Source organism: Sminthopsis crassicaudata, chromosome 4 (assembly GCF_048593235.1).
Source record: "Sminthopsis crassicaudata isolate SCR6 chromosome 4, ASM4859323v1, whole genome shotgun sequence".
Classification (NCBI taxonomy): domain Eukaryota; kingdom Metazoa; phylum Chordata; class Mammalia; order Dasyuromorphia; family Dasyuridae; genus Sminthopsis; species Sminthopsis crassicaudata.
Genome location: NC_133620.1, coordinates 240,519,996 through 240,623,422, shown reverse-complemented (window position 1 = coordinate 240,623,422; position 103,427 = coordinate 240,519,996). Strand labels below are relative to the sequence as shown.

The 103,427-nt window shown below is 34.7% G+C and overlaps 1 protein-coding gene and 1 pseudogene across 1 annotated transcript; one reads left to right on the top strand and one right to left on the bottom strand.

The window, feature by feature from the left end:
* Positions 1–33,174: 33,174 nt before the first annotated feature.
* SLC17A5 (solute carrier family 17 member 5) lies at positions 33,175–88,365 on the bottom strand. The gene is made up of 11 exons (XM_074310490.1): positions 88,154–88,365; positions 84,047–84,243; positions 77,543–77,776; positions 70,588–70,675; positions 66,467–66,553; positions 64,023–64,141; positions 57,497–57,655; positions 52,939–53,071; positions 51,583–51,730; positions 39,511–39,601; positions 33,175–34,937 (listed from the first exon to the last, which is right to left on the bottom strand). Exons 1-11 carry the CDS (start codon positions 88,245–88,247, stop codon positions 34,800–34,802), a joined length of 1,488 nt encoding a protein of 495 aa, XP_074166591.1. The 5' UTR covers positions 88,248–88,365; the 3' UTR covers positions 33,175–34,799.
* Positions 88,366–93,482: 5,117 nt separating this feature from the next.
* Positions 93,483–94,303, top strand: LOC141566229 (eukaryotic translation initiation factor 3 subunit K pseudogene; annotated as a pseudogene).
* Positions 94,304–103,427: the final 9,124 nt, after the last annotated feature.

The window sequence follows — 103,427 nt, the reverse complement described above, 5'->3', positions numbered from 1 at the left end:
ATATTGTTTTTGTTTAATTTTTTTTTTAATGTGTAATCCAATTTTGAGCATTTTTTAGCTGTTGTTCTACTATCTAATCCAGATAACTATGGAGCTGTGAACTGAGCCCCCAGAAGGCTTATACATGTTTGTTTCTGATCTGATGGGGTTTGTCCTCAGTGTCAGGTGCCAGAGGTATCTCCATGGGCACTGGACTTTTAAGTAGTGGTGATTTTGGAGCCAAGATTTCAGAGTGGACAGTGTAGCCAGCCATCCAGAAAGGTATGGAAATCCTAAAAAGCCAAGGGTTCCTGACTCAGGTTTGACCCCTGAACAGGGACTATGATGTTTGGAAATTAGATTAAATTATGAACCTAATCCTCTTCTCCTCCCCAGAGATTGAGGTGGTAAAACCTGTGTGTGGGATTATGCTTCCTATGTCTTGGGTGGAAAAAGTGTCTTTGTATATTTGTGATTATATTTTTGGAAGTAACAATGCTCCACTTTGTTATACATGTTACAAGGAAGGTCACCTCATTGGGTGGCCTGAGTCTGGGGAGAGACTACATAAAAATGATTGATATAAAGATATCAATACAATTCTTTTTATTTTATTTTAAGTAATTTTATTTTTATGTTTATTATTTTATTTTAAATAATATTTTATTTTTTATCTTTAAACAGTATTTCATTTTAAAGTAGTATTTCATTTTTTCCAGTTACATGTAATGATAATTTTTAACATTCATTTAAAATTTTTTATCTCCCTCCTTATTTTACTTCCCCCACCTAAGACACTAAGCAATTTAATATAGGTTTTTACAAAGTACACAAACATATCTATATATAAGCAATCATGTAAAACATATTTCCATATTAGTCATGTTGTAAAAGAAGAAATAGACCAAAAGGAAAACACTACCAAAAAAGTGAGATATAGTATACTTTAATCTGTATTCAGACTCCATCTGTTCTTTCTCTGGATATGGATAGAAGTTTTCATCATGAGTTCTTTGGGATTGTCATAGATCATTGTATTGCTGAGAACAGCTAAATTATTCATGCTTGATCATCATACAATATTGTTGCTACTATATACAATTTTTTCCTGGTTCTTCTCACTTCATTTTGCATCAGTTTATGCCAGTCTTTCCAGGTTTTTCTGAAATCTTTCTGCTCATCATATTTTATGGCATAGCAATATTTCATCTTAATCACATACCACATACCATTGTTTGGCAATCCTTCAATTGATTGATATCCCCTCAGTTTACAATTTTTTGCTACCACAAAAAGAGCTGCTATAAAAATTTTTGTATAAATAGGTCCTTTTCCTCTTTTTTTTTTTTAAATATCTTTGGGATACAAACTTAGTAGTGGTATTGCTGGATCTAAGAATATGCACAATTTGGTTGGCCTTTGAGCATAGTTCCAAATTGCTCTCTAGAATGGTTGGATCAGTTCAACAACTCTCTCTCTCTCTGTCTCTCTGTCTCTTTGTCTCTCTCTCTCTCTCTCTGTCTCTCTCTCTCTCTCTCTCTCTCTCTGTCTCTCTCTCTCTCTGTCTCTCTCTGTCTCTCTGTCTCTGTCTCTCTCTCTCTGTCTCTCTCTCTCGTCTCTCTCTCTTTCTCTCTCTGGTCATATAGAAAATCTTTTAGATATGGTAGTATCTCAGAGTTGTTTTAATTAACACAAATGTATGACATGTTGGCAACATAGTAGGTGGTATTTTTGTTCAGGTAGCAGTTGGGTTACATGACCCCTTGATGTTCCTAACAACACTAAAATTCTGTCATTTGTATTACAAACATAATAATGACCAATTTGTCTACCTCCCAGAGCTGGGCTGTCAATAAGGATTTTTGGAGAGATTAAAAAACAAGATATTTCTACTTTTTAACCATTATTGAAAGCAGCATGAACATTCAGAATTTATAATGTAAGACTCAGGTGTCTTTACCTTGTTGCATCCTTTAACACAAAACAATGAAATTATTGGTATTATTATATTAGCTGATTTTTTTCCTTAATTTTTCTTCTTGCTTTGGAAAGGAGAGGGGTTAGAATTAGAAATGGAATTAGATATAAAATATTGGTGAGATATACCACCCCAAGGAAGGATGCTATTTCAAATTAAGTGTTCAATTAAACCAACATTACAAATGTTTAAACTATAGGCAAGTATTGAGCCAGATGATGAAGCAATAAATAGAATCATAGACTAACACTAAACATTTTCAGTTGAGAAATGCCTTGAAATAGAAGAGCTTATTTCCATATGTGCAAGCCAGACACAGACCACAGGCAAATATACTAATGACCCTGTTTCCTGTGCCTACATCAATTGTATTTCCTGAACCAAAAATTGGGACAGATAACTTTACAGAAGATGTTACTTTTGTACAATCCCACACATTTTCTTTTCTTGAAACCAGAATTTCTGATTAGCCACTGAATCTGAAAGTGTCAAGAAAAAATTCTCAAACCAAAATTGCATTCGAAGTCTGCCATTGTAATATTGTGACAGAGGACTAGTTAAAGATATAATCAAATAAAAACAATAAATATAAGAACAAAAAGAGAGGAGTGAGAATCTTCTTCTCATAAAAGGGCCTTACTTTAGGGCTTAAATGGATTAGAGTTCTATTTTGAGGATGGTTGATCCCCAAAAGAGAAAACCTAACTTTTCTTAATCTGTTTGGCTTATTATGCTCCTATCCATGTCTGGTTAATATTTAACAAAAGACTCAAAAAAAAAAAAAAATGTAACCTCAACACACTTTTAAATTTAATTTGCATAATTAACATTTTTATAGTCACTTTCTTAAGTCTAGACAGTCAACAAAACAATAAATCAACCCCTAATTTGTAACATTTGTCAATTTCCAAAGCCAAAAATGTTCACATTGAAAATTTAGTAATAGCATTTGGAGAGCTGATTCAAGCTGGCTGGAGCACACTCCTGCGTTATAAGAATTTTAGCTTAGGGAATAGTTGATGTGTAGGACCTCCCCAAAAGGAATCAATAGGATCTCTTCCTGAGGGTCACACAATGTATAAAATAAATCAAGTTTAAAATTTGTAAGCCTCAGAGCCAGATAAACTTGGGTTCAAGTCCTTCCTATAATATTAACTAGAATTTTGTATAGCACCTTCTATGTATGAAGCATTGTGCTAAGCACTTTAAAATATTATCTCAACTTAGATTGCTTGCTTAGAGAGGGAGGGGAAAAATGGGAACTCAAAATCTTACAAAAATGAATGTTAAAAATTATCTTTACATGTAATTGTAAAACTAAAATATTATTAAAATATCTCATTTGATCTTCCAACAACTCTGTGAGGCAGGTGCTATTTATTATCACCTGCATTTTGCAGGAGTAAACTGAGATAAACAGATGTTAAATGGCTAGTATCTGAAACTGGATTTGAACTCAGATCCCTAACTTCAGGTCCAGCATTCTATCCCTTATGTATCACCTAAATGCTTCATGATGCAAATAATATCTTTAAAGTCTGTGAAGCATTTTCCTCACAATAACTTTGATAGGAAGATACTTTAAGCTTCCTTTAAGGCTCAGCTCAATGCCACTATCATTAGGTAGCTTTTCCTAAGTCTACTTCCTCAAATTATCTTGTCTTAGCATTTTATTTAAAGCATACATAAATAAAGTATATTTCTTATAAGGGATGATTGTTGGGGTAGTAAATAGAGTACAGATCCTGGAACCAGGAAGACTTTAATTCAAATCCAGCCTCAGACACTAGCTGCAGGACCCTGGGCAAGTCCTTTAACCTTATTTGCCTCAATTTCCTCATCTGTTAAATAGGATGGTAATAATACCTACCTGTAAGAATTGTTGTGAGGATCAAATGAGATAATAATTGTAAAGTCCTTGGCACAATGCCTGGGATATAGTAAATATTATATATAAATGTCTGCTACAGTGTTGATGGTATAAGGATTATATTTTTCTCCACAGGTTTAAGTTTCTTTTGGACAGAGAAATACTTTGATCCATCTTTACAACACAGAGAATACCCCAGATGTTTAAGAAATGTTTGTTGAATTGAATTATGGCGATTTTCCATCTTGCAAAAAGAGAAAAATGAAGTTCATTTCCAATAAGACCATTCAGTCCAGAAACCCGCTAGCAATATCTGGCTTCACTCCCCATTTCCCTTTGGTGCTTTTCCTCTCCCTTTCTGAGATGTCAGGAAGGGTGTGATCATCTTTTTAGTGCTTTCACCTCCTTTCCTGAGAAGTCAGGTGTAACGAGCTGTCGTCTCCAGAAGCTGCCAGATCGCTCTCTGGGAAGAGATCTGCTGTGTCTACTCAAATCTTTCAGACAGATTCTTCTTCCTGTAGTGAACCGTTGTCTCCAGGCAGTTGCTGTTAACTCTTGTCCTTAGAAGTGACTTCCCTTCCTGCAGAGAGCCCCGTCAGGCCTGATGTAATGCAGAGAGTCTTTCTCTTGAATCCTGGCTCTGAATCTCCTCCAGCTCTTATCCTTCTCCAGGCCGATCTGCTCTCTGCGCCCAGTGCTCTCTCTTTTATTCTCCCAGAGAATGGGCGTGGGATAATGCAAGGGCTTCTGGGAAGAACCACCCCAGCCAATGAGCTTGCCCCCTCTATCAAGTCAACCTGAGTTCTCACCTTGTAACCGTCCAGAAAACCTGAGTTCTCACCCAGTAATCCTAACATCTCCCCCTTTCTTTTGATTTAGAACATAGGACAGTCATGACCTTGAAACATAAATCCATCAATATGGGAAGTATTACAGATAATTACATAAATTACATAAGCATATAGTAACATAGTAACATAATACATGCTAGAAGTATATGACAAATAACATAATCAAATAATCATAAATTGAAAATTTATAAATGTCCATAAGTCCATTGTCCATTAGTCTCATCTTGTGTGAGGAAGTCCAATGATTCCTGCTGGTTTTTAAAGTTCTTTAACAGTCTTCTTATTATCCATGCTCTTTCAGTGTCAGATGTTTCTTAGATCTTCTCCTTTATTTTGAGGTCTTTCTCTTTTTCTGTCTCTCTCTGGTGGACAAGGCGAATATGACTCGTTGGCACCCATCTGATTCCTTCTCCTGCTGAAGAAATACAAGCAAACCCTCTCCCCCAGGCAGTTAACCTATATGGTCCCTTCCATTCACCACTTTCTGGATCTCTCCACATCACCTGGCGATTACATTGGAATTGTTTGCACTGGATATAGCCCTGTTGGTTTAAAAGGCCTGTATTCTCCCCAAGTGTAATCCATTTTTGCAATCTGATTGCCTTTTGGCTCACTTATCAGGTAATCCCTTTCTGCCATGTGATTGCTTTTCTGCTGGTTGATCAAATCAGAGTCCTGACCTTCTAAAGGCTCTTTGGGTGAAACATCAGCTGCCATCATGCCCCAAGTCTTTTTTGCCTGGGGCCCTGGACCTGGGCTCCTCATCCCATTTCCCTGAATTATTCTACACTCTGATGCCCAATGGAGTCCTCTGTTGCATTTTGGACATGGGGTTTTAGGTCTTCTTTCACCCTGTCTTCTCACTGTATCTCCATACCTACACTGAGCTCTTAGATGCCCAATTTTTCCACATTGAAAACATCGCCGAGTTTCTCTAGAAGGCCCTTGCCAGGAGGGACCCTGTCTTTCCACATTCATCATTGTCCGGGTGTAAAAAGCATTTGTTCCCACTGTAGCACAGCGTCTTATGATCTCCTCTAAAGGAGCATCTTTGTCTAATCCCCATATAATTCTTTTGCAAATCTCATTGGCATTTTCCTTAGCCAGATGTCTGGTCATTATTTCTGTAGCTGAATTTTCTCCAATAGTTCTTTTGACAGCAGTTTGCAAACGTCCCACAAAATCTGCAAAAGGTTCATTGGGACCTTGCTGTATTTTAGTGAAAGCCTCTCCACGATCTTTCTGTCCAGGAAGGACACCCCAAGCTTTTATTGCAGCCTTAGCAATTTGTTCATATATTGTCATGGTATAATTAATCTGTTCCGAATTCTCTCCATACTGACCTTCACCAGCTAAGTGCTCAAAAGTGAATTGTGTGTTAACTCCTATTTCCAAATTGCATCTGACTTGAATTTTACATAATTCATGAAATTCCGAAAGCCATAATAAATTTTCTCCAGGTTCCAGGCATATCTTTGCTATGGATTTCCAATCATTCGGGGTTAGGACTTCATAAGACAAACCATCTAGTAACATTTTGACATAAGCTGATGTAGCCCCATAAAGGGTACAACCTTTTTTCAAATCCTTAATTTTATTCAAATCTAAAGGTGCATATCTTCTCCTTTTTTTACCTACAGAGTCAGTATTTTCAATCACAGGATATACATGTATAAAATCACTTATATCCTGTCCTTCTCTCTTAGCTTTAACCAATGCTTTTTCTAATCTTGTCATAGGCTTAGGCTGCTTCACAGGCAATTCTGTTTGTGTTTCTGCCTCTTCCCCTCTTTCTTCCTCCATCTCTGAAGGTGGGGTTGATGTGGGCCTGTCAATAATCTGTTCTCTAGGCAGGGTTGAAGCTTCTTCAAGAGAATCATACCATAATTCCTCATTTAAATCCTCTTGCTCTAGGGAAAGATCTTGATCTTTCCTTTTTTCCTCACACTTCCTCCTCTGTTCATTTTTAGAACTTTTCCTTCTCCTACAACTTGCTTGATAGTTTAAGGCTAATTGAACTATGTTGTAGATATAAAATACTTCTGCAGAAATTGAACGAGGCCCATTTTTTGCTTGAAATTCTTTCATTTCATATCCCACTAGCTTCCATTTATCTACATCTATCTTTTCTTCCTCTAAGAACCAAGGGGATGTGCGTCTTAATGCAGCCAAGAGTTTAGCAATCTGTACCCAGGTTACAAGTAAACTCTGCTCCTCAATTATCTTGATTATACTCTCTATAGTACCACTCCTGAATGGAGCTGAGGTTGCTTCTGGGGCTGGGGTTGAGTCGGCTGAGGTCCAGGGATTGAATATAGCTAACATCTGCCCCATTTCAGCTATAAGAGATTCCTGGTTTAACCCTTAACAAGTTAAGTTCCTTATTTATCTATTAGCACGCTCACTTAATCTTTAACAAAGTTTCCTCGTTACTCACGGTTCTGGGTCAGAGAGACTGAGATCTAGATCGGAAGCTTTTCCACTGGAATCAGGACCGTGTCTGTCCCTGTTCGGGCGCCAAATTGCGAAGGTCTGGTCTAGCTCTTCTTGTCAGGATAAGCAAATGTCCTTGCCCCACGTTGGGCGCCAATTGTAACGAGCTGTCGTCTCCAGAAGCTGCCAGATCGCTCTCTGGGAAGAGATCTGCTGTGTCTACTCAAATCTTTCAGACAGATTCTTCTTCCTGTAGTGAACCGTTGTCTCCAGGCAGTTGCTGTTAACTCTTGTCCTTAGAAGTGACTTCCCTTCCTGCAGAGAGCCCCGTCAGGCCTGATGTAATGCAGAGAGTCTTTCTCTTGAATCCTGGCTCTGAATCTCCTCCAGCTCTTATCCTTCTCCAGGCCGATCTGCTCTCTGCGCCCAGTGCTCTCTCTTTTATTCTCCCAGAGAATGGGCGTGGGATAATGCAAGGGCTTCTGGGAAGAACCACCCCAGCCAATGAGCTTGCCCCCTCTATCAAGTCAACCTGAGTTCTCACCTTGTAACCGTCCAGAAAACCTGAGTTCTCACCCAGTAATCCTAACAGTCAGGGATGGCGTGATCATCTGTGTTCTAAAATAAAAGAAAGCGGGAGATGTAAAGGATTGAAACTGAGTTGATGCACTGAGGTCCGACAACCAAGCACTTGAGGCTAATTATCGATTGGAGAATACTCTATTAGAATATGCTTGGAAAATGGCCCTTCTCACTATCCTGTGCTGGCCCAATGGTTTGGTGTATAAGAGAATTGTAGGAGGGACTAAGGGGTGGAGTAAGACTAGCCAGGGTCACTTTTGAACGGAAGACAAAGAGGAGGGGTCACGGAGATCCTGTGCATCCATGCATCCATTCCCTTCACTTCTACCGCTTAAGACCAAGGACTTTTGCTTATCCTGGCTCCCGCTGATTCTGGGGTATTCAGGGTGTTAACTTGGTCCTCACACAAAGGCAATTCCAAAAACCTAGGTGGAAAATGCCATCCATATCCAGAAAAGAGAACTATGGAGTCTGAATGTAGATTGAAGCATACTATTCCACCTTTCTTTTGTTTTTTCTTTCTTGTGGTTGTTTTGTCCTGATTTTTCTCCCACAACATGATTTATATGGAAATATTTTTTTAAAAAATGTTTCCTATAAACCTGTAGGAAATGTATAACCTTAAAAATTTAAATAAATTTTTTAAAAAAGAAAAGAAAAAAAAATTATTTCTGCTTAAAATAATTGTACATATATAACCTATTTCAGATGCTTACTATCTTGGGGAAGGGGGAGATAAAGGAAGAAGGGAAAAACAATTTGAAAACCCAAATTTACAAAAATGAATATTGAAAATTGTTTTTACATATAATTGGAAAAATAAAATATTAACAAGGAAAGAAAAGAAATAAAAAAACTTCCACAAAACAAAAACCCTTCTATTACAAACACATTAGAGTGATGCAAAACAAATTCTTTCATTGACCATGTCCAAAAAGGAAAAAATCAGTCTGCAATATAGTTGTTTCCAGCTAGAAGAAAGCATTGAAAGATCATTTGAAGCAGAAATGACACAGAGTAAAGAAAACTTAGGAACTTTGGAGGCCCAGGATATACACTGGTCAAGTCAGCTATAATTTCAAGACAAGTGTGCAACTACTCTGAATTAGCAATTGAAGCTTTGTGTGACTCACTGATGGGTTTATGCAGTAATCTGTTGGATACAATTTGCTGCTATCCTGGGAGCTAGTGAATTTATTCTCCCTACATGTCCTTTTAATCATCTGTTACCCAGCAAACTGTCATTAACTTGCCCCTGGGAGTTACTCCCTCTCTTTAAACCTTGCTTTATTTTCTTTCTGAATTTTTATAATTAGTATTGCCTCCAGATAGGGATAATCTGATATTTTATTGTATTCTAAGCTTTGGTGAAAAGTGAAAGTGCCAAAGTACTTTGAAAGCAATTTGAGTGACAAACCAAAAGTCCAAAAGAAAAAAGATAAAATGTACCACTAACCTCTTGCCAGAGAGGTGATGAACTTAAAATGAAAAAACAAGATCTTCCTTCCTTCCTTCCTTCCTTCCTTCCTTCCTTCCTTCCTTCCTTCCTTCCTTCCTTCCTTCCTTCCTTCCTTCCTTCCTTCCTTCCTTCCTTCCTTCCTTCCTTCCTTCCTTCCTTCCTTCCTTCCTTCCTTCCTTCCTTCCTTCCTTCCTTCCTTCCTTCCTTCCTTCCTTCCTTCCTTCCTTCCTTCCTTCCTTCCTTCCTTCCTTCCTTCCTTCCTTCCTTCCTTCCTTCCTTCCTTCCTTCCTTCCTTCCTTCCTTCCTTCCTTCCTTCCTTCCTTCCTTCCTTCCTTCCTTCCTTCCTTCCTTCCTTCCTTCCTTCCTTCCTTCCTTCCTTCTTCTTTTTTCTTGTTCAATGAGAAGGAGAGAGAGAGGGAGTAAAAATAACTAAAAAAATTAATGAGTGGACAAGGGAACATATTTTCACGCACTTAAAGATCTAATAAGTAGAAGAGGGATTAAATTTGTTCTACATGGTCTCAGATGATGGTAGAACTAGGAGTAAAAACTATTAAAAAAAAGGCAGAATTTGGGCTCAACATAAAGAATAATCCTTTAATAATTACAATTGTCCAAAAATGGAAAGGAGCTATTCTGGGATGTAGTAAGTTCCCTCTAAGATGAACATATGTGCAATCTTTTTTTTTTTTTTTTTTTTTTTTTTTTTTTTTTATTAAAGTTCTTTATTTAAAAAAAATTTGCTTAGATAATTTTCAACATTCACTTTTGCAAAACCTTATGTTCCCAATTTTTTCTCCTCTTTCCTCCCCTCCCCTCCCCTAGAAGACAAGTAATCCAATATATGTTAAACATATGTAATTCTTCTATATATATTTTCATAATTATCATATTGTATAAGAAAAAATCAGATCAAAAAGGAAAGATAACATTTCTCTCTCTCATCTAATAGCTTTCTTATTTACTGATTCAAGTCCTACTGCCTACAAACATGCTCAAATCTCTCACCCCAATTGTTATACTCCTTCCTCATGTTGTTATCAAAGAAATATAGTTTATTTTAAAAATTTTAAAATTTGATATTTTATTTTACCCCAATTATATGTAAAAACAAATTTTAATAGTCATTAAAATTTTTTTTTCTTGTTTCAAATTTTCTCCTTTCCCTTTCCCCTCATTGAGAGGGCAAGCCATTTGATTTAGATTATACATGCACAGTCATACAAAAATTATTCCATGTTAATCACAGACCAAAAAGAACAGCAACAACAACAAACAAATTGAAGAAAAAGTATGCTTTAAACTACATTCAGATTCAATTTCTATCTAGAAATAGAGAACATTTAAAAAAGTAATTTAGCAAAGCTAATCAACACCACAAATGTGTACAAAACCATTTTTAATAATATGCCGCATTTTACATTTAGAGTTTTCTACCGGGGCAGGTAGGTTGTGCAGTGGATAGAGCACCAGCCTTGAATTCAGGAGGACCGGAGTTCAAATCTGGTCTCAGACACTAAATGCCTCCTAGCTGTGTGACCCTGGGCAAGTCACTTAACCCCAGCCTCAGGAAAAAAAAAAAAAAAAAGAAAAGTTTTCCACCTTTTTATTGAAAGAATGCAAGGGTCTTTCATCATTTGCTCTTTAACAGAAAGAACCAGTATTCTTATAACTGCTAAAGGCAGTTCTCATCATCCTTAACCTCTCTACTACTTTTGACAGTCAACAGCTCTTGCATAATATCTTCCTATAGCTTCCATGACACTGTTCTCTTTTAGTTCTCTTCCTAGTCTTATTTCCTCTTTTCAGTTTCCTTTTCTTGTGAATCATCCATCTCCTGCTCTCTGAGCATAAGTATCTTAAGAAAAGACTTTTCCATTCTCTTTGTACTCTTTTGATCATCTTCAACTGTTTGGTCATCTCAGTTTGCAATGCTTGTGATAAACATTTACAAAAAGTCCTCCATGAAACTTATCACCACCCATGTGACATGTTATAGAGGATGATGATATAGAAATAATAAATGAATTTATAAGAGTTGATGAGATCACCAAGTGATATAGTTTTGAGGAGCAGAGAGCCCAGAAAAAAGACTGGTGGCTATCCACAGTTAGAAGATCTGAGCTGGATGAAAATCTAACAGAAGTGACTGAGGAGAGGTCAGACAGGTCAGAGGGGGACTAAGAGAGAATAGCATCATGAAAACCTAGAAAGAAAAGAGAATCAAAGAGATGAAAATAATGCTTTGATAGTAAGCTATGTCAACACAAAAATTGAACCTGGGGAGGACAATGAAAAATTTGAAAAATATTATTTAGGAGTAAAGAATGGAAGAAACCAAAGGCTTCTAGATTACAGAGAAGCATATTATTGATACATTGGGAAGATCTTTTTTAGAGAAAAGTATAGGAGAGTCCTGGACATAGTGAGCATCAAATAATACAGAAAAAGTAATTGATTTCTATTTTAATAGACATGGTACAACTCCTTAATAATGTAGAAATCATTCCTTAGTAACCTGATTGAATATACTCACACCCACTGACTTGATAGATGTAAGATAAAAATTAGCATAATACTAGAAGAAATAATAAAAATGAAAAAATGATATTGTTTTCAATTAAAAGTACTCCAACCTGACCTACTTATATAAGTTATTGATGTTGAAATGGATAGATAAAAGGACTCCAACATCAGTTGTACTAAAGTTCTGAACTAGGGTGGTAGATGTGTGAATAATGAGAAGTGGATTAATGCAGGAGAGAGCATAGAGGCAGAATTAACAAGACTTTTCAGCCAATTGACTATAATATTTGTAAAGTGTTTTGCAAACACTTATTAATACTAAATATATAAAACAATGTGAATGCTAGCTATTATTATCATTATCCACCACTGCTACCACTAGTTTGTTTTGTTAATGTTCAGTCTGATCTGACTCTTTGGTAACCCATTTAGGCAAAGACTGGAGTAATTTACCATTTCATTCTCCTGAATTGTAATTGAGGAAACTGAGGCAAACAAGGTGAAGGATCTTGCCCAGCTAGTGAATGTCTGAGGTCAAATTTGAACTCAGGGCTTCCTGACTCCAGGCTCAGGGATTTATTTTGTTTTTTATTTCTTTAATTAATTAATTATTTTGAGTTTTCAATATTATTTTATTTTTTCTAACACATGCCATTTTTTCCAGTTTATTTTATAAGATCACATGGTTATTAAGTGTCTGAGATCACATTTGAACTCAAGTCTTTCAGATTCTAGTGCTAGTGCTCTATTGCTATAGCTGCCCTGGTATCCTCGTTGTTAGGATATTAAGAATGAGCAAAAGTAGTTTTTAGATCATATTTTGAAAATTTCTGGTCAAATGGGTTTGAGTTTTAGTCCTCATTCTAATTCTAACTAGTTTTATTTCCTTTGACAAGTAATTTAAACCCTTTTTGACTCAGTAAAATTATAGCTGTTTTTGATGATGTTTATGATGACAGCATGGAGAGAATCCTGGGCTGGGGAATCAGGAAGATTTATCTTCAAGAGGTCAACACCAACCTTAGGCAATTACTAGCTATGTAACCCTGCAAGTAATTTACCCTTCTTTGCCTCAGTTCTTCATCTATATAGTGAACTGGAGAAGGAAATGACAAACAACTCCAGTATCTCTGCCAAGAAAACTCCAAATGGGGTTATGGAGAAGTAGGCACAACTGACATGACAGAATAACATAATGATAAAATTGACATAACTTATGAAAGTATTTTAAAAAGGACTCCACAAGCATAAGTATTAATTTCTACAAAACACTTTGAAATATTGTTATTTTTAAATGATTCTATTGCCCTTTGCCTTAGGGTAAATGTAAAAGTACAATTTAGGGCCTGGGCAATGGGCATTCCAAATAACTTCTGGGCAGACGTTCACTTGTTTGGTAAGTTTTAAGCTGATCAGCCAAGTGTTTGATGTCACTATTTTCTGCACATGTATGGAATGAAAGGTTGTGAAAATGTTTGGCTACAAAGTACAGTGATAGGGAGAGAGACAAGGACTGGATTTCTGATTTTATCAGGACAAGGAATTTTTAGTTTAGAAAAATCTCTCTATCATTTAGGTTAGCACCTTCTCTCCAGTTTTAATCTTGAAGTGTTGCCTAGACGATTGAGAAGGTAAATAATTTGTCCAGGGTTACATAATCAGTTTGCATCAGAACTTCAGTCCTTGTAGCTCTGAGACTGGCTTTCTGTTCATTATGCCAACTTGCTTTATGAACAATGGGTTGGTTTTTAAATTAAAATTTTTTTTCAGTTCTAAATTTTCTCCATTCATCCTCCCCTCAGCTATTGAGAAAGCAAAAAATATGAATTTCATTATACATATGAAGTTATGTAGAACATATTTCTTTATTAACCATGTTACAAATTTTAAAAAGCAAGAAAAACAAAGTAGGTGAAAAAAATTTGCTTCAATCTGCGCTCAGAATTTATCAGTATTTTCTCAAGTGGACAGCATTTTTCATTATAAGTTCTTTGGAATTATCATAGATCATTGATCAAAGTAGCTCTGTCTTTCACAATTGATTATTATTACATTGCTATTATTGTACAAAATGATCTCCTGGTAATTCTCACTTTACTCTGTATCAGTTCACATTAAGTCTTCCCAGGTTTTTCTGAAATATCATTTCTTATAGCACAATAGCATTCTGTTATAATCATATACAACATTTTCAGCCATTCCACAATTGATGGACATCCACTCAATTTTCAAATTTTTTTGCTACCACAGAAAACAACTGCTATAAATATTTTTGTATATATGGGTCCTTTTCTTTTTCTTTTGATTTCTTTGGAATACAAAATTAATAGAGGTGTTGTGGAATGAACATTCATCACTGATAGGATGGCTTTGAATGCAGGCAGTGTATGTATGCTCAAATTCTATGCCACTGGTCTGGTTATTATGATGCAGACCAAGACTCAAACTTAAGCAGGGTATAGGTTCCCAGGATCCTTTCCTCTCCACTCTCCCAATCTTATTTTCTCTTTATTTTTCATTTTAAAAAAACCATTGCTATTAATACCATTAGATTGTTGTTCTTAAATATCATAGTCATTTCCTAATATACTTCCTTCTTATCATGAAACACTACTTTGTAACAAAGAGAAGCAATAAACAACCAACCCAGTTATCCTTTCTGAGAATGTCTATAAAATTCCACAATCATCATCTTCCTACTTCTATATGAGGAATGGATGTGTTTTTTCATTCTCTGGAATTCAAAATTGTTTATTGCAATCAATCTGAATTCACATGCCTTTTGATATAATTTTCAATTACATTATTATAATCGCATATATTGCTTTTTTGAATCTTTACTTTTTTGCTTTATTCTGTAACAACACAAATCTTCCAGTTTTTTCCCAAATTTTGCATTTTCTATGTTTCATATAATAATTATAATATTCCATATTCATGTTGCAATTCTTCTTGATAGTCTTCAATTGATAGGTATCCTCCTTTTTTCTTTTCTTTTCTTTTTTTTTTTTTTTTTTTTTTTACTATCAGAGTGCTATTACAAATATTTTTGGGTACACAGACCCTTTATGTCTGTTATTAATACTCTTAGGATATATATTGTTCAGTCATTTCAGCCATGTCTAATTCTTTGTGACCTAACAAGGAGTTTTCTTGGAAAAGATACTACAGTGCTTTGCCATTTCCATCTTCCAGTTCCTTTTACAGATGAGGAAACTGAGACAAACAGGGTTAAGTGACTTGCCTAGCATCACACAGCTAGTAAGAATCTGAAGCCAGATTTGAACTCAGTAAAATGTATCTTTCTGACTCTAGGTCTCATTCTCTATCCACTGTACCAACTAACTGTTCCCTAAGATATGTATGCTCAGTAATAATAATAATATGTTTGGGCATAAGACTGGGTTATAATTGAGTAACTTCTCATATAGTTCATTCTTATTTTCCAAAATGTGTGAGTCAATTCACAGCTGCATAAAATGCAGCCTAGTGTTTCTGTCTTTCCACTAATCTCTCCAACATTATTTCCATTTAAAAATCATTTTTGCCAATTTTATAAATATGAGGTGAAATAGTCAGAATAGTTATTTTAATTGCATTTTTCTCTTCCATTGTTTCAAGGTACAGTAGAAAGAAGATTTTAGAGTTAGAGAAAGTGTGTTAAAATTCTCCTTTGGATGAAATCATTAAATTTCCTTAAACTTTAGATATGTCATCAATAAATTGAGGGAGGATTGAACTACAGAATCTTTGAGATCCCTCCAGTTCTAGATCTGCAACAGTGATTTTTTAAAAGTTTGCCCAACCCCCATATACTTATTCATCATTTACATTTTCATCTTTAAGCTTTGTTCATATTCTTTAACCACTTACTTATTAGGGAATAGTTTTTGGCAACATGTACTCATGTTAATTTCCTTGGATGTATACCTTGGACAGGAATAAGAATTAGACCTGGGATTTCACTAATATAAGGAACTCTTTTCTCTACTTTTGCTACTAATGAATGATGACAAAACTTTCTCTTCTATTGAAGTAGTTATCCACACATATAGTCTTAAAAAGTTGCCTCTTAAATATCAAGTTATAGTCAGTGATATTATTACAAAAGTTTTTTAAAATTATAGTTGAACTGCTTTTGCTTGCATAAAAGCTTTAAATTTTATGTAATTTAAATGTCTATCTGATCTTTTATTATCATCCCTCTTCCTTGCTTGCAAATTCTCTCCAATCAGAGAACTAAAATGTACTTCCTTCTATTATCCCTTAATTTTTATGATGTGACCTATAATGTTACATTTTGGTCCCCATTAAGAGAACTTTGTCAGGCAGTGTTACAGATGAGAAAACAAAGGCTTAAAAACAAAACAAAACAAAACAAAAAAAAACCTCAGAGACTTGTCCAGTCACAGAACATAGTGAGATGATCAAATTTTTTAGCCACCACAGGTCTTTTCATACTTTTTTGAATGCAATCTATACTTTTAGAAAAAATTTCTCAAAATACAGTTTGCAAAAGTTTTACTTTGCAGTAGTAAAGACTCATCAAGAGTTAACCTCTAGGTTTCAGCCTTTGAATTATAAGTAACTAGAGATTTAACAATATTTTACAAAATCAAGAGTATCATTTAAATCCTGATCCTTATATGACTATTGACAATTTCTGTAAAACTAATAGGCCAAATCATTATGATAATGAAGAGACTATAAGTCATAGTGGAAAGAATATTGGATTTTGGAGTCAAAAGATTTATGAGGAATCCAGACTTTGCCACGCATTACTTGTGTGAACTCTAACAGCTGCGAGAAATTAATTTTAAATCTTTCGACTTTCATGTCTCCCAATTCGTCACTGCTTATGCTTTTCATTTCACAAAGTTATGAGATCCATATAGAAAGTTTTATTGGGTGGTATGGAAAAGTGAGGGATTCTTTTAAAATTTTCTATTGTTATATTTTGGTTTTCTGTCACCAATTTCCTAGTATATCTCTTTTCCTATCTTCCAACCAGAGATCTGTACCTTGTACCAAAGAATTTGTAAAACAAAACAAAATAAAACAAAAACCCAAGAAAAAAAGGCAGTTTAGTAAAACTTCAACATGTAAGCTTAGTTCAATAATATAAACAGTGTTACATATTCAGAATTTCCCACCTCTGCAAAAATGTTGTTTTTATGTTTGTGCCTTTGCATTGTTGTAGTCATTACGTATCTTGTTTTTCTCTTTCTGCTTACTTCAAACTCCTGTTTTCCCGAACTCTTTTGTTTTCTTCATGTTCATCATTTATACATTAATATTCCATTACAACCCAGTGCCACAATTTATTTTCTCATTCTCTTAGTGAAGAATAAAGAGACTCTTTCTGTCTCCCAGTTGTGTGCTCTCAAATTTGGGCTTCAATTTAAAAACAAGTATCACCTAGTATGATAAACTACTCTGCATGTTACTAGTTTTCATTTTTAATTGTTTTTATCGATTACTTCTGCTTCTTACATTATAAGAGTATACTTATCCTTCGGCTCTTCCTCTCTGAAAGCCATCCCACATGACAAACAGTATTTGTTTAGAGAGAAAAGAAAAGGTGATTACAACTTATTGATACATTGAAAAAAATCCAAAAACATATGCAAAGTATAATAGTTGTGACCCTGCCAGCACTATTAAGGGATAGGCTGGGGATATCTTTTCTTTTCTCTTCATTCAAGTCTTGTTTAATGTTTATCGTTTTGGGAAAAAAAAAAAAAAAAAAAAAAAAAAGAGGGGGGAGAGAGAGACAGAGAGACAGAGACAGAGACAGAGAGAATATGGTCTCAGACACTTAAAACTTCCTTAATTGTGACCCTGGGCAAGTTACTTAACCCCAATTGCCTCAGGGAAAAAAAAAGATCTTTATGATTTTGTTACATTTACTATTAATTGGTGTTTCATTGTTCTTTCCATTTAAATTGTTGTAGTTACTGTATATAATGTTTTCTTGTCTCTACTTACTTCACTTTGTATCAGTTCATATAGAGATCTTTCTATCCTTCTCTGAATTCATCACACAATTGAACAGTAATATTTCATTACATTCTTGTACCACAATTTGTTCAGCTACTCCCTAGTTGATAGCATGTGCTTTGTTTCCAATTCTTAGTTTTTATTAAAAAGTGCTATAAATATTTTGGAATACTATTTATATGTGTATATATACTTTTTTCTTATTGATGGAGTCTCTGGTTCAAAGGGTATGGACATTTTGGTTATTTTATTTGCATAATCCAGATTGTTTTTGAAAATGGTTATGTCATTTTACAGCTTTACCAACAATGTATCAGTGTGCCTATCTTTCTGCAATCCCTCTAATATGAACTGCTGCTATTTTTTGTCACTTTTACTGATTTGCAAGATATGAGATAAAATTCCTATGTTGCTTTGACTTGAATTTCTTTTCCTTTTAGTGATTTGGAGCTTTTGTTTTTTTTTTTTCAGAATGGGAATACTTTGCAATTCTTTTGAGAACAGTTTATATCTTTTGACTAGCTATAGAGAAATGATAACTAGTCATATATTTATTAATTGTTGTTAGTTTGTCTTTTCCAGGTGCCAGTTTTCAGTTTTTCCCAGATGTCAATTAGTCTCCACAGAAAAGAGCTGTGGAGAAGCCTTTTCCCTTAGTCTGTCCCAGCTGTCAGAGGCTCAAAGGGGGGTAAATTTCTTTTTCAGTTTTTAATTTCTTAAAGTTTTTCCCTCTATTTTAAACATACATTTTAATTTTTAAAATGTTAAAGCTTTTTATTTTCAAAACATATGCATAGTTTTCAACATTCACCCTTGCAAAAACTTGTTACAATTTTTTTCTTCCTTTCTTCTCCCCACCCTCTCCCCTAGACAGCAAGCAATCTAATGTATGTCAAACATGTACGACTACTCTATACATATTTTCACAACCATCATGCTGCATAAGAAAAATCAGACCAAAAAGGAAATAAATGAGAAAGAAAACAAAAATGCAAGCAAACAACAATAACTAAAAACTGAAAACACTATGTAATGATCCACACTCAGTCCCCATAGTCCTTACTCTCTCTGAGTGCAAATGGCTCTTTTCATCACAATATCATTGGAACTGGACTGAATCACCTCACTGTTGAAAAGTGCCATGTCCATCAGAATTGATCATCACATATGTTATTGCTATGTAGAATGTTCTCCTGGTTCTACTCACTTCACTCAGCATCAGTTCATGTAAGTCTCTCCAGGCTTCTCTGAAACCATCCTGCTGATTGTTTCTTACAGAACAATAATATTTCATAATATTCATATGCCATAATTTATTCAGTTATTCCCCGACTGATGGACACCCACTTAGTTTCTAGTTCCTTGTCACCACACAAAAGGGCTGCTACAAACATTTTTGCACATATGAGTCCTTTTCCCTTTTTAATGATGTCTTTGGGATACAGACCCGGTAGAGACACTGCTAGATCCAAGGATATACACAGTTTGATAGCCCTTTGGGTATAATTTCATATTGCTTTCCAGAATGGATGGATTAATTCACAACTGGGAGATGTCATTTCTTTGAACCTAAAGATAGAGTGCAATGAGTAAAAGAATTTCTTAAGGTCAGTTGTCTCACTGGGCTTGGGGTGGGGGAGGGAGAGAGGAAGATTTTACCAAAATTAATACTGCTGGTTAGCCTTTTCTTTCATTAGGAGAGTCTATGGTGATTTGGAATCACTTTGCTTTTGAAGTTATCAGTAAAATTTCTGACATCCAGACAGGAACCCTTTTGGTAATTTGGAAAGAGAATTTCTTTCTGATTTCTAGAACAACCACAGCCTCTCACTCTATTGGTTTCCCCTTCACCTCAGACACAACCCTATACACTGAACAATATCTTAGAAAAACCAATATCTTTTAAAAACCATTTGGCCAATACAATACATAAAGGAAACACTGAAGAACAACTAAAAATAGAAAATAGGCTCATTAAGAGAGCTAGTAGGAAACAGGAGATGGAGAAGTAAGTGCTTTAAATTTTTTTTTTTTAAATCATCATTATTGTATACAACCGGAAAGTAGCTATAGTCTTTCCATTTATCTGCTTCTCTCATTCTCTCCTGAATTTTCTCTCCCTAAGTTTGTTTTTTGCTTGTTCTTTTTTCCCTTTAATAATATTTTATTTTTTCCCCAAATACATGTAAAGATAGTCTTCAACATCCATTTTGTAGGATTTTAAGTTCCAATTTTTTTTTTACTTCCATCTCTCAACTCCCCCCTCTCCAAGACAGCATGCAATCTGATATAAATTGTATATGTACAATCCCTTTCAACATATTTCCAGATTATCATGTTGTGCAAAAAAAAAAAAAAAAATCAGCTCAAAAGGGAAAAAAAATCATGATAAAGAAAAAAGCAAACAAACAAAAAAGGTGAAAATAGTATACTTTGATCCACATTCATCCTCCATAGTTCTCTCTCTGGACATGGATGGCATTTTCCATCCATCCATCCATTTGCTGGAATTGTCTTGGATCACTGAAAAGAGCTAAGTCTATCATAGTTGATCAGTACATAATCTGGTTCTGCTCACTTTACTCAGCAGCAGTCATGAAATTATTTTCTTAAAAAATGTTAAGATAATTAAATGTAATTGAATTCCGTTGTAATATTATGCATTTAAAAATATAATTCTGAGAAAGGGACTATGGCTTTTACCAGAGTGCTAAATAAACTATGATCTTAAAAAAAGAATAAAAACCCCAATTCAAAGATGAAGGGAAAGATCTTCTGACTTTTTATGTACAATTCTTGGGATCATAGAAGTTCATATAGAATAGAGCTGAAGACATTATATCTGTCAATGGACATACACCCCCCCCCAATACAGGGTTACCTATGGTTCAGTATCATCACCTTCCCTTTCTAATTTTTGATGCATGTGAGGGCTATTTTGAGGGAGATAAATTATATTTTAAAAAAGGGTGTGTGATGAATGTTGGGTAGTGGAAGTAAAGGGAGAGTAATAGGAAAGACTAATAACAAATATACTAGTTTTGCCATGATGGTTGTATTGGTGGGGTTTATAATCTTTATCTATCTATCTATCTATCTATCTATCTATCTATCTATCTATCTATCTATTGATAGAAGCTTAGATCAAGATTCAAAGTTAGAAGGTAACTGGATTCAGGTCCCATTTCTGACTATATTGCATGGCTATAGGCAATATACTAAGACTATATTATTAGTGAAATGTATCATTGGAGAGTTTCTACATTACAGAAACTTCCTTTCATGGGTGAAATCACAGTTTCAGACAAGAAACCCCTACAAATGGGGATGATAACATTTGTAGTTCTAACCTTTTAGAGTTTTGTGAGATTGAAAGGAAATAATGCATATAAATATTTGTAAGCCTTAAAGTGATTTGCAAATGTAAACAAATATTAGTAGAAGTTGTACCAACCACTTCCTCACCTAATGGGATGCTTAACCATTATGGGGGGAAGGGGGAAGAAATGGATGAAGGGATCAAGCACAAGATTAAAATTATAGATCATAGATTTAGTTTTTGAAGGGATCCCAAAGATCATTTAATCTGTTCTCTCATTATAGATGAGGAATTTGAGCTCCAAAGGAGTAGAGTCTTATCCAATGTCACATTGGTAGCAAAGAGAAGAGCCAGGATTTAATCCTCTGACTCCAACTCCATTACGGATGACTATACTGTGTCACACTGTTTCAATCTAAATTAGAATGCCCCTGAGGGCTATTTTGCTTTTTCATATTCCTCAGTGTTTTACATGGTGCCTGTCCTGTAGCAAGCTCTTAATAAATGCTTGTTTTTAAAATGTATTTTTAATTTTAAAAATGTATTTATTTATTTATTTAAAGCTTTTTATTTTCAAAACATAAGCATGGATGATTTTTCAACATTAACCCTTACAAAACCTTGGGTTCCATTCCCTTCTCCTTCTTGGCAAATATAGATGCCAAATAATCTAATATATGTTAAACATGGTAAAAATATGTTAAATTCAATGTATGCATACATATTTATACAATTATCTTGCTGCACAAGAAAAATCAAATCAAAAACAGAAAAAAATAGTAAGAAAATAAAGTGTAAGCAAGCAACAACAGAGTGAAAATGCTATGTTGTGATCCACACTCAGTTCTCACACTTCTCTCTCTGGGTATAGACGGCTCTCTTCATCACAAGCCCCTTGGAACTGGTCTGAATCATTGTTGAAAAGATCCATGTCCATCAGAATTGATCATCGTGTAATCTTGTTGTTGCCGCACAATGATCTCCTGGTTCTACTCATTTCACTTGGCATCAGAACAGTCTCTGAAATTATCTTTTCTTATAGAACAATAATATTCCATAACATTATTATACCATAACTTATTTAGCCATTCTTCAAATGATGGGCAGCCACTCAGTTTTCAGTTTCTTGCCACTGTAAAAAGGGCTGCCACAAACATTAACAAATGCTTGTTAATTGCAGCATTCAATGGACAGCTCTGTTCTTTCAGAAATGAGCAAATTAAAAAAACAACATACTTTTGTATGTTTTACTCAATCCTTTTTTGTTGACAAAGATACATCAAATATTTGATTTGTTTTTTAAAAATACAGTAGGCTGTTTTTTGTAGCTTGCACTTTTAAGGATGTTTGGATAACCAAGAGTTTTGATAATGAATTTAGCCTAAGTATATTAGATTTTTCTTACTTATACAAATGTATGTGTGCATATAAGAATACATGAGAGAGACAGCTTTTTTTGAGAGGGGGAGCAAAAAGTAGGAAATATATGTTTTGTTGTTAAAACATGAATTTTTCAGTTTCCATAGAATACAGTCATGACATGTTAGAACTGAATTAGTAAAGGCTAGTTAAAATATTGACTATTTTTACATGATATAAAAAACTGAGTAAATAGTATGAATCATGCAACTGTAAGATTATGTATAATTGTCAGTACATTCTCCTAATCACTGATTCTGGCCAGTTTAAATTACCAGTCATTTGATCTCTATCAAATGTAAGAGGAAAGTTTGCATCTGTAACTTGCATAGTCAAACCTGTGTGCTGGAAGCTTAGAATAATTCCACAATATTTGACTTTTTAAATTTTTACTCAGCAATTGAGGGCCAGGGGCATGAGAATCTGTCTATTAACATAAAAGGTAAAGTTTTTCATTTCATATAGTTTTCTGAAAAGGGAAAGCAGATTGAAGGAGAGTGTCAGAAGCAAAACACTGGTAGGGAGGAAAAAGGGAAAAAAAGAGAGAAGAATATAACCTGGGAAAAATAGAATGGCAGGAAAGACAGAATTAGTAATTTTAAATGTAATGGGATGAACTCTCACATAAAACAGTAGCAGACAGTAAAGCAAATTAAAAGCCAGAATCCTACAATATGTTATTTAAAAGAAACACATTTGAAGCAGAGAGATACATAAATAAAGGTAAAAGGCCAGAGCATATGGTTTTCTTTTCTTTTTTTAATTTAAAAAAATCATTTATTTTTAATACACATTGCTTTATGAATCACGTTGAGAGAGAAAAATCAGAACAAAAGGGAAAATATTGGAGAGAAAGAAAAAAAAAAACAGAAGTGAACATATCATGTGTTGATTTCCGTTTAATCTCCATAGTTCTTCTTTTGAATACAGATCGCATTTTCTATCCAAAGTCTATTGGGATTGCCTTAGATCGCTGAACCACTGAGAAGAACCTAATTTTTCCTTAGCTGATCATCACACATTCTGAGCATATAGTTTTCTGGAAACCATCAAGAAGAGGGAAATACTTAAATCTCAGTCGTCAATACTTAAATCAAACTAAGGTTTCATAGTGACAGTTAATTTCTGTTTCCTTTTAGCAGTAGGTGATGTTGAATTTGGATGTATTTTAGTTTTCTTAATTTATACTATATCTGTGATGAGATCCTATCAAATAGAGCACTAAAGGATTTTCTCATTAACAAGAGTTTTTCATGTTGTAGTCTTACTAACTTGTGCAATGTTTCAGGATCAAATATTCAGAATGAATGTGAAAGTACTGAATATTTTCTTTCCAGATTCCATCACAGCAGGACTCCAGCTGTTAACTACCAACACGGAATGGGAGGAGGGGGAGGGGCTGGGAGACCAGATCTAAGCTTCCTATTGTTCTAAGAGCTTATCCCAGTTCAGCCGCTCTAAGTTTCAGTCACTCCAAACTCTTTCTTTGTGCTTTTTAAGCCCTCAGGGAGGGAAGCTCCACCTCCAAACCTAATTCAAAAGAAACATATCTATTTAATTCTAATTCATGGCTTCCTAAAACATGATTCTGTTGCAAGTTTCTCAAGATTTAACTGAATATACCACTCCAATTCACTATATTCTAATATAGAATTTTTTGCATCATCAGTCTTTCTTTGTTCCCCATTTTCCCCTTATCATAGAGACTCAAATCAGTGAAGACTTAAAAAAAAATCTGTTTTATTGATATCTTTTGTTTATACATTAGTCATTTCTGAATATACTCATTGCTTTTTCTTCCCCCTACCTATTGAACTTTTTTTTTTTTTAAAAGAGAGTTCAAACAAAACCAATCAATGCAGTGAATACATTCAACAGTGAATGCAACATTGTGTTATTAGAATCCTTGTCTTTCTGCCAAGGAAAGAGGTTTGTTTCCTTATGTGTTCTCCAAAACCATTATTTGTCTTTCATCAATTCAGAGTTTAGGTTCTTTTTAGCGAGCTTTTCTTATGTGTTGCTGCAGCTTTTGTATATATTGTTTATTTAAGTTCATACACATATCCTCATGTTTCTTGGGTTTCTTCATGTGACTTAAAAGTTCAAGCCTGCAATCTGCATAAGACTCTACTCATAGGCTGAGAGAATGATTACATAAGTGAAGGGTGGAGTTGATGAGAGCTAGGGTGAAGAGAGTTTTTATAAGAAGCTGTTATATATGAATTGATGCATTGATTATGTCCACATTTCCAGTGAGCCAGATTAGATACAATGGAAAATTTCTGCTTGGGTAAGATTGAGGACTCTTTCAGTTGAGTTGACATACCTCACTCCAAGTAGGAGAGCTTATTCTTTGTATGTGTTTTTGATATATGCTAATTTCTATATAACAGCTCTGCTTTCTGTTAGCTATCAGTTTGGCTTTCATTCTCCAGAAGGAAGACATGGAGGAATCGATGCCATGACATGCAAGTGAATTGCATTTAAGTGAGGGAGGGCTGTGCAAAGCCATTAGCAGCCCCACTGTCTCCTCTGGAGCCATCTGGATCCAACTTTTAAACTTTTAGCTTAAAAAAGCCAAGGTCTCCCATTGCATCCAGGGCCATCATCAGTCATCCTGGCCCCTATCTTGCCACTGGAGCCAGAGGAGCCTATGGCCCGTTATAAATTTTACATAGCCCTTCCTCACTTAAACCCAATTCACTTGCATGTCATAGTACCACTTCCCTGAAGTCTTGATCTGCTTCCAGAATGAAGGACAAACAACAACAATCCTTTTGGACAAATGGATTTGTTATTCACTTTCTGATAATCTTTGTGTATTGGGCACAGTGGGAAGAGAGTCAAGCCATTGGATAGGATTTGGGTAACTCCTTCTGTATTAAGGCATATACATCAGTAGAGAAGCATGAAACCAACATTTCCTTTAGGCTAAGCAACATTTAAAGGGATAGCTGGACATCATAATGATGATCTGGTGTCTCCTCTCAGAGGAAAACAGGTAAGTTTCATAGCCCCAGTTTCGTGCTCTTCTCCAGACAGAAATCAGTCTTTTTTGGAAGGGGGTGCTGAAAATCTTAATCATACCTATTCTTTCCATCTAATTTTTAAGTAAACCAGTATGGATATGCATAATGTATAAAGCACCAAATGCATAAATTACAAGCACATTCTTTTCTTTTCTTACTGCATAATAAGTTATACATATATTCACATGCCACAACCATTTCTCAAATAATAAACACTCACTTCAGCTATTTCCTAATTGGAAGATACACATTTTGTTTCCAATGCTCTACTACTTCTACAAGTTTGCTGCTATGAATTAGATTGGGTCCTTTTGCCCCCTGACTTTGAGTACATATGCCCAGGAGCAGGACTTCTGGATCTAAGGGTAAGAGTACTTTAGTTATTTTCATGTTATAAGTTGTTTTCTAGAATGATTTGACAAATTCATGGCTCTGCCAGCATTCCATTAATCTTTCCATAGCTTCTCCACACATTGTTTCCTCTTTTTTAGGGGTCAGTTTGGCAAAATAGGAATAACAATAAAGAAAAAAATGGAGAAGCAACTGAAGCAAAACAAGTATCTACAGCAGGCTATTTATTTCTCCATTTTATTGAAGACTCAGTTTTAATTTTTTCTTTTTCTTTTATTTTTGAGATTTAAGTGACTTGGGATCACACAGTTATTAAGTATCTGAGGCTAAATTTGAAGTTAGGTCCTTCTGACTCTAGTCAGTGGATAGATTCAAAGACCTATCCACTGTGCCACCTACTGCCTGAAGGCATAATTTTAAGGACACTTAGGGGACAATATTCAAGAATCTTAAGAGAAGATACCAGATGCTTCTAAAAAATGATAGTCATTATTATTGAAAAAAGGTAATCAAAGAAAATGTGTGTAATTGCTTACAAATATGCCTACTTTCCCTTCTCTACAAAAAGCTTAATGAGAAAAATGCACACGTACATCCTTGATAGAGGAAACAGGAAAAATTTTACAGATGATATTCTATAGCAGTTCACATTTTTAGACTTAAAACAGTTGACTGCATTATCAAGAATACACAATCCCACTGAACTCATTTTTTTTTTTTTTTTTTTGAGGCTAGGGTTAAGTGACTTGCCCAGGGTCACACAGCTAGGAAGTGTTAAGTGTCTGAGACCAGATTTGAACTCGGGTCCTCCTGAATTCAAGGCTGGTGCCCTATCCACTGCGCCACCTAGCTGCCCCCTGAACTCATTTTTTGAAAATTTTGCCAAATTATCCCACATATATCTCATTTGTATACTGTGGTTTGCATGTGGTCTCTCCTATTAGATTGTGAATACCTTAAAAGCTTTGCCTTTCTCTGTATTCCCAGCACTTCTCATAGTGCCTGGTACACAGCCAGTACCTAATAAATTTTTATTGACTGACTGACTGACCCTGATGGAGACAGTCCAGGAACCTAAAACCTAAGAGCCTTGGGTTTTATGCCTCCAGGACATCAAATTTGCTTCAAGTTCAGTTCCCACAACTCTCACTGAATGAAGAAATCTTTGTGGAGAAGGGACGCACCTTCCTTATCCCCAACAGCAACAAATGTTGGCCAACTGCCACCAGCAGGTGGCAAAGCAGGAGCTGTGGGGGGTGAGAGCCCCACCCCACTTCCAATCCTGCTTTCAGTTTATTCCTCCTCAGCCATTGTCTGGAGAGGCAACTCCTACGTGCTCAGACATCCCCACCAACTGCCAACCAACTGTTACCCCCACTGGGAAGACAAGCCAATTTAGCTAAAGCAGTAGAGTTGTATAGAAGAGATAGTAGTTTGTGCCAGATCAAACCATCATACCTTTGAAAACTATCTCCCCTCAGATCCCAGTGAAGACAGCCCAGGACTCTGAAATCCAGGAGCCTTTGGAATAGCAATGATTCCAAAGCAGTGTCAAATGTTTCAATATCAGAGACCAATATGATTTTATTAGTGGAAATAATATTAAGGAAAATGCATTAGCATTTGCTTTGAGAATATACTCTAAGGACTATTTATTAGACCTTTCCATCTGATTTGGAGCTGAAATCTTTCATAAGTGTTATTTCCCCCTCATTAGAAAGTAAGTTTCTCAAGAGCAGGGACTGTCTTATTTTTTTACTTCCCCAGTGTTTAGTACATAGTAAGCACACAAAAAAAGGCTTCATTCGTTCGTTCATGATGAAGTATTGTTGGTACACTTGTTCACAGATGACATTGTGCTGGTTGTTCCAAGCCCCAGAATATTGTATAATCTCCTAAATGAAATTAATAATATCCACAAGGGAACAAGTCAAATGGACAATAATCCAAATTATGACATGTAGTTGGACAGACATATCTAAGGAACAAAAATTAATCCTATAAATAAGTTCTTAATTGTAAAATCCTAGCATTAAAATATAACCTAACTTTGTAAGTGGAAAAAGTCCTAATATATTATTTACAAAACTTTTAATATTTTTCTCATTTTGAGCTTTTATCCCATAAATGGCAATTGTTTTTCATTGCTCCTTAAGGAGCAATGAGGAGCTATTAGAGGAAAAAAAAAATCTAAAGAGAAATAGTATTAATGAACTTTTTTTTTTTTTAACTAATTAGTCTATAGTTTGGGTCCATTAACTTGATTGAAGGCCAGTGTTGAGTGTCAGTCATAGGTCTAGCCCTTACATAAGCCAGCTAACTTCTTTTACTTAGTTCACAATCTTTAGACCATATCCTTCATCCCACCTATCTCCAAAATTGTTAGTCAAAAGTGGGATAATTTGAACAGCTCAGTACAAACTTACTGTTCTTACTGGAAAAACAGTGGAAAACACATATGCTACTGACTAGAATTCTGTGAAATCATTACTGTAGATAGAGAATTGTACTGGACAATTTGCATCTGAAAAAACTAGAATTTGCTTCCTTCTGGATATATGTGATCAAAGCTAAAGTTTTTGCACTGTGGAAATTATTAGAACAAAAGTGAACAGATAATAACAAAAGTTTTACTGCAGCTAAATCTGGTGTTTTGTAAGAAATATCATCCATATGTCTATTTCACTCCAGGAGGGGCAAGTTCTAGTGCTGGTGAAGTGAGCACAGTTTAGTGTTCCCTTAGAGGAGCACTTTACAAAAATCATTAAATCCTTTGTGGGGACAAAGTGTGCTTAGTTCTTGCTTTGCCAATCTGAGGAGAGATGTTAGAATTTTACAGTGCCTTCAGCTCAGTTGCCTAAGGATTGGATCATCCTGAAGGACTACTCTGTGACTGCTACAGGAAATCTAACCTTCCTTCCCATTAGTCTCCTCCCTCAACAGAGATGAAGTGAAAGTAAACTGGAGCCTGGAAAATTACCAGTTTTCTTCCTAATTGCTCCAAACAGAATAAGGGTTGAAGACTTAGATGCTATACTTCATTTTCTTATCCGGTGTGCCTGTTTAGACACACTTTTCTCCCTTGTAAAGCTTTTTACTAGAACATAATTTCCATATGATTCTTTGTCTGAAAAAAAAATCACCTTTATTATTCACGGTTTGGTAATTATTGATAGTTTGCTTGAATTTTCTCTAAAAGCCAAAAGCAGCTAAGGAAGATTCATCTGTTTCCAAAGGGAAGAAAAACTGACAACTCTGTTTAATTTACAATTCTGCTTTTGCTTTTATCTGAAATGAGCTGGTTACTATTTGACCATTTCTAAGAAGGCAAAGCACTCTCCCACAATTCTGGTTCAATTGATTTTTCTGAGGAGGATCCAAGAGGCCATTTTTCTCAGTGATATTTCCCTCATCAACATTCTGAGAAACTTTATTTTGAACAGTGAGCAGTGTATCACTGTCATTTTGGAAAATGTATAATGTAATCCCTTTAGTCTTCCTTCTGTTGAGGGTTTACTATCCTTCAAGCATCCAATTTTACTACCTGGAAGTCATTTTTTATTCCCTCCCCCCCTCCTTTTTTGTCCCATTTCCCTTTATTCCTGCCCTTCTTCTTTCACCTGGATGATTGCAATGGTTCCTTAATTTGTCTCTCTGCTTCCAGGCCCTCATTTCTCAATCCATCCATATGTTGACAGTGAAATTCCTAAAAAACAGGTCTAATCAGGTCATTCCTGCTCTAGCCCAGAAAAACACCATCTTGTTTTTTGTTCCATTTCATTAGAGGAAAACAACACATCTACATGTAAATAAATACAAATAACATATCCTGTTTAGTCTTTAAAGGACTTGACAATCTTGACTTCATATAAGCTCTCTAGGCACATTATTCCCTCCTTTCTCTTGCCTGTGCTCCAGCCAAACTGATTAGCTTCCTGTTCTCCACATACAACATTCCATCTTTTTTGTCTCTGCCTTTGCATACATGCATAGGCTGTCCTAGAATGCTCCCTTTCTTCTTCATCATCTCTTAGAACCTTAAGATTCAGTTCTAAGGCTTTTTCCTATGGGATGCTAATCCTGTCCTCCAAATTTGTAGTGCCTTTCCTCTCTCTAAACCCTATATCAACATAAAAATAGCACATACAACCTTATATCCCCAAAAAGGACTTAATGATGTTTTAAAGGGCTCTTCAAATGGAACATTAAACTGTACCCACCTCATAGTACTAGTGTCAGTATCCTAATTTTCTCTCTAAATTTGTAATTACATTTTCTTTCTTCTAGCTTCAATTAAATGTAAGGTTCTTGAGGATTTTATAAGGACTATTTTATTTTTGTCTTTAGCATATAGTTATTGGATGAATCCGTGAAAATTTAATCTCAAACATCTTAAAGTTCCTGATTTTTAAAAGAGAAAGAAAATTTAAAAAAGAAGAAAAACAAGTAGTTCAGTAAAACTAATCAATACCTTAACTGAGGCAGACAGTAGATTTAGTGTTTTACCTAAGGCTCCTACTTCAGCAAAGAAAAGCTAGAGTGACCTTTTCATATCAGTTCTTTGGTCAAGGCTTATACTTTATGATTACAATTTTATTTTTTTTTCTTTCCATTGACAATTCTTGTGTCTGACTTCATGACCCCATTTGGGATTTTTTTGGTAAAGATACTAGAATGATTTGTCATTTTTGCAAATGAGGAAACTGAGGTAAACAGGGTAAAATGACTTGTCCAGGGTCACACCCCAGGTAGTGTCTGAAATCAGATTTAAACTCAAGATGAGTCTACCTGATCCAAGTCCAGTATTCTACTCACTGGGACACCTACCTACCTATTTGTTTAGCTATTCTCCAATAAAGGGATATCTACTTTGTTTCTTATTATTTGCTACCAAAAAAGTGAAATATTTTGGGGACACTTGGGCTTTTTGTCTTTTTTCCTTGTTGGAGTTTTTGTGTAGTAGAGGATCTTTAGGGTCAAAGGATGTTGACATTTTAGTCATTAAAAAGAATTGGGCAGCTAGATGGCACAGTGGATAGAGTCAGGAAGACCAGAGTTCAAATCTAACCTCAGACACTTAACAAACACTTCCTAACTGTGTAATTCTGGCCAGTTTAGTTAACCCCAATTGCCACACACACACACACACACACACACACACACCCCCAAAAAAAAAAGAGAGACAGAGAGAGAGAGAGAGAGATAGACAGAGACAGAGAGAAAGAGAGAGATTAAAAAGAATTGAAAGTATATTTCCAAATTGCTTTCCAGAATTCAGGATGACATATTTTTGCTCTCATCAGATTAGAATTGGAGTTATCTAGACAGGCTTTATAGACCTTAAGACATAGGTTTAAGTTTTGTTCCTAAAATATGACTCTGGACAAATTGATTAATTTACTCTGTGCCCTGGGAACTCACTAGAAGTTCCCATTACAGAATTAGATGAAAAAAAGAAAAAAAAAGTAGGCATCCAAATATTTAAAGTATGGATGATCATAGCATTATAGGTTTTACAGCTTGATGAGAAAGCAAGAGATGAAATCCAGAGAGATTAAATGATTGCTTAGCCACCTGAGTTAGGATTTGAATTTAGGTCTTCCTGACTACAAGTCTAGTATTCTATCTATGATACTGTGAAAAATTGCTCTTTCTAAGGAAACTGATGATATAAACAAAATATCAGGAGAAAGGCTAGCCTATGGAAGATCAAAGTGCTTGCAAGCACACTCTGTTTCCTCCCTCACTTTCCCGGAAGAAAGAAACATTTGGTATGAAGTCTGATACCATATGTAGTTAGCATTTTTTTTTTTTTGTTTGCAAAAACTCATTAAATTTTTGGTACTCAAAAGACCAATACAAAAACAAAAGATATCAGCAATATAGAGATACAGCTTTTTTATTTCAGTTCTTACCTATTACAGGAACAACATAGACTACAGTAAGACTGCAAGGCTTGTACTACATGGACAAGTCTTATAGAAAAGATCATCATCTATCCAACCCCCAAAAATAACGAAATAGTTTTCAAATTTTAATTCATTAAGGGGATTAAAGCTTGAAACTGTTGAGTCAACACATCCTTTGGATAGGCAGATGCAGAGCTAAGATTTGCATCCAATTGAATCAACACTGTATCTTGGTTGAATATTTTTCCCAATTTATAGTTAAGAAAACTTCTTTTGTTAAGTATTATATGATCATTGACTCTCATTTTGTTTCAATTCTGAGTCTACACCACTAGACTAGTCTGAGATCCAGAACTTCAAGCCATTTCCATGGTGTTTCTTAATTAGGGATAACTTGTTCTGGGTCTCAGACTGGTCCAGTGGTATAGGTTTAGTATTGACTCTCTAGTTATTTAAAAAAATGTGTGCCTTAATTAATCAGGAGGTAAAAGGTGTGTGGATGGCTTAGTGAAAGTCTGTCACACCAATCAGAAAGTTGGAAAAGAATATACTTCCCCTTGCTATCTTGTGAATACAAGGGGACAGTAAATGGATGGTCAGATTTAAGCAATAAGCCATTTGGCTTTTAATTCACAGTACCTTAGGAAGAATATTAAAAAGGCAATTTGAAAAACTTTAGATATAGTTGAAGCATAAAATTCCACTGATCAAAAAAAAATTATAGTATATTCATAGACTAGGATACACTGAAATTTTAAAAAAATACATAATTAATGGTTTGTGTGTGAGCTTTTAAGGACCCCAATATCCTATTTGAAACAAAAATTCATCATTTGACTGGAAACCTTGAAAGAAGTGGCATAAAAGATGCAATGAATAATGTGACCACAAAATAATGAACTGGGCTATATACTATGATTGATAAGGAATTTCTGATGAATAGTTTCCATGCTTCACTTCTGCCCTGCCACATAAGACATGCAGAGTACTTATGAGCCCTGTATCAATGGTTTGCTAGGTGAGTGGAAAAGAATTCAGTATGATGGGGATATACAGATGGGGTATGATCTGCTTCCCTGAAATGAATTCCTACATAGATGAAATCACAGATCTATCTTAATATTAAAGAAGGATATAGCAGAGTAAAAAAATATGTTCTTGTTTTAAGATAACTTTTTTAAAGAAAAAATGTGCTCATTACATATCATCCCTTTTAAAAATGAGTATGGTAGGGCAGCCAAGTGGCACAGTGGATAGAGCGGCAACCCTGAAGTCGGGAAGACCCAACTTCAAACATGGTCTCAGACTCTTAACACTTCCTAGCTGTGAACCTGGACAAGTCACTTAATCTCAATTGCCTCAGCAAAAAAAAAAAAAAAAAAAAAAGTATATTATTAACTTGAAAACAGAAAACATTTTAGTTTTTATGGATAATAAGAAAATACAAATCCTTATAAAACTATAAGATAACAGAACATTCACATTTAATCATCATTTTAATGACAAAAAGAAACACCACATGACAAATTAAAAGTATTTACAATAAATGCTGACTGAATAGGGTTTGAAAAATAAATTACATAAAATTGCACCCAACAGGTAACAAAAAAGTTATCCTGGACAAGATAAGTTAACAGGACTAACAGTTACAAAACATTAGCCCATACCTAAATCAAATAAAAGTTATTTAAAGCATGCTTTGAAATCACTGGCTGAAAATTTGGAGAAAATCCCTTTGTAAATCCCAGAGAGGTTGAATCCCGGGGACCAGAAGCAGCAGGGATTTTCCTGGGATGATTTGGATCTTTAAAAACTACCTTTACTTTGAATTGCAAACAGAAGCACAAGTTAAGCCTGGTAGAAGAATGAGGATCTGTTCTGTCTTTGCAATAGTTCAAGAAGCAGGCACCTATATTTGGAACCAGAAGAAGCAGTGGCATGGACAGCTGGTCCCAAGCATGGTTCGTGGGATGATTTAAGAATGAGCATGAGTCTAAATCTGTGCTGCAGACTATATAATAACTCAGAATTCAACTTGCTGAGCAGGGAAGGTAGAAGTTACCTCAAATATATACACAGAAGTTGAGATTTCCCCCAGCAGCGGTTGCTCTGAAAGTGCAGTTTCATCAGTCAGTTAAGAGCTACATAGTGAGAACTCTAAGCAATGGCACTGAGCTATTACTGGCAAATCTTAGTCCATGTGGTAATGAGTAGCCTCTCCACCCCAAGAGCCAGAGGAGAAACATTTAGGTAAAAATGGTCTGTTGGTGAAAGAAGCTGTCCTTGCCACAAGCTACCAGACCAAGAGTAAACTACATGAAGGCAACAACATTCCCTTATCTCTCCAGGGGCCAGCCCGAGGTTTTACACACAGTGGACCCTTAATACATTTTGAATTGTATTAGACCAATTGCAAGGCCAGATTCTATGGATGCTAGTAGCACCATGGAAACCTGAGGGAGAATAGATTAAAAATAGCTCTGACTTAGAGAACATGTTGTGCTATCCTCACAATAACTCTGTGAGGTAAGAAGTGCAAGTACTGGTGTCTTTACAAATGAGGAAACTGAGACCCCAAAAAGTTATGTGACTCACCTAAAGTCACAAAAGCTTGTAAATGGTAAAGCTGGGCTAGAACTAAGTGAAGTGTGTTCATAAGAGAAGTTTAGATGAGAATAAGTCTTTACCAATACCTGAGAGTCTCCATTCGGCTTGTAGGTATGTATACTTAGCTAATTCACCTAAGTGTATAGCTTTTTAAAAGAAATAAATAGCATACTTCTATTTGATGTTTTTTTACTTTTTTTGGATGATCCTGAACTACTATGCAAAATTATTTTCTTATAGCTGTGTATATGAACCTAAATTACAATTTTCAGCATAGCTTTTCTTATAAATCATATATAATCATTTATAAATGATTAAAATATTAAATTCCACAAAAAAATCAAGTAGTGGCATTTCATAATTTCAAGCCTTAAAAGTATATAAGTACATTTTTTGGTGGAATTTTTAAGCATTCAAATATCAAAGGCACTTTTAGGTTACATGATGATAAAAATGAATCAAGAGAGTGGCTTTTTCCATGATTCTTTTAGTTTAGATGCCTGTGATAATCATGTAAAGCCCAGTCTTGCACTTCACCCCTGGAGAAAGCTGTGAAGAAAAGTGCTCCAAACACATCAATACCAGCAGCAATGTAGAACACCATCTGCCATTCTTCAACTGTGTTCTGTAAAAGGAAGAGAAAAAAGGAATTCAAAACACTATGATTAAATGCAATCTCTGGAATCAGGGATTGTTAGTGTAAGGGAGTTGATTTCTGAGCTGGGGTTGGGAAGGGGTAGAGGAAAGATAGTGGCAAATAATCACTAGACATCAAACTATAAAGTTTCATCCATTTGATCATTTTCTGAGATGTGAGCCCAAAAAGAAAAAAAGGGGGGGGTTGGGTGCTTTAAATAGTTAAGTCCTAGGCAGTTTAACAGGGGAAGAGAATTGAGGCTCTGAAATGCTTTGTGGACAAGAATCCTGGCTGACAGGTTGGGGGAGGGGAGTGAAAGGACATGAATAAGCTTTCAAAGACTCTCTCAAAGTCCTAACACATGAACCAATATTAGCTTTTATAGATCCCAACCAGTCTTCTGACCTCCATAGAGATGCCAGTCTGGAATGCTTATGAACAGTCCTATATCAAGAGAGTACTTGGTCACCAGAAACTAGTTTCATTTACCTATAGAGGAAGGAACCACAGTAAAACTCATCCATGAACAATAATTCTTGGCTTGGAAGTGTGTGTCACTCAGAAATTCAAAGACTTTAGAGTGAAATTGCAAGTGTGAGGAGACAACAATCTACTGAGAACCTAGCTGGAGCTAAGTTAGAAGCAGATTGCCAGAGATGGGCAGCAGCATGAGCCAACTATAACTCAGCAAACACTACTAGACAAGGAAGACTAATGTGTGCATGCAGATGTTCTGTACACAAAACTCTGAAATTAAGAGTGAAAATCTAAATAAGAGTGAACTCTATGTCCTAACAGAGATAGGATAGTTCAGGAAAGAGTGACACTCAAGAAGATCAGTTCCAAGCAAATGACAGTGTAGTTTAAGATTTTGGGACTTCTACTAGACAACATCGCAGCTGCATTTGGGAATTTGTTTCATTGACCTCATTTTCTCTGCCTGAGTTGGGTATAAATGACTGGCAGTGAAAGGATTTAAGTTCCAGTCCCCTGAAGCCACTGGGCTACTGAGACAATGACAAAAGTTGAGGTTGTAGCTACCACAAATGTCATGTGAAGCAGTGAGTGATGCTCAGAGCATGAAAGCCTAACATGCTGACTTAGGATATGTGGGTCAAGATATAGGAATATATGTCTTGAGAAGAAATGATTCTTGAGGGAGAGTGATGGAGATAGTAAAAAACATATTTTATTGGTCTAAGATGGCTGCAAACTTCATGATAGGCAAAGAAAAAAAATTCAATTTTTGCTTCCATATTAGGAGCTATATATAAATGCTTGTAAAACTTCTAAACTTTTTTGCATTGTTCTATTAGGGTATAGTGAAAACATAAAAAGGCATGAAAAAAATATCAAAACTACGAGCCAGAATTTTCATTCTGAAAATTTTCAGAAAAAAATTTCATTGTTGCTAAAGTATTGTGGGAAAAATATGGTTTTCCTACAAAAATTCATTTGGACCAGTGTTTGTTAGACATATATCCCAAGGAGGTCATTGCTAAAGATATATATATAACAAAAGATTTATAGCAGAACTTTTTGTGTTAGTAAAGGACAGGAGAAAAAAAGCAGATGCCCATAAATTGAAAAATGGGTAACCTAATTGTGGTTCATGAATACAATGAAATATTGTTAGATTTAAGGAATTATAAAAATGATGACTACAGAGAAGCATGGAAAGATTTATATGACGAGATACAAAATGAAAAAGAGTTGGGAAAAAATATACATTACAACAATGTAAATGGAAAGAACAACCATCACAAAATGACTGAAATGGAATGTTGTGAAATTACAAAGTATAAGCTTGCTCTCAAAGATGAGATATGAGAAGATACTTCTTTCCACTTCTTTGCAAAAGATAATGTTCAGGGATGTGGAATATTACATATAACATGAGACTTTTTGGATGTGCTGATCAGTTTTATTGATTTTTCTTCTTCTTGCCTTTAAGAAAAAATTCTTTGTTATGAGGAATAGCTCTCTGGAATGAGGGAAGGAAAGTGATACAGGAAGAAATCTAGGTGATGTAAAAACAAAAGATATCAAAACAAATTACCTCTTTTATAAAGTTTAGTGGTCCAAACTCCACTAAACTTTTTGATAATTTGCTCACTTTGGACAATTCCCCTCCCCCCTCCAAATTTAATAGTTTAAAGTCAGTCAGAATTGAATAAGCAATGAGGAGAAAGCAGGGAGAAGAGGAGAGAATTAGGGCAATCAGGGTGAGCTAAAATAGAAAAATGTGAACAACACAAGGGAGAAAAACAGGAACAATACTGAAAAGTCATACTTGCTTGAAATTCGTTTTGTCAAAAAGAATCCTAAAAATTCATCTTAAATGTGTTGTAAGTAATCAGAGAGGCAGGTGTAGTGCAGTAGCACCAGAAGAAAAGGGAATAAATCAACGATTATTTATTCTACCAGAATACTATGTTTAAGGCAGCTTCTCAGAATTCCTAAGACAAAGCTGCTCTGTTTAACCTACAGCACAAAATAATACTTCAGTGTTACTTTGAGGCAACGGGTGGCTTACAAACCAGTCAATTCATCAATTGTACTGTAATTTCCACACAGCTTCCAGTTTTGAAGATGAAAATTCTACTAGTGACTTTAAAATGTTTTATTTTATAATATAATAATTGTGCCATAAACACACTTTGGATTTCAATTATATACTTATAAAAAGATTCAACAACAATAAATTTTGTAAACATGACCACTCTCAAAATAACATAACTACTAGTGATACAGAGGAAAAACAACAGTCTTTACCTCCAAGGAGATCTAATGAGAGGGAGAAAGCATGCAAAAAAATAAGTAGATATTAGGTACAATGTAATAATGATAAATAAGAGTCCCCAATAAAGTTTCATAGGAAATCTGAAGGAGAATTCAATGTCAATTGGGAGTAGGTGGGAAGTAGTGAAGGCTTTGTGAGCCTGGAAGAACAAAAAAATCATTTCAACAGTCAGAGATGGAAGAGAGTGTATTCCAGATATGGGGGAAGGACTTTCATAAATAAAAATAACTATGGAAAAGTGCAAGATTAACTAGGAATGATAGCACTCTTGTTTGACTGAACATAAGTGTACATGAAGTGGGAAAAAGATGAAATTAAATATCAAGCCAAGGTATTTGGCTTTTATTTTACAGGTAATAGGGAGCCATTGTATGTTTTTGAGCAAGATAGTGTCAGGGTCAGACTTGTGTAAAAGAAAGATGATTTTGGAAAAAGATGCAAATATAGTGTCAAGAATGCTAGGCCTAACAAAACTATTTATAACTATTGTTTTTGTGATACAGAGAGCAATTTGAGGCCTACCAGTCCTGGCTCTATCTTTTGCTATCTCTTCTCTGAAAGTACTAATTTATATTAATTGGGAAACACACTGGCTGGGAGGTATAAGGTATAAGGATATAAAGGATAAAGCATCTTTTTAATTACATTAATTGGGACCAAGAATATCAAACACTTTTCTCAACAACAGTACTACTGAGAGAGTGAAAAAGATTGAATTTCAACTGTTAGTTTACTGACTTTTTTTTTTTTTAAAGCATGCCATAGGTGTGAACTTGATCAGTTAATTTCAGCTCCTCATCTATGAAATGAGGGGATTAGAGAGAAAAGATATTTGCTAATTTTTTAAAAATAGAGGGTCCCACAGATGGGGAATGTTGCATACATTTTCAGATCAAGTCACTGTATTGTTAGTTTTATTAAACTGTTTAATACAAGAAACCTCATAGAGAGGGAATAATCTGTAAATGTTTATAATATAAAATAAAAACAAATAAATAAAACTTAAAAACTGTTTCTGCATTGATAAATGTGCAAATATGTTTAGAAGAATTGTACATGTTTAACCTATACTAGATTATTTACTTTCTAGGGGAAGGAGTTGGGGGAAAGGGAGGGAGAAAAATTTGGAACACAAAGTTTTGCAAGAGTGAATGCTGAAAATAAAGCTATTATTAAAAATAAATTAAAAAAACCAAAAACCCTATTTTGGCCTTTGCTCATATTCTTCTCTATTTTTGGAATGCCCTTTTCCCTAATGCATTACTTGCTGAATTCCTAGTCATATTTTAAAACCCAATTCAAATACTGTCTTTTTTTTTTTTTTTTTTTTTTTTAAATTAAGCTCTCCTGGATTCACCTGGTAGTTAATGACCTTCTCTCTTAGGACAACATGGCAAATTTTGTTCTACAATTTTCTGATTTGCTTATTCAATATTTTATGATTATATGCACATTTTCCACTAGACTATTAGCTCTATGAAGGCAGGGATTGTATCTTATTTAACTTGCAATGTTTAATAAACATTAGTCGAATGTTGACTAATACAAACAAGTATCACAAATGTCACACAAATGTAACTACAACAGGCTTCCAGGCACAAAGTCTTTATTTAACCATCTACTACTTAAAAAGCAATTAAATTATAAATAGACAATATAAATATTCATAAGTATTCATACTGAAGAATCAAAGAATATACTTAAAATACATTGAATTAAAATATATTCAAATTTGAACTGCTTATAATGTTTACTTACATTAGGCGTTAGACTTTTAGCAATGACTGGTCCAATCATTCCTGGAATAGTACCAAATGAATTTGTGATGCCTAAGAGGATACCAGCGTACCTGTACAAACAATTACCATAGCAGTTTATTAGTTGATGATAACACTTTAAGTATTCATTTTATTATTTTCACATCATGAATATGAGATATTTCACTGAGATAATATGGAGGGAAACATGCTTCTAGGGAGTAGGGATGGATATTTAGGTGAAGCATTTAATTCTATTTTTTAATCAATAGCATTAAAATTAATAATTTTAAAATATCACATATTTATCAATTGTATACCCCTTCTTTTCTATTCTCCTAAAGGGCCACTTTATAGTAAAGGACAGGTTCATCAAAACTAAGTGATATAGCCAATTAATATATTAACATAATTTGAGGAAACTATGCTATAAAAGGATGCTAGATGGTGCATTGGATAAAGCACTTGGCTTCAGACACTTGTTATCTGTGAGACCATAGACAAGTCACTTAACCCTGTTTGCCTCAGTTTCCTCATCTGTATAAGGAGCTCCAGGAGGAAATGGCAAACTAGTCTAGTAGCTTTGCTAAGTAAATCCCAAATGGAGTCAATAAAGAAACCTAACTGAAAAAATAATCAAACAACAAAAATGCTATAAAAATAATACTTTTAAAATGAGACTAAAAATGTTCAGTGGTGGAGTGAATAGAATGGCTTAAGAGTCAGCAAGATCTATGTTCATATCTATCTCTGATACTTGTTAACTGCAAGATTGGCCAATTCATTCAATCTCTTGGTATCTCAGTCAACTTCTTGTGATTTTGTTTCTACATTTATTATTCCTCTGAAGTTACTAAACAATTTTCTTATACGTTTGTCATCATTAGGATGTTGGTTTTGGCATTTAATGAAATTCTAATTTGGATTACTAAATTAGTAATATTTTGTCACTGCTCTTGGTAAGAACTCATTATGGCTCTCTACAAGTTCCACTCCAAACAGTGTGGTTTTTGAAGATTTTCATAACCTGAACTTATTTATTCTAATCCTTCCTGCTATTTCCAAGTCTCTTAAGTACTTCAAGCAAGTACGCTGAAACATGCCATATGCATTTCAGCCAAGGTGCTCTTTTTGTCCTGCTTGGACTACCTTTCTACCTTCCTTTCTGCTTATCTAAATCCTAACTATCCTTCAAGGCCCCAGCTACTATCTTTTCAGGGAAGCCCTTTCTAATCATACCATTTCACAGTGGTTTTGACTATGTGATATGACCAAGTGGTATAACATTTCATAGTGATTTTTTTCTCTTATCTGAATTCTCATATTGCACTGAAAGTTAGTTCCACACTTAGCACTTGATTCTTCTTCTTATTTTTTTTTTGTAATACACTTATTTCAATTACTACAAGCAACTCAAAGATGTTTTGCCCAGCTTCTTCCTCCTCCTCAAACTCTGGGGCCTTGTGCAAGAAGGCCTAAGGTCTGTCTGTCTTTTACTTGTCATTCTATTAACAAATCTTCATGTTTTTTTGGGAGAGGGGTTGGGAGAACAGTCCCGTGATGATATAAATATCACTAGATAGGCTCTGGAAGATTTCGTTTTTTAATTTATTACAGATGGAGAGATGCATTGGGTTCTGTTTCACTGGAGGGATAATTTACATTGCCAAAATCATAGATGCAATATTTGGGCTTTAGAATAGATATAAAAGTGTGAGCATCAAGGTATTATGACTTGTGAGAAAAAAAATAATAATTTGATATACTACTCTATTTATAGATATTACTTATTAGTAATATAGGAATTCATTAGGCAATTGGAGGTATCATGATGCTGAAAGGGAAAGGAAGAAAAAATCCCCAATATGAATAAGCAAATAAATCATAATTTATTTTTCTGGTATGATGTTTTCAGCTGAGGGGAGATCTCTTATTTCTGAAAACTATATTTAACAAAGATAGATGCACAGAAATGAACAATCTAAGTAAATTCCCTGTGATTCAATGTAGACATTGCTATGCTAGGGAATTTTAATGAATATTTTGTCATATTATACTGGTTTTCTATGTATTCCTTGTTGACTGATGTCTGTTAATAATGTATAAAAGGACTATCCTTTTATACATTACTTACAAGTGTGCTGAACTGATCACAGTATGTTAACTTTTTTTTCCCTCTTCCACTAAAGACAGGTGGCTATGTATTAGAATGATGGTTAAAAAGAGAGAGAGAGAGATGTAATTATTCAGATTTAGAAACAATAAGGAAAGCATAATACTCTCTCTTTTAAAAGCTACATTCCTTTTTTAATTTTAAGATTGTTTTTGTTGTCATTGATATAATGTAGTATCATGCGGTCGGTTAGCCTGGCACTATGTGCCAGACACTATGCTAAGCACTAGGGATAAAAAGAATGAAAAAAAAAAGGGAGTCTTAAGGAACTCACATAATATGGGAGATAATATGCAAATAACTATACACAAATAAGGCATATATAGGATAAATTGGTCAAAATCAATAGAAGAGAAGGCACTAAAGTTAAGGGGTTTGGGGATAGGCTTCTTGCAGAAGATTTTTAGCTAGGACTTGAAGAAAACCAAGATAGCCAGGTGATAGAGAAGAGAAAGAATTTTAGACATGGGGGACAGCCAACCAGAGAAAGTTCAAGAGTTTGGAGAAGTAGTCACTGGATTGCAGGCTACTTCTACTATCCATTGGTGAGATGATGAGGGTCAGTATCAGAGGAAAGAAGGAGGCCTATACAAAAGATATTACAAAGGTAAAATCGATATGATTTGTCAATAGATTGGATGTGGGGGAATAAGAGAGAAGATTTGGGGGTGACACCTTAAAGCCTGGGTGACTGGGAGGATAGCTGTACCTAGACTGTAATAGAGAAGAGGGGAAGATTTTGGGGAAAGTTTTACATATACTGAAATTAAGAAGTCCCTGGGACAGTCAGTTAGAAATATCTAATAGTCAGTTGGATATATGAGACTGAAGTTAGTGGAGAATTTAGGGCCAGATAAGTAGATCTGATCAACTTTGAGATAACTGAATTAATAGAAATTAATGGGAAAACCAGGATAGAGTAGTGTGACAAAAAATCTAGAGAGAAGAGAACTGGGGGGGGGGGGAAGATGTTCATTTATTGGAAAATGGTACAAACTGATACATCTATATATAAAATATTATAATGCTGCAAGAAATGAATATAGAGAAAGAGGGAAAGAAGATGTAAGAGTTAAATAAGCTGAGCCAAGAAAACAATATACCCAATGATTGAAACAATGTAAATAGAAAGAACAGGCACAATGAAAAGTGAAAGGGATCATTACAAAATTATAAACATTACAAAGATATGAAGAACAAGTGAGTGCAGCCCCAAAGAAAAGATGTAAGAATATGCTCCCCCCCCACCTTTGGTGTAGGTGGGAAATTCTTGGATGTGGAATATTGCATATATTTTCAGACTTTTATAATGTGTTGATCAATTTTGCTCTTTTCCTTTTTTTCTTAAAGGGGAAAATTTGGACAATGTTAAAAAAAAGGCAATAAATATTTGTTTAAAAATATATATTTTGCTCTTTCTATTCCCAAAGAATTTACAGTTTAGTAAAACTGAACAAAAACTTTAAGTTCAGGGTAGTTGCTCAACAGTTCAACTAAATCTATTTTTATTTTATTTTATTCTATGTTCAAAACACTTAAAGTGTGATAATACAACTATGGGGCACAGATTCTTCTCAGCACTCTAGTTTTAATATGTCTTAAATAAACCAAGCTGGCAGCACAGACTTTTTTTAAACACAGTTAACATTTTGGCAATAGGTGGACACTGACTGTAACATTGCCAGAAGTTACAAGAGCCTGTTACTAAGTGTAAGTGTATGCTGTGAAATTCTCAATGTCAGCACCCAGAAGCTGGAGTATTTATATTTTGGTTGGCCTAGAAGTGCAATGAAAGCATGATGCGCTGCTGTGGGAGAAAATGGATTAAGGGGACTTCTGTGGGATTTCTGCTTGCATTTTGTGGTATAAAGTTGAAATAACTTCTCTAAGATTCCCTTCAGGTTGGTCAACAAAGCAGACATTTCAACAGCTATAGGAAAAAAATACAGTAAAATCTTTATTAGCTAAAGAATATATGTATTTAGCTGTTATTTCCAAAGACTTAGAAATATATTTTTCTGGCCTTTTTTTTTTTTTATTCAGAGGAATTATGGTTTTTAAAATAGTTTTAAACTTAAAAACACAATTATAGTTATAAGAAAGATATAATTCAATATTTCAAAAGACACATCTTCTAATTCCAAAAATCTTGTATTGAATGATGCCATCCACATTCAGAAAAAGAACTATGAAGTCTGAATGCAAATCAAAGCATATTATTTTCATTTTTTATTATTTATATTTTCTTTGTGGTTTTTCTCTTTTGTGCTGATTCTTCTTTTACAACATGACTAATACGGAAATTAGTTTAACATGATTGTACATGTATACTTTATACTGCATTGCTTGTTGTCATTGGTGGAGGGAAGGTGAAAAATTAGGAACTTCATCTTACAAAAATGAATGCTGAAAGCTATCTTTATGTGTAATTGGAAAAATTAAAATACTATTTAAAAAAAAAAAAAAAAAGACAAGTCTTCACTGATGTTGGGACTCTTTTCCACCAAGCTGCTTTTAGCCACTACAGATCTAGAAATCTAGTTCTACTTGTACCACCTAGCTGCTCCATTCAAGAATGGCTGTGGCAAAAGGATTCATTCCTGGGGGCTAGCCTTCTAATGATGAGTCTCTATGTTCATTGTAACTGTTATGACATATTTGGTTTCCATGATCCTGTCCAGGATGTATACAGAATATATTTGCTCCATAGGATCCTGTAACCAAAATATTTTTATATTGACTTTGTTTCCTCTTTTAGAGTAAAAGTATATCTGAAAGCAGGTCTATATAGAGAGAGCTAACCATACCTATACAGAGAAGGCAATGAATGATGATTTATCATCACCATCATCAATAATAAGCATCTACAAAATGCTAATTACTATTGTTAGATGCTGCGCTAATTTCTGGAAATACAAAGAAAAGCAAAAACACAGTCCAGGCTCTCAAAGAGCTCATATTTTCTAATGAAGGAAAGAACACAGAAACAATTATATACCTCCAAGATCTAAATAATTCTAATGGAAGGTAGTAACCTTTGAGAGAAGGCACAAATGGGGGAGTACAATACAATTAAGGTCTGAGGATTTGAATTTAGTTTTGAAAAAAGTCAAGGAAGCAAAGAAGGAAAGCCAGTACAAAGGCATAGAATTAAGAGATGCAGTGTTGTATGTGAGGAAGAGCAAAGAATGATGCAGAATCCCAAAGTGGGTGCCTGGAGAAGAGTAAAGTGTAAGAAGACTGGAAGGGCAGGAAGGGGGCCAGGTTGTGAAGGAATTTAAAAGCCGAGTAGGATTTGTTAGTTTATTATTATTTGCACAGTGATACTCAATTTCCATATTATTCCAATTCTGCTTCTACAACTCATTTCTTCATTGAAAGTTTTTCTCAGTTTCTATATAGTCTTAATATTTGTCATTTTAATAATATTTCATTAATTCAGCCATTGATCTTGTGTACTAATATTGTTACTGCAAAAAGTGCTGCTATAAATATTTCTCTATATCTATCTTCCTCAGTGTATTATGTTGGGTAAAAGAGTAGGAACAGCTCAATAACTTTTCAGGAATAATTCCAAATTGTCAAAAAAATTTTTTTGGTCTTCCATTATCTTTGCTTATGATTACTTTGAAGTGAAATCTTAGGGTTATTTCATTAATGATTTGGGCATTCTTTCTCATATGATTGTTTTCTTTCTTGTTTTCCTTAGATCCTAGTGTTTTCTCTCAGCTAACCTCATATCTATTCTGTATATATGTTGTAAATACCTAGTTATCTGTTTACAAATGATCTTCCCTTATTAGAGGGCAAAGTAAGATTTCTTGTCTTTCTTTATATTCCTAGAACTCAGAATCATGTCTGGCACATATCATGTGCTTAAAAGATACTTCCTGATTGATGGACTGACTGAAAACTGCCTGTTTGCCTTTCTTTGACTATTTATCTATTGAGTAATGGCTCTTGTGCTTATGCATTTATCAGATATATCTGCTGCTAAGATTTTAAGGGACGTTTTTTACAGGAGGTAGTTCCTGGTTTCACACTTAAGAGATGGATTCTAAAAGGTGTGAAGGAGAAAGAACTACATGGAGATGTTAGAAATACCTAAATATAAGGAATTGAGCATCTAATTTGCTTAAATAACCTTATGCAAAATGCCTTCATTTGTTTGTACAGGGCTCTAATTTTCCATTTCTAATTTTTCTTGGTTTAATAATCAGATCTTAGATTGATAATTTTTTTAAAGAAGACAGAAGCTAAACATACTATTATAATTATTGCCTTCTGTTACAAACATTTCTTTCTCTTACTAAGAGATTTTTCTTTAGTCTTCCCTTAACTTTAAATACTTCTTTTCATCCATAGCTTATGAATTGCTTATTTTTTGCTTTTTACAGATTTTTGTCCCTTATTTACTTTCATTTTTTTGCATTTCTCCTTCCTTCCTTCCTTTCTCAACTACTTTGTAGAATACACATTTGTCAGGTCATTTTGCTGCTCTTTGTTTAGTCAAGTATACTTCTTCCCACCCTTCTCATCTTTGACATAATAAACATAGATTCTTTTTATGCTTTTACAATTCTTCCTTTGAATAAAATTCTACTTTTTTGAATTTTTTTTCTGCTTAAATAGCCTTCCCACCAAATCTTTCTGAATATAACTTCAGATCAGTAAAGTGGATATTCTTGAAATTTGTGTTCTTTGAAATTTCTATCATCTTTACAAGCAAGATTTACCTTCAACTAATTTTTCCTTACTTTATAGGGATAACTTCTTGAAGGGATTGCCCTTTTTTTTTTTTTTCATTTCAATTTTCCCCCTGAAATTAAAGCAATGTGGGGAAGAGCTAATTCAATTTTACAAGATTTTATTGAATGCCCATTCTGCCAGGCATTATGCTAGATAATATAGATAAAAGCACAAAAGAATGGATCAGTCTTTGGTTTCAAAAAGTTTGTAATGTAAGTATATCACATTTAATTTTATGAATTAAACAACAAAAGAATTTTCGGATCATAAATTGGGCAGAAAGGGACCAAGACCATCATGTCCAATGGCTTTATTTTACACACAAGAAAACAGAAGCTCATAAAGCTTACTCAGAATAATATAAGTAATAAAGTGTCAAGTCAGAATTTAAACCCAAGTCTTTTGGTTTCAAATCCAATGATCTTTCCATTACACTAAATATTTTATATATATATATATATATGAGTGTGTATATATATAAAAATATGTTTATCAGATAAAGGTAGAAGACAAATTTTAGGATATGTTGGCTGTGATCAATATATTTCTTACTTTACTAAGAACATATAAAAATTTTGAAAAAAATTTTCTTAATAAAGATAGTAGAGTGGTTTGTCATTTCCTTCTCCAGTTCATTTTACAGATAAGGAAACTGAGACAAAGTGACTTATTTAGGTCACACAACTAGCCAAGTATCTGAGGCCAGATCTGAACTTGGGTCTTTCTGACTCCAGGTCCAGCACTCTGTATCATGTAGCTGCCCATATAAAAAAAAATGAATCAGTTTTTTTGAGAATCAGGATTTTTATGCTTTTATGTATAATATAATATGGGATTTATATCCTTTTTTTTTTTGAAAACAAAAAAGTAGGTTGGAAAACAATAGAACTCAACATAAATCTATAGTTTAAAAAGTGAAAGCTTTGTAATATTGTATGGTTTATTTAAATTTTGAAGGTTTAAGAACTGGAAAGACAATAATACTTGCTTTTATAATTACATAATCTAATATTTAATTTGAATCAATTTTCTAATTTAGAAGTTTTATACAGGTTTGATTATTACATATTCTTTAACAATGAAGATAACTATGTACAATGAGTGGATGTTTTGTTTAGTAATTAGCATAAAAAAAATTCAGGTCTAAACTTCCAAATCACTAAAGAAAAAAAAAGTTGTATTTAATTTTCTTAAATTTTTTCTTAAATTAGCATTGTCAGTTTTTGCCTATCATTACCATATTGAAAGGAAAATGAAAGTAGTAGGTTAGTGAATTTAATGAAAACTTAACCCTATGTTCTAATTCTAGGCTTAAGGAGAATCTTTCTAATTAATATGATGATTAGATCAACATAATATCAATTCATGAACTATTGTTGAGAAGATACACAGAACTACCTTAAGAAATGATTAGTGCCAAAAGTTTATTTACTAGGTCAATAGTGCTACCTATTGATTTTTAAGTGAATACAACTGCATTTGTGCTACTGCCCCTGTTTGTTTAGAACCCCTTACGTTAAAAGAAAATGAATATTTTTATTTCCTTAACAGGCTAATTGTACACTATTTCAAAGTCCGATTCTTTTTGCACAGCAAAATAACTGTTTGGAAATGTATACATATATTGTATTTAACTTATACTTTAACATATGTACCATGCATTGGTCAATCTGCCATGTGGGGGAGGGAGTGGGGAGAAAGGAGGGGAAAAATTGGAACAAAAGGCTTGGTAATTGTCAGTGCTGTAAAATTACCCATGCATATGTCTAAATAAAAAGCTACAATTAAAAAAAAAAAAAGAAAGAAAATGTATAATTTACTGTTCTCATCAGAGGCTACTTTAATAGTTTAATTTTAGATTCAAATATATTACTTTTACTAAGATTTTCTGTTTTAATAAGTAAATTCTTTAAGAGAACTCTGCAGAGTGAACAGAACCAGGAAATCCTTTTACACAATGACATTATAGAGAAAAACAAATCTGAAAGACTTTAGAATGACAGAAAGATACTATATGTGACAAAATATTGATAACACTTTTGTAGTAGCCAAAAATTAAAAGCAAAATGAGTGTCCATCAATTTGAGAAGAACTAAACAAATTGTGCTCCATGAATACAATGGGAAATGGCACTATAAGACATGATAAATATGAATTCAAAGAAACTTGGGAAGATTTATATGCCACATTGGAAAAAGAAGTAAAACAGAGCCAATGGCCATAATAATATAAAGGAAAACAACACTAAAATCATGAGGATACAGATCAGTGTAATGACCCATATAATGAAACATTACTTCCCTTTCTCTAGGTAGGTAGACTAGGTTCATGTTATCATTTGTATATCCCTCACATTTCTCATATGTATTATATTCACATAGCTAACCACCCTAGTTTAGAGCCTCATTACCACTTTCCAATCTATGCTCTGCCAAAAAAAATTTCTAAAATATAGGTCTGATTGTGTCACTTTTCTGTTTAAAAAGCTTCAATGAATCTCTATTGCTTCTAGGATAAAATACAAACTCAACTATTTGGGATTATAGTCTCATAATTTGGCATAAATTTCTTTCTAGACTGATTTTTATATCATTGTTCTTCATTTACTTTTATGTTCTGACCAAAATGAACTTCTTGTGTCCCACTTACAGCATTCCATGTTCATCATCTCTGCCCTGGGCTTGGAATGCTCTCTCTTTTCAGTGATACACCTTGGAAATCCTAGTTCTCTTTAAATGTTACTTCTTGCAAGAGGCCTTTCCTGACTGTGTGATCTTGGACAAGTCACTTAACACCAATAGCCCCAGCAAAAATAAATAAATAAATGTAAATTTAAAATCCTGAACTCAACCAAAATAAGCTTTTTTTTTTTTTTTTTTTTTTTTTTTTTGGCTGAGGCAATTGGAGTTAAGTGACTTGTCTAGAGTCACACATCTAGGCAGTATTCTGTGTCTGAGATCACATATGAACTCAGATCCTCCTGATTTCAGGACTGACACTCTATCTAATGGGTCACCAAGCTGTGCCCCCCAAAATTATTGATACCCTTAGAGAAAGCAATTTTAATGCAGTTGTGGGGGCAACAATCCAGTACAATCAAATGGTCAATTAATAAGCAATTATTATGTATCTACCAATGTTACCATTTATATAATGCTTTAAGATTTGCAAAGCACTTTATATGTTATCTCATTTGATCCTCACAACAATCTGTTAGGGTGGGTATATTCTTCTCTCCAATTCATAGATGGGGAAAGTGAGGCTTAGAGAGATCATAAAGATAGTGTCTGTCTGAGAGATGATTAAATACAGGTCTTTCTGACTCCAAGTCTGATACACTATCCACTAGATGCCCCTATTATATGCTAGATGTTAGAGCTAAGGATCCATTTCCAAGAGATTTGTAAGTGAGTAAGTTCTGAAAAAGTACATGCTGAGCATTTAGATGATGGGATGACTAAGCTTAGGAGAAGGATGAGATGGAATGGGGAAAGAGTGGATAGATGGATAGATGTGGAAGAAGGAGTATTCAATGGGGCAAGTTCCTGCAAGAAAAAGCCAATAAGGAATTAAGAGCACAGGTAGAACAATTTTCATTACTAAAGAAAAAAATGATTGCTTTTCCTCAGAAGAATAATAAATAAGTGAAGAGTAGAGGGACTTGGGAGAAAATATGGCCTCTATTTTTTTTTTCAATATACTAAGAAGTAAGGTCTATTAATAACAAGAAAGGTGGAGGAGGCATTGAGGGCAGCATAGTATAATAGGAAAAAATTCTGGACTTCTGGACTTCAAAATCTGGATATTGAACACTTACTAGTTGTAAGATTTTGGCTAAGACATATTTTTTTTCAGCTTCAGTTTCTTCATCTATATAGTGATAATAATATACAATTATACTTATAAAGGGGAGTTGTGTTTAAAATAATGTGCTTAAAGTATTTTGTGAACATTAAGGTGCTATTTAAATGTTACCTATTAGCTGTGATTATGGGGGCTAGAAGTGAGATTTGGAAGAGCTGTTGAAGGGATTTGGGGCAGAATCAATTAGAGACAAATGTATATTTTGTAGTCTATCACTGGGGACCCAGTTATAATTAGCTCAAATAAATTTGTCATGAACCAGGGAATATCCCAGACTGAGGAAGAGTGAAGCTGAGGGCAGAGATGTGGAGGAAACTGATGAATTGTGAAGTAAGAATGTTAAAGCTGATAGATAAGTTCCCAAGTATAAGGACAGGGACAGTTTCTAGAAAATAAAAATTACCTAGGAGTCCAAGTAAATTACAAATGCATTATTAATCAACATTGTGATTTGGTATCTAAAAATACTGTGATCCCAAGCTATATTAACATAAAAAAATATCTAGAAATGAGGAAGACAGTCAACCTATTATGTTCTTTTTGATTAGACCACGTCTGAAATATTGTGTTCTATATGACACATTTTAGGACAGGACTGTGACAAAGTGAAGCATATCCAGAAGGGAAATGTTTAGTCTAAATAAAAGAAGATCTACAGGAAATAATGGCAGTCAAGGAGGTGTAGTGGAAAGAACACTAGACTTATAATAAGGTGCCTGGCTTAGGTTCCTGGCTATCATACCATTGCTGTGAACCTGGGGAAGTCACCTAAACTCTTTAAGCCTCAATTTCCTCATCTATAAAATGAAGAAAAGAAACCTGTATTATCTACTGATTAGATTATTGTACTTAAGAATTTACTATTATTAGGCTTTTTTTCCCTCTCTCCTTAAAAGAACACATTGGTAGGAATACATTTTTTTTGCGGTGGACAACTGCTTTAGTCCATCTAAGGAAGTCCATTCTAAGGAGGGTCTTTTTTCCTCTTCCTTCCTCCAAAAACTAATGAATTGATTTACATTTTAAAAAAATACATTTTATCAAATGTTTTGTATTATCCTCATTTTAGAGAAGAAGAAATAAAGGTACAAAGAAGTTAGGTGACTAAGATCACATAACTAGCATCAGAAGACAATTTCGACACCACTTGGTCGTCTCCAATTTAGAATTTAAACTATTTCACACTTTATGCCATATAAACTGATCCCAAGAAATTCAGTGATTTAAGAAATCATTAAGAAATTTAATGTTTTAGAAATTCAATATGATCTTCATAATAGTACTTACGAAGGTGCAATATCCAGATGATTGATGCTAAACCCAGAAGTACAAAAACCTCCTAATGTTGTGGATATGGTTAGGAAGGCAATTGCCAAATAATAATCACAGCCAATGAATCCAGCTGCTACTAGGAATACTGCTGGCCCAATCATTCCTGCAGTTATTATTAAAAAAAAATTTTTTTTTTACAAAAAAGAGAAAGCAAAAATATTATGAAAGAACTGCATACAGTAGTGTGACTCACATGTAATTCTGAACCATGGTGTTACTTCCCCCTAGTGCAGAAACATTGTACTACATTCTCCTTCCAAAGACTTTGCCCATCTTTAGAGATTCCTTTAATGTTGCTGGGCCACATTAAATGTTCAATATTAAATGAATGATGTATCTAGATATGAAGAAGCTAAAATATCATGAAATTCAGAGGTAAAATTTCATGGAGAAAATGTGGAATCCAGCAAACTACAAAGTAATAAGCTATTTTTCTTGTGATAATTTTAAATTCATAAATATAAAAGTAATAAAATTGAATAATAAACTTTGATGTATTAGGAAAAGCTATTACACAAAACTGACAATATTTATAACCATGTGCAATTCAAAAGTCAATATGGGCATTTAATATGATTTAAATAAAAATAGAAAATAGTAAATACAGATAAAGGATCTTTTTTTATAAAGAGGATGCTGACATGTTATCTTCTATGTTTTAAAAGGACAAAATATAACAAAATAAGATTATAGAAGAGTCTTTAATTTTATGGAAAAAAAATTCTTGATTGTTAAGAAGAGCTAAAACCACACAGAATAGAGTTACTAAAATTATGTATGGGAATAGATGGTAGAATTTTCGTGCTTGGGAGATCTTTAAAAATATAATAAAAAATTCTTTCCTCTAGGAGGTTTAAGACATGACATTTATGGAAACTGGGACTGAAGACTAAATTAGACCAGTGACATATAGTAAATTCCAGCAAAGTCCCCCATCTTCTCCATAAGGGGACTGATAGATATAATAAACAGTGCTTCCATCTTAAACAACATTCCTTCCTCAAAACCAAGACAAAATGCAATATAATGTAAACATAAATCCAAAATGCTGTTCATTGTTTATAAAACATAGGGGACAATGTTAACATTGTTAAAGAAACTGACTAGATTTGTAAAGAATATCATAGTATAATCGTTTATCTATAATATATACACTGGTTTAGGAAATACACAGATGTTATTTTACAAAAATGTACATAAAATATTTTGTATGGAAATGAAAGAAATGACCAACATAACCCATTATTTTTGCTTCAAAGTACACTGTTTGATCTTAAAAATAACAACCACCACCACTACCATTGTACCTACCTATTAAACTAAATACTCTACGGACCCATACAGTTGAAAATTTCCATGTTACTCTTAAGTAGTCAGCTGCTTGACCAGAGAAGAGCATACAAATCCAACATCCAAAATAAGGTAGTGCAGATAAAAGTCCATTCTGGAAAAAAAAAAAGCATAATAATAATATTAATGGCAATTTAAAAGCTAAAGTATAATTAGACACAGAGATATTTAAATCCAGAGTCTAACTTTTGTAAAGGTATAAAACTGGAAGCAATTTTTGCCAGGAAGAAAATTCTTTGATTTTTTTTCTATCATGCAATTCCATGATGACATTGTTCTTCTTTGAAATTCCTTATTGGATATATATTGTATCCTGCTCATATTCTTCTATTCTTCCACTGCCTTTGGTGATGTTCATGTTAAATTCTTCAGAGATGGTGATACATTTCATGTTTTGCTGTCATAGGACAACACATAAACTCTTGATATTAAAAAGATACATCTTTATTTTCATGAGAAGCATGGTTTCATCAGCAAACTATAGTTTCTTTAAGGCAATTCAGTCAGCTATCATCTTCCTGGTCAAATATGGATCCAACCTTTTGTCCATTAAATGTACATTGTAATTTGGACAATAAAAATTCTTCATTCAAATAATCTTTTCTGTGTATATAATCAGGACAAAACACTTTTTTTGAGATCTTTCCCAGAAGGCTTTGATTCAATAAGTATGTCTTCTGCAAAAAGAAATACCTGAAAAAACCTTATCAATCACAAGGAATCTTTCTTCAACTGGGGATTTGTGCTGACTCTCTTTTATTACAATGGCAAAATACTTTTGATAAGCAGGGTCATTTCTGTTGTATCTTTCAAGGAATCTTGATGTTTTTAACCTTTGAATGGAAGACACTTCATTGAAAACGAGACTATAAGGTGATGTTTTGTTCTACTAAGACAAACAATTTTTCATAATCAACAAACTAATAAGCATCTTATATGCTACATCTTTTAGTCAATTATGAAATGTTAAAGATGTTGACTACTACTGATCATGGAAACCCTTGATTCATGTACAGATCACTCACATAAATTTTTGAATAAATATGAGAATAGGTAAATAATCAGGTAGTCAATTGATGTTTTCTTAGTTTCATCCTTACCCCTTTTCTGCATTAGCAAGAACTAAGATTTTTTTTTCTATATTTTAGTATTATCTTAATTTTGATCCATTAGCTGTTTTTCCATTTCCATTCTTAAATGCCCTTAGTGTGACTTGCTTAAAAGAGTTTTTGCCAAAATGGTTTCTTTCCATTTCTTCTTTGTTTTCTGAAACAATATTGCTCTTCAGTCCTTTTTGTAGTGGCGAGGAACAGGAAATTGACAGGATACCCCCATCAGTTGGGGAATGGCTGAATAAGTGAGGATATATGAAGGTAATGGATTATTATTGTTTTGTAAGAAATTACAGGCTGATTTCAGAAAAGCTTGAAAAGACTTACATGAATTGATTCTAAATAAAGTTAGCAGTAACAAGAAAATACTGTAAATAGTAATATCAAGATTATGCAATAATTAACTGTGATGGCCTTAGTTCTTTTCAACAATGAAGTGATTCAAAGCAATTCCAATAGATTTGTGATGGAAAGTGCCATTTGCTTCCAGAGAACTATGGAGACTGAATGTGGATCAAATCATAATATTTTCATCTTTTTTTGGTTGTTTTTATTGTAGTTTTTTAAATTTTTTGTGTTTTTTTCACTTTTAATATAATTTTTCTTGCACAGCATGATGAATATGGAAATATATTGTCTTGGAGAGAGAGAATGGAATACAAGGTTTTGCAAAGGTAAATGCATGTATTTGGAAAAATAAAATACTATTAAAAACAATATTGCTTTTAATCATCCATCATTCTTTTTCAAATGAGTCTATAATCTAACCTTGTGTTACCTTTGGTGGTCATCTCTTATCTGGCAAGTAAATCAAATATTTGCTGACTAAGGAGGTTCCTTCTGGACTCTTTTAGTCTCTTTGCTGTGGTAATCAATTTTTGCTAGATTAATTACAGCAAACAATTATTACAGTAGGCATAAATTTTGTTTCTTCATTAACATTTCCAATTTTGACTGTTGATTACTTGTTTAAATGGTCTAGTTTCAGTTGTGTATCACATCTTTTTATTTTTATGAAAACCAATCTTAGATAGGATAATTGGTGGTCAGATTACAAACAGCCAAAACAGGGTTAACTTCCATATTAATTAATGAGTCTTCTTATTTCTTAAAATAGAATGTATTGTGTGTGTGTGTGTGTGTGTGTGTGTGTGTGTGTGTGTGTGTGTGTGAAGATAGGATATAGTAGAAAGAAATCTGACTATAAATCCAAGAAAACTTCAAGTCATCTGTGTGTACATTAATGTGTGTACATTAGCTATTTATCCCTGAACAAGTTGCATAACTTCTCAGTGATGTAAGCAACAGTCTAAGAGTACACTATGACTCTAATTACATAGAAGATGGCAACTAGTATTAACAGAGAGAGTTTCCTTATCTGAAAGTTCACTATACCAACTAAATCACAAGTCCAGTACTTTTCCCTATCCACATTTAGGGGAGAAACACAGCCTTGTTAGCACATATCAATTGTGACATAAAATGTGGGGTTTTAGTATAAATCATAAGTCTTTCATATCTCTCATTCCTTCTTCCTAAACCATGTTTTCCCACTTCCTCATATCCTTACCTTTTCCCATGCTTCCAATGAAGTCACTAAGTATTAGAATTAGAGTGTATCTTGATTTAATTTGCTGGGCTTATTAAGTTTTAAATAATTTTTCATCTTTAGCAGCCAATGCTGGTGTAAATTATAGTTTTCATGAAGATTTTTTGGGGGCAAGAACTTATCTACTACAATGTGCTTAACAAATAATTTTTGTTTGTTTTGTCTGCCATTAGGAATACAATAAAACCCACTCTGCCAACTTTTTTTTTTCCTCTCCAAGTATTTGTGTGCCAAATTTCTATGTAGCTATAGCTTCCTCTTTTCTCCTTGCTTCATCAATAGCAAAAATATTAAGACTGATATAATTAGGCTTCTCTAGAAGTACATGCTAAATTATTCTTTACTTATAAGTGGCCATAACCAGGAAAAATTCTCTATCAACTATCTAGTCTATTGATGATATGTATTGCTGTACTTATCTAGGAAAATGGATGCATTCTATTTCTGGGACCACACTAAAAACCTGCGAAAGTACATACCCCACCACCACCACCTTTTGAAAACCCACGGTCACACCTTATCGTAATGAGTCATTGGAGGTTGAACTTCTGAGAACATCTTATTAGTGAAAATCTAGAAAAAGAAGTATTGAACAAAAAGAAGGCAGCAAGGATGGTTCTATCAAAAACAGGCCATTCATAATTAACTTCAGTTCCTTTTCCGAAAGGTTACTAAGTAGAGTTCTTTACCATTAGCTCCTTTATCAATGAAATTAAAATCCAATCTCTCCCCTTATCCTTATTAGATTGGTAGCTCAGGGGAATGCTGAATAATATAATTTACCCAAATATTTAAAAATATTTTCATTGATATATATTTTTAAAAATTACTCATATTTCCCAATGAATTTGCTCCCTGCTAATTCCACAGAAACATGTATAAACAATAAAAAAAAAAAAAAAAAAAAAAGAGAAGGGTGATTTTGTTATAATTTTTATTTGGATTTCCACATAATGGAAATTTATTTTATATGACCCTGATATACAGATAAACTATAACAAATTAGACTGATTGAATTTTCTAGTTCTTAATCATTCAATAATGCTACTTCTATACTAACAGAGCCTTAGTGTAGACAAGTTTTTCAAATAGATATATAACTACATTCCCCTTCTCCCCTCAGAATCTGAGAATTGGAAGGGACTTTGAAGGTTAAATAGTTAAAGTTATACTTGAATAGAAATTTTCTCTATGATAATTAATGTGAAATCAGAAATTAAAATCTTCCATAACATTTTAAACTGGTTCCACATATATTTGCCATTGTTAAGCTATACATTCTAGAGAGGATCACATTTGGCATTGGGGGGAAGAGTGGAAGGGGAGGCTTTATAATTGGAAAAATTATAGCAATGACAGGCAACATCCTATAGAAGGAATGAATTTGGAATCAGACAACTTGGATTTAAATCCTAACTCTACTGAAATCTATAGTCCTAGGTATTAGTTTCTCCATTTGTAAAATTGGGAGAATAGGCTACATCTTAAAGGTCCCTTTGAGCTCTAAATTTTATTATCTTTTGTAATTTTGTGTTGTGTTATTATCTTATACTTCTTTATGTCTCTCACAATGTCTTGTAAATAAAAGAATAAATGGTTGTTGGAGGCTTAATAGTTAAGAAGGAAGTAGAAAGACCATGGAGGTGAGGAGTGGGAAGTAAAGATACTATAAACCCCAATAAAACAGAAATTGCATATTTAAAAATTTCAGAGAAATGTACAAATAACAATGTTATGTGCATCTACAAATATAGCTACAAAAATACATAAGAAATCAATGAGATTACTTTTCTCTTACCTCTTGAGCATCAAATCTTAGTATCTCTTTCATATATGTAGGCAACAATGTTAATAAAGTATAGAAAGTCCAGTTGTAAGAAAAATGTGCCACAACAATAGACCAAAGTGGTAGTGATTTCAGCATTGATATCCATGGTACTGACTTCTGTGCAGTAAGCTAAAGAAAATCAGATAAGATTAAGAAAAAGATTTATTTTTTTTATGTCTGAGATCTAAATCAAGAATACCTGAAGAAAGTAATTAATAAAACCATATTCTGATATTCTGAAAATTAATTTACTGATCATCAATACACATTAACAAATTAAATGTGATATAAGCTATTGTGGGACTCTATAATACGACTAATTATTGATTGTAATAAAATTTAATTAATCCAAGAACCTACGGTTCAAATTAAGAGAAAAACACTGAGAAATCTTGGCTCTATAAGGTCATCTCAACAGTATTTTTGTAAATTCCATTATGATCCCAATTTCTTTAGAAAAGATGCAATAATTTTATTACCAATCTCAGAAACTTAGGGTTAGAGCTACATATACAAAATTCTGAATCTTTCCTCCAAAAGAACCCATTGACCTGTTCTCCCTAGTAGAAAAAGAGAACAATTTCTACCTATACAATTTCAAAAATAAATGTTTATGATATTCATACATAACAGATCTTCATTCTCCCATAAAGGTTTCTATAAAACAGCCATCATAATTTTTATTTTGCTAAGGCAATTGGGGTTAACTGACTTGCCCAGGGTCACACAGCTAGAAAGTAGTAAATGTCTGAATCTGGATTTAAGCTCAGGTCTTCCTAGCTTCAGAGTAAGTGCTCTATTACTGTATCATCTAGATGTCCCCAGAAAAAATTTTTTTTTATATAAAACTGTCTATAGGATCAGATAGATCATCATGGTTTCTGTACAACAGCAGCTAGCATAGCTAGCAGGTATCTAATGACTTCTTTGTTGGATTGAAAGTTACATTTACAAATTTACAGAGAATAAAATAGCCACCAGCACTAGCAGCATTTATTTCTACTGAGGTTATAAGGATGGGACTTATTACAAAGGTTATAAAGATTGGGACAAAGAATTAAAAACAGATTTGACGACTTTTGATTTTGAAGGAAATTGTAGCCTAGTTTCTCCTAATCTTGAGTTCATCAAATCATAGATTTGGATCTAGAAGAGGTCTTAGAGGTGGTCTAGTTTAACCTCTTTGTTTTTTAGATAAGGAAACTGATGTCCCCAAATGGAAAGTGATCTGCCCAAGCAATAAATGTGAATGAGTTAAAGAGGGAATAATATATATTTAGTTGGTTATAAAACCTCAAAATTTATCAAAAAGTAAGAAGGAGAGGGATTAGGATAGAAGGTTGTATAAATGAACAGAAATGGGATAAAATGTGTAGATTAAGGGGAATGGGAAAAAGAGAGAAGGATAAATATGATGGAAGAACATACATAAGAGATCATGGAGGAAGGGGGGAGTTTAAGTAATAGCAAGACAAGCTAGCAGGTATAAATAAAGTGGAAAAGTCAGCAGGAATAAGAAACAAGAAATATACATAAACACAATAATAGTGATCAGGAGTAGAACAGATGTAAGTGAATATATATGTATGTATATATGTATGATTATAGGTAACTGTATTATACACATGCTAGTGTATATATGCATATGAATATATACATATATATACATAAATATATCTATGTTTAATTGTAACCTGCTTGAAGAAAATAAGAGTGAAAGAGGAAAAAAAAGAATAAAGCAAAAAGTGTACAGTAGAGACTACAAGGAAGTAAATAAAAGAAGAACAGTTCTGAATACAATGTATTTTATTATTACATATACTTTCTAGAAATTGTTACATATTTGAATCCTCTCATGTTTTGCTGGGCACATGATTGTTTTTTCTGCTATTTTCTCTTTTTTGTATTTAAGTTTTAAATAAATATATTTTTTTAAAAGAATAGAAATAAACTCAAAGGGTCAGGAAGTTTATCTATGAAGACTAAAAATGAAGCATTAGAAAAGCAGAAATTGCTGACGAAATTGTTCAGAAAATGATAATTACTAGACAAAATTCCACATGGCAAAGTTATAATTGATAAATTTTATATTATCCTTTTTTTCTTAGACATTTAAAATATTTTTTCTCTCTAAACTTAACATCAAATAAAATGAACATTTCCACATATCCAATAGAGGAGAAAAAAACTGCAAATCTTTTCAGTATAGCTTGCTTTTCTTTCAAGTATATTATAAGTTAAACTTGTAACTTTTAAAGCTGTTCTACTTATCACTTCTTTCTGGCCTTTTTTTTCTATTCTATTTAAAAAAAATACTTCAATGATCTTTTTTTTGATGCCCTATTCCTATCCCCTTTGCCCTCCCCCACAACTTCACTATTGGAAGAAAAAATGGTATAGAAACCCTTGTTAAAAAAAATATGCATAGTCCAGTAAAATAAATTCCCACATTGATTATGTTTGAAAATGTATGCTTCATTTTGCTTTTTGAATCTGTCATCTCACTATGAGGAAATTTGTAAATGTGTCATCATCAGTTCCTTTGGAATCATCATTGGACATTGCATTGATGAAGTGTCTTTTAAAGTTGTTTTTCTTTATAATGTTATTGTCTAAGTTATTTTACTAGTTCTATTCATATTACTCTATATCAGAACATACTGATCTTAGTTTTCTCTGAAACCACTTTGTCATTTCTTGTGGCACAATACTATTTCATTACATTAATGTCATAATTCATTTAGTCATTCTTTCTTTAGGTGGGCAATCTCTTAGTTTTCAACATTTTTCTTCAAAAAAGCTATAAATATGTATATTTTTATGTATGGGTTGTTTTCCTCTTTCTGTGATTTCTTTCAGGTATAGTTCTAATAGTGGTACTGCTGGGTCAAAAGGTATGCATCATTTTGTTATTTTGGGGGCATAGCTACAAATTGTTTTCCAGAGTGGCTGGACCAATTCACTTCTCCCCAACAGTTCATTAATATCTATTTTCCAACAGTCGATCCAAAAATGAATATTTTTCCATTTTGTCATCTTTTCCAACATGACAGGTTATAAAATGGAATTGTTTAAATGTGCATTTTTCTACTTATTAGAGCTTTGGAGCATTTTTTCATATTCTTATTGATAGTCTGGATTTCTTCCTTTGGGAATTATTTGTTCATATTTCTTGTCTATTTATTTATCTGTTGAGGAATCATCTCAGACACTTTTCTAAAAATTAACATTTTTTTCTATCTTTTTAACATGGTGATATATATGAAATTCTTAAAATTGTACTTTGTTTCACAATGTTAATGGTTTTTGTCTTCTTCACATAAATTATAAAGAGGGAATGTGGTAAAGTGGAAAGAATATTGGAACTCTATCTCTCAGGAGAGATCTGATTTCAAAACCTTTCTCCGCCACTTTGTGTCACTATGGACAAGTCACATAACCTTCTGTTTCTTTAGCTATAGAATGGGATGAAAATGCCTACAATACCTACACCATGGGTTTGTTGTAAGAAAAGAAATTTTAAAGGAACTGGAAATGGCATAGATGCCCATTAATTGGGGAATGGCTGGATAAGTTATGGTATATAAATGTAATAGAATATTATTGTTCTATAAGAAATAATGAGCAGGGAGATTTCATAAAGGCTTGGATTTGAATGGAACCAAGAGAACAATGTATAGAGTAACAAGATTGTGTAATAATCAATTGTGATGGACTTAGCTCTTTTCAAAAATGAGGCGAGTCAAGGAAGTTCCAATAGACTTGTGATGGAAAATGCCATTCATATCCAGAGAGAGAATTATGAAGACTGACTATGGAGCATAGCAAAGTATTTTCACCTTTCGTTGTTTCTGTTATTTAGTTTTTTTTTTCTTTACTGCATTTTTTCCCTTTTGATATGATTTTTATTGCTCAGCAGGACGAATATGGAAATATGTTTAGAAGAATTGCACATGTTTAATCTATAAGGAATTGCTTGTTGTTTTGGGGAAGGGACATAGGGGAGAGGAGGAAAAAAATTTGTAACACAAGGTTTTGCAAAGGTGAATGTTGAAAACTACCTTTGCAAGTGTTTGGAAGAAAAATAAAATACTATTTAAAAAAAAAGAAAAGCCACCTGTCAGATTGATGACAGGAAAAAATAATGATGAATGTTGAGGGGATGGGGGAAAACTGGGACACTGATGCATTGCTGGTGAAGTTAAATGAACCTAACCATTCTGGAGAGCAATCTGGAATTATGCCCAAAAAGTTATCAAACTGTGCATACCCTTTGATCCAGCAGTGCTACTACTGGGCTTATATCTCAAAGAAATACTAAAGAAGGGAAAGGGACCTGTATGTGCCAAAATGTTTGTGGCAGCCCTTTTTGTAGTGGCTAGAAACTGGAAGATGAATGGATGTCCATCAATTGGAGAATGGTTGGGTAAATTATGGTATATGTAGGCTATGGAATATTATTGCTCTGTAAGAAATGACCAGCAGGATGAATACAGAGAGGCTTGGAGAGACTTACATGAACTGATGCTGAATGAAATGAACAGAACCAGGAGATCATTATACACTTCAACAATAATACTGTATGAGGATGTATTCTGATGGAAGTGGATATCTTTGACAAAGAGAAGATTTAATTCAGATCCAATTGATCAAGATGGACAGAATCAGCCACACCCAGAAAAAGAACACTGGGAAATGAGTGTAAACTGTTTGCGCTTTTGTTTTTCTTCCCAGGTTATTTTTACCTTCTGAATTCAATTTTCCCTGTACAACAAGAGAACTGTTCAATTCTGCACACATATACTGTAACATAATTAACATTTTTAAGATTGCTTGCCATCTAGGGGAGGGGGTGGAGAGAGGGAAGGGAAAAGTCAGAACAGAAGTGAGTGCAAGCAATAATGTAAAAAATTACCCAGGCATATGTTCTGTCAATAAAAAGTTAGAATTTTAAAAAAAGAAAAGAAAAGGGGAAAAAAAAAAAAAAAAAAGAAAAGAAATTTGAAAACCTTAAAGTATTACATATATTTTTATTTTCCTCAAAAACTTGTACCTGTTCTTTCTATCTCCTTTCCCCATTTGCTCATTTCCTCTCTTCAAAAAGAAAGGAAGAGGAAATTATTTTTTTCTTTCTTTTTTTTTTTTTTGGGTGAGGCAATTGGGATTAAGTAACTTGCTCAGGGTCATACAGCTAGGAAGTGGTAACTGTCTGGGGCTGGATTTGGACTCAAGTTTTTCTGACTCCAGAGCTACTACTCTATCCACTATACCTACCATCTAACTGCCCCTAAAATTTTTACTTTAAAGTATTTGTACAAATAAATTGTTTTAATGTCTGTTGACCCATATATAAAGAATAAATGAAAAAGAAACAAAAAAGCAAAGTAATATAAAAAGTGAGTACACTACACTTGCAACTTGTTAAGGACCACACCTGAGTACAAAACCCTGAAAGCCTATAAAGGGTTAAAGGGAACTGTACCCTTAAAGGAGCAGTTGGTTCTCTGAAAGCCCTCACAACAGTGAATCATAACATACTTGAAGGAATTGCAAATCAGCTTTTACTGATGCAGATGTTGCTTGTGAATTGGGAATGAAATAAATAGGGAAGCAAGAGGGAAGAAGAGAGAGGTCAGAGAATGCAACTGCCCCTCAGTCTCCCTGTATTGTTATCATCCTCTCAACAAGAAGGGATGCTACTAGTCAGAATTAAATCCCTAGCTCCTGTAACAGTAACTTTTGTCATAGATTTGTTAAAAGTAACAAAAATTTTATATTAACAAGTATTCTCCCTCTTTAATCAGGGTATCTTTTTTAAAACTATAATCTAACAACAAGAAGTTAAATAAGTTACAAAGTTAATGAAATTCAAAAATAAATTTTCAAAGGGGATGTAGATAGAAAATCTTATTTTCTGTGCTCTTTTTATTTAAATAACACTAACATAAACAAGTACATTTCAGTCAACCATCTAAGATTAAAATTTAAAAGAACAAAAATTTAGAATTTAGTCAATAAGATTCTTTTCAATTATGCAGTAGTTTATTTTCTACTTACAATGATAGAGAGAAAGGGAATATTTCTATTGTAAACCTTTTGATTTTAAGAAGATAGCCTGGGGCAGTAGAGTATACTAGATTTTAGAATCAGGTTTTTGCTACTTATTACTTGAATGATTTTGAGCAATCAATTTTTCTTAGTTTCTTAGTTTTCCTTAGCTATGAGAAGGAAAGAAGTTGGACTTAGTCATCTTAAAAATTTCTTGAATCTCTAATTCAAAAATCCTTCAAGATTTTATTATTACAAAACTTTAGATTTGATTTAAAGAGATAATTTTATATGATTCTGATGGAATGACATATAAAACCATACCTAAAACTTTATTTTACCTGCTTGTTAGTTTTAGTAGAAATATTAATGCAAACTTTGTTAAACACAAAGCCAGACCTTGCTATTCTCTTGAATGGTTAAGTAACAATATGCTAAAAGTCCATACCTGATCTTTCAGAGAACAAAGAATGTATTCCTTTTCCAAAACAGAGATTGTCTTGTGAGTTTCTGGTCTATCACTAACCAACCAGATCCATAAAATGAACCAAACTATTCCAAGGGCACCTTAAAATTGAAAGACAAGTTGAAAAAGTGTAAATTTTTATATTGAAACACGTATAAAGGGATTAAAAAAAGTTTTACTCAAGTAATGAAAAAACAACTTATTTCACAAAAATATTACCATTAATCACTGAAACTATCGATATGAAACCCTTATTAATGTGAACTTCAGGACAGGAACTATTTCATTTTGGTATTTTTGTTCCCAATAACATACTATACAGGCAGCACATAATAAATATATCATTTTTTTGAGTCATTCTTGAGCACAGGGTGTCCAAATAGATAGTATTTCATAGATGTTTCCTTCAGCCACTTTGTGAGGTTAATTTCTAGAAATGTATAATTTCCTACAATAGCTATAGAAATGGGACATTTCCAGGCACATGTCTTAGATAGTCTGTCAACTAAAATGATTTCCTGAAAAAATATCCATACTACCTTTAAAGCTTTTGGGTTTTGCTTTTTAAATAAAGTTGGAGAAAATCATGAAATTATGTTGACTGGGTCCAGTATAAGATTATGTCATATAATCAGTCTCTCTGCCCCCTGAGGCATTTGGAGTTAAGTGATTTGCCCAGGGTCACATAGCTAGTGTTAAGTGGCAGGATTTGACCTCAGGTCCTCTAGACTCCAGAGCCACTGCTCTATCCACTGTGCTATCTAGCTGCCCTTAATGCCATATAATCTTGAATGCTTCACTTCAGCAAGGCAACCTTTTTATACTTCCCTAATTGATTCACTATCCCACTCAACAGTGTTTTTTTTTTTTACAAACTATTTCACCCCTTTTTAAACCTCCCATGGCTACTCCTACCCTCACTGAGATCCTGTCTCATATTTCCCTTTACTAGCATTATTCCCTGCTTCACCCATGTCTCACATGAAGAGAAGGCCTTTCTTGCTATGGCACATTCCTCTATATAGACAAGTCATTCCATTTTAGCCAAGAGATTGGTGCCTCTATTATCCTTACTCTCTCACTAATCTTTGATCTCTTTTTGTCTATGTGTACTTTCACTTTCGCTTAAAAAATGTCCCATATCTCTGCCATTCTGAAAAAGCCCCTCTATCCATCTATCCTGCTAGCTTTTGTCCTATATCTCTCCTCCTTTGTAGTTAAAGTCCTTGAGAAGGTCATTTCAGTGGGTACTTCCAATTTCCTTTCCTCTTATTCTCCTTAATACTTTTGCAGTCTGGCTTTTTACTTTGTCCTTGGAGGGGACTACTCTTTACAAAGTTACTCTGATTCACTTCTTTGCCCAAATTAATGGCTTTTTCTCAATCCTCATCCTACTGGACCTCTCTGCAGATTTTAACAATGATGACGAACTTCTTGCTTCTTTCTTTTTTCTAAGCTTCTGTGGTACTATTCCATCTATACTACTACCTCCTACCTTTCTGATCTGCTCTGTCTTTTCTGGTTTTCATTTACATCATGCAAGTGATGTAAAAACATGTAAAAACAGTGAGAGAAGTCCCCAAAGGTTCTGCCTGGAGCCCTTGTTTCTTCTCCATCTATACTTTTCATGGTAATCACACCACATTAAATTCTTAGTTTTAATGATAATTTCTATGTTTATGATTCTCAAATATACTTTTCCAGTCCAGGCCTTTCTGGTGAACTCTAGAATATCATCTCCAGCTACCAACTGGAAATTTCAAAATGGATAACCCACAGAAATCTTAAACACAACATGTTCAAAACTGACCTTCCCCCACCCCCCCAAACTCCCCTCTTCTTACTTCCCAACTACTGTTAAAGGTACCACTATCTACCTAATCACCTAGAAATCATCCTCAACTCCTCACTCTTTGCTTTAAAACTGGTACAACTTTTCACCAGATAATTTAATGAAATATATTTTACAAAAACCTAAAGAACAAGTTACTTATGAGATTTTTTGAAATTGTTTTAGCTCTAGTAGCGATGCTAACCAGTAGTGGTTATTTTACTACATGGGTTGAAATTTCTATTGTAATTTTTACCAAATTAGAAGTTTCTGACACAATCTATTTTAAATATATATTGAATTTTTTTTTTATTTGTCTGTGAAGGGAAGTAGGTTTGGATTTGTTAATTCATCCTTATAGGGAACTCTTGGTATAAAAACCTTCTCCACCACTACATCTATAATTTCTAATGTCAGAGTTATCTAAGGTACGGAGAGATTAAGTGACTTGTCCATGGTCACACAACCATTATTTTTTTGGTAAGAGGCAGGACCTGAACTCAGGCACTGGGATTCCAAAGCCACCCCTTTATTCACTATGCATATCTCCTCTATTAAATTTTTTTTAAAAAATTTATGTTTGCAATATACTTACCAAAAAAGTAGAAGACATAAGTCCAATCCATATAGAAACAAATTATTCCAGACAGTGGAAGTGAGATGACTGTTCCAAGCTGAGCTCCTAGACAAGAAAAAATCATTACAGTTGTGTTAAGAATAAATGATCATCAGAGAGATGCAAATTAAGACAACTCTGAGATACCACTACACACCTGTCAGATTGGCTAAGATGACAGGAACAAATAATGATGAATGTTGGAGGGGATGTGGGAAAACTGGGACACTGATACATTGTTGGTGGAGTTGTGAAAGAATCCAGCCATTCTGGAGAGCAATTTGGAACTATGCCCCAAAATTATCAAACTGTGCATACCCTTTGACCCAGCAGTGCTACTACTGGGCTTATATCCCAAAGAAATACTAAAGAGCGGAAAGAGACATATATGTGCCAAAATGTTTGTGGCAGCTCTTTTTGTTGTAGCTAGAAACTGGAAGATGAATGGATGTCCATCAATTCGAGAATGGTTGGGTAAATTATGGTATATGAAGGTTATAGAATATTATTGTTCTGTAAGAAATGACCAGCAGGAGGAATACAGAGAGGCTTGGAGAGACTTACATCAACTGATGCTGAGTGAAATGAACAGAACCAGAAGATCACTATACACTTCAACAACAATACTGTATGAAGATGTATTCTGATGGAAGTGGAAATCTTCAACATAAAGAAGATCCAACTCACTTCCAGTTGATCAATGATGGACAGAAATAACTACACCCAGAGAAGGAACACTGGGAAGTGAATGTAAATTGTTAGTACTACTGTCTATCTACCCAGGTTACTTATACCTTCGGAATCTAATACTTAATGTGCAATAGAAAATGGTATTTACACACACATATTGTATCTAGGTTATATTGTAACACATGTAAAATGTATGGGATTACCTGTCATGGGGGGAGGGAGTGGAGGGAGGGGGACGATAATTTGGAAAAATGAATACAAGGGATATTATTTAAAAAAAAAAAAAAAGATAATTGTAAAAAAATATATAAAAAAATTAAAGTTGTGCAAATAGAAAAAAAAAAAGAATAAATGATCATGGTTGGGAGAAGCCAACTTTTTGAGAAAAGGATTAGCACACAGCAGAAAAAAAAATATAAGAGCTATCCCTTGCTTTGTTTCTGCACTGACTATCAATGAAAGCAATTTAAACAAAAAAGGGTAGAACAAAATTGACTGAAGGTGTCAATAGGCAATCAAAAATGCAGAAAACCCCTTAATCACTTTTAACAAAGGTAGGGATACAATCAATCAGCAAGTATTTATTTAAGAGCCTATGTGCCGGGACAGCTAGGTGGAGCAGTGGATAGAGCACCAGCCCTGAATTCAGGAGGACCTGAGTTCAAATGTGATCTCAGACACTCAACACTTCCTACCTGTGTGACCCTGGGCAAGTCACTAAACCCCAGCCCTAAAAAAAAAAAAAAAAAAAAAAAAAAAAAAAAGCCTATGTGCTAAACAAGACTAATTCAACTAAAATTAGAAGCAAAATAGAAAACCAGGAAAAAATCTGATATAAAAATCAGATTTTTCTGATAAAGACCTCATTTTTCAAGAATATAGAGAAGTGAGCCAAACTTATAAAAATAAAAGCTATTCTTCAATTGATAAATCGTCAAAGGATATGAAGTCTTCAGAAAAAGAAACCAAAGCTATTAATAATTCCATGAAAAAAAAATGTTCTAAATTACTATTGATTAGAGAAATGAAATTAAAGTAACTCTGAGAGTCTACCACATACCTATCACATTAGCTAACATGATAGAAAAAGAAAATAAGTGCTAGAGGGAACACTATTGGTGGAGTTGTGAACTGATCCAACTGTTCTAGAGAAAAATATGAAACTATGTTCAGAAGCCTATAAAACTGTGCATGCCATTGTGTTGTTCACTTTTTATTCGCTATTATGGTTTGCTTTTTAAGTGTATTTTTTGTAAAAATCCAAATGTCTTTTTTTCTTATTAGATTTGTCACTTTCATTTTATTGGGTTGTTTAATCCAATTATATTTAAAGGTATGAGTATATATATATATGTATATACTTAAATACATATCTATATATATATATATGTGTGTGTGTGTGTGTGTGTGTGTGTGTGTACATATATATATATATATATATATATATATATATATATATATATATATATATATATATATATATATATATATATATAAGAAAGTAATAGAAAAAAATAAAAATGAAGGAGTTTGATGTTTTACTAAAACTTAAATTATATTATGAGGCAGTAATTATCAAAAGTATCTGGCATTATGTTAAAAATAGAAAAGCTGATCAATGAAGTAAAACTAACGTATAAAGTAGTTTGGTCTTTAATAACTTAAGGAACACCAGGAGTTGGAGAAAGAACTTTTTATTCAACATGAACTAATGAGAAAATGGATAGAGAGACTTGGCAGAAAATAAGTTTAGAGATGAATTTATACTATTTCAGTAATTAACAAGTAAATAAATAAACAAATTAAAAATAAAAAGTAGCATGGTTAAAACCTTAAGAGAACAGAAAGTTTTCTATCTCTAATCTTCTTTCAAAAATTTTATTAATAACATTCATTTTAAAAAATTGAGTTCTAAAATCTTTCCCACATTCCCACTCAGCCCCCTCTAAATCTTTTGAAAGTTTTTCATTTTGATCTATTTCTTCTCTAGTTTTCTAGATTTCCTATTTTGTGTTTATGAGAGGTGAATTAGGTGGACATTAAAGGTGGAGAGAAGTCTTTCCTGTCACACCCTACAGCCACATCGTTCAAATATCAAATATATGCTTTCCAAAAAAACTATTTTATGGAGAACTCACACAGGGCAAGCACTTACAAGGTGATCAGAAGAAGCAATGCAAGGACATTCTCAAGGTATTTCTTATGACCTTTAGAATCAGTTGCATGGCATGCTCTCATCAAAGAAGGTGCTATGCTCTAAGGGCAAAGCAGAAATGAATTAGCCAAAGGAAAGGGAAATGTGCAAAATTAGAGAAGCCTCTCCAAATTTTTATGTGGACTGTTTGTATCCAATTGTTCTGCTAGCTTCTTTTAATTGTTCTGCCTCAATCTTCTTGGTTCAGCTCCCCTTTCTGGCCATTAGGATGGAGATAATTAGGGCTGCCAGCCCTGGCTACTCTAGCATTCCAAAGAATCATAAACTGCAGATGGCTTATCTCAGATATCTAGATGGGACCCTCTGAACTAGATATCCTGTCTCTTAGCCTCCCAACTTATCAGGATTTATGATCTTTCCTTACCCCCAGTGGTCCATTCCTGCACACCAGTACTCAAACCCCTTCTGCCTTTGTTTCCCTTATTGCTAAAGCCCTATAAGAATCCCTGGAACCCCTAGGTCCCTGTTGGATGCTTTGAGACACGAGTCCAATCCAGCCTGTTAGGGTCAACTGTTTTGCTCCAGTAAATCTCTCCTTCTAAATAAAATATAAAAACTCTCTAATCTTTGTCTTGCCTCAGTTTCTCTGGCATTACACAATCTATGGCAGAGCATTCCAAATTTGTATTGATCTGATCATGGACACAAAGTAATTGGATTCTAACACAGTGATGTCATTTTGGTCTTCTAAAATGAAAACCAACACCTTATTATTCAGGATTAAAGTCTCATGTGAAGGTTTTAACAACAACTTAATAAATCATCATAATACTTTTTTATCTTCTGACTCAAATGAATACAATATATATAATATGGAAAAAACCCCCAAAACTTGTAGATAGATCTGCAGAACCAATTGTAAATCCTTGAGAAAAAACAAAGGAGCGGTACCAAAAGTCCAAACATGAAATGAAGTTACCATTCTCTGAAAGGTCAGAAAAAATTTTCTAATGGATATTGAATGCCAAATCCAATCTTTTTTTTTTAACCTCATTTGGCATTGTTGCCCACTTCTCCTTAATATTTTTGCCTTTCTTAGTTTCCAAGATACTGCATTCTATAGGTTCTCTCTGAGAATCATGTTTCCTTCACTGGTTTCTCTTCTTTTCATATTCTTTAAAACCTCGCATTTTTCAAAGCTCTGCCTGCAACTTTCTCTTCATTGTACACAATTGTTCTGTGGTAATTATCTTACCTGCATATGAAATACTAAGAAGTTTGCTTCTTTCAAGAGGAGGAGCCCAAGAGGACCACATAGCATGCATGGCAGGATATGTAACACCCTGGACAATAAAAAGAAGTTCTGGATGAAATACATCGATATTTTGTTTTTATTCCCTTAATAATCACAAATGTCATTGCAAACTTGCTACTCAAGAAATTCTTGAAATAACAATTAGAATAGATTCTCACTAGATCATCATTCAGTTCAAAACCGTATTATTAGTTATATTGTTAGTGGAATTGCCATATGATGCAGTCCTTTTGTTAATGTAGTAATTAAACCTACCTCAAGAGCTTGGGGAAAAAAGGTGTCATTTCATTACAATTTTTTCCTAGAAAAAGATATAGATTCCTATGCATTCTCTTCAAGTTTTAAATACCATAATTACATAATTACCCAGTTACCAAAGTCAGTGCAGTGGAAAGAGTGCTTGCTGGGTGTGGAGTCAGGAATTCTGAATTCAAACCCAGCCTCAGGCACTTACTAGCTGTGTGACAGGGCAAACCATTTATCTCTTTGTTTCAATTTCTCCAACAGTAAAATAGGGATACTCCTACATCCCAGGATTGTTTTAATGATAAAACACTGAAAATCTTGAAGCACTATACAAGTGCTAGTTGTTATTAAGTACTAAAGAATTACTATGTCTATTTTTTTTTAAATAAAAAGGTGATCAGTTAAAAAGAATCTAAGTTTAATACAACTGGAAGAATGATTAGATTTGTACTGTTTAGCCTAGCATCAGAAACAATGTGTGAAGGTTTACAAAAAACCTGAGAGTTTTTAGGCTCTGAGAGTCAGAGCTGTCCAAAAGGATAATAGGCTGCCTTGGGAGTTGCTGGATAGTTCTTGTGATGTTGCTGATGTTGGGAAAAGGGACCCCAGAAGTTTGAGATCACAGATTGGACAACAAATTATATTTGCTTATTTTATGGCTTTCCAGGTAGGTGTGAGGGGTGGTCTCAGGAACTTGGTAATTACTGACCAACAGATTATCTATCTGACAGTCAGTATTGTTTGTAGGATTATTCTAAGACCAGAGGACACTGAAATCATTGACAGACAATTTATTAGAACAAGGGCTTCAGGATCACTAACGTATCTTCCCTAAATAAGGGAAGAAATAGAATTATATTTTACAATCATTGACAGACAAGCATTTTTAGGTCAAAAGGGCTTCAGAATCACTGCTATCTCCCCTACATCAATGTGGTTCAAGGACCAAATGATGTGGTTGATGTAGACATCAGATGATGTAGACACCAAAAGTTGGGACTCAATCATATGAAGAATTATGAATTAAATGGGAATTCTCTTCAGCAAAAGCTGGATTTATTTAGGGAATAGGTTACAGACAAAATGAAGGAATACAATGGACACAAGGAATGGTGGAAGTGCATATGAAAGACAAGTTCCTTAGTGGAGCTCACAATTACCCAGTAGAAAGGGAGCACCCTATGAGGTTGGGGCATGTCCTTAGCTGGCAAGCTAAATCCTGAAAGGGATTTATCCTAAAAGAGTTAGTTAGAGAAGTGAGGTTGGGAATCATAGTGGAATTAGCGGGAATCATATGGTATGGGGAATGGGAAGGGGAAAGACATCAAGAGGCAGAGTGCCCTGGTGGACTGACCCAAAGGAAGGCAGCAGCCATGGAATGGCCTATAAGTAGATTTTATAGGGAAAATTTAACCTCAGGGACATGATTGGTATTTGTATCAGGGCATGGAAAAGTAAGACTTCTTGAGATTTCTACAGAGGGTGATTCTTAGGAGTTTGACATAACTTGGATTTCAGACTGGACCACTACCCCAGAAGGTGGGATCATGGAACAAAACTGATCTCTATAACTACTTTCTCCCTGCTTGCCTCAGGGATCAATTCTTTTGCTTCTCTCTGTCAAAAACACCATCCAAGACCTCATCATTTGATTTAAAGTCTTTAAGCAGAAACTGGCTGACCATTTGTCAGGGATCCTATAGTGGAGAACCCTTTTCAAATTCTGCATGGTGTTGTATGGAAAAGGTGAAGAACTTACAGATCAAGCACATATTGATCAGTAACTGTTAGGTAAATTCACTGAAGCCTTAAGGCCTCAGTTTCAGCTTCTCTGGAGTCATGTGATTTTAGATAAGGCCTGGACTACATTTCATTGCTCAAAGAAGGGATTAAAAAGTATGGCTGAAGAAGCTATACATCACCTTATCTATTGCATTCTATTGAATAGGGGAATAGAGACTTATGTAACCAATCTCAACATATAGAGGGTGGGATTTTGGGGGTTCTTTGTCTGAAATGTATAAAAACTGTGACCACTCTCAAGGGTGTGGCCCTCCTGCTGTGAGCTTTAGGTAGGTGTCTTCATCCCAAACAGTGTCTTACTAGAGATTTATGCAAAATCCCATTTTGTACTTGTGAAGGGGAAGTGAAACCCTTTAAAATTATCACTCTGAAACTGTTCCCTTTTGATCAGTAAAGAAGGGAGATTGGAGTCTTAGGCCCTCCTGGGAAAGCATATCTCCCCAGATAAGTTAAGTATCATTATTCAATTAGAAATCTTGGTCAAAAAGCACCCCATTGATCTTCTGGGGATGCCAGACCTTTTTAAATTCCAATTGGAGATTTGGGCCAGATATTGATAAGCACCTAGGACTGGGGACTTTGGCTTTCTTTTCAACCTGAAATCTGAGCTTCAAGATTCCTTTTTAAATGGCAATTTCTGAACTCATTCTTTGCAGAATGTCCAAAGTAGGACCCTGCCAGCTGAGAAAGCATTCTTTTCTCAGTGCCAGCCTCCATTTCACTAATAGGACTTTGCCACTAAAGAAGTCAGTCTCTTAGCAAAACTGGTTTCCTATCCAACAATAAACTTCCATTTTTGTCAATTAATATTCCGGGATTCGTGAATTCTTTCACGTTGAAAGACCAAAAGGGGATTTTCACAACTCTCTGACTGCCACTAACCTCATCACTTGTATGATGTGAATCATACAACTATTAAGAAAGTCGGGGAATTTGTTTAAGTTATGGTAAAAAAAAAAAAAAAAAAAAATGTTCACTGATATATGGTCTGATAGCGATGGAGTATAACTTCTAGGGGAAACAGGAGTAAGGAGGTGTCCCCGTCACTCACACACACTTTAGAGTCGCTTCTCTTAGAACAATCTGTCAATAATTCTAAAGTCTTCTGGCTTTATAATCAAAGATCCTGAGGTGCCTCTAACCTTAGAGTGCTATTGTTCTAACATTTGGTTTTCTGGCCCTAGGATAGTCCTACAAACGTTGATGATAGTGAGATACATAATTTGCTAGTCTGTGATAACCAAATTCCTGAGGCCACTCCTCAGTTCTATTTCTAGGCTATAAAATTAGCATATCACTGATAAGAAGAACTGGATAAATCTGTTTCCTTCTGCTTGGATCTTTGCTAAATTCTTTTGGAATTTTGTTTGCTTCAATTGGTGTTACAATTACAATAAAATTTGCCCCTTGATTTGGATATGAATTCAAGCCTGCAAATTCTTCTGAGACACCTTGCAACACTGGTCTGAATTCAAATCTGACCTCAGACAACATTTCCTAGCTGTGTGACCCTGGACAAGTCACTTACCTCCAATTGCCTCAACAAAAGCATATAAATAAATAAATAAATAAAATTAAAAACTAAGTACACTATTTCTTTGTCTGCTTACCCCCATTTTAATTTTTTTATTTATATTTATGTAGCCTTTATTATCTCAAAGTCTGACTTAGTTCTATATTCATGGTTTTGTCATTGCCAAGGAACAATAAGATGGTATTGTAAAAAGAATTGAATAGAGCAGAGAAGCTGAAATCAGAAAGATCTGAGTTCAAATTCAGTCTCAGATACTTACTGTCATGTCATTTAACCTCTACCCCAGTTTTCTCAACTCTAAAATGGGAATTATCACAGCACTTACTTCTCAGGGTTGTTGTGAGGATCAAATGAGATATTTGCAAAAAACATTTAGCACAATGCCTGGCACATACTGGGCACTATTTAAATGTTTATTCCCTTCCTAATTCATTAGTAAATGCTATTCCACTGGTTCATTCAGTGGATACTTAATAAATGTTGGGTTTTAAAAAGTATTTTTAAAATTTATTTCATATTAATTTATAAATATTTCTTGGGAAGTTGTAAATGACATTCCCTATCAAGTGCTGGTGAGGAATGCCACACTTGAGTATAATAAAATCGATTTCTTATTTGTTTTGGCTTATTGGCATTAGCTAGTCAAACTGATTAAGAAGAACCAACAAAATTTACTGTCTGATCACTTTTGTTGTCTCCACCTGTTGCTTTTGTTCCAGTTTGAAGTCAATGAGTTTATTTTTCTGTTTTCATTATTCTGTCTTCGTATAAGTTCAGAATTTCAACAAATTAAGAGTTGTAATAGAACTTAAGAGGATATTCAGTTAAACTTTTTTTTTTAATAGATAATAAGAAAATTGAATCCCAGGAAGATTAAGCAACAATTGGCAAAAATCTTTTCATGTTTTCCTGGATCCATAATTGTTATTCTGTCTTCGTATAAGTTCAGAATTTCAACAAATTAAGAGTTGTAATAGAACTTAAGAGGATATTTAGTTAAACTTTTTTTTTTAATAGATAATAAGAAAATTGAATCCCAGGAAGATTAAGCAACAATTGGCAAAAATCTTTTCATGTTTTCCTAGATCCATAATTGTTTATGAAGCTTTAAGATTCTATTTCATTCACCTATCACTCTTCAATCTTTGTGTACACTATTTTTTGTTATGACAAATACTACTACTATGAACTTTTAAAAAATAACTTTATATATAGAGAGAGATTTTCTTATAGAAGGTAACTTCCTAGGGAACAGCAATGTCCCTATAGACCACTATTTCTGTTTCCAATCTAGCCCTGTAGTTGTCACTTAGGGGGTAACTCTTGTGGTGACTGGGCCTGTCATTCTCACTTTTACCACCATTACTCCACCAATGAAGTAGACAGCATCAAAGCACTTAAAGAATTGCTTTATTTTAAGGGTTTTAGGTGAGCAGAATGTATATTCAAAAATATATAATCTTAGCATAATAAATCCTAGGTTCAAGTCTCAGGACTAATGCTTACTGTGTTTTTCAGAGGCTTAGTTTCTTCACGTAAAGTGAGGATAATACAGACACTTCCTACCAAATAGGGCTATAATGAGCAAAGCTCTTTCTAAATCTTAAAGAGCAAAAAAAAAGTATGAACTATTGGGTGTTTTAAGCTTTAGTGGCTTAAACTGTACTAAGTCTTTGGGGACATCCTGTATTATTGTGACATATGAAAAGAGTAGTCTCTTATTGCCCAGTCAAAAAGAGAATATGAAGCAAATAAAAAGTTAGTAATTGAAGGACAGGTGGCACATAAATGGAAAGTGTCATAAATTAGGACATAAAAAATAAAACTGCTATAGAATAGTATGAAATGAGTTATATATTTAGACACTGAAAATAGGAGAGAGAAATAGGGGCAAAAGCAAGACCAACTGAATATTAAGTGGTCCAGTTTTTTTCTTTTTTTCATCTTTAATATTACGACCAAAGATCAAAGTCTTTCTTTACATACTGGAATGAGACCTCTAATTTAGGGCTAAGATATGATAATTAGTAGATTCATGAGAACTCATTAATCACAACTTAAGGTTCAAGTAAATTTCTAGTTTTTAAAAAGGTCAACACTTTTTCTTTCCTAAAAGCAATCCAAATATGGTTTTGGATATATAGCCCTGACTAACAGTGAAATTCTTTGCTCTAGCAAACATAATTGTAACTGTGTAATTCTTTGTGTTCACAGACACAATTTTAGCCAAAATAAATGAAGTTTAACTATACTTATACAATGGTATCTTCAGATACAAACAACACATTGTTAGGATTAAAGGCATCAGAGTTATGGCCTAGAACTCTCAGGCTACTTCCTTTTTCCTCTAACAGACTATGTATACATTGTCTTTGTCACTAGAATGTAAGCTCCTTGAGAAAGCCCAGGGTCACACAGTTAAGTTAGTGTTTCTCCCCCCTCAAAAAAAAAAAAAAAAAATCCAATCTGGGAAGGGAAGATCCTTAGGATTTCTGACCAAAACAGAAACCAATTGCTACTTAAAATAATGATCTACAAAAGACTCATGATAGAAAATGCTATCCACATCCAAAGAAATAAATTTGCAGATCGAAGCATACTATTTTCACTTCCCCCCCCCCTTTTTTTTAAGATGGGAGTCCTATTTAGCTGGCTGGCTAATATGTCTGTCTGTCCAAACTCTCCACTATTAAAATATTAAAAACCATCTAATCTCTGTCTTGCCTCAGTTTCTCTGGCATTACAAAACAATGATCAATTGAGGCTTGGCCTGAGACCTATTATTGACCAATCAACAAGAACCAAAGTGATTTGGATTTAAGCATGGTCCTTAAAAAAGAAATGTAGCTGGTAAGACCCAAGATATCTTGGAGGTTTCAGCAAATCAGAAAAAACAAATTTCATTCCTTTAGGTAGAGCACTCACAAGTAAGGGTATACCACCCTATGAAGAAAGGAAGGAAGAAAAAAAGAGCAAGTTGTATTGCTCAGCTGATAAAAGGCACAAAAATTTGTAAAAGAAGATACTGCAGAATGTATAAAACAAATGTAAGATGAAAGAAAAAGATGAAGGTTTTTAAGTAGGAAAAGGATAGAAAGAATTAATAAAAATAAATAACAGTAATTTTATGTTCACAAAAGATTGAAGTCCCTATATAGGGTCTGAGGTAATTAATAAATATAAAACTCAGTACAAATGGCATTTCAAAATATGAATTGTCCATCAGTACAGATGAGATTTGGTAATCGACTTAAAATGTAAAATTTTCAAGAAAATGTAAGATGAAAAATGAAGTAATGATAAATAACTTACCTCTCCTAGTCCTTCCAGGGCACGAACTGCAATAAGACAGCCCACTCCCCAATCTGCAGCAATGGGGGTCAATAATGTGAGCAAAGAGGTACCAAGTATTCCAAATCCCAAAAGTAGCTTTCCTCCCATTTTACTGGCAACATATCCACCAGGAATCTGAGTGATGATGTAACCATAAAAAAAGGAGCCAAGAATCCATCCCTGAGTTTCTGCATCCCAATGGTATTTCTTTCCCTAAAACACAACAATAAAAATTATTTTAGTATCTGACTTTGAAGACTTATTTTTCACTACAAAATTCATTTTCTTTGTCCACTATTTTAACCTGTATGATACAATTAAGAAATGAGAACTTTGGGGCAGCTAGATGGCCCAGTAGATAGAGCACCAGTCCTTAAGTCAAAAGGACTTGAGTTCAAATCCAGATATGTAATGTAATACTTCCTAGCTGTGTGATCCTAGGTAAGTCACAACCCGAATTGCCTGGGGGGGGGGGGGTGAGGGGGGAGAGAGAGAGAGAGAGAGAGAGAGAGAACTTTTTGATAGCTAACATGACTATATGAGTTCTAGGAATATAGTCTGAAGGAACTGTAATGATATGCTGAAATCTCCAAGCCTTCAGGAAAGATGGCTGTTTCAGGGAACACCTTAGGACAAAGAAAACAATATAATTAGCTGAAGGTGTTTCATAACTTATGGAACAAAAAGCTCAAAAAGTTTCTTATGTTTTATTCAGAATATTAAGCACTCTATATTTACATTCCTTTGAGCTTTAGAATAAGTGCAGAGATGCTAATTATCCTGGATCATAAAAAATATTGTTGTTCAGTCATTTCAGTCATGTCTAACTCTGTCATCCCATTTGGGTTTATGTTTGGTTTTTTCTTTTTTCTTTTTTTTTGGGGGGGGCAAAGATTTGCATTTCCTTCTCTAGTTCATTTTATAGAAGAGGAAACTGAGGTACACAGAGTTAAGTGACTTGCCCACAATCACACAGTAAGTGTCTGTGGCCAAATGTGAACTCAGGAAGAGGAACCTGCCTGATATCAGGCTCAGTACTCTTAGTACTTAGTACACTTAGCTGTTGCCCAAATAATATACATAATCTAGCTGAATTACATTATAAACTCACTATAGATAAAAATTTTATTTGATTGAGGGGGATAGCAGCAGCAGAGATCAACACTTAATTTTAAAATCTCAAATAGCTTTGGCTTAACTCAAGTGACATGTGAAAATCTATTGAGAATATATTTATCATGGATATGCCAGCACACACACACACACACACACACACACACACACACACACATCAACTACATTTTAATCATACAATCAGATTTTGGATTATATACACACAGCTTACATTCAATTTGTAGATTTTCTGTGTTTATCTGCCTACCAAATTGGCCTTTAGATTAAAACCAGAAATAGAAATCAGGACTATTATATACATCTGATTTTATAATTTATCTGAATTCCAATGCCAAACAAAAGATTTTGAAAATTTACACTGTCATTGGTAATTTCATCTATCCCACAGCTTCAACTATCAACTCTATGAAGTTGACAAATTTCTATTTCCTACAGATCAACTGGGCAAGTGGCACATGAAATCCCACATAAGTGAAACCAAGTTAATTATTTCTGCTTCTAAACTTGATCTTTTCTTACTTCCCTATTTCTACATGTGTTATCACCATTCACACAAGTCTCTTAAATTTGAAATCTGTTTTTTTTTCTTGATTCTTCCTTCTTTGTCAATTATCATATCCAATCAATTATAAGTCTTATTATCTCATTAATAGAAACACAGTATTTTAAATAAGTGACTGGAAAAGCCCTACTGACCTTTGACCTAGATGGACATCTTGAATCTTAAAGAGTTTTGGATATCAAATTTTAGCAAAAATATTGATAACTTGGAATATGTCCAAACAAAGGCATGTAAAATTATGAAAGGATCAAATCTGCTACATGAAGGAACTGGGTATGTTTCGCTTGAAGAAGAGAAAATTTGGGGAAGGGAGGAAGGTTAAAGAGAGGAGCTTCATTTAGAGGGCTGTCAAATGAAAGAGGATTTTTCATCAACCTTGTCCAACAAAGGCCAGAAAATGGGAATTCTATGTGAAATCACACACAGACTATTGTAGTATTTCGTACTTTTATTTTTGAAGTTTCATTTTTTTATTAATAGTTTTATTTTTGTTATGGTGGGGCAGCTTAATAGCATGGTCACAGAGCAAGTCTTCCAGAGTTACCTGTATTGAAATCCTATTTCTGATTCTAGCTATGTGATGCTGGGTAAATCAGATAACATTTCTCAGCCTCAGTTTCTTTATTTAAAATCGGGATAATAACAGCACCTAAACCTCAAAGGGCGGTAGTAAGAATGTAATAAAATATATAAAGCTTACATATATAAATGCTAGTTAAAATTATCATTATTTTTTCATACCTAAAAAAATACCAATTAAATATGTACATTCCCATATGTAAAGAACAAAAAAAGAATCATGCAGAAAACTGGGAATTCTATTCTATGGACAGTTGCTTTAAAAAAAAAAAAAAACTTTAATGATTGCTTTCTTTTTTTTTCTAGGAAACATTATCTCTTATGCCCCTCACCTCTAAATCCTCCCTAGCTTATTTCTTTTAATATACATTAAATTTTACATAATAGTACTAATATTGTCTTGCTATATGTGTAGCCCTCTGAATCTCTGGTCTTTCAAATATTTTTAAAATGTTTCAGTGATGGTCTTTTATTCTTTTCCTTTTTATTTTGCTTCACTATCACTATCCTCCAAATAAAACCCCACTTTGTAACAAAAATAAAATTACATATAACCAATTTGTGTTCTAATAATCATGATTAAAAATGTAGGTCCGGGGCAGCTAGTTGGTGTAGTGGATCAGCCCTGAAGTTCAGGAAGTTCAAATCTGGCCTCAAACACTTAACACTTCCCAGCTGTGTGACCCTGGGCAAGGAATTCAGCCCAAATTGCCTCAGCCAAAAAAAAAAAAAAAAAAAAAAAAGAAGAATGTAGATCTGGGTTGGCACCTTATGTTGTTGTTATTTCAGTCATCCTTGAGTCTCTTTGACCTCACATGGGGTTTTCTTGGCAAAGATAATGGCATAATTTCCTTCTCCATCTCATTTCACAGATGAGGAAACTAAGGCAAACAGGGTTAAATGACTTAACTCAGGTCACAAAGCAAATGAGTCTCTGAAGCCAGATGTGATCTCACAAAGAAATCCAGGCCTCAGGTGATCCACTGTGTTATTTAGCTGCCTTTGGCACTTTATAATAGGTAATTTATAAAAAAGTGATTTGACATTAAATCCACTTTATTAAAGAGCAATTTTTTTTGTGTGTGTACCAGGCTCTATTGCTCTTTTAAATGCCAAAGGCATAAGTAGAAATTTTTATGTTGAATGTTATGTTGTTGCCAATGTCATCTTTGGCAAAGTACAGGGTAGTTTTTTCTAACTTTGGTTGATTTATTTTGTATGGTTTCTCTTACCCTAATCTATTCTCCATAATTACAAAGTGATTTTCCTTAGGCACAAATCTTAGCATATTACTGTCCTGCTCAATAAACCTCAGTTCCTTGCTATGGTCTCTTTCGCTTTTAAAACCAGCCATAATTTAGCCCCATCCACTTCTCCCTTCACTTATGTTACCTTATATACCATGATTTAGCTGAAGTGTCTGTCCTTGTTGTCACACTCTTGGTTAAGGGCCCAGTGAATGGGGGCATTGAAGTTGATTTCAGAAATAACCTGGCTTCAAATCCTGCCTAATTCATTCACTTGAGTAGCTATATGACCCTGAGAAAGTCCTTAATTTCTCCATACCTCAGTTTTTCTTTTGTTTTGCATTTTTGACAAACAACAGGATATCAGAGGATAGAAAACCAAACTTGGAGTGGGTAAAATGCACATCCAAATCTCTTCTCAGACACTTGGAGTGACTTGTCCAGGGTTCCAAGGATAGCAAGTCACTCCATCTCTAGGCCTCAGTTTCTTTACTGCATAAATATGAGGGGGTGAAGCTCAGTAACTTCTAGGATCTCTTCCAGTTCCAAATCTAAACTTCCATCCCTATGCTGGTTGTACCTTATGTCTGGGATGCGCTCTCTTCTTACCTCCATTTTCTTATTTCCTACCAGATATATCTCAACTACTGTCTCCTGTCTGAAATCTTTGCTGAACCCTAAATTGTCAGTGTCTTTCCTCTTTAGATTGCTCTCTAACACACACACAGGTATATATGCATATATGTGTGTATATATACTGTTGCTACATGTCTCTCCCAGTAGAATTTAGGCCCCCCCAAAATAGGGACTGTCTTACTTTTATCTTTGTATCCTCAGTACCCTAGCCCAGGGTCCAGTATTCAGTATGTGCTTAACAAATGCTTATTGATTAATTTCCCCCACTAAGCTCCTAGAGAAAAGGGACAATTAATTTTTGTTTTTCTCTCCTCAATGTCTAGAGGAACACAGTAGACACAAATTGTTTAAGTTAAATTAAACTAATTAAGTTTAATTTAAAATATTAAATGGAAATTGTAGACTTTCAACTCAGCTTAAAGAAAAACAGAGCTGTTCAAAAGAGCAATGGACTGCCTTAGAAGGCAGTGAAATCCCCCCATAATTGACAGCCTTTAAGCAGAAATTAAATGTCACTAACTTGTTAGGAATGGTCAAGCAAGAAAACTTTTGAGATCCCTTCAGCTATGACATACTTTTATAACCTCTCTCACATGTCCTCTCCTGTCTATTCCCTCTGGAATCACTCCAATAGCAGGACCTTATTTTCAACTGCCATGGCTACTGAAATTGCCTAACAAGTCTGCTGTTGCTCTTGTGTTCCTCTTCTCATGGAACTGCTAAACTAATCTTCCTTAAGTCTAGATTTAAAACAAAGAAAAAACCTTTCAGTGGTTCACTATTATCTCCCAAAGAAAGTTTATACTTTTGGCATTCAAGACTCTTTGAAACCACCTTTATTTCATGATTCTTTTCCATATACTTTGCACTGTAGCCAAGTATATCTCACACTTTTTAATTCCATGCCTTTGTTGTTATGACCTTAAATCTTTTCTTCTTAATTTTTTATTTTATTCTCACCTATTTCTTTAAAGTTCAGCAAAAAATGTCATCGGGCTGCCTTTCCTAAGTCTTTTATTTGTAATGGTTCTCCACACTCTGGGCTGTATGTAGCACTTCAGCAGCTTCCCCTGCAGCATACCCTTTTATTACCTCCCCCCCCTAAAAAAAAAAGTGATCCAGAAACACTGGTCTTCTTGCTATTTTTTGAACAAGACACTCTATCTCCTTACTCCAGGCATTTTCAGTGGCTGTCCTTCATACCTAGAATTTTTTTCTCTGCCTTTCATCTTTAGCATCCTGAAAATCCCTTTAATTATAGTGCCTTCACATTGTTGATTATTGTCAATATATTTTGTACACACCTTGTCTGTACAGCTGTCTTCTCCTCCCATTAGACTGTAAGTGCCTTGAGAATAGGAAATGTCTTTTGTCTTTCTACATATGCTTAGTGGTTATGATAGTACCAGCCTGTGATAATAAATGCTTATTGACTGGTTGACTATTTTTAGACCAATCTTTTTGTAAATTTACATAAAGGAATTTGCTAATGATGAGTTTATTTCTTTGTAAGAATAAAAGATGAATGAAAGCAAATAAACATAAAAATACCAGGTTATTGATTTCTTCTAATTGCACCAGTGACCTGATCCTTGCAACAACAACAAAAAAAAAACACTTACAAAACTTTTTTTTTTTTTTAATAGCTTATAAAACCATCAGCGAAAACAGGTGTTCACTTTTCAATCCCCACTTCCAATAATTATTTGGACATGTACCTGTTGCCCATTTGCTCATAGATATAGTCAAATATGGAGAAAATTATTCTCCATGATGGTCCAGAGCTTTGTTTTTTGATTGGCAGATTGGCACTTCTCCATGAACAAGTCATAGTATATAAACTAATTGGAGAGTACAGAAAGTTGATGTGATAATACACCAGCTCTCCTGGAAATAGTAGTGTTAACAGCAACAACAAAAACAAAAGCAAGTATTAAATAACATTCCTTTAAAAAAAGTGATGTCAACATTTATCTCCTTGACCATAACTAAAGTATAACTATATAAATGCTTTTTAAATAGATCAATATATATAGTAAAATAAAATAAGAGAAATTATTTTTAGCCTATGTTCAAAATAGTATCAGAATAAAACTGCCAGGGCGGATTTGCTATCCCAGAGGTTCCATCTGCTACAACCGAAGGGTTAAACCTGAAAGTGACAATACTTATGGAACTTAGAGGTTAAAAAAGAAACACTATTACAAAATTGTGCTTATAGCTTTTTTGCTCAACATTTGTACTTAATCAACAATAGCTATTCTGCTTTAAGTCTATTCAGCAAAACTATTTATTATTTTTAAAATATAAAATCTAAATACCTACCGTTCGATTGTGAAAGTCTCCTATGGGAGCAGAATGTTCTGGGCACCCCTCAGAAGTTGTATTTCTCTCCATACTTTTATTTGAATCTACCATATCCACTAATGCTACACTTAGATTCACACGTAAGGCGTAGAGTATGAAGAATCCAAAAAAGGCTATCATTGCTAAGTTGTAACGAGTGGAACAGCATATGGGAACTGAAACAAAAATGAGTAAAAGTATTGTTAAGCAGAAGGCACTCCAAAATACCAAATATAAATGAATCCAAAATAATTCTAAAATCAAGTGTAATTCCATTATTTATAAACACAAGCGTCCTGTAGTTACATGTCAGTAATATATATTTAACTTTAATTTAATTTTAAATTTAATTTAATTTTAATATTTAAATAAACTAAACTATACTTATTGTATTTTTACATCTGACATTTAATTCAACTTAACTTATTTCTACTGTAGGTTGAGTATCATATACTTCTAGGTCACTGGAGTATGACTTAAAAAAATTTTTTTTTAGATCTGTGATTTCATTTGTACTGGGAGTTCCTGGGGAAGAAATTCCTACCAAGGAGGACAAGTAGTTGTTCTGCAATACCTAGTATTTAGAGTTGGCTATAGGGCATTTAGAGGTTAAATGACCTGCCCACCTGATGCCCATTCATAGCCAGGTTGTGTCAAAGACAGGACTTACAAGATTAGTTCTTTAAATATTGATTCCATAGATTCAAATATTTTAGAAAACATCTAGTCCATACCCTTCACTTTATAGATGAAAATTAGACCTCATGAGTTTAGGTGACTTGCCTAGATCACACTGGTAGTAAATAGCAGAGCTGGCATGTACCACCCATTTGGTCCTCTGTTAGGGCTATAATATCAAGGGAAGCTAAATGGTACAGTGGATAAAACCTAGGCCCTGAAGTTAAGAGGACCCAAGTTTAAATCTGGCCTCAGACATTTAACACTTATTAGATGTGTGACCTAAGTCATTGAATCCCAGTTGCCTCACTTGCCCTGCCCCAAATTAAACATTTAGAAATGTGATGTGGACTTGGCTACACACAGTCAGTTGTCAAGGTGGGAAAACAGGTTCAAGTTCAGTTTATAATGCACTATTATTTTGTTTAAAGAATAAACATTTATTGAGTGCCAGCCACATATAAGGTACTGAGTTAGAGTTAGAGAAAAGAACAAGATTCAGTCCTTTAAGAATTTAGTAGTAGAGTGGGCAGTTTTGATCGAAATAGAAAACCCTTTCTGGGTAAAAACCACTCCAAGTATATAGTTATATTTCTTTTTACTGCTTACAGGTTTTTTGAGGGCTTATATTCAAGATCCTTGACATATAGGTCAGGTTGCCAGATGGCAGAATTCTGTAGAGAAAGGATACTACTGTAAAAACTTGAATTATATAGAACCTGCTGGTAATCATTCCTTTATCTGTGAGAGAAGACCACAGTAACAAAACCATAGTGACAAAGTGGTGCAGTGGATAGAGCACCAGCCCTGAAATCAGGAGGCTCTGAGTTCAAATGTGATCTCAGATACTTAATACTTCCTAGCTGTGTGACCCAGAGCAAGTCACTTGATTCCAATTGTCTCAGCAAAAAAAAAAAAAAAAAATTACTAATTGGGAGAAAGGGATGAATAACTACAATGAATAAATGAATATTAATGTTTAGTAAATGAATAATAAAAAACAAATATTTATTAATTTAAAAAATTTTAATTAGTAAAAAAGTTCACATTTACCTGATGATTGAAAATCATTATAAATGTCTATTATTGAATTACATTTAATACATGAATATTCATATTCTCCATCTTCATTCGATTCACCAAATATTTATTGCTTCTCTGCAAAATCACCTACTTCTCTCCTCTATAGTCATAGAAATGGGATACTCCCTATTTTTTACTATGACTAATTCTTCTATCTCTCTTAATTGTTCTCTTGTCTCTTCCACACATGTTTAGGCCTCTCTTCTCATCTTCACTATTAAACTTATGAATACAAGTTGTCAGTATCCAATGTCTTTTTGCTTCTGATCCATTCTTTCCATATTGATGTCACAACAATCTTTCCTATCCATAAACCTGAAGTTTCCACTAAAAAAATCTTTGGTGACTTTCTATCACCTACCAAGTGCAGGAAAAATTTCTCTTCAATCCATTTAATTATCTGATATTTCCCCATCTTTCTCTTATTACTCTACGTTACAGATAAATTGGTCTGCTTTTTAATTTCCAAACAGTCCTTTGTGTTGTGGTGCCTTTATTCACTTCTTTTCTGCATTAGAAATTCATGCCCACTTTGTCATGTTCTACACATTTTAATTCAAATGCTATCTCCACAGAACCTTTCGTGCACCCTCAATCTCTCAATGATTTATCCAAGTACCACATTCTATACTTGTTTTCTAACTCCATTGTGTTTATCACAAAGATTTTGTATCATAGTTACTTGGATTTGTGTCTTTTCCCCATGACTATTAGTATCTGAAAGGCAGCCACGCTGTCTTATATAAACATGGTTTTTCCCCCTTTCTCAAGTCCAGTGCTCTGCATAGGATGTTGGTTGAACAAATCATAAATTACATTACTGCCATTACTACAGATAATGTACTTTAGTACAGTAACAATACTATACTCTGTCACCTGTCATTATTACAGGTACAGTATACAATTCTACATATATATATATATATAGTTATAGTTATAGTTATAGTTATAGTACAGTAACAATTCTACAGGTATTACAGGTAAATAACTACAGGAATACAGTTTTCAATATGTTGCTCAGCATTCATAGATGATGTGCACCAGTTCTGATCTAAATAGAAAACAGGTTCTGGGTAAAGGCCAATCCAGGTACATGGAAGTATTTATTTTTACTGCTCACAGACTTTTGGGGGCTTATATCCTAGATCCTTGACATAGGTTACTGTAGAGAAATGATACTACTGTAAAAACTTGAGTTATATGGAACCTGCTGGTAATCATTCCTTTATCTGTGAGAGAAGACCACAGTGACAAGGCCATCGGTATTATGTTATTTCAATAATAAATAGTGATGGTAATGTTCAGTCATATCGAACTCCTCATTTAGTTTTCTTGGCAAAGATAATTTCTCACTTCCTTCTCTGCTCATTTTATAGATGAAGTGACTTGCTTGGGGTACAATGCTAGTAAGTCTCTATTCACTTCATTACCCAGCTACCTAATGATAAAATGGAGCATTTAAGTGGTATCTTATTTGTGCCAGGTACTGAGACCAGCACTTTAGAACTACTCTCTCTCTTAATCTTCCACAAACCTACAAGACAGGCCATTATGGTTCTCATTTTACAGCTGGAAAACTGAGGCAGGCCTCGGTTAAAAAACTTGGCTAGAGTTACACAGCTAGTGTCAAAGAACTGCTTCTTTACTTTAATCACAGGCTGTTGCTGGAAAAGGCTGGAATAAAACCTTTCCAAAATCTTTGAAAGCTTCACTACATCAATCCGAGATGCAGCAGCTTTCTATAATGCATTTCCCCATAATTTTAAAGAATTAAAAATGTCTAAATATAGTATTTACATAGGCCCGTCCCCCAAATTTTAAGTGCTTAAATGCCACTCAGTTATATCAGCCGCCTGACTCAATCATCCTCTTACAGCTAGGAAAAGGAAGAGGAGCAATAACAGTTTAATCTCGGGTCACAAGACTTTCCTAGATGCCGGGTGACAGGTCACTCCGCAAGGAAACAGATTGACTCTCAGGGGCCCCGGGAGCTCTCGAGGCCGGAGCCATCCCGGACGGTTCCGAGCCAGGAGGTGACAAAGCCTCCGGGACGGGGTGCGGTGAGGGGGGGTGCGGGGAGCGATCAAGTTCAGATCCTACAGTCCCACTCCCTCCAGCAGTCCGAGAAAGCATCCTCGGGGCTGGAGCACTTTCAGGGAAAGGAACTGGGGGAACTGCGGTAAAGGGGAGGGGTGTGATGCTGTCGGAACGAGGTCTTTGCAGCCCCCCTTCATCCTCTCCTCCCGGACCTCCCTTCCTCGTCACATCCCGGTGGAAGAGAGGGAGCTCTGGCCAGGTTTCTCCCGGGGCCCAGCACCCGCTCACCTGGGCCACCCTGTGGGGGCTTCTGCAATAAGGGGGTCCTGTGCAGTGCATCTTCAGACTCACTGTCAGAGAGGTAGCCCTCCGGGGATCTCATGACGTCCCTGGGAGGAAAGGGATTAGTCCAAGACTAGAGGCTGGGGCGAGCCGGTGCCTCAGAGCCTGCAGACACATCAGCCGCCAGCCACTCGCCCCGCCCCGTCCCGCCCCGCCCCGCCCCGCCCCGCCTTCGCCCTCCCCTCCTCCCGCCCTTACCCGGATGGCAAGTCGTGAGTCTCCAGCTCAGAGAATTGCCGCCCTAGTCCCATGCCGCCATCTTGAGAACGGGCACTTCCTCTGGCAGGTACCGCGATGGAGTCCTGCCACGGTCTCCATCTTAAGTATGGGCACAGCCTCAGGAAAGTCTGAAGGCAGATTCCGCCCTCCCGCTCCCACTTCTCACCCCCTCTTCCCCTCCCCCCATGCCACCATCTTAGGTGTGGGCAGTGTCCCTAGTATTGCCCAAGACTCTTCAAGTTCGGGAGAAAGGGATCTCTTCATTCACTTATCTCTGGGAACTTTGCGCTTTCTACTTGAGTGCTCTCACGAGTTTTACCCAGGAGGGGCCTGGGCTTAGCCTTCCTTATCTCTCAGAAATCTTGGCCACGCTTGTCACGTTCTGTGGGTTCAGTAGTGTCTGACTGTGTGACCCATTGGGACTTTCTTGGCAGAAATCCCAGAGTGGTTTGCCATTTCCTTCTCCAGCCCATTTTACAGATGAGGAAACCGAGGCAAACTGGGTTAAGTGACTTGCCCAGAGTCACACAGCTAACGTCTTGAGGCCGGATTTGAACTGAGGGTTGATGAGTCTGGCTCTAGTCGGTATCCGCCGCCATCTAGCTGCCAAAGATTTATTGATGAAGAAAGTTAACGATCCCATTAGTTTGGAAGAAAGCATCAAAATTGCATTTTCCTTTGTGAAAAGGGAACAACAATATTTGCTGGAACTCCCAGGTCTATCAATCAAACAGCTATTCTACTCCAAGGAACACTGCCAGAACCTCCTCGAGTTCGGGGGCAAGTGGGAGAAGCAGTTGGCTTTTACCCCGGGGATAGTCCTAGATAGAAGATAATTGGATATGGGAGGGATGGGGGTTGGGGAAGGGCGGGGTCGGGAAAGACTTTAATGAGAAAGTGACATTTGAGCCTTTTTCTTCTTTTTTTTTTTTTTCCTGAGGCTGGGGTTAAGTAACTTGCCCAGGGTCACACAGCCAGGAAGTGTTAAGTATCTGAGGCCAGATTTGATCTCTGGTCCTCCTGAATTCAAGGCTGGTGCTCAGTCCACTGTGCCACCTAGCTGCCCCCCTTTTTTTTCTTTTTAAAATTTAATATTTGTTTAAAATTAAATATAAAGTAAGAAACAAAATAGAAAAAGGAAAAGAAAATTAAAAACCCAAAACATTGTTTTGTGCCCAGCAGAACATCAAGGAGATTCAAGAAAGCATATATAATAATAGAAGAGATTCATTTAATGACTTTTTCATCTTTGCTTCCTTGTAGGTTATTTTTTGTTGTTGTTGTTCTCTACTGTGCACTTTTTACTTTATTCTTTTTTTCCCCTTTCATCCCCCCTCCCAAGCCGGCTACAGTTAAGCAGAAAGACACACACAAAATCATACCCATACACACCCACACAATACATATTTCTATACACACACACACACACATATACACATAGGCATCTATTTGTGTAGACATGCATCCAAAACAATATTAACATGGCTGACATAATATAGATTTCTCTCATGATTGAATCTTTGTTTGACTTTGAGATCAATGGTTACAAGCCCTACTTGGTTTTTTCCTAATAAATTCTCCTAATCCTTATTATTGTTTGTGTACATCTCTTGTTTCTTTATCCCTGCTAACTTTTTTTACTTTAGTTCTACTCCTTAATCTGCTTTGCAATTAACATTTCATCCCTCAAGATTGGATTCATCCCTTATCTTCTCTCCTCTTTATCCCATTCTTATTAATCACCTTATCCCATTTCCATTAATTTAAATATCTTTCTGTATTCCATAGTATTCTATGTTTCCCTCTTTATCCTTTTTCCATTATTCTACACTCCTTATCTCAGGACTATGAATCCACACACCCTTCTATACTCTACCTTATCCTATTCTTTCCCCCCTTATTTCTTTAGAGACTTTAGCAGGTCTATACTCCATGATACCTACACACCCACCCACCCATCTTGTTCCCAATTAACCCAAGGTGAGTAGGTTTTCAGAACTACCAGCCCCATTGAATGGCTCTGTATTGGTTCTGATGAGGTCAGGAAACCAAATGATGCAATTAGTGGCAGTGCAGAGAGTTGTGGGAACCCCTCTTTGGTCGGCACAGGTGGAGAATTCATGAACCCAAAATATTAGACTGGCAAAATGAAGCTTATTGGCCTTGAGAAATTTTGCTAGTAGACTGACTTCTTCGATAGCAAGGTCCTGACAGAGAGATAAAGGTCCTTGCAGAGAAATCCTGGCAGAGAGATAAAGAGGGGTTAATGCTGAAAAGAAAATGCTTTCACACCAGGCAGGGGTCTTGGCAGGCCGTTATGCCAAAGAGAGATCCCTTGGCATGGTATGATTCCTGCTTTTAAGCCTCTGCCAAGAAATGAGCCCCCAAATTACTCTTTAAATAGGAAATCTGAGACTGAAGTATAAAGTGAATGAAATTCCTTCAATGTTGTCACTGCCCCCAGGCCTAGATTTCCAATTGAATAACACCATTTAAGTTTGAGCTAAGTAGAAGTGATCCTGGACTAATTTTCAGCTCAATAGAGGGTGTAGTTACTCAATAGAAATATCAGGTCCATATCTCCAGCAAAATGAGACCAGAAATGAAAGCTATGTAAGGAGTGGTCCTGGACCAATCTTAATGAAACCACTTAACTGCCCCAGGGGTGGGTCCCTGTCAGGAGAGTTTCAGGGCTCATCCCAAAAGTCAAGGACAGTTTCAGGGTTCCCCATCGTTCTTCTCCATTTAATTCAGGTAACATAACTATTTTTACCTTTTTGTAGAGTTTTACTTTTTAGAATTAGATCACACTCAACTATGCCCCAATCTTTCACAGCTTTCAGATTGTCCAATTATTCTTATGTTTTTTCTTCTTGATCTGTTGTTTTTCTTACGTTTCACATTCTCTTCTAAATTTTTTTCTTTATATTTTGTTTTGTTATTTCTTGGTCCTTATAGCTTCATTGGCTTCCCCTTTCCCAATTCTAATTTTCAAATAATTATTTTCTTCTTTAAGACTCTGGGTCTCGTTTTCCAAGTGCTTGACTTTTTTTTTTTCATAATCTTTTTGTTTTTCTTGAATGGTTATTCTTCCTTCTTCTTCCTTTCTTCTTTTTTCTTTCTTTCTTTCTTTCTTCTTTTCTTCTTCTTCTTCTTCTTCTTCTTCTTCTTCTTCTTCTTCTTCTTCTTCTTCTTCTTCTTCTTCTTCATTCCTTCCTCCTCCTCCTCCTCCTCCTCTTCTTCCTCCTCCTCCTCCTCTTCCTCCTCCTCCTTTTTCTTCTTCTTCATTTTTCCTTAATATCTGTTTTTTGATTTTTGAATTCTTTTTTGAGTTCTTTTACAGCAGGTAGCCATGTAACATTACTCTTTGTGGTAGGAGAGGCCTTTTTTTTTTTTTTTTTAACTGCAATTTCCTCTGAAGATGAGCCCAGGTCTTCCCTATTCCCTTAGTAAGTTTTTAAAGTTGGATTCTTTCTTCTTTGCCCTGCCCCTTCCGCCATCGAAATTGTAAAATGCCAATGACAGACCAGCTGTATTGGAGACCATGAAAGCAAGAAAAGAAGAAAAACACGGTGTTAGTGGTCAAGACATTTTTATTTGTGCTAAACCTTCTTTTTTAAGCTCTAAAACCACAAAATTGCTAAGGAAACAAAAGGAAAACAAAAAATAGATAAATCAGTCAGGGTATGAAGGGACTGTGTGAATTTAGGGTTCAAGGAGAAATTAACATTCTCAGACAAATGGTCTCTTCTCCTATCCAACCTGTTTACCATTCCATTCCAGTATATCTGTTCCCAATCCTTCTCAGCCTTCCTCGGTCTGCTGGCTGGCTCTTAGGAGGATTCAGTGCCAGGTCAGGATGATCTGGAGTCCTGCAGATTAAGCACAGACTAAGCAGGTATGATTGCCTGAGGAGGCACATGAGTCTTGAAGGAAAGTTGACTGCTGTAAGGAAAATTATCTGTAATCCTAAACTTAATTTTGTTCAATATTGTTGTTCAATATTTCAAGTTATTTGCCATTTAGCTGTAAGTGGAATAGTTGAAATTTACTTAGATTTTAAAATTTCCAAAAGGTTTTACATATTTCACCTTTTCAACAACCTTAACATAAAGCTTTAGAGACTAGAGTTTTATTTCACAGTTATCCTATAAGGAAAATGCTAGAGCTAATACTATTTTCATATTTCAGATAAACTATGTGGCTTAATAGGGGTAAAGGAGATCTGGATTCATGAATCTGCCTCTAACATATGGGTTTTTAATAGAGAAAATGTTTGGAGGCCAGAAGTAGAGTGTCATGTTTAGGAAAGGATCATTGTCAGTTGTTTCAAGAGTGAGTGGGAGTAAAATAGTAAGACTAAGACTCCTTTGACCCTTTGGGGCAAAGATAATGTTTTTAAAAATACATAAGATTACAGTGAAAATCAATTTAAATATAGTGGAGATGGAAAATGGAAAGCAGAGATGGAATTCAGATCTCTCCAGACTCCAGCTCTGGAGAGATCTCATGGTAGCTCTTTAGACTCTACCATGCTGAGCAAAGGTCCCTTCCAAATCTAAATCTTATCATACTATAAAAGGAGATAGAAAAGCAGAATCCACAGAATTATAGGAAGATTTTTATGAATGAATGAAAAAAAATTTATTAAGCATCTATATGGTGTTATATATTGAGAACAGGGGAGGCTGGATAGAAACTTAGACCTATGATTTCATTGGTAAAGGAAACTCATGTAAAGAAACTCTCTCTACCCATGTTGGTCAATTAATAGTTGATTGTAACTAATATTCTGAAAGAAAAAATTCTGCCTAGAACCCAGCTTCTTAAATTGTGGTTTACCTCTTGTAAGATTGTACAAAATTATGATTTTTATTAGTAAATGTTTAATTTGTATACCTATTTTCTATACCTATATATCTAAAGTAAAGTAAAAATTTCTCAGGTAAAAAGATGTATCCAGTGGAAAAAGTTTAAGAAGCCCTGGCCTAGCACACTGAGAGGTTAAATGATTGCCCAGAATAGCAGCATGCTTGGGATACATTTAGAAAATTAAGGTAGGGTTACTGATCAGGACTCGGCCTCGGCGTCTGCTTCAGCTTTCGAACAGGAGGAGGACATGGCTCTGTTCTAGCAGATGCGCGCCAATGTGGGCAAGCTGCTCAAGGGGATCAACAGGTACAATCCTGAGAACCTGGCCACCCTGGAACGCTACGTGGAGACCCAGGCCAAGGAGAACGCCTATGATCTGGAAGCCAACTTGGCTGTGCTCAAGCTATATCAATTCAACCTGGCCTTCTTTCAGACCACAGTGACAGCCCAGATTCTACTAAAGGCCCTCACCAACCTCCCGCACACGGACTTCACCCTATGCAAGTGCATGATCGACCAGGCTCACCAAGAAGAGCAACCCATCAGGCAGATCCTGTATTTGGGAGACTTGCTGGAGACCTGTCATTTCCAAGCATTCTGGCATGCCCTGGATGAGAATATGGATCTCCTTCTTCTTAATGGCATCACAGGCTTTGAAGACTCAGTCCGAAAATTTATCTGCCACGTGGTGGGCATCACGTATCAGCATATTGACCGCTGGCTGCTTGCTGAGATGCTGGGAGATCTGTCAGACAACCAGCTAAAAGTGTGGATGAGCAAATATGGCTGGAGCTCCAACGAAGCAGGACAGGTTTTCATTTGCAGTCAAGAGGAGAGTATCAAGCCCAAGAACATCGTGGAAAAGATCGACTTTGAGAGTGTTTCCAGCATCATGGCCTCTTCCCAGTAGCTCCTTGTGCCTATTGTCCCCTTTTTCCTGCCTTTTGTTTCCCCTCACAGCCAACTTAAATAAAAACCCTTTACTTCCTGAAAAAAAAAAAAAAATTAAGGTATCGAATATTCTAATGGGGGATTGACATTTGTGGAAAGTTTCAGTTGCAGGTCCAATCGCAAAGTCCCAATGGTTCTTAGGATGTCGTGGCAAGGCAGACGGTAATACTTCTTTATTAAAACAAACCTGTTTCTGATGCTGTACTAGTGCCAAGGACTTTGGTGGTGAGAAATTTCAGTTGCTGTGGCTGCTGAGGAGGCAGGCACTTTAGCTTGTGCAAGGCATTTGCCAGGTCATGTCTCCATAAAGGATATTTCTCTGAATGGGGACTGGTGGTGGAGGAGAATTGGTTGTGATACTGTTCTTTTTTTTTTTTTAAATTAATTTTATAATTATAACATTTTTTTTGACAGTACATATGCATAGGTAATTTTTTTTACAACATTATCCCTTGCACTCCCTTCTGTTCCGAATTTTTCCCCTCCTTCCCTCCACCCCCTCCCCAGATGGCAGGCATTCCCATACCTATTAAATATGTTATAGTATATCCTAGGTACAATATGTATGTGCAGAACCAAATTTTGTTGTTGTTGTTGCAAAGGAAGAATTGGATTCGGAAGGTAAAAATAACCTGGGGAGAAAAGCAAAAAATGCTCACAGTTTACACTCATTTCCCAGTGTTCCTTTTTTGGGTGTAGCTGATTCTGTCCATCACTGATCAATTGGAATTGGATTAGCTCTTCTCTATGTTGAAGATATCCACTTCCATGTGATACTGTTCTTAAGTTCTTGGGCTTACTTTTACATTTTTAATACTTTCAGAGGAGTTAAGTAGATTCTTGCAGCTTTTAATCTTTATTTGGTGACTATATGGAGCTATTAGAAAATAATGTTTGTCTTCTTTCTATTTTCAAAGTAATAACCTTAATAATATATTTATAAATATGATAGATACAGATGAGATTTTTTAAATTAAAAAAGCAGTGAAATCAGTTTTATATCTAAGAAGCTGAAATTATGCTTTAGATTATAAGTTCAAGTTCAGATGCTCACTTTTTTTGTGTACTTTTAGTGACATGATTAATAATCAAAAAATTTTTTATTCACTTTTACATGCATATATTGTGTTAAGTGCTAAGATATAAATAAGAAAAAGAGAGACAGTCATTGATCTCAAGGAGCTTGGGGACTCAATACACAAAAGAAAAAGAATTAGTGGGGAGGAGGTACTTGGTGAGCAGGCATGATGAGAAGTCAAAGAAATTCAAAATGAGTGTTCAGAGTAGACAATCAAGAAATAGTTGTTAAATACATAAACTCTCAGTGTTGCAGTACTTAGATGGCCTCATCAGGAAGGTTAATCTTCCTGAGTTCAAATCTAGTCGGAGACATTTATGTGTGACGCTGGGCAAGTCACTTAACCCTGTTTGCCTGTTTCCTCGTCTATAAAATGAGCTGGCAAAGGAAATGCTGCAAATGGGCTCATGAAGAATTGGTTTCAACTGAAACAATTTAATAACATCATGTTGGAAGGGGTCTCAGATCATTTGGTCTAACTTTTATCTAGATAGGGATCCCAAGACAAATGGTCTTGGAGATTTCTTTGGAAGTCTCCTTCCTTCCCACCCTCACATCACAAGGTACTTATTAATTCTTAAAAGAGGCCCTTTCCACTTTTAGACAGTTTTAATTAAGAAGCTTTTTCTTATTGAAACATAATCTGCCTCCCTGTAACTTCCACTCATTATTCTTAGTCTATCTATTTCTATAAACTCTTAGGATTGTTTCTGTAATAGCTTTTCACTTACCAGATCAGATAATGTCATGCAGACATCTTCACGCTCTTCCCTTCTCTGCCAACACTTGACAGCTTAATTAGTCTTCTAACCTCTCTAATTCAATCACCTCATCTGTAAATAGAGAAGATAAATTATGGCCTCTAGTTATCTAAATATAAGTTCGTTATTCAATTGAGAAGCATTTATCAAATAAAGTACAAGATGGTGGCAACACCAAGGCAATAGTTGAAGAGTTCCAACCTTCAAGAAGCTTATGTCATTACTCTATTAGATCACTTTCTGAAGTAGTCTTTGACAACTAGAAGGGAGGATTGTAAGAGGTGATAGTCAGGGGAATGGGGAAAGTAATGCTTGTCAAGTAAATGTCCAAGTAATGCAGCCACAGAAACCAGAGGGTACTGACTATCAAATTCAGATAGCTGGTTGCCTGTTTTCCTTTAGGTTCAATTCCTTTTGTGTTTGGGGATGTTCTTGTTAGTCTAAGAATCTGGTATGTATTTATTTAGTCAATTCACTGATTAAGCTGATCCCATCCATGTAGGATATATGTGTCTGTCCCCATGTGTCAGGCACCATGTTAAGCCCTAAGAATACAAAAGAAAATAAAAAAGTTGTCCTGGCCTTAAAGAGCTTTCACAGTAGTGGGGGAAACAATATGTAAATAACTACATAATTACAAAATATATACAGAGTAGATGGAGCCAAGGAAGCTAATAGGGGATAGACATCTTCTTTCTTCTCCCTCTTCTATCTTTGTTCCTCCTCATCACCTTGTTACTGTTGCATTTCAACTGAGGTTATTTACAAAGATGAAAATGTATATCACTCTTTAATTATAATATTAGAGAAGAATAAAAACAAACACATCTATATACCTGGTACAGGTAGAATCTTCCACACACCAGGCAGCAACTCAAACCTATCAAGATCTTTTTTAGTTCTTCCAGTCACTCCCATGGGGATCTCACAGGTGTTTATCCCAAGGCAGCTCCACTTATGACAAAAATTTTTTAGGGTGTCAATATTTGATCAGTTAAGTTGATGGAAGGACTCAAGTGCTCCAGCTGGTCTGTTTCTACATGTCTCTTTTCTTTCCTTTCTTCTTTTCCTCCCTCAATGTCTTCTCCTTTTTCCTTCACTTTCTTTCATCAGAATAATATGGCTTCAGCAATCAAGGCAACAACAGATAGAATGGATCTGAGTTTATTCTTTGTCAGAGAAACCAATTTTCAATCCTTTTTCCTTTAGGAATAGACAGGGTGAGAAGAAAGGATTGCTTTTTACGAGACACAGATGGCTAAAATTTCAGTTCTATACACATGTAGGGAAAGAATAAATGATCACCCCATTTCCAAGTACCATTTTCCCAATACTCTTGTTTCATGCTCAGTTCAGTTCAGTTCAGTCTAGCTTTCTTCCTTCTTCCTCTTTTAAACTATTGAACTTTGAGTGTTTTCTATCACTTTGCCCAGTAGGTTATAAATACTACCACTGTAAAATGAAATATAAACAATTATTGCTATCATTATTTTTGTAGCTAGGTAGTACATTGGATATAGTATTGGGTCTGAGTCAGGAATATCAAAATTCAAGTTTGGCCTCAGCCCAGGGCAAGTCCAAAAAAGTAATAAATCTCTGCCTCAATTTCCTCTTCTGTAAAATGAAGATTAATAGCACTTACAGGGTTGTAGTGAGGATCAAATGTGATACTAATTGTAAAGAATTTAGCACAGTACTCAGTACATAATAAACATTATATAAATTAGAATTATTTTGATTGGGACAGAGGATATGATATTACTTAGCTTAGTTTCTATATTACATCCAGTATCTGAAAGTGAATTGATGTGAATGGTTGGTGACTCTAGGACATCTAGGTTCCAGTCTTTTGGGGAAGAAAGGCATCCATACCATCTTCTTTTAAATTTATATTGGTATATTTTGTTCTTTATATCATATTCATTTTCTAATATTTTCTTCCTTCTTTATACAGAGAGTCATCTGTTGTAAAAGAGAATAAAAATGAAAGAGGGGAAAAAAAAAAGCAATCCACCAACTCTAACCAAAATATCAATTGTTCTTCTGCAATCCCGTCTCTACAATGAAAGAAGAAGGTGCATTTTTTTTTCCACCTTTTTGGAACCATTTTTGATCATTATAATTAGGGTATTTAATTTCTTTTGGGGGGGGGAGTCCTTTCTATTCACATCATTGTAGTCATTTTATCTGTTTTCATGCTGATCCTGCTTTTTTCACTTTTCATCATAGGATCATAGATTTAGAACTAAAATAAGTATATTTCTTTCCATCCTCTACATTTTTCATATTTATTGATTCTTAGTGCTCAAAAATATTGGATTACATTCATGTACCATACTTTATCTAGCCACTGTCCAATTGCTGGGCATTTGCTTTATGTAAACATTTTTGATACAGAAAAAAAATAGTGCAACAATGAATATTTAGATATATATGTGATCTTTCCTTCAGACTTAACCCTCTTTGGGATATATATATATATATGTATATACACCTTACCATGGAATGTCTGGATCAAGAATATGGTGACTTAAATATACATATATCTATATATATATAGATATATGTATATATGTATAGATATAGGTATGTATAAATATGTATATGTATGTAGTATGAAAATTTAATTTCACATTGTTTGTACCAAACTGCTGAACCAACCCCATCTTCACAAATGATGTATAGGTTTGTTTTCTTCAATTCTCTCCAGAGTAAATTATTTCTACTTTTCACTATCTCTGGCAATTTTCTAGGTATGAAAAAAAACCATAGGATCATTTTGATTTGCATTTCTCATCATTAGCAACTTGGAACAAATTTTCATATGGTTATTAATCATTTGCAATTCTTTTGAAAAATATTTATTTAAATATTTTTACCACATCTATTAGGGTGTTGTTCTTATATATCTGTGTTTCTTCTCTATTTATTTTAAATATTGGATCTATATCAGAGATATTTGATTTAAATATTTTTTTCCTCAATTGAGAGCTTCCTCTCTTATTCTAGTTGTATTGATTGTGATAAGGGGAAAGCTTTGAATTCCATGTGATCAAAATTCCTTATTTTGTCTTTCATGTTTAGTTTTATCCCTTAGTTGGCTAAAATACATTCATTCCCCCTTCTTCTAATCCAGTCATAACTGTGAAAAATATCTAATCATTCTTTCTTTTTGTCTGTCTGTCTGTCTCTTTTTGTCTCTATTTCTGTCTCTCTTCTCTATCTCTCTGTCTTTCCGTTTCTATGTTTCCCTTTTTGTTTCTGTCTCTGTCTTTCTCTCTGTGTGTCTCTCTCTCTCTCTCTGGCTAAATCTGACTGGCTGTCTCTTTCAGTCTCTCTGTGACTGTCTCTTTCTATATGCCTCTGTCTCTGTCCATTTCTTTGTGTCTCTTTTTGACTCTATCTTTGCCTCTGTCTCTCTCGGCTCTGGTTGCTTCTTTCTGTCTCTGACTCTGTGTTTCTCTTTGTCTGCCTTTGTCTCTGTCTCTCTCCCTCTCTTTCTCAGTTTATGGTTCAGGTTCCCTATTTATTTTGAGCTTATTGCCCTAAACTTCTTCTAAGGAATTTTGGAAAAGGTTATTATTTTCCTGTTAAGGCAACAAAGAATTGTAGAAGAGAAGGGTATATCTTTTTTTTTTTTTTTTTTTTTTTTTAACATTACTAAAGATGGATTTCCTGCACCAAGCATGTCATGTGCCCTGGGAGTTGTTGACTTTCTTCTTGCATGAAATAATAGCTGGTGCCAGCAGCTTTTAGAAAAGGATGTTCTTTAAACATATCTTTTAACGCTTTTACAATCAATCTAATGCTTGTAACTTCTGCTGAAGAAATACTATGGGCAAGTTCTTTAACTTATCTGACCCTTGTCTTTTTTTTTTGTCAGCAAAATGTATCATAGTCATCGATTTAAAGCTCGGAGGAAATTTGGCATTACATAATCTTTTCTAACTACCTTCAGTTTAATAGGTATTGAACCAGGTACTGAAGACCAGTTTAATAGATGTTTGGGTTGTGAAGATATTCCAGGTAGTTCTTTTTCCCTTCTATTCAGCTTTGTCCCACTTATTGTTTTAAATACTTGGTGCCTGGAGATACAAAAAGATTTGTTTAAGTGGAGTGAAAGGAAGTTGTCAAAGCTATTTTCCCGAGTTCTCCCTGGCTTCAGAATGTTTTCTTAAGTTTCTCATCTGGTGGTTTTAGGAGTTATATTTCATATCCTTTTAATTCTTGGATTATGTGCTTTTAATGGTTAATTTTGTAGGTTGAATGTATTATCCATGTAGGATATATGTGTCTGTCCACATGTGTTTTTCTATATGTGATTTTCAGGGAGGAGTAAATAGCTGTTTTTGGAGTCTGTTTTATCCACCTTTCTTCAAAAGAGACTTTGATTCCTGCTACACTGAAAGCAGGAGATTGTGTCTTTAAGGCAGATTTCTCTGCTGTCATCAGAGAGGGGGGTATACTGGGCTAGAATGATATTTATCAAGTCTCAAAAATATGAGTTTAGGATAAGTAATTTTTAGGTTCAAAATGTAGTGGAAATCTAGCAAACAAGCTTTTTGAGGAGAGAATACTCCATGCTCCATTGGAATGCTTGACTCTTTTTTTTTTTTTTTTTTTTTTTATAATTATAACATTTTTTTGACAGTACATATGCATGGGTAACTTTTTACAACATTATCCCTTGCACTTACTTCTATTCAGATTTTTTCCCTTCCTCCCCCAACCCCTCCCCCAGATGGCAAGCAGTCTTATATATGTTAAATATGTTACAGTATATTCTAGATACAATATATGTGTGTAGAACCGAATTTTTTGTTGCACAGGAAGAATTGGATTCAGAAAGTAAAAATAACAGTTTACGTTCATTTCCCAGTGTTCCTTTTCTGGATGTTTTGACTCCTTTTCTACTGTATGGGATAAATTGAGTGAAGACCTCTCATAGGGATGTGGCTTTTTGATCTTATGCCCTAATTGTGACTTAGACTTTGCAGTAAGTTGAGTTATAGCTAAAATCTACAGGTGTTTGATTTTCTTAGATAAAGCAACATTTCCCTCCTGTCTCTCTCCCCTCCTCTCCCTTTTCATTAGCATTTAAGTACCTGATATGGAAAAGTGACTTCTGGGGTCCATGTTTAGTCTCTGGGTAAATTACAATTCTCTAGCCAATGGGAGAAAAGGTCAAAGGGCAGGGTGGGGCTTCTGGTTAAGGTCTATATAATCCTGTGTTTGCTGTTTGCATTTCCCACTCCTCTACTGATACCTTGTCTGTTGGTAGTTGTCCTTTCTTGAATAATAAACCCCTTTTTGCTTTTCTTACTCTGAGAGTGTCTAATTTTAATTTGATTCACTGTCCCACACACTACCAAATGCCAACAATACATAGACATACAACACATAGTGAACAGCAAATAAATCCAAGCCAATAGCAAACAGAAATGAGTTCTAAAGAGTAGAAGATATCAGACAATACAAAGAGTGAATCAGCTATCCACTGAGTGAGATATCTTTACTCAACCAAGAGGAGAGGCCTTAATCTCAACCCAAAGGGAAATCTCCCACAGCTTCTAGTGTTGCAAAATGGGAATATAATCAAGATGCCAGTTCCTCATGTCAACTTCTTCCTGGAATTTTTTTCTTTCTCTTCATTGACCTCTCCTTAAAAACAGTCAGGAATCTTACATATCATCTCTTGAAGCTGGAAGCCAAAAGATCAAGTTTTCACCAACTCTGTTGCTCATTTAGGCACAGAGAATGGAGTAATAATTATTCTTTTTACCAATGAGAAAAGTCTTACACAAATGTCACTCCAGCTCTGGGTTACAATTGTTACATTTTAATTTTATTTTATAATTCTTGACTATCTCATATAAAAAAAAATAAACAAAACAAAACAAAACAAAACACAATAAAAACCAAAAAACAAAAACTCTTGAACTTTCAAGCCTAACACAACAAAATGAGTCACTTGTGTGTCATTGAACATTTAACATTAACATTTAACATTTACTTTTCTCTAACAAAGTAAGGATATAACACAAAGATTTAGCAGCACCTAACTTCTCTGGAAATGGCTTCCTTGGTTTCCACATAGACACTAATCTGGTCATCAGAGTAAAATATGATAACTCATGCAGTATTCAGAAAACTACCAAATTGGAGGGACCTTGACTTCTCATGGGTCAGACTTTTTATGCCCTTAGATGACCAGGAAGATGCATCAAAGGAGGCTTTCTAGAGACTAAAATATACTCTTTACTCCTGGCTGACATTCTTCTGCCATGGCCTGTACTTAAGAGTTCAGATTTGAATCTTTTATGTGGCTTTGATTGGCAAAATTGTTGGTGTTTTAGTCTTTTGGCATCTATTGCCTCAACTCAGGTATGGCTGTTGGGATCTATGGCCTGGTATTAATTGTTATTTCCAGTTTGGCCATTTACATAAGATTCCTCACTCTAAACCACAGCCCTGAGCAATGGATTCTGTCCATCACTTCTACTCCAACCTACCTCAGCCCCTCCCCAACAATATTTCCAGCCAACATTTCCCTACTTCCCACAATATTCCCAGGCAAGAAAAACTCTTCTATAATTAGCTTCCTGTACTCTTTCTTTCTTTTTAATAGATAGGCAGACACTTTAAGGAAGTGTTTTTTAATAAATGGGTTTTAGATGATGGTATGGGCCAGAACTCTGCTTGAAACAAGGATTCTTACAAGGTGTTAATTCAATGGAATTGATAAGACAATGGTTATCTAGTTTAGCATGGTGCTTAATAGTTCTCTAGTTCAGTACATGTACTTAGTATTTAATATAGTTCTATAAGATTCACACCTATGATAACGTAATTATAATAGAGTATATAGGCTGGGACAAACTCAGTCAGATTCATTCATTCCATCTCATACCACCGTGGTGGCAGGCCTGTCCTTCATTTCTCCACTGAGACCAAGGCCTGTCTGAGCCAGTCTCTCAGGAGAGCCACCAGGAGCCTGACCAAAGACGGAATGTCTCTCTCCTAGTCCTTGTTGGTATTATATAATCTATTATAATTACATCATTGTAGGTGTGAATCTTGTAGAATAGTTGTCAATCTTGTAGAAATATATTAAATATGTTATAGTATATCCTAGATACAATATATGTGTGCAGATCTGTACAGTTCTCTTGTTGCAAAAGAAGAATTGGATTCAGAAGGTAAAAATAATCTACTCCCCTAAATTTTCAAGAGACACAAGACTCCCAGATTTAGAGACATCCCTATCCTGAATGTTCACAAAGACTACTTGTGTCCAACTTGTGGTAGAGCCTTTTGAGATCATTTTGGTCTGGTCAGC

Coding starts and splice junctions, on each gene's coding strand:
- SLC17A5 (XM_074310490.1), bottom strand. CDS start 88,247: ATGAGATCCCCGGAGGGCTACCTCTCTGACAGTGAGTCTGAAGATGCA. Junction 57,656..64,022: donor TTTGTTCTCTGAAAGATCAG/GTATGGACTTTT, acceptor GATTTTCTTTAG/CTTACTGCACAGAAGTCAGT. Junction 53,072..57,496: donor TAAGATTTGATGCTCAAGAG/GTAAGAGAAAAG, acceptor TTTTTTTTCCAG/AATGGACTTTTATCTGCACT.